Source organism: Cetorhinus maximus, chromosome 6 (genome assembly GCF_964194155.1).
Source record: "Cetorhinus maximus chromosome 6, sCetMax3.hap1.1, whole genome shotgun sequence".
Taxonomy (NCBI): domain Eukaryota; kingdom Metazoa; phylum Chordata; class Chondrichthyes; order Lamniformes; family Cetorhinidae; genus Cetorhinus; species Cetorhinus maximus.
Window position 1 is genome coordinate 123,226,196 of NC_135884.1, and position 144,179 is coordinate 123,370,374.

General features: G+C 42.6%; 1 protein-coding gene across 1 annotated transcript; it reads right to left on the minus strand.

Annotated features, from left to right (window-relative positions):
- Window positions 1–894: 894 nt before the first annotated feature.
- Window positions 895–100,578, minus strand: klhdc4 (kelch domain containing 4). Its single transcript, XM_078544422.1, has 11 exons — window positions 100,359–100,578; window positions 87,407–87,498; window positions 82,018–82,096; window positions 76,693–76,791; window positions 74,671–74,807; window positions 59,330–59,422; window positions 56,214–56,373; window positions 20,300–20,378; window positions 13,110–13,721; window positions 4,641–4,754; window positions 895–2,424 (listed from the first exon to the last, which is right to left on the minus strand). The coding sequence occupies exons 1-11, from the start codon at window positions 100,455–100,457 to the stop codon at window positions 2,252–2,254; spliced, it is 1,737 nt and encodes a 578-aa protein (XP_078400548.1). The 5' UTR covers window positions 100,458–100,578; the 3' UTR covers window positions 895–2,251.
- Between the last annotated feature and the right edge of the window lie 43,601 nt (window positions 100,579–144,179).

The window sequence follows — 144,179 nt, forward strand, 5'->3', positions numbered from 1 at the left end:
AATGTGGTAGATGGAATATAATGAACAGTTCTGAAGAACGGTCACAAGACCTGAAACATTAACACTGTTTCTCTCTCCACAGGTGCTGGCAGACCTGCTGAGCATTTCCAGCATTTTGTTTTTATTTCAGGTTTCTAGCATCCACAGTATTTTACTTTGGCCTGGGATGAAGGGATTGTCTTAGAAGGAAAGATTGAATAGACTAGGTCTACATTCCCTAGGGTTTAGAAGGATGGAGGTGATCTCAGTTAAACATATAAAATTCTTAAGGAGTTGATAGGGTACATGCTGGGAGGATATTTCCCCTGCCTGGGGAGTCTAGAACTAGGGATCACAGTTTCAGAATAAGGCGTCAGCCATTTAGGACCAAGATTATGTGAAATTTTTCACTCAAAGGGTTGTGAACATTTGGAATTTTCTACCCTATACAGCTGTGGCTGCTCAGTCGTTGAGTATATTTAAGACAAAGAGCAATAGATTTTGGATACTAAAGGAATCAAGGGATTATGTAAAAAGGTGTATCTGAGATGGATGATCAGGTATGATTTTATTGAAAGGTTTTGCAGGTTTGAAAGGCTGAATGCTCCTATTTATGTTCTGACATAGAAACATAGAAAATACTTTCACACTGCAGCGCTTCGATTTGTTTGCTACCACTGCTTTGAAAACCAGAATGGTCAATAATAATTAGTTGAAAATCATCTTTTCTACTAATGCTGTTTAAGAAATCTTAATTGAGTCTCAACATATACCATGGGTGTTTAATGATCATCACTGGTATCCGTCCAGCAGTTTCAAAACAACCATATGGTGAGCTGGCATATTGTTTTTTTTTTGTTCTTTAGTGTTACAGTTTGTTTATGACAATTGTACTTCCTAATAAATGACTCATAGTTTATAGTTTGCAAGACAGAGTCTGTCAGTTTTATTCGCTAATAAAAGACACCCAGAGAGTACAAGATGGCTTGTGCTATATTTGGTGAGCTTACCAGCAACATAAAAGGTTTATTAACACACTTGTGAAGCACTTTGGAATATCTTACTACAGTAGAGGTGCTTTGCGAATGCAGTAACAAGTTGCTACCGCCCTAGCCGATACCTGATAAACTACTTCAAGTGTAGATGGAAACAAAAAACTACAAAGAGGTATTGATAGCTTAAGTGAATGAGCAAAGCTGTGGCAAATGGATTTCAATGTAGGAAAATGTGAAGTCATGTATTTTGAACCTTAAAAGATTAGAACAGGGCACTTTCTAAATAACGTAAAGCCTGGAACAGTAGAGGTCCAAGATACGCGGGGGTCCATGTAAATAGATCATTAAAATGTCATGAACAGGTACAGAAAATAATCAAAAAGACTAATGGAATGCTGGTCTTGAAAGAAGCTATACAAATCAATGGTAGAATTGTAGCTCGACTCCAAAGGTTAAATTATGAGGAGAGATTACACAAACTAGGGCTAGGTTCCAGGGAATTTAGACAGTTAAGAGGTGATTTGATCAAATTTTCAAGATATTAAGGGGAATAGATATGGTAGGGTGGTAAAGGTTTGAGAGACTAAATGGCTTATTCCTGTTCCTAATAATGCCATATTTGGGTTCAGAGGGAGTGAGGAAGTGGTCCTTTGCACCGGGCAAAGAAAACAAAATTTGGAGAAGAACCCAAATCATAACATCTATGTTTTATTGGTTAAACCCAAGGTTGAAATACAATTTAAGATTATTTCCTTGTTGATTTCTTCCGTCTTTAACTGCTGTGTGGAAATCACATGGGCAGTATTTCCCATTGGTTATTATAACTTTAAACTTTAGTCTTGTGTCAGAAATACATATGCAAATAATTAAATTTGATTGCCAAGTGAGAGATTATTTGTATTTTTCTTCTATGTCACAGTAAGGTGAAGGGCACAATCACAAATAGCCTTTACTTTTCTGTTAAGAATTTAGAAAAATGCAAGGCGCATTTGAATGAAACATTCATTGAGAAAACAATACAGAGTAAAGCAAGGAATTGCTGAGAAACTAAAGCTAGTGCCTCTGCTGTAATTTAAGATTCTGAAAAAAATTTGCAGCAAAGGTAACAATGTTGAATCTGTCTGAAATTGGCTTCAAGGACTACAACATAGAAAAGATAAAATAGTTGCAATTAATTAAATGAACAATAAACTTTGCAGATAAGTTCAAAGACAATTGTTGCAGCATATTAACAAATGACTACTGGCAGGGGTTCAGTTCTGCATAACCTCTGACCATCAAACACTGTCATCATAAAAAGTCTTTGCCATTGCCTGTGCCACCTTCAAAGTCTTCTTCTCTTTGGCATTCTGGCCCATATTATCCCTGGCCAGTTGAATCCAGTATGACTCAGTACGTGACATATACTCTGAATAAGGTTCTGCTGGTTGGACTGGAGGATGGTCATCTCCTGACAAAGCAAAAGAAATGGTTAACAATTTCAGATCCTCTCACAATCTCAAAAGCAACACCAACTTCTGCTCAACTGGATCCCCACATATATCCCCATTTCATGTTCCAATTTGAACAGTATTTTAATGTAATCAAAATAAAAGCTTTCCATCAGGAAAAAAATTGAGACACTTATCTTCTTTATATTCAATAATGATGTTGTGGACTCCTAGGTCAATTATGGCACTTATTTGAAGTATAACTGTACTTGTTCCCATTGCCCAGAATTTAAGGCCAACCATAAAAGAGCATTGATAAAATACCTGAAGTTGAATGACAGCACAAGTGTTGTTACTTCTTCACATTTCAGAAGCTCCTATTAAATATACCGTGACCAAAATTATAAATTAAATAGAAATAGATTTGACAGTGACCCTTCAGAGTCTACAAAAGCTAGGTGATGGAAAAACTGTATAGTGCTAATTTCATCCTTTGGATCATACAAATAAATTATTCAATTTTAAACTTTTTTTGTTGCTTAACTTAATCGAACGTGGCCCAGAAAAATTTACCATAAAAATCCATGTTACCCATCATACAATGGAAAAATGTAAACCATTTCTTATTGAAATTTCAATTAAAAATACTTTAATGTTTGCAAATGGTGGTATAGGACTTGTAAATCCATCTCAGCTAAATACAAAGAAATGAATAAAATCTCTGATAAAGTTACTCATGCACTGGTTTGGATTTGTACATGGTGAGCTGCAAAAATTCTATATTGTACTTATTTGATTTTCAATATGTTCTGACAAGAGCAAACCAAAATAGCTTGATTCACAAGCAAACAAGTACTACTCATTACCTAATGGTGTCTTCAGACATGCTTATTCGTAACAGTTACCTGAAAGTTCAGTTTTAGAAACTTAAATCATTGCCATCAGTTGAAACACAGCTCATTTTTATGAGAAAAAGAATGATAAAATAAGAAAATTACTATTAAAGAGTCAGGATAAACTTGTGGAGTCTAAAAACTCAAGTCTTCTAGAAGGATTTATTAATAAGGATTGAAAAGATCCTTCCCTATTGCATCTCAGGATTGTCCCTGAACTGAAGTTCACTATATGCAAGGCTATCTGCCTGATTAGCAATGCTAAGCCCAAAATAACATGGATGCAACGTCTGAGAAACATCCAACAGGGATTTCCAGCCAAGGAACTTCAGAAATTCTGACAGTCTGGGCCAGCTGAATATATTCCTCAAACTTTATGGCCTAGACTTCTCTCTTATTCTGGTCATTTAAATACATGCACAATGCATACCTAACCAATACTGGGAAAGTGTGAAACTAACATCAGCGATGACTGTCTCTGTTAGTGACTGTCTGTTCAGTGTCCATACATTTGAGAACCCAATTATTTGCAAAGAGGTCTTCAAATAATCGAGAATGCTCTGCATCCCTCCCCCACACACCCAAAAATGAAAAGGTTCCAATACTTGCAGGGTCACTGTAATAAGGGGAATTAGCACACACCATGGGCAGAATTTTACGGCCCCGTTTCGGAGGGGACGGGGCCGTAAAATGCGGTGGGCCGTTATAAATCCCATTGACAACAGCGGGAACCTAAAATCCCGCTGTCATAAAATTCTGCCCCGTGTGATCAGTCTTTTGCATGTCACTCCAATGACAGTCAACTAAAATCATCCCATGTGGAGGATTCAGTCTGAAGGGTAAAGTTCTTGCAGTAAAAAAATTATATTGCAAGCTTAATTTTTCCACAATACAGTAATACATGATTTGGAACACCTATCTACAGATTATGTTAGTGAGTATACAATAGAAATTGATCAATTTTCAATAGTCTGGAATAGTCCTTTGATAGAAAAAGATAAAGTTGTTAACTAACAAGCAAGCTGACATTTATACAGGAAAGAAAGAACTTGCCTTTCATATTCTCAGGCTGTTCTAAAGTACTTCACAATCGATGAAGAGTGGTCACTCTTGCTTACTGGCAACCTGGCAGTCAACTTACACAAAGCACAGCATCACAAACAATAAATGACCAGCTAATCTGTTTTGGTAATATTGGTTGAGTGATGAATGTTGATCAGACCACTAGAGCCCTTTGCTTTTCCCCGAGAAAGTGCAATCTGCTTGAACAGTCAGACAGAAATTCCAACAATGTTGCATTCCCTCAGATATGAGAGCAATGTAGATTTATTCAAAGTATTTACCCTCTTCTTCACTGCTGTCATCGTCCTCTTCTTCCTCCTCATCATTTCCTCCTGTAGCTCCTTCACACTCTTCCTCATCCTCTGACTCTTCTTCATCTAGCCACTCCTGGGTCTCTGCAGAAAGCAAAGGCAAGCAGAAGAAAAAGACAATATTTAAAAAAAAATCATAAGTGAATCAAAGACATTTTTCAGACCAAAGAAGCCTTTGTTATGCCATTATACAGAGCTGATCTGATTTTTTTCCCTAGATTGAAGTGTATATCAGCTGAAACAGCTGATCACAATTGCATTTTTGAATTCAAGTAATTTAAATAGGTCGGAGGTGTTACTCTGACACATTAACTGAGAGGAGTACAGCAGAAGCGCAGCAATTTTTCAAGTTACTTCTTCAGGAAAGAATTTATTTTCCAATTTCTTTTCCCTGCCCACTTTCTCCTTAACCGTGTTATGATGTGGCAGATGATGTGTGCCAGTTGGATCAAATCCACGAGTGAAATTTGATCACGTGGCCATAACTGTTTTGCAATTTGTACTTTATTTCAAGATGCGTGCCCTGAATTCAGAAATAATAAGACTACCATGACTTCAGAGGTTTTTAGAAAACAAAATTTTCAGAGGTTTTTAGAAAACAAAATTAAACATTTATTAACAAAAGAAAAGATTTCAAGCATATACATAGGTCTATAAATTACTATTATAGTAACTCCTAAAACCCCTAATTAACTTGGCTCCCGGTTACACCTCCGTTAAGGCAACAGTAAAAACAAATAGATTTAAATACGCCCAGGCAAAGCAACACACCCTAGTCAGTTGCATTCAAAGCGAGTTTACTCAGCTTTGGTTCCTGTAGATAGAAACCTGATGCACAGAGGCTAGAGGCTTTTCACACTTGTTAAATCTTAGAATGCCTTCTCCCCTGACACATAGCCTCATCTCCTTTATACATGTTTCACCCTTTTTAATGCAAATTCCATTGTTCCCATATGTTTTTGCAACTTTACTTTTATCAGAGTACAAATCTTTTCATAGCACTAATTTTATCAGTAACCTTTGGGAAAAATAAACACAGTTCGGCTTAGCTTATTCTGGCGAGGTGTAACATGTTACCATCTCTTTGAAATTCAAACTAGCCTAATTTATCTAAAAATGCAAATGTTCCCCCCTTACACCTCATATTGGAAAACTTCTGCCATGTTTACATATTTAGCATTTCAAACATAACTTCTTGTTGATAACTCAAAGCCTCCAGACCAGCTGTCTCCAATTCAATTAAATTCCACAGAAACACAGAGAAACTAATACAAATCCCACTATTAACTCACTTTTACAATAAATCACAATAATATTATGAAAATCATTATATTTTCATGGCAACTGGGAAGACACATAGCCTATCCGCAAACATTTCAATAAATCCCAAGACGTACTGAAGAGTGATGAAAGACACAGTCCATGTCATAAAATTCTGCAGAAAGTAGGTAGTGGGGGCACGGTAGATGATGCCAATGAGAGTGTTAAAACTATTTATATTCCATAAACTTCTAATACTTCACATTTTATTAAATTACTCATATTAAGAAGCTCTTCAACTTATTCCAGGAAGAAGTTTTCCCAGTCATGGATGAAAATACTTTAGCAGAATTGGAATTCAGGGGCTGAATTTTAGTTCCAGGGTCCCTTCCCAGGCAGCTGTGAGGAAAAGTTTTTTTCACTCAGAGGGTGGTTGGAGTTTGGAACAAACTTCCTGAAAGGGTGGTGGAAGCAGCTTCGATCGAGGTTTTCAAAAGGGAATTGGATTGCTATCTGAAAAGAGAGAATTGCAAGGTTATGGGAATAAGGTAGGGGAGTGGGATTAGGTGGAATGCTCTTTCAGAGAGCCAATGCAGACTTGATAGGCCGAAGGCCTTCTTCTGCAGCGTAAAGATTCTGTGATACTGTGACACCAGGCTGAATTCTGGGTTGGGAACTCGGAACTGGTTGTGTTGCTTTCCTGGAGGAGATTTTTTGAGGAGATGCCCAATTAAGAAGTTGCCTCTGGGGGCCTCAACCAATTAAGAACAACAGGCAGTCTTTGCAGCTGGGAAGGAGAAGGGAAGACTCTGAGAGGCCGGCAGCCCCAATAAAAAAGTGTTTTTTTGACTTATTATCCCCCAAAGTAGTCTTTTTCTGTAAAAACAATGGGAGCCTTATGAATTCCATCTGTTCCTAATCCTGGACTAGTAATCCTGAAATATTACTGAATCTCATGGCATTACACAACTGACATAACAAATATTACCACAACAATTTCCACAGGAAATGGCTATTCCAAACATCCATCATGTGAAATAAACTATCCTGGCCTTATCAACATTCTCTTAAATCATTAAATCCCACTTTGCAGTATTCAACACAAATAATGCACTTAACTTTCTTCTTTTAAATTTGTTCACAGTATGCAAGCATCGCTGGCAAGGACAGCATTTGTTTCTGATCCCTAATTACCCTTGAGAAGGCTTGCTTGGCCATTTCAGAGGCAGTAAAGAGTCAACCACCACAAGAACAAAATTCATGCCATGGTGTATTAATGTCAAAGTTCAATGGGGGAAACGTTGGTGTGGTGGTAATGTCACTGGACTAGTAATCCAGAGGACCAGGCTAATACTCTGGGGTTCAAATCCCACCAACTGGTGGAATTTAAATTCAATTAACGAATCTGGAATTGAAAGCTTGAGTAATGGTGACTATGTCAACTATCATCAATTTTTGTAAAAGCTCATCTGGTTCATTAATGCCCTTTAGGGAAGGAAATCTGCCCTCCTTACCCGGTGTTGTGGCACAGCGGATGGTAAATGCTGAGCTGCGCAAATCCCAGAGGGAAACTTGAAATAGCTGCCACAACTGTTTTGCAATTTGTATTTTTATTTCGAGATGCGTGCCTTGAATTCAGTAGTAATAAGTCCACCGAGTCTTTGAGGTTTTTTTTTACAAAACTAAATTAAACATTTATCAATAAAAGAAATTATTTTAATCATTGTGCTTGCACACGAGCAGGGGAGAGACCTCATCCTGTGTGAGACACAGCCAGAGTGAGTGTGGGTATTGGCTATTTGGTGCACAGTGGGAATTCGGTGCAGAGGGGAAGAGGTGCTATTTGCATTTTTTCTTTGCTATCCATTTCTTAAATCTTCAGAGAGTGGTCTTGCCCTGCTGCAGCAGTAGAGGCTACAAGGGAAAGGACTGACTGGTAAGTAGTGGGTAAGGTCAGGTAAGTATTTACTACTTTTATTGCTAATAGTTTAAGGTCTTTTTGTGGTTTACAGTTTGTATATTCTGTAGTAACGAGGATCAGGAAAGAAGGGCCCTAGAGTAATTGATTTTAAAAGGTTTAATTTAAAGGGATGTCATAGCAGGAGAGCTCAAAGCCGTGGTGCGTTCCTCGTGCTCCATGTGGGAAGTCAGGAACATTTCCAGTGCCCGGGACCAGCATGTGTGCAGGAAGTGTGTCCAGCTGCAGCTCCTGGAAGTTCAGGTTTCAGAGCTGGAACGGCGGCTGGGGACACTGTGGAGCATCCGCGAGTCTGAGAGCATCGTGGATAGCGCGTTTAGAGAGGTGGTCACACCATAGATGAAGGGGCTTGAGGAAGGAAGGGAATGGGTGACCACCAGGCAGTCCAAGAGAAACAGGCAGGTAGTTCAGGAGTCCCCTGGCATCCCGCTCGCAAATCGGTATTCCGTTTTGGAGGCTGATGAGGGAGCTGGTACCTCCAGGGAGTGCAGGCAGAGTCAAGCTTCTGGCACTACAAGCAGCCTGTCTGTACAGGAGGGGAGGAAGAGAGGAAGAGCAATAGTAATAGGGGATTCTATAGTCAAGGGAACAGATAGGCGCTACTGTGGCCGTCAACGTGACTCCAGGATGGTGTGTTGCCTCCCTGGTGCCAGGGTCCGGGATGTCACTGAACGGCTGCAGATCATCCTGAAGAGGAGAGTGATAAGGCAGAGGTCATGGTACATGTTGGTACCAATGACATAGGTAGAAAGAGGGATGAGATCTTGCATCAAGAATTCAGAGACTTTGGCAGTAGACTAAAAAGCAGGACCTCTCAGGTTGTAATCTCTGGATTACTACCAGTGCCACGTGCTAGCGAGCACAGAAATAGGAGAACAGCGCAGATGAATACATGGCTTAAGAGTTGGTGCAGGAGGGAGGGTTTTAGATTCCTGGATCACAGGGACTGTTTCTGGGGAAGGTGGGACCTGTACAAGTGGGACAGTCTACATCTGAACCAGAGCGGAACTAACATCCTTGCAGGCGGGTTTGCTCGTGCTGTTGGGTGGAGTTTAAACTAATTCGGCAGGGGGAGGGGACACAGAACGTTAGCAGAATAGGGACACATCATAATACAGTAAAACAATCAAGTCAGAGGGAGTACAGCTGCATTGAGTTTCAAGGGAGTAAGGCAAGGCTGGATGGCCTCTACTTTAATGCCAGGAGTATTACAGGTAAAACGGATGAGTTAAGGGTGAGGATTGACACGTGGAATTGTGATATAGTAGCCATCACAGAGACATGGTTGAGGGAGGGGCAGGATTGGCAGCTCAACATTCCGGGATATAGAATCTTCAGGCGAGACAGGGGAGGGGGTAAAAGAGGAGGCATTGCATTATTAGTTAAGGAGCCAGTTACTGCAGTAAGGAGAGATGATATATTGGAGGGGTCATCGAATGAAGCTTTGTGGGTAGAAGCTTAGGAATAAAAAAGGGACAGCCACATTGTTAGGTGTTTATTAATAGACACCCAAATAGTCAGCGGGAAATTGAGGAGCAAATATGTGCACAATTTGCAGAGGTGTGCAAAAACAATAACGGTAATTATATTAGACGATTTCAACTTTCCCAACATTAATTGGGAAAGACATAGTGTTAAGGGCTTGGATGGAGTGGATTTCTTGAAATGTGTGCAGGAGAACTTTTTAGGTCAATATGTAGAGGGTCCAACAAGGGACGGCGCTATGCTGGACCTAATTCTGGGGAATGAAGCCGGACAGGTGGCTGAGGTGGTGGTGGGGGAGCATTTTAGTGATAGCGACCGCAACATGGTACAATTTAAAACAAAAACAAAAATACCTGGAAAAACTCAGCAGGTCTGACAGCATCTGCGGAAAGGAACACAGTTAACGTTTCGAATCCGTATGACTCTTCAACAGAACTGTTCTGTTGAAGAGTCATACGGACTCGAAACGTTAACTGTGTTCCTCTCCGCAGATGCTGTCAGACCTGCTGAGTTTTTCCAGGTATTTTTGTTTTTGTTTTGGATTTCCAGCATCCGCAGTTTTTTGCTTTTATATTATGGTACAATTTAAGCTTGTTATGGATAAAGAAATAGGCAAGTTGCAAAAAAATGTTTAGGATTGGGGGAGAGAGGATTTTAGTAAAATAAGGCAAAATCTGGCCAAGGTAGACTGGGAAACTTGTGGGGAAATCTACAGAAGAGCAGTGGGGGGTGTTCAAAAAGGAAATGGGGAGGGTACAGACTCAACATGTTCCCTCTAGGGTGATAGGAAGGAATAACAAGCCCAGAGAGCCATGGATGACCAGAGATATTCAGGATACGATGAGAAGGAAAAGAGAGGCTTTTAGCAGGTACAAAGGGAGCAAATCAGCGGAGGCATTAGTGGAGTACAGAAAGTGCAGGATGAAGCTTAAGAAAGCAACTTGGAGAGCAAAGAGGGGATATGAGAAAGCTCTGGCTGGTAAAAGTAGGGAAAATCCCAAGATATTCTATATTTATATCAATGGGAAGAGGATAACCAGGGAAAGAGTAGGGCCCAATAGGGACCAAGGGGGCAATCTATGGGTGGAGCCAGAGGACGTCGTGAGAGTTTGAACGAATACTTCACATCTGTCTTCACCCAAGAGAATTAGAATGAAGGTATGGAACTCGGGGAGAGACTGTGAGGTTCTTGTGCAAATTGATATAGGAAGTGACAAGGTATTGGAGGTGTTGGCAGGCTTAAAAGTAGACAAATCTCCAGGTCTGGATGATTTGTGTCCCAGACTGCTGAGGGAGGCAAGGGAGGAGATCGCAGGGGCTCTAACCCAAATTTTTAATTCCTCAGGTGCCAGAGGACTGGAGAACAGCTAATGTGATTCTGCTATTTAAGAAGGGTTGTAGAGATAAGCCAGGGAACTATAGACCAGTGCGTCTCACGTTAGTGGTAAGGAAACTATTGGAGAAAATTCTGAAGAAGAGAATCTATCTCCGCTTGGAGAGGCCAGGTTTGATCAGGGATAGTCAGCATGGCTTTGTCAGAGGGAGGTCATGTCTAACAAATTTGACTGAATTTTTTGAGGAGGTGACCAGGTGTGTAGATGAGGGTAGTGCAGTTGATGTAGTTTATATGGATTTCAGCAAAGCCTTTGACAAGGTCCCACATGGGAGGCTTATAAAGGCAGCAAATGCACGTGGGGTACAGGGTAATTTGATAAGGTGGATTCAAAATTGGCTTAGTTGTAGGAGACAGAGGGTAATGACAGAAAGATGCTTTAGTGACTGGAAGCCAGTGTCCAGTGGCATGCCACAAGGATCTGTGTTGGGTCCCCTATTATTCGTCATTTATATAAATGACACAGATGACTATGTGGGGGGTAGGATTAGTAAGTTTGTGGATGGCGCAAAGGCTGGCCGGGTGGTTAACAGTGAGGTTGAGTGTCTTGGGCTACAGGAAGATATAGATGGGATGGTCAAATAGGTAGATGGAATGTAATCCTGAAAAATATGAGGTGATACACTTTGGAAGGAGTAATTTGACAAGGAAGTATTCAAAGAATGGCAAGACACTATGAAGTTCTGAGGAACAAAGGGACCTTGGCGTGTGTGTCCATAGATCTCTGAAGGCAGAGGGGCATGCATGTTAGTGGGGTGGTGAAAAAGGCTTATGGGACACTTGCCTTTAACAATCGAGGCATAGATTACAAAAGTAGGGAGGTCATGTTGGGAGTTGTATAGAACCTTGGTGAGGCCACAGCTGGAGTACTGTGTGCAGTTCTGGTCGCCACATTATAGGAAGGATGTGATTGCACTGGAGGGGGTGCAGAGGAGATTCACCAGGATGTTGCCTGGGATGAAACATTTAAGTTATGAAGAGAGGTTGAATAGACTTGGGTTGTTTTCGTTGGTGCAGAGAAGACTGAGGGGCGACCTGATCGAGGTGCACAAGATTATGAGGGGCATGGACAGGGTGGATAGGGAGCAGCTGTTCCCCTTAGCGGAAGGGTCAGTCACGAGGGGACACAAGTTCAAGGTGAAGGGCAGGAGTTTTACGGGGGATGTGAGGAAAACCTTTTTTACCCAGAGGTTGGTGACGGTCTGGAATTCGCTGCCTTGGGGGGTGGTGGGGGCGAGTTGCCTCACATCCTTTAAAAAGTACCTGGATGAGCACTTGGCACGTCATAACATTCAAGGCTATGGGCCAAGTGCTGGCAAATGGGATTAGGTAGGTAGGTCAGGTGTTTCTCACGTGTCGGTGCAGACTCTATGGGCCGAAGGGCCTCTTCTGCACTCTGTGATGCTGTAATCACATACATAGCTCTACAAATTACTTCTATGATAATTCCTAAATCCCCTAATTAATCTAGCTCCCAGTTTCACCTCTGTTAATGCAATAGTAAAACAACATAGATTTCAACAGACCCAGGCAAAACACCCTGGACAGTGATGTATAAAATGAATTCTCTTAGCTTCGGTTTCTGGAGACAGCAGCTTGGTACATAGAGGCTGGAGACTTTTCACACTTGTTAGATCTTGGAATGGCTTCTTTCTTACACATAACCTCATCTCCTTTCGACATGTTTCTCCCTTTTTAATGTAAATCCCATTCTTCCATTACGTCTTTGCAACATTACTTTTTCCATAATATAAATCTTTCATAGTACTCATATTATTAGTAATCTCTGGGAAAAATAAACACTGATTGGCTTAGTCTCTGTTGGCTAAGTGAAACACCTTATTATCTCTTTGAAACTCATGACTCTGGTTTATCTAAAAATGCAAATGTTCTTCACACCTCACATCTAAAACTTCAGCAATGTTTACGTATTTTGCATTTCAAACCTAGTTTCCCATCTGATACATCAAAGCACCCATAGCAGCTGTCTGTAATTCAATTAAAACTCACACACACACCTGCACACAGAGAAACTAATCCAAACCCCACTATTAACCTACCTTTACAATAAATTACAATAACATTCTGAAAATTATCATATTTTCACGACACCAGTCTGGCCTACATGTGATGCTGGATCCACAGCAATGTGATTGACTCTTAACTGCCCTCTGAAATGGCCTACAAGCCACTCAGTTCAAGGGTATTTAGGGATGAGCAACAAATGCTGGCCATGCCACATCCCACAAAAGAATTTTTAAAATAGTTGCATTTAAATGAAGAGAGGAATTTTGCTTGGTTCCAGTAAAATTAGCAAACTTACTTGGATCAGTTTCCACCAGAACCTTCCACTCATCCATCTTGTGAAGATCAATGCAGTAAAGATCATTTAAAGTAAACTGTCTGTCTCCCACTTCAAACATTCCACCATAGATGTAAAACAGACCATTTTTAATAGCTGCCATGGCACTGGACCGGGGACATGGCTCAATGATGGGGCCAGTTTCAGAAGCACCTTCCTCCTCCTCCTCCTCCTCACTTTGTGTGTCTTGTTTGGCCTCAGGGCTGTTTATCACCTGTTTTACAGTCATGAGCGTACCATCTTCAGTAACAACTTCTTTCACTATTTCTATGGAACTCTGTGACTCTTGCTTTTCAGATTTCACTTCTGCTCCTTCTTCCTCTCTTCTTCCTCGTCTTCGTTTTTTTTTCTCCCCCTTGTGTCTCTGTAACTTTCCAGCATACCATCGATTCTTTACCATATCATAAATATAAATGTCATTAAAAAACTCTCCTTGGATATCTTCTTCTTCCTCTTCATCATACACACCACCAAAAAGAATAGCACGGTTGTTGGGGGCAACAGCCAGAGAGAATCCTGATCTTGGTGACGGCTTCACTCCTGTAGGGTTCATGCGAACCCAGGCCCATTTGTCTGAAGAAAAACAAGTTTTAAATACATTGTGGCTTTGAGATCAACAAAGGAATTCATATCAAATAGTCTTACATACCTGAATTATAAAGGATAACTGTTCCATTTACCTAATCCAAACAAAACATTTTGTCAAGGTGACCAATGTTTTGACTGTCTAAAAAACCCAAAGAAAAAATGTTGAGTTTCAGTTGGTCTGATTTTTAAAAATTATCTTTAATATCGTGTCATTGTCCACAGTCAAATTTAATCTAACTACTATCAAAATCCAGGACATTTTAAAATATTTTCTTCCACAGGATATGGACATCGCTGGCTAGGCCATCGTTTATTCCCCTTCCCTAATTGCCCTTGAGAAGTGGTGGTGAGCTGCTTTCTTGAACTGCTGCAATCGTTTGGTGCAGGTACACCCACAGCGTTGTTTGGAAGGGGGTAGCAGGATTTTGACCCAGCAACAGCGAAGGAACAGCGATATAGTTCGAAATCAGGATGGTGTGTAGCTTGGAGAGGAACTTGGTGGTGTTCCCATGCATCTGCTGCCCTTGTCCTTCTAGGTGATATTGCTGTTGAATGAGCCTCCAGTAATATTTTCTTTAAATTTTTGTAATGCGCAACTTTTTAGGATGGTTGTGTTTAAAATGTTTCCTTTCACTTAAAATGGTGGCCATACTAAACATCTGTCTGGAGGCTCATGTGATCTGGTTGTCATGAGGGAAAGAAACAAACTAAAACCTACTGAAAATCAAGTGACAATTTTCACATCTTTTGGGGGAAATGGTGGTGTAGTGGTAATGTCATTGGACTATTAATCCAGAGGCCTAGGCTAATGCTCTGGGGTATGGGTTCAAATCCCACGATAGCAGTTGGTGGGAATTTAAATTTAATTAATAAATCTGGAATATAAAGCTGGTCTCAGTGATGGTGACCAGGACAATCGTCGATTGTTGTAAATACCCATCTGGTTCACTAATGTCCTTTATACCTGGTCTGGCCTACACGTGACTCCAGAGTCACAACAAAGTGGCTGATTATTAACTGCCCTCTGCAATAGCTCAGCAAGACACTCAGTTCAAGGACAATTAGGGACAGGCAACAAATGCTGGCCTTGCCAGTGACACCCACATCCCATGTAAGAATAAAAAAAATTGTCACAGAAAAGGAACAGCTGCTTGATACAGAGACACCGAGAGAGAGAGAGAGACACAGTGCAGCTACTGTGAGAGCAGGGAAAGACTGTGTTTGTGTTAGCAGCCAAGCAGGATGCTGGTGAAAGCTGGTTCTCTGTTTGAAAAGATGATGATGAAACAGACGGGGCTTTTGGAGATTTAAAGAACATGGAGTCGTCGAGGTGGGTCTTGCTGCTGGAAATCAGTTTACGCAAATGGAATGGGATGATTTTCAAAGAACATTGGAGGCGTGGCAAGGAAAAATGAGCCTGGTAGAAAGCTGGGAGTATCTTAGGACTGGGTTGTATAATGTTATATATCTCCCAAAAGTGCGATGAACAGCAAAAGGCTTGAAGGGCCAAGTGGCTTACTCCTACTCCTAATTTGCATGTTCGTATGTAAAAGGAGTTATAAGACGTGTCTCTATTCCATTAGTTAGATAACGTGAAAGTACCTTTTCTTTTGTTTAATGTATTAGTTGCCTGTTAAGTAATGGTTGATTTATGACAATCTTAGTTTCTTTGTTACAGTAAAAAGTCTTAAATCATGAAATCATGAAATCATGCCCTTCGGTTATTTCCGTTGGTCACTGGGAAATTCATTTTTCTTTTAAAAGTTTATCAGTCTCTACAGGAGTCATAACAAATTGGGGGCTCTTACAGTATCAAAATGCAGAGGCTGTAAAACAGGTACACTGGAATTTTCTAGAGTTTAAGGAAACACAACTTCACATTTACTTCTGCTGTATTCCATGAAAAGTCAACATGACTACTTCTATTGCTCAGGCGTTTGTGGAAAGACATTTAACAAAGGTTAATTTGAAGGCTGCGGCAGAGAAATTAGAGGTGGACTTGGAAGTAGAAGCTAAAAAGACAGAGGTTGTTGAAGTATTGGCTCAGCACTTTAAACCTGGGGAGGAAAAGGGTGATCCCGATAGCACAGAGATCGAGTTAGCTATAATTCAATAACAAATGAAACAACTGGAATTGGAGTCAGAAAGGCAAACACTTGAAAAAGAATGAGAAATGTGAAAACTTGAATTAGAATTCCAAAGAGCAAAGGAAGAGGAGAACCTTGAATTCCAAACAGAAAAAGAAATTAGAAAGAGAAGGGGAAAAAGAAAACCTTGAATTACAGAGGGAAAGGGAAATGAGGAAATTTGAACTAGACAGAGGAAAAGCTTCAATTACATGAACAGGGGGTGACAGTAAAATCTGAGGATGACTTAGGATTAACTCCTGGTTTTGAGTGGCAAGAAGTGTTCGTTTAATGTCGAAATTCAGTGAGGAAGGAGTTGAAATATATTTTTTGTCATTTAAGAAAATTGCCATAAAACTGCAATGGGAAAATAAAATTGGACTACTTTACTACAGAGTGTACTTGTGATATTTGATAGGTGGCAGAGGTCTGTGAAACTTGAATCAGACTTTGAAAATCTTAGAGAGATGATGCTAAAGGAAGAATTTAAAAATAGTATCCCTTTGGGAATAAGGTGCCACCTAGAAGATCATGAAGTTTCTAGGATAAGGGAGGCTGCAGTCATGGCAGGAGATTATGATTGTCTCACAAGCCTATTAATAACAAGCCTTTGTTTGTGAACTCAAAGAAACTAGAGAGATCAGAGGTCTAATGGTGGTAAGAAATCTGATCATAGTGAGGAAAATGGCCTGGGGGAGAAAACAGGCCCTCTGAAGGGTAGGAAGAGAAGAGAGATAGGAAGAGCTTGGAGGTTAAGGTTGATTCAAGGGTACCGACATGTCATCTTTGTCGTATAAAAGGACATGTGAAGGTTGAATGTTGGAAATTAAAAGGCAAAACTGTAGCATTTAAAAGACTGCACTGTGTCCCTCCAGAAAATGTTGTCCCAGTGAGTAAAGCTTATGACAAGCTGGTAGGTTCTCCTGTGCTTACGTAGATCAGGGTGCAGGAAATTATAGATGCTTTCTTTTTAAAGGTGAAGTGCCCTTATTTTTGTCTGGTGAAGGAGGGAAGCCAACTGTTATTCATAGAGATACAGGATCAGCACAGTCGCTGATGTTGGCAGGTGACAGGAATTTCCCTCCAGAAAATTTGCTAAATAAAAATGTATCGATAGAGGGTATTGATGGAAATGGTTTAGCCATTTCCTTTGTATAGAGTTAATTTAAAATATGGTTTAATTTCCAGTCCTGTGATTGTGGGGATGGTTGATAATTTGCCTATTGACGATGTGGACTTTTTATTAGGAAATTATTTGGCTGGTGATAAGGTATTGCCGTCTCCACTGGTTTTGGAAAAAAACATTGAGGTTGTGAAATTAAAGTTGTACAAGAAAAACGGCATGATTTTAAAAAAATCAAAGCCTTTATGTAAGTCTGCTGCAAAAATTGCTATTTCAACTAAAGGTGTGTTCAAAGGGTCAGAAATTCAGCCTACTAATCTTAAAAGAACACTGGAGCATCAAGCAGAAAAGAAAGAGTAAATGGCAGTTGGAGACGAGTTAAAACTCTCTGAATTAAAAATGCGGAAAAAAAAATAAGCAAGATGTGGCAAAGCAGATAGCAACAGTACTCAAAACTAATGATGAAACATGAAAGGGTGGAACAGCTGTATCCAATGCTTACATTGTAGAACTGCGAGCATGTTCTTGAACGTAAATTAAAGTTTCAAAATAACAAAGCAATTGCTCTTGTTAAAAAGGAATTAGGTAAAGCTCCAATGCAATGGGAGGATGAAAAGAAAACAAGTTTTAAAATAATTTGTGAACTGATTAAAGAGTACCAGACTGTCTTGGCTGAACATTGAAATTACCCTAAAGTTCTTAAAACAGCTAAAGAAGATTTTACTTGACAGAAACTTGAAATGCTTGCATAATGGTAAACCTACATTTCCTGGAAAACGACACCATACGATTGAATCATGGACAATAATTTAAAGTTAAAAGTGATCCTGAATTTAAACAGAATGAAGTGAATTCAATCATTATGCAGGACAATTCAGATGTTTGGCTAATTGGAACTTTCTTCACAGAGTTAGACATTAAAAAACTTGCAGAAATGAAAGAAAATGGAGATCAGGAGTTAAATCCTGAATAGAGTGATTCAGAGTCTGTTTTGACGAGTGAAAATCCTGATGACAATCTAGTGCCTGACTTTAAAGAAGAACAAAGAAAACTGCTGAATCCAGAGGGTAATGAATCTTGTGACATGGGATTTCTCTTTGAATTTCAATTCACTCCCACCAGTACCCAAAAGTCAGATAGCTTGCCTGCAACCAGCAATGTTATTCTTTACAAAGTTAACCAGACCATTTAAATTGTAAAACCTTTGGGCCCATCATAAATACTATCCCAGGGTCCAGAATCCAATAGATTTTAAAAAGCACCCTGAGGAAACAAAATCACGGTATATTCTTTGAACGGAGGACAAGGAGACACCATACGGACGAGGCAAAATGGGAAAGGAGACCTTCTGCAGAGGTTGAAAGAGAGTAACTGACCAGTAGTAAAAGAAACTCTCATTTGCAAGTGTGTTGGGATTCTAAGAATTCATGCTTGCAGGACTTTAAATCCTAATTGTTGTATTCAGTTTGTTGTTACAGATTAAGTCAATAGTATTACAAGTAGGATATGTATAATTGTAAAATGTAACAAGAGAGAAAAATGTTACCTGTGTTGTGTGTAACAGGTGAGATGTTAATATGTTTACAATGTTGTAATTCGTTGCATTTTGATAGTGTTATAGAAAAAAATCATTACTTTGGTCATGCTTTTTTAATTATTGGGCGGAGGTGTTACGAATGTGGGTCTTCAAAATGTCTCCTTTAACTTAAGATGGTGGCCATACTAAACATCTGCAAATAGACAAGCCCACGAGATCTGGTTGCCTTGGAGAAAAAAATCTTAACCAAAACCTATTGAAAATTAAGTGACTCTTTTCACAACTTGACAAAGAAAAGGGGCAGTGGCTTTTTGGATACAGAAAACAGAGAGATTAAGAGAATGCAGCTACTGTGAAGAGCAGGGAAAAACTATGCTTGTGTAAGCAGCAAAGCATGATGTTGGTGAGAGCTAGTTCTCTGTTTGAAAAGAATAAGACGGGTCAGACGAGGCTTCTGGAGATTTAAGGAACAAGCAGTCGCCGAAGTGGGCCTCGTTGGTGAAAGTCAGTTTACTCAGGTGGAATGGGATGATTTTCAAAGGACAATGGTAGATTCAACCTGGCGGAACAGGGAGAAGTGAGCCTGCTGGAAAGGTGGGAGTATTTTGGGACCGGATCATGTAATGCTATATATCTGCCAGAAGTGCGGTGAACAGTGAAAAGAGTTACAAGACATATCTTGATTGCATTAGTTAATTCATTATTTATATTGGGGCGTGTGATGGTAGGCATTTTGGTGGGTAAAATATGATGGTAACACATGCTTTGGAAAATATGTGTCTAAATTGGGTAGAGGAACAAAGGGATATCAGGGTGCAGATAACAGATCACTAAAAGTAGCGAAATTAGTTAAAAAGGCTATAAAAAAGCAAACAAAACATTGGGTTCATTTCTAAGGGGAGAGAACTGAAAAGTGGAGAAGTTATGTTAAACTTGTATAAAACCTTATTGGACTATACTTGGAGAACAATTCTTGTCTCCATATTATTAGGATACTGAGGCACTGGAGAAGTTGCAAAAAAGATTTTCTAGAATGATACCAGAATTAAGAGGCTATACCCATCACGGAAGATTGAACAGGCTGTGGTTCCTTTCTCTTGAAAAGACAAGATTGAGGGGTTCTGAAAAGTTTTAGGAACATAAGGGCAGGAGTAGGCCACTGAGCCCATCGAGCCTGCTCCGCCATTTACTATGATCATGGCTGATCATCTGCTTTAATGCCTTTTTCCCACACTATCACCATATCCCTTTATGTCATTGGTATTTAGAAATCTATAAATCTCTGCTTTAAACATACTCAATGACTGAGCTTCCACAGCCCTCTGGGGTGGAGAATTCCAATGTTCACAACCCTCCAAGCAAATAAAATTCTCCTAATCCCGGTCCTAAGTGGCTTCCCCCAAAGGGGTTTGTTCGGGTATGGAAAATGTTTCCACTTGTGGGCAAGACCAAACCTAGAGAACACAAATATAAGAAAGTCACCAATAAACCTAGAAGGAAATTCAGAAGAAACTTCTTTACACAAAGAATGGTTAGAATGTGTTAGAATGTGAAACTCTCTACCGCAATGAGTTGAGGTGAATAGCTTATATGCATTTCAGGCGAAGTTCGATAAGCACATGAGAAAGAAAGGAGTAGAAGGTTATGTTGATGGGGTTAGATGAAGGAGCGTGAGAGGAGGTTCATGTGCAGCATAAGCACTGGAATGGACCTGTTGCTACATCAATTAACAGTTGCTATGATATGGTAACAAACATACCACTCCATATGCACATACCTGAACCTTCTTTTCCTTCATTATTCAGGAGAAACATATCAGTGTATACAATGCCCTTTTCCACATCTCTCTTTACTCGCTGCGTGAAGAAAAAAAAACAAATCATATACAAATGAATATTTTCTAAAACTGTCAAACTTGATTTAACTTTTTAAACATACAAGTATTTGCAGCTTTAAGGGAAACACATCCTTGCTCAAAATGGGAAAAAAATAGATAAATATACTCATCAGCTTGTTAGTAGTTCAACAAAGATACCTTAACATCTTCACATGTGTAACTGTGCACTTATACTTTAAGATAATAAAATGCCTTCTTGTGAAAGTGCTTCATAATTCAAAATAAAATTAGTATTTAATTGGGTGAATACTCTATTTTTCCCAATCAGTTCATTAGCTCACGTCCACCTTACCTATTTCAATTCTACCACTTTAGTTGGTAAATTAATAGCAGTTATTAGAAATGGAACAAAGAAGCAAGTAACACCAGCCCCATCTGTTCTGCCCCCACTGAAGCAGACTTCCACATGGGCTGACTCAAGTAGTTAGTAAAGACTGTCCTGCCTGCTTCAAACTGAAGGGTACAATGTAACAAATACTGTGCAAGAGGAGAAAGCAGGTAAACTGTGCAGACTTTATTTTTACTACCAACTGGAAGCTGACTTCCAAAATGCCATGGCAACTATTAATAATGATCTGTAAATTGCTAATTTCAGGAAGGTTAAATTGTGAAGAAATTAAATCTGCCTTATTTTATTGTACTCCCTGCTGCCATCTGTAAGATGAAAGTGTGACTTTTGATAGTATTCCGGAACTGAAGGATACCGAGAATGTTCACAATCCTCAAAATACTTAAATCATGAATTTTACAATAAATCTAACTTGTATAATGTAATAGTTATAAAGCCATCAGAATTCTATGTAGTTGCTGTGACATTGACAACTACATTATGCTAACAGTTTTGAGTACTACCATTTCATAACGCAATGAACCACTGTATTTCAATTAGATGTTTCTTCATTTGAAGATTTTATCCTAAAACAAATCTTCATCCTTTGCTTAGGTTCTCACTTCAGCTGACAAAGTGTTGAATATAATCACAGATTCCTGAACAACACCAATGCTTTTATAACTTCAGTGAACTAGAGGCAATGCAGATTCTATTTGATAAGGTGTCCTGAATTAATTCTGCCCATTGATTCTGATGTATGTTCCTTTCTGTTAATTTAATTAATTTCCCAGCAACCAAATTCAAAATGCTCGTCAGCTAGTCACTAGACAGTCAGCATCTCGTAAGTCACATGTTGCTCTTTTGTGATTGAAATGTATTCTTTACAACTACTCACTAAATGCTCATGTGAGAAATACAGATTAACTATAATAAATTAGATACCCTTTCTTCAATTCCAACCTAGCTAAATTCTGCAAATATGTTTTTCACAATATTTCAAAAGGCAGCATCATATTTGTTTGCTGATGGGACTCGCATTGCACATTTAGCATTTAAAAACTAAGTGCATAGGAATCATGGAACAGCATAATTACTTCGAGTGGAAAGGAAGCAGATGTTATCTGCTCTGTGGAGATAAAACAAGACACTGCCTACACAATGTGACATAGTGGGGGGGCAGGGGGATAAGAGGCAAGGGACCTAGAAATCCGTCAGCATCTGCCTTTGGGCACCTCATTCACAAAAGTACTAATGTTCCACGCTCAAATGGGGAGGCCTGAGGAACGTGAGACTTTGGTCCTTAGGCCTCATTATCATGTAGAAGATGCAAGAGTAGGAGCCCACAATGGTTTGTGTGCCAATGCTTAGATAAATGATTGGGCAAGATTAAGGGATCTGGATCAGGAACAACTGAGCATTGGGATGCGGTTGATGGGGCAAGATAGGAGGTAAGGGAAGAGCATCGCGGGGATCTCCAGTGTTACAGGTTGAGCCTTGGAGTGCGATTGAGGTGGGGGGGGTGTGCTTAGGGGAGCTAAGAGGTCTGGGAAGAAATGTGGGTGTCTGCAGCATGGTTGGCTGGGTCTTGGAGAGTGATCGGGATGGGGCAGCACTAGGAGGAGATTGGGGTGGGGATTCTGGAGGTTGGAGTCAGGAAGTCGGAGATCTCAGGACTTGTGGTGGGGGTGATTAAGGTGAGTGCTAACCTTTCCTTCATTCTATGCTGCTTAGCAGTAGTTTTCTCAAAGGTAATCAGGTGCAAGCTAAGGTTGCAAGAAGGAGCAAATGCAAGCGTTAGACCCTTTATTTGCATATGATACTGGTCTGCTTCTGACATGGGTCGAGGATGCCTCCTGTTTGGCCTTCCCCAAAATTGCAAGCTGCACAATCTGTACCAGAATAGTGCAGGTGTGGCACAAATATCACCTAGTTCACAACATGGCACACCAGTGCCAAAATTCCAGGGGCTAGGGATCCAAATTTCTAGACCAGGGACTCAAGAGAACGGAGAATCAGAGCAGGGAAAGGGGATAATTAGAACGAGAGAAGTATAATGAACGAGAATGGGAGATGGGTATGTAAGACACAGTTAAGAACATAAGGGCATGAGCAACAGCAGGGAAAAGGGGATAGTGAAACACAGAAGGAGAAGGGAAAATGACAGCAGTGAAAGGAGGACTGAGGAGAGACAAGAAGATGGGGAGGCAGGAACAGAAGAGGCAGGTGCGTAATTTCCTGACACAGTTCTAACAGTTAGCGATTTTGCCGAGGAGGGGGAGTAATGGGACCTAGCAATCTGCCCAATTCTTTCGAGTTATTAACAGTCACAGATTGCAACTCTTTCGAGTACAATCACAGTTCTTGGTTTCCGGGAGTGGGACATGAACCCACAACCCTCTGATTCAAAGGTGAGGGTGCTATGAACTGAGCCACAATTGGGTGCAATATCCAGTTAATCCTGTTAACAAGTTTGTTGTCAACTCATTAAAGGTTAGTCTGATATTGGGAAGGCACAGGTTCCACACAGAATCTGGAACAAGCCAATTAAAAATACAGCACAGCAGTGGGGAGTCATGTTTGTATTGTTCAATTAGATGAGCTCATGAAAAGTTGCACGTCTGATAGTGGTGTTCATCCACTGACACATAAATGCCGTCAGGTGAGTAGAGTTAGAGGAGAAAATGGTCTGTGCGCGCTTGGTCAGTGGAAGGGGTCATGACCCTCCAGGGACCATGAAGCCTTAAGAGGGGCTATTTTGAGTGCAGCTGACCGCAAGCAACAGCTGGGCATGGGATTAAGGTACTCAGAGCTAGGGATGAGTAGTGAAGAGGATTAACATCCTTAGGACCAGCTGCAGAGCCCTGGGCATGAGAAGGACAGAGGCGTGGAACAAGGGGCATGAAGGCAATGAAGGCCACATTCTCAGCATCGACTGTACCTCTGAAGAAGCAGCTGCCTCGACATGTCAGAGAACCAGTGCCACGGAAGATTGCGTCTATATAGGCAGATAGTATCCAAGATTTGTGCCTTTGTTGAGGAAGGCCTGAGATCATGTAGTACTGTTCGCCAAGCTCTGACATAGCCGTCAAAGTCACTCTGGCCTTAAATTTCTTCACTTTTGGCTCTTCCCAAGGATAAGCAGAGAACCTTGGTGTCATCTCGCAAATGGCAGCACACTAATGCATTTTGTGGGTCACTGATGTTCCATTTCAGTGAGCTGGCTAACATGTACAATTTCAAAGGTATGGGGCCTTGCAGACATAGAGGGCAGTGGAATTTGTCTCCACCACTGTATTTCCACACGGCAAGGTGTCATCGATTGCGCCCATGTGGCCATCAAGGTGTTGAGTGAGGAGTCAGTGAGATTCATGAACAGGATGGGCTAACTCTCCTTGAATGTTCAGCTGGTATGTGACCACAACAAGTGCTCGATGATTGTCTGTGCTTGCTATCCTGGCAGCTGCCATGACAGCTTCATCCTCCAGCAGTTCAGGGTGCAACTGCTCTTCATGTCATCACTGAAGATAGGTGGCTAGCTTCCAAGGGTAGGGGATATGCCAAGAAGAGCTGGCCACTCGTGTCTTTACATGACCCCGAGATGGAGGCACAGATATGCTACAACTGAAGCTATCTGCTCACAAAGACAACCATTGAATAGGCCATTGGGCTTCTAAAGATGCAGTTCTGGTGTTTGGGTCAGACAGGTGGCACCCTGCAGTTCACTCCTTGCAAGGGGCTCATGTATGGTGGTGGTCTGCTGTGCTCTCCATAACAAGGCCCTCCAGAGAGTTGTGGATCTTGAAGAGGGTGAAGTGCTGGGTTGACACAATTCATTGGCGGAGGAGGAGGAAGGTGCAGAGCAGAGCACCGCTCATGCTGTACAGGGAGGTAGCCAGGGCCATCTCAGGGTTCAAAGCTCTCATCAGGATGGCATAAACACCAAGGCATATCTGACCCAAGCACTTTCACCTGAGCTCAACTCATCCAGCAGGACTGCATGCTCTGGCACACGCTTTGATCTGCCAAAACATTAACTCTGTTTCTGTCTCCATGGATGCTGCCTGACCTGCTGAATATTTCCAGCATTTTCTTTTTTTATTTCAGATTTCCAGCATCCACAATATTCTGCTTTTCAAAGTACATTAGGGGGAAGGGAATAGAGGGTTACAATGGTAGATTTAGAGAAGGTTCAAGTGGAGCATAAACAACAACAGGGACTGGGTGGCTGAATGGCCCTTTTCTGTACTGTACATCCCATATAAACACGTCCATTAAACACACAATCTTGAATAGTTTCATTCTTACCAACAATGCATAAAATACATTTCTCCAGCGGTCTCAGTGACCCTGTTCAAAGACCTTGCTTCTCTTCAACACTTTCGCCATTAAAAAATGGAAGCTCACATGTCTGGGATCATGGCTCAACATCTCCAATGTAATTAATCAAGTGGTATGATCTAGGTAGAACACAATTAGTTTTAAAAAGAGATATGAATTTCCCAGGGACCTAAGCAAAGAATCAGACGACAAGATTTCATGTTTAAAATCTTTTACTGTAACAAGCAAACTTAAGATCAACACTGACCAAACATTACTTAGTTAGCAACTAATACACTAAACTATGTAAAAGGTATTCTGACTGGTACAGGTGTTGTTATGGAGAATGCACCAGTTGATGGTGACTAACAGTTAACTGCCAAGCATTGTTTGAAATTTAAACCAGGCAGCTTGACCCTGATTGGTCAAGGCATTACCCTGAGGAAAGAACCAATGAATGGCTATCACTTATTTTGTTTAGCTGAAACAGGAGTAATGTGTGTACACGTTATTTCTGTCTGCAAAGAACAGGGCCCTGTGTATTAATATATGTAGCTTCCAGTGCATGCAAATGCGCCACACTGTGAGCCCGACTGACAATCTTAAATTAATTGTCAGTGTAATTCTTAGCACACTGAGGATTATTTAGCAAATATTGCCCAATCACAGAATCACATCTAATGTTGGACACTGTATTTTGAGTTTTGCAAGCATGGGCTGATTTGGTACGGTCTGTACCTTGCCCACTGCGAACAGTAGAAGGGACACGCTGTTTGATACAATCTGCCAGTCTTTGGGAATGTACGGCCGACATGCCCTAGCATCACACTGGCACTGAAATTCATATACCACATTATTCATTTGTCTGATAGGCAGAATATCTTTTAGGCTTGAATGTAACATCCTGTTAGTGGCAGAAACCACTCGTGTTGCTACTGCTAGCTTCATCTGTTGCTCGAATTTTTGAGATACCTTGCCCTTCCAGGGTAATCTGAGATCAACTGAGCACTCTTCAGGGTCAAAAGTGAAGGCCTGAGGTTCATTCATGAGTTTGCACAATCTACAGCGCGAAATGGTCTGATCAGGGTAGTCATTATTCCACTGGATGCCTTTGATGCATTCTACTTCTGCATCAAGCTTGCATGGCGAGCAAATGTCTCAGGCCCTATTTACAAGGTTGCCAATAAGGCCAATCTTACAACACGAGGAACTTAAGAATCCCAACACACATGTTGACCAGTGAAGGTAGGCTTGCGGTAGATTGTGGTAAAGAACCCCCTGGATGATTTCTCAACTAGTATGTCAAGGAAAAGGAGTTCATTTCACTGCCCTATTTCAAACGTGAATTTTAGCACAGGATGGAGCCCATTAAGACATGTAAGAAAATTATTACATGCAGCTGCAGATTTAAATATAGCAAACATATCATCCATATATTGGAAATATGCAAGGGGTAGGAGGTTGGGCGTCATTCCATCGAAGACACATTTCTTATGGAACACAACAAAGATGTTTGTGAGAGTTGGGCCTAGAGAGGGTCCACCATCTACCAACCACCAATCTACCAATACACCATCTATTTGAGCATACATGGTGACGTTAAAAATGAACTCAACTGCGCGAATTGCTGAGTTCATAAATTTGATGAATACTGATTCACGCAATGGTGGCAGGTCTAGATCACCATGATATTTTGCAGCGCAAATACGTATGGCTTCCTAAAGCGGAACATTGGTGAATGGGCTAGCAATGTCAAATGAGCACATGGATACAGCATTGCTATCGATATGCAAGTCCTGTAGGATCTTTGCAAATGTGAAGGAATCCTTCACCGTGTACGTGCAAAACTTGCTCAAAGCTAGTTGTAACAAATCACCCAACCATTTGGCCAATTCATGTTGTGCAGCACCAGTCCTAGATAAGATTGGGCATAAAGGGACATCGCTTATGCAGATGCAGTGAGCCGTGTGGATGAACCCTCAGGATAAAGTACAGACCGTATGCAACCAGCCGTGCTTGCAAAACTCAAAATACATTGTCCAACATTAGGTGTGATTCTGTGCTTGGACAACATTTGCTAAATAATCCTCAACGTGCTAAGAATTACACTGACAGCCAATTTAAGATTGTCAGTTGGGCTCGCAGTGTGGCACATTTGCATGTGCTGGGAGCATCATAAATTAATACAAAGGGCCATGTTCTTTGCAGACAGAGAGAACATGTACACACATTGCATCTTTTTCAGCTAAAAAAAATAAAAGTGACAGCCATTCGCTGGTTCATTCCTCAGGGCAATGCCTTGGCCAGAGTCAAGCTGCCTGGTTTACTGTCAGTCACCATCAACTGGTGCATTCTCCATGACAATGACTCTACCAGAGTGCACTTGCCAACCAATCAGCACTCTCTTCTCATACATTATAAATTGTTGTTCCCTTTACATTTGATATTCTTGCAAATTGTCCTGATAAGTGCAAGACAAAAATCTTTGACAAAAAAGTCTCGTTTTTCAGCAATACTCAAGTTCTGCACTACCAAACAACTAACTGTAATCTTGAAAGTCTCAAGCTCCTTCTGGCTTTAGCAGGATCTCTTCTCCCTGCCCCAACAAGGGTGAATCTTCCAGTGTCTTTTTAAACAAAGTCCCCTTCACTCAACCTGCTGGGCATAATCAAATGGACTTCAAATACCAAGGGACCCTCCAGTGATTCCATGGTCTTTAACTCTTCACAAGCAATGTTTCTTCAAACCGGAAATCAGTCCTCACCAGCCCTCTGCTTGGTGGTTAACCCAAACTCGGTCCTTTCTTCCTGCTTGGCATAGTGGCACCTAATTGTACCGCACCTGTGGATCTCCTTCCCTACAAATCTCTCAGTCTGACTGACCCGGAGAGTCTGCTTGTCTGTATAAAGCAAGGTCAGCTGCTTCCTCCTTTATTTCTAGCTGTTAAAATTTGCACCTGACTTTGAATAAGCTTCGAGTTTCTGTCTCCTTAATACGTAGGTCACATGGGTTTGTCTCCAAGTAGATTTAGTGAAGTCACATGGGCTTGTCTCTGGGCAGATCCCACAGGAGGTCCAATCCCCCTCTCCAAACTACTCCATTTTACCTTGAATTAAAGGAAATGGTTTAGAACATAACTGTCTTATAAAGTCCAGCAGTCATAGCAATAGCAATTCACATACTCACAAATGAAAGTCGCCTAAGCGATACACTCAGTGCAATGGCCAACATGGTGGCCTTCGCTCTTGGCTATTCTACTCCGTGCTCCCTTTGTAGTCTCAAATAAAGTGGAGGCAGTCTGCTCATGTATGTTGACTTGTGGCTGAGATGCCCGTGGCAGTCGCCTTCATTGTGGAGTGTAAGTGGGGACCTCCAGAGGCTGCTGCATCAGCATCAATGCAGGACCAGCAGCCACCATCACAGGGTCCTTCAGCATAGGTGGCCCCTCTCACATTGGCCATAGCAGGCCAATGAAAATTATGGTGCTCCACTCAACTGCATCAGCCTTTCGATGGCACTCTGGATCACTTAAGGGGACCATCAGCTGGTGCACCAACGTCCGCTGCATGCATCTTTGCACCATCAGCACCAATGGCTGGTCAATGCTACAATTAGTGTATATATTTTGTGCATGTCATTGCACTGTTCCTGCATTCATCCAGAGCTCTGCTGTACATGGCTCTCCTTGAAGTTGGCTATTCTCTCAATGGGGGAGTTCATGAGTTCAAAGCCTTGAGCCATGCAGGTGCATCAGCTGAATGGACTCCTCCATTATTCAGTATTGCCTCAGGAAGCCCTGACATATGTGCAGACATCTCTCGCTGTGGATCAAAGCAGAGCCGCCTTGCTTATGACTCTCGAGGCCCAGCATAGATGTGTCTGTCCTCCATCCTCTGAGGGGAATTGACCACAGTTGCCTCTGCCTCTTTCACTTCCTCCTGCTCACTTATACCATGCTCTGCACCCAGTGCCACTCTTTCTAACTGCACATGAGGACCCACTGATGTAAGCTTATCTGTCCTGGTGCTGAAGGTGCTTAAATAACATGTCAGTGCTAGGTCTGTGGCTTCCACGTTGTCTCGGGCCCACAGTGATGTTGTAGCAGCACTGGTATGCTCCCCCTCCACAACTTGCACTTTTGGGAGACGTGGGAATGCGATGGTGAGAACTCACCTCTGAAAGCAGGTACTTCTGCAGAGCTAAGGCTTCTCAATGCAGTTGTAGTTTTGGCATGCTGTCAGACAAGGAGGCATGTGCATCATCCTTTCTTGGCCCTGAGTTTCCAGACAGCCGTGGTCTTTGGCTAGGGAATGGGCCTTCGACAGCCACTAACTTAGTCTTTGTGGATGGTCTTGGAAGGTTACCACAGATATGGATGCACAGCGCTTCCCAGGATCTTGCTCTTGATTTCTAAACACCCAACAGGCTAATGGCTGGGTGGTTTTGAAACTTGGGGAATTAAAATGGTGACTTTTTTCATCTCTTGGATGATGGTAAATGTCGTGGGGCGTATCTGCGAACAGCTTGAGGTTTCGGTAGGGGTCTGCTTGCTGTTAACCAGTACTTGAGTGAAAGTCAATGCCCTCTTATACTAGTGCATCTCACAGACCAACTTCCATCTCACCAATGTGCCTGTGATCAGAGTGTTCTATTTTATTTCTCGTTTTAACTCCAGGAGTACACGGCCAGGTGGGTAACCTTAGAAATCTCCCACTTTAGTGAGAGGAAATTCAGGTTGATGTTCAAATCCACTAAAATCCGCATCTCCTCCTTTTGAGGCCTCAATCCTCCCTTTTAAGACAGCCGGTTTGGCCACATTTTGTCTGAGCAAATTGACTGGGCATGCTAGTCAGTTGGAAACCAATTTCATATTAGGGCCTGAGGTAGGAAATAGGTCTCCGATACACAATGGATCCACAAACTTTTCAGGCTGGTGCCCTGCGAGACTACAGGCTTGTGGCATATACCCATTTGGAGAATTTTACTCTAAGGAAAAGGGCTGATGGGGTGCATGTTGAGAAGTGTTTGGAAACTAACATTGTTCCTCTAGGGGCGCCAGCAGTGGGGTGCACAGCTGAGGACAGCTAGTTTGGGGCAAAGGGAGGATACAAGCCTATTCAGGAGGGACTCATACCTGAAACAAAGAGAAGGGCAGACAAAATCTTACCTAGCAGAAAGGAACATGACTGTGGTTGCTGGAGGCTAATTATCTCAGCTCAAAGACATTGCTGCAGGAGTTCCTCAGGGTAGTGCCCTAGGGTCAACCATTTTCAACTGCTTCATCAATGACCTTCCCTCCATCATAAGGTCAGAAGTGGAGATGTTTGCTGATGATTGCTGAGTGTTCACTACTATTCATGGCTCATCAAGATACTGAAGCAGTCCATGCCCACATTAAGCAAGAGCTGGGCAACATTCAGATTTTGGCGATAAGTAGCAAATAATGATCGTGCCACACAAGTGCCAGGCAAAGACCATCTCCAACAAGAGAGAATCCAACCATCTCCCATTGACATTCAATGGCATTACAATCACTGAACCCCCCTCTCTACCAGCGTGGTGTGTGGCTTGGAGGGGAGCTTGTGGTGTTACCATGTCCTTCTAGGTGGTAGAGATCACAGGTTTGGAAGATGTTTGTTGAAGGATGCTTGGCAAGTTGCTACAGTACATCTCGTAGTTGGTACATATTGCTGTCACTGTGCGCCGGTGGTGAAGTGAGTGACTAAAGTGTTGGATGGGGTGCAGATCCAGGGTGCTGCTATGCTCTGGGTGGTGTTGAGGTTTCTTGAGTGATATTGGAGCTGTACACATCCAGGCAAGTGGAGACTGTTCTATCACAGTCCTGACTTGTGCCTTGTAGATAGTGGACAGGTTTTGCAAAGTCAAGAGGTGAGTTACACACTTAATTCCTAGCCCTTCACCTACTCCTGTAGCCACAGTATTTATATGGCTGGTTCAGTTAAGTTTCTGGTCAATGGTAACCCCAAGGATGTTGATTGTGGGGGGTTCAGTGATTGTAATGCCATTGAATGTCAATTGGAGATGGTTGGATTCTCTCTTGTTGGAGATGGTCTTTGCCTGGCACTTGTGTGGCGCGATCATTATTTGCTACTTATCGCCAAAATCTGAATGTTGCCCAGCTCTTGCTTAATGTGGGCATGGACTGCTTCAGTATCTTGATAAGCCACGAATAGTAGTGAACACTCAGCAATCATCAGCAAACATCTCCACTTCTGACCTTATGATGGAGGGAAGGTCATTGATGAAGCAGTTGAAAATGGTTGACCCTAGGGCACTACCCTGAGGAACTCCTGCAGCGATGTCTTTGACACATGGTAACACCACAACCTCCAAGCTCCCCTCCAAGCCACACACCACGCTGACTTGGAACTATATCGCCATTCTTTCGCTGCTGCTGGGTCAAAATCCTGGAACACCCTTCCTAACAGCATTGTGGGTGTACCTATGCCATGTGGACTGAAGCAGTTCAAGAAGGCAGCTCAACATCATCTATTTAAGGGAAATTAGGGATGGAAAACGGTGCAGGCTACGCCAGCAATGCTCACACCCATGAAAGAACTAAAAACAAATTAACAGTTTTCCAGCCACAAAGGTGTGACATCAAAATATAAAAAGGAAGCTTAGCTTGCGTGCGCATTTTCAAAGGGAACTAATGGGTTGAATCCTCATATCTTAAAAATTAATCGCTGGTCAGGAACATTTCTGAGTCCCAAACAAGCACTTGTTGGCAGCCAGCCTGTTGGTGCGACCTTCTGGGAGATGGCCTCCTAATTGGTTACATCTGTGCCTATTGCCTAATTAAGGTTGGGAGGCGGGTTTCTCAGGCTGTTTGGAAGGATTGCAACCCCACTGGCAAAGGAAAAGATATAGGAAAGGACCCTGAGTGTCTCCACCTTGAGACACTCCCTGAAGATGTCTCAATTTTGTTAACATAAACTGTGGCCACAGCTGCCCGACTACCACTGTAATGAGGAAAAGCCCACATAAGATGGCCTGCAGCCACAGCTGTGGATGGATGTGGCTCCACTGGGGGATACGTGTAATAGGAGACCATGTGGGCTCCTGGTCAGCCTCCCGCAAGCCACCTCCAGGAACCTGCCAGGCTTTGGTCTCAACAGGGAGGCAGTTCGGGTAGCCCTTATCCCTTCACCCTACCTCTGACAAAATTGGCCAGAGGTGGGGACCTGTCGGCCCACCGACCCAACACCCTCCCATCCGACCTGCCTCCTGTCCCGTATTCAAGCCTGCACCCACAGGACCAGGGAGATTCTGTCCACAGTGTATGATAACAGCTATCTGCTTATAGGGATCAGCCCAATTAAAGCCACAGAAATATGTCAGAGAAAATATTTTACACAGTATTACAACAGGAGTGATACATTCTGCATTACTCCCAAGACCTCAGTATATCCAAGATTGATATAGTAATTAATTAATATATTAAGCTGATAATTCAACGTTTGCAACTATCCAAATGACATTGAGCAAACTGATCTTGAAAATAAACATACAGTGCGTTAGTTATTGATGCATCAATTTAGTACTTACGGACTGAATGATTATAAATGCTCAATAAGGTGCACATCAAACCTATTTTAAGAACAGAGCAAATCAATGTTCAGAAGTTTTAAAATTAATTAGGTAATCAGCTAACTTTACACAAGGGAACAATATCAGATCATAAACCCCAGCTGTGTTTTGCAGCCACAGCAGAAAGGAAAAGCAGTAATAAAGGGGATTTAATTTTTTTAAAAGTACACGTCAATGGCACAGAAAATACATAACCTATCTGCTTTACTCTGCTAAGGCGTCAGATTTAAATGATAGATAGAGATCAACAATTAATTCACAAAAAGTGAAAGTAATGATTAAGAGGCTTCTTGCGAGAAAGTAGGAAACAACTGGTAAGGCACTGCCTTGTTGTTAACTTTTCTTCCCAATCCAAATGGAGTAAGAACTGGTTAGAAAGAGTTCTCCATCACCTATAATCTGTCAAACACAGCAGACTTGGTGTTCGTGCTACTCACTCCTCCAGGTTAATTCTTATAAGGTAAACCATTTATGTGTAATGAAAACTAATTCCAGTAATTCTTTTTTAAAGCTTACCAAATTAAAATGCAGCAATTCTTACCATCGCCACATTCCTCCAATAAGTAAACCATGTGACTTCTCAGAAGTATTTTGCTGGACTATTAATAGGGATGATGTGCTGCAAGTATCCTATGGGTTAGCTATGGATATAGGTGAAACTGAAGAACAAATAGGGGGCAATTACACTGCTGGAACTATGCTATTGACCCGCAAAACAGTCAGCGGGAGATAAAAGAGCAAATATGTAGGCAAAGGTATGAGAAGCACAAAAACGATAATTGGGGGTTTAAACTACCTTAATATTAATTGGGATAGAATCAGCATAAAAGGTACACAGGATGCGGAATTCTAAAAATGCATTCAGGAGAATTTATTTTTAACCAGAACCTAGGAAGCCCAACTGGAGAAGGGGCAGTTCTGGGCTTAATTTTAGGGAATGAAGCTGGATAGGTGGAAGGGGGTGGTTGTCATAATTTTGGGGGTGGTTGTCATAATTTAGTTAGATTTAGCATCATAATTCAGTTAGATTTAGCGTAATTATGGAAAAGGGGAAAAATTAGATGAAGAGTAAAAGTTCTCAACTGGGGAATGGCCAATTTTATTAAACTGAGATGTAATTTAGTTAAAGTGGGCTGGAAACAGCTACCTGAAGGTAAATTAGTATCACAGCAGTGAGGTGCATTGGAGGAGGAGATAGTGAGCGTTCAGAACAAACGTCAGCACAAAGAAAAAGGGTGTGATTCCTAAATCTCGAGCTCCTAGATGTCAAGCAGCATACATGGTGCAATAAGGCAACAAAGGCACGCTTGTGTCAGATACCAAGAGCTCAAAACTACAGTAAACCTAAAGAAGTATGGGAAATGCAGAGGTGAAATTAAAAAGGAAATTAGGAATGCAAACCCAGGATATGAAAATAATGTTGGCAAGTAAAATCAAGGAAAACCCGAAGTTGTTTATAAATACATGAAGACCATGATGATACCTAAGGAAAGAGCAGAGTCTATTAGAGATCAAAGAGGGAACCCTGTGTGTGGAGGCAGAAGACATGGGCATGGTACTTAATAAATATTTTGAATCTGTCTTCACAGAAGAGAAGGATGATGCTGACACTGTAGTTAAGAAGGAGCAGTGTATAATATTGGATGATATAAATATATTGCTGAAAAAAAGAGAAATGCTATATAAACTTTTCACTTTGCACTCATCAAGATAGCTTGCAAGAAATTACCAAACTGTAACGAGGGAACAACAATTTATACTGCATGAGAAGAGGGTGCTGATTGGTTGCTAAGTGAACTCTGATTGGTGGAGGCATTGCCATGGGGAAAGCCACATGGAGCAGTTAGCTGCCCAGCTTTGTTCAAATTCAAACCGGGCAGGTCGACTCTAATTGGTCAAGGCATTGCCCTGGGAAATGAAACCAGGGAATGACTGTTCCCTAAGCTTTTGTTTAGATGAAAAAGGTGCAAAAGTGCGCACATGTTCCTTCCGTCTGCAAAGGACAGGGCGCTGTGTATGAATATATGTGGCTTCCAGTATGCGTAAGTGAGCCATACTACGAGCCTGACTTACAATCTTAAATTGGTTTTCAGTGTAATTCTTAGCACAATCAAGATTGTTTAGCAGATGTTGTCCAATTACAGAATTACATCTAACGTTGGACACTATGTTTTGAGTTTTGCAAGCACAGACCCATTGGGTATGGTCAGTACTTTGCCTGTGGCAAACAGCTGAAGGGACATGCTGTTTGATACGATCCGCCAATCGTTTGGATGTATGGCCTATGTATGGCCTGGTATCACACCGGCACTGACATTCATATACCACATTATTGCTTGTGTGATTTGGCTTGACGGCAGCATCCTGTTAGTGGAGAATACTACTGGTGTTGCTACTACATAGTAACAGCGTGCAATGGCTAGCTTCACCTGTTGCTCAAATTTTTGAGATACCTTACCCTTCCAGAGTAATCTGAGGTGGACTGGGCACTTTTCAGGACTGAAAATCGCGGCCTTAGGCCCATTCTTGAGTTTGCACGATACACAGTGAGCAATAATCTGATCAGGGTAGCCATTATCCCACAGGATGGCCATGATGCACCCAATTTCAGCATCAAGCTTGTACTGTGAGCAAATGCCTCGGGTCCTACTTACGAGGTGGCTGATAATCTCACATCACCTGGAACTGTAGGAATCCCAATATGGATACTGACCAGTGAAGGAAGGCTTGCAGTAGGCAGTTCTAGAGAACCCATAGGCAGTTCAGTTTGATGCTCAGCTTGGGTTCCGCCAGGGCGACTCAGGTCTTGACCTCATTACAGCCTTGGTCCAAACATGGACAAAAGTGTTGAACTCAAGAGGTGAGGCGAGCATGATCGCCCTTGACATCAAAGCAGCATTATATCAAGTGTGGCACCAAGGAGCCCTAGCAAAACTGAAGTCAATGGGAATCCGGGAGGAAATCTCGCCACTGGTAGGAGTCATACCGAGCAAAAAACTGATGGCGGTGATGGTTGGAAGTCAATCACCTCAGTCATGGGACATTACTGCAGGAGTTCCTCAGGGTAGTTCCTTAGGCCCAATATCTTCAGCTGCTTCATCAATGACCTTCCTTCCATCTTAAGGTCAGAGCTGGGAATATTTGCTGATGATTGCACAATGTTCAGCACCATTTGCAACACCTCAGATACCATAGCATTCCGTGTCCGTATGCGACAAGATCTGGACAACATTCAGGCTTGGATTGAGAAGTGGCAAGTAACATTCGCGCAACATAAGTGCCAGGCAATGACCATCAGCAACAGGAGAGAATCTAACCATTGCCCCTTGACATTCAAAGGCATTCCCATCACTGAATCCCCGACTATCAACATCCTTGGAGCCATCATTGACCAGAAACTGAACTGGACCAGCTATATAAATACTGCGGCTACAGGAGCTGGTTAGAGGCTGGGAATTCTACAGAACATAGCTCACCTCCAGACTCACAAAGCCTGTCTACAAGGCACAAGTCAGGAGTGTGATGGAATACTCTCCACTTGCCTGGATGAGTGCAGATGCAACAACACTCAAGAAGCTCTATACCATCCAGGACAAAGTAGCCCACTTGATTAGCACCCCATCCACCACCTTAAACATTCACTCCCTCCACCACTATGTACCATCTACAAGTTGCACTGCAACAACTCACCAAGGCTTCTTCGACAGCACCTTCCAAACCTGCGACCTCTACCACCTAGAAGGACAAGGACAGCAGAGGCATGGGAACATCACCACCTGCAAGTTCCCCTCCAAGCCACTCACCATCCTGACTTGGAACTTTATTGCTCTTACTCCACTGTCACTGGGTCAAAATCTTGGAACTCCCTTCCTACAGCACTCTGGGTGTTCCCAAACACATGGACTGCTGCAGTTCAAAAAGGTGGCTCACCACCACCTTCTCAAAGGCAATTAGGGATGGGCAAAAAATGCTGGCCTAGCCAGCGACGCTCACATCCCATGAATAAATAAAACAGCTGTAGGGGACATAATTAAAAAGTTTGCAGATAATACAAAAAATGGCTGTGTGGTTGTTAGTGTAAAAGAAAACTGTAAACTACAGGAAGATATAAATAGCCTGGTCAGGTGTGCGAAAAGTGGCAAATGTTATTTATACTGTGAGGCACTGCATTTGGAAGGGCAAACAAGGCAGGTGAACACACAATAAATGGTAGGATACTGAGAACTGCAGGTGAGCAGAGGGACCTAGGAGTGCTTGTCCATAGACCCTTGATGGAAACAGGACAGGTAGATAAGGTGGTTAAGTAGGCAGATGGATATTTTACTGGCCAAGGCATGGGATACAAGAGCTGGGGGATTACTCTCAAACTGTACAAACCATTACTTAGGCCAAAGTTGAGGTTTTTTCTTATTCATTCACAGGATGTGGGCTTCGCTGGCTGAGCCAGCATTTATTGCCCATCCCTAGTTGCCCTTGAGAAGGTGGTGGTGAGCTGCCTTCTTGAACAGCTGCAGTCCATATGGTGTAGGTACACCCACAGTGAGTTAGGGAGGGAGTTCCAGGATTTTGACCCAGCAACAGTGAAGGAACGGCGATATATTTCCAAGTCAGGATGGTGAGTGACTTGGAGGGGAACTTCCAGGTGGAGGTGTTCTCATCTATCTGCTGCCCTTGTATTTCTAGATGGTAGTGGTCCTGGGTTTGGAGGGTGCTGTCTAAGGAGTCTTGGTGAATTCCTGCAATGCATCTTGTAGATGGTACACACTGCTGCTACTGTGTGTTGACGGCGGAGGAAGTAAATGTTTGTGGATGTGGTGCCAATCAAGCAGGCTGCTTTGTCCTGGATGGTGTCAAGTTTCTTGAGTGTCATGGGAGCTGCACTCATCCAGGCAAGTGGAAAGTATTCCATCACACTCCTGACTTGTGCCTTGTAAGATGGTGGACAGGCTTTGGGGAGTCAGGAGGTGAGTTATTCATTGCAGAATTCCTTGTCTCTTACCTGCTCTTGAAGACACAATATTTATATGGCTAGTCCAGTTCAGTTTCTGGTCAATGGTAACCCCCCAGGATGTTGATAGTGAGGGATTCAGAATGGTAATGCCATTGAGCATCAGAGGGTGATGTTTGGACTCTCTCTTGTTGGAGATGGTCATTGCCTGGCACTTGTGTGGTGCAAATATTACTTGCCACTTGTCAGCCTCAGCCTGGATATTGTCCAGGTCTTGTTGCACCTGGACATGGACTGCTTCAGTATCTGAAGAGTTGCGAGTTTTGCTGAACATTGTGCAATTATCAGTGAACATCTCCATTTCTGAGTTATGATGGAAGGAAGATCATTGATGAAGCAGCTGAAGATCGTTGGGCTGAGGACGCTGGCCTGAGGAATTCCCGCAGTGATGTCCAGGAGCTGAGGTGACTGACCTCCACAGCCATCTTCCTTGTACTAGTTATGACTCTAGCCAGTGGAGAGTTTTCCCCCTGATTACCATTGACTCCAGTTTTGCTATGACTCCTTGATGCCACACTCTGTCAAATGCAGCCTTGATGTCAAGGGCAGTCACTTTCACCTCACCTTGGGAGTTCAGCTCTTTTGCCCATGTTTGAACCAAGGCTGTAATGAGGACAGGAGCTGAGTGGTCCTGGCTGAACCCAAAATGGGCGTGAGTGATCAGGTTATTGCTAAGCAAGTGCTGTTTGATAGCACTGTTGATTACCCCTTCCATTACTTTACTGATGTTCGTGAGTAAACTGATGGGCGGTAATTGGCCGGGTTGGATTTGTCCTGGTTTTTGTGTACAGGAAATGCCTGGGTAATTTTACACATAGCCTTGTAGATGCCAGTGCTGTAGCTGCACTGGAACAGATTGGCTAGTGGCGTGGCAAGCTCTGGAGCACAAGTCTTCAGAACTATTGCCGGAATATTGTCAGGGCCCAAAGACTTTGCACTATCCAGTGCCTTCAGCCATTTCTTGATACCACATGGAGTGAATCAAATTAGCTGAAGACTGGCATCAGTGATGCTGGGACCTCTGGTGGAGGCTGAGATGGATCATCCACTCGGCACTTCTGGCTGAAGATTGTAGCAAATGCCTTATCTTTTGCACTGATGTGCTGGTCTCCCCCATCATTGAGGATGGGGATATTTGTGGAACCTCCTCCTCCAGAGAGTTGTTTAATTAGCCACCACCATTCATGATTGGATGTGGCAGGACTGCAGGCCATGCATAGAGAGCCCTGCATACAGTTCTGGTCATCATATTACAGGAAGAATGCGATTATGCTGGACAGGGTACAAAGGAGATTTAAGCGTATGCTGCCAGCAATAGAGAATTTTAGCTATGAGGAAAGATTGGATTGGCTGCAGTTGCTTTCCCTGAAACAGAGGAGGCTGAGGTGTATAAAATTATGAGAGGCCTAGATAGGGAGTACCTATTTTCATTACCAGAGAGGTCAATACCAAGGGGCATACATTTAAAATGACTGGTAGAAGGATTAGAGGGGAGTTCAGGAGAAATGTTATCACCCAGAGGAGGGTGGGGTTCTGGAACTCTCTGCCTGAAAGAGTGATAGAGGCAGAAACCTTCACTGCATTTAATGAGTACATGGATATGCATTTGAAGTGTGCATAACCTATGGGGCTGCAGCCCAAGAGCTTAGAAGTTATATTAGACTGGATAGCTCTTTTTGGTCAGCAGACATGATGGGGCGAATGGCCTGCTTTAATGCCATAAATTTTCTCTGATTCTATATTACTACTTTCAGCTGCCATCCTTTTTCTCAGCAGTCATCTATCTTGGCCTCCAGTAGCCTAGCAACAGCACTCTCCAATCCACTAGGGTGTCTGTGCTTTAATTTCTATAGTTTCTTGCTGTTTCTGATGAATTACAACACCAAGGAGGATCTGCATGAACATTTAGTACATTAACCTGCAGAATTTGAAAATCAGTCTTCCTATGGCACACTAACACAGCATTCCCGTTCTTGCTAGATAACTTGGGTTAAATGTGAATATAACCAAAAAAATCTCCATCGCCTGGCAGGTTAGCAGTCGAAACAATGTCACACAGAAGTAGAATCTTAATGAAAAAGAGTGGGGTGAGTGGGGAAAGATTATATGTCATGTGTCTAATTCAACCCAAAGCCTATATGCTAGTTTAACACATTATTATGAGCAATAGCAACATTAGAAACGTTTGCGAACAATTTAGCAAATTCTCAAATGAAAGAATTGATACAAAAAGTACTGAGGTTATCAACATTCAATCTATCGTATGACAAAAATACCACAAAAGGCTGAGGAACTCTTTTAAAAAATAGAAATACAAAAAGTATACAAATATTTTAAATCTGTGCGGGATAAATACTTGCCTTCTGTGTGACTAATAGAATGTAAACTAAATGTAAAAAGTTATGGGCATACATCTTGCAAGTTTGCAACAACCAAATCAAAAATAGTGTAGGGGTAACATATGGTCTGCCATATTGCCATCCCCTGCAGAAATGGTAAATGCCATAAGATTTTACCTGAAGGGTGATAGTATTCTGCAGAACTATCAAATGATTTTTAAAATTGTAGCTGTCAGCATCTCTCAGTCAACTCTTTGCTTCTTGACATACAGCTGTTCAAAAAGAACTGGGAGCTCTCCTCATGTTACAACACAGGGACCCATATTTAAATCAAAATATGGCAGATGCTGGAAATCTGAAATAAAAACAGAAAATGCTGGAAATACTCGGCAGAACTGGCAGCATCTGTGGAGAGAGAAACAGAGTTAATGACCTAAGCACACAGTCTCCACAGATGCAGACAGACCTGCTGTGTATTTCCAGCATTTTCTGTTTCTAGCTTACATTCATATTATTTTACTGGAGTTTTTCAATGCTAAGTCACTGTGATTCTCTCTCCCTTACAATTTTTTCTTTCCTTCTATTATAATACACATACTTTTGTTAGAAAGTGAAAGCCACGCATGATAAATTTAGATGACATTGTTGGTTCAATCAGCATTATTTTAATGCTGGTAATAACATTTTTTTGCTAGCATTAAAATACGAAATGGAAAATACTAGTCCATGGAAAGCTCTTTCTTACTTCATTGTTAACAACTCTTTTATATATTTATATTCCTTGCATCGCAAGAATTTTGTGATAAAAAAATCCACTGTGAAGTCTCATCCTCCTATTACTTAGTGCAACAAGCTGCAATTTTTACTAAAAGAGCTTTACTGTATAGCAGTATCCAAAGGCTCAATATTCAATTATCCCGAAACAAATCAATTTCTATCAGTGACACAGCACAGGAGGCCATTTGGCCCATCATACTGGCTCTTTGAAAGAGCTACAATCCCATTCCTCTGCTTTTTCCTTCATGCAGTGCATTCCAGTTCATAACGGCTTGCTTCATAATTTGTTTTCTTCATGTAACCTTCTGGTTCACTTGTCAACTCCCTTAAACCTTTGTCCTCTGCTACCAACTCTTCTGCCACTATTTACTCGATCAAAACTCTTTATGATTTTGAACACCTCTATCAAATCTCCCCTTAGCCTTCTCTGCTCTACAAAGAACAATTTCAAGTTTCGCTAGTCCTTCAATATAACTGAAGTCTTTCCTCCCTGGTACCTTTTGAATAAATCTCTTCTGCACCCTTTATAAGGCCTTGGCATCATTCCTAATTGTGTGGTGTGCAGAATTGAACACTTCAGCTGAGGTCTAACCAAAAATTAGAATGACTGCCTTGCTTTGGTCCCACATGCCTTTCTTTATAAAACCAAGGATCCCATATGTCTTTTTAATAGCCTTATGAACTTGTCCTGGCAGCTTCAAAGACTTGTCTATGTATATCCCAGGTCATTCTGTTGCTGCAAACCAATTAAAATTGTACCCTTTAGCTTGTATACACAAATATGACACAATGTGATATACAACAAATAAGCGATTCAGAAACACTGTTAGACTGAATTTAATTTAAATTTAAAGAGGCAATAATTCAGCTTAAATATGAAAATGATTGATGTAATCTGATACAGTCAGATAATCTATTGTATACAAATATCATTCATTTTTATGACAAGTTGTTTCATTTTCTAATAATAAGCACTAGAAATGTGCTTTAAAGCATGTTTCAAACACTGGCTATCCAGTACTATGCACACATTTTAAACAAAAATCTTTGGGTTTTTTTTTGAAAGCCTATGAAGTGACTATCATTCAAGTTAACAGGTGATGTAGAAATCTGCCAAACAACAAAGATGTCATAAAGCACTAATATGTTTCAATTCTCAAGACTGATATTTTTGTGTTGATATTCACAAAATGTACCATTGTTTCAAACAGTAATTCAGATTAACTACCCTACAGGCACAAAACACATAACCAGGTGGACAGGCATGCATTTATGTTTATTCTTAAAACAGCATTTAAAGTTGCTGGTCATAATTAATACTTAGAAGTGCTGCAGAGAGTGGGAAATATTCCAAACAGAATGCAACAGAAGAGAGAAAGACCAATGGTGGTTTGCTTTATGAAACAGATGGAGTGTCATGCATGAGGTTCACTAATTAATTGACGAGCTCGCTCAGGTTATTACATCATCTGCAATGGTTCTGTTAAATTGAATAACCTGCCTGTTTCATTTACAAAAACTTCCCTCAATGTGTTTATTAATATGGTCATAACTCATTTGTAATTAAATTCTCATTCTATCATCCAGTATTTTCAGTCATTTTAAGTATTTTAACTTCTCGACCATTCAGTAAAATCAGAAGAGTTCCCAAAATTTTATATAGAATTGGGAAAAGCTATTACATTTGTTTCAGTTATTTTAATTAGATTAGCACTAAATATCATAACTTACAGGAACTCTGGTTGAACACCACAGTTTGCTTTGTGGTTAAAATATCAAAATCAGCTGTAAATGAGAATAGATTGTTCTACTGAATACTTTAAAATGTATTGAAATGTCTTTAATAACAACTTGCATTTACCTTTCACTTCTAATGCATTAAAACGTCCCACGGTGCTTCACAGGAGCATTATTAAACAAAGTTTGACAAAAGAACAGGTTTAAAGAGTGTCTTAAAGGATAGAGAGGTGGTGATGCAGAAGGTTTTGGGAGGAAATTCCAGAGCTTAGGATCTGGACAACTAAAGGCATGGCCACCAATGATAGAGGGAATAAAATCGAGGAAGCACATGATGCCAGAATTGGAAGAGTGCACAAATCTCAGAGGTGGAAGAGGGGTTAAGCCCATGGAAGGGTTTGAAAATGAAATGAGAATTTTAAAATCAAGCCTATACAGAGCGGAGCCAATGTAGGTCAGTGGATACAGGGGTGATGGGTGAACAGGACTTGGTGCAAGTTAAGATATGGGCAACAGAATTTTGGATAAAATTGAGTTTATTTAGGGTGGAAGATGGAAGGCTAGCCAGGGCAATTTTGAAATAGTTTAGTTCAGAGTTAACAAAGACACACTTGAGGGTTTTGGCAGCAGATGAACCGAGGTACGAGCAGAGTTGAAAAATGTTAGAGGTGGAAATAGGCACAGAAACATGGTCGAAAGCTCGCTACAGGGTCAAATACAAGATTGCAAATGGTCTGGTTCAGCTTCAGGCTGTTGCCAGGAAGAGGGATGGAGTTAAAAGCAAAAAACCACGGATGCTGGAAATCCAAAACAAAAACACCTGGAAAAACTCAGCAGGTCTGGCAGCATCTGTGGAGAGGAGCACAGTTAACGTTTCGAGTCCGAATGACCCTTCAACAGAACTATGGCTAGGCAAAACATGATTGGAGGGATTTAAAAATGGAGTTGCAGGAAAGATGGGCACTGATTTGGGAGGCAACAATATGTTCAAGGGCTTTGGAATGGCAAGAAGGGTTTTCACCTTTCCCACAGTCCTGAAACAGCTGTTACTAAAATGATTAATAAAATCCTGTGCGACTGCCACCATGGTAAACTGTTGCTCTTCATCTTTCTTACCCTGTCTGCAGCCTGTGACACAGCTGACCACACAGTCCTTCTCCAACTGACTAAATCAATTTTCTGCTGTAAGTGTTCAAGTCCATCTCTTTAGATTCAAGGGATCAGAAAAGGCGGCCATACCAGCAAAACAACCAGGGTGTGGGAGAATAATGGTTTTAATGTGGACAAAGGCTTCCAAAGCGGAGGTGAGGATCTGATTGAGCAGGTTGGTACCCGCAGAAATTGTGGTGAATGAAGAGCTAAAGGCTAGACAGTTGGGAATTTGAAGTGCAGTGTTAAGTGACTTGGGGACACTTTTTCCTGGGGCAGACAAAGAAGGAAGTGGGATATAAGTGGAGCGTGATAGAAGGAAGTGATCAGAGATGGCCCTATCTGTGACTGACATAATAGCTGTAGAGCAGCCACATGAAATGGCAAGGCTAAGGGGATGGCCATGAATATGGGTAGTGGAGTTTATATGTTGGAAGGGATTAAAGGGGTTGCGTGGGGTGGGGGGGTGGGGGAGGAAACGCAGTGAACCTGGAGGAGACAGAGCATGATGAATTGAAATGGAGTGAAATCACTGAGGATGAGAAGTTACTTGGTGCAGATGGTAAGGTAGGAAAGAAGTGGAGATATCTTGCTGACAAACCTGACATGGCACTTGGGTGGGTAATGGAAAACAAGGATTTTCAATGAAAGGTAAAAAAAAGCTTCATGGAGGGGAAGGGGGGGTGGGGGAGTGTCATCATCCACTAATCAGGTCTCCGTTAAGGTCATGATTTCGATGTAATCATCCACAATAAGCTCATGACCGGCAAGGGCTTTGTTCACAAGTGAATAAGTATTCTGGGAGAAACGTGCAGAGGAGTGGTGATAGGTGATCCGCTGGCAAATTCCAAATGGTCAGCAAGATTAGCACTCAGCGAATACACTGCAAGAGAAGGTTGGCTAGAGAGTAAGGTGGGGCAGCGGGAGTTGCTGCTCATAAAGAGGCAGGAATAAGAGCCTTGGCAGGCCCTTCGGAGGCTGCCAAAAGAGGAATAGAGGGAAGCAGTGGGCAAAACAAACACGGAGTCAAGTCTGGGATAGCAGAAGCAGAGTAGGAAGGTTGTGCAGTGATGTAGGATTGGGGTAGGGATGTAGGATTACGGTAGGGATGTCAGAGGGCAGAAAACCCAAGAAGGGAGAAAAGGAAGGTGGCACAATGACAGAAGACGCTAGCCTAAGAGGAATAAAGGAAAAAGAGGAAACAGAAGGAGCCGGTTTGGGGTGAGCCTAAACGTGCACGAGCTTTTGGCATAGGAAAGCTCGTTACAAAGGAGTAGTAACATAGCAAGATTAGTAGAGATATATCCTGGTAATAAATGGGGAAGAGAGAGGAGACAATAGGTGGAAGTTCAGAGTTAAACTCAGAGTCCCATGGTGGAATAGAGTTGGTATGGTAAAGGTAGAGTCAGCTTAGAGAATCAATTAACTAAAGTCGAGGTTTGGAGACAGGCAGAAGGGTAAGTGAATCCTGAAGTTACTGATCATATTAGATGAGTGCCAAGATCAATAATTAAAATTATGACTCCAAAAACTTCTTTAATGCTACATAAAAGTCTAGCCTCCAACACCAATTAAAATTTTGCTCTGGATCCAAATTTCGGGCCACAATATTGGCATAATATGCCGGTTTGTAAAGGCTGCTGTTTTTCATAGAAACTTAGAAACTAGGAGCAGGAGTAGGCTATTTGGTCCTTCGAGCCTGCTCCGCCATTCAATATGATCATGGCTGATCCTCTATCTCAACACCACATTCCCACTTTCTCTCCCTAGCCCTCGATTCCCTTAATATCCAAAAAATTATCAATTTCTTTCTTGAATATACTCAGTGACCTGGCCTCCACAGCTTTCTGTGGTAGAGAATTCCATGGATTGACCACCCTCCGAGTAAAGAAACTTTTCCTCATCTCAGTTTTAAATTGTCTGCCCCGTATCCTGAGACTGTGGCCCCTGGTTCTAGACTCCCCAACCAGGGGAAACATCCTCCCTACATCTAGTCTGTCTAGCCCTGTTAGAATTTTATATGTTTCAATCAGATTCCCTCTCATTCTTCTAAGCTCGAGTGAATACAGGCCCAGTCGAACCAGTCTCTCCTCATATGACAGTCCTGCCATCCCCGGTATCAGCCTAGTGAACCTTCGCTGCATTCCCTCTATGGCAAGTATATCCTTTCTTAGGTAGGGAGAACAAAACTGCACACAATACTCCAGGTGTGATCTCACCAAGGCCTTGTATAACTGCAGTAAGACATCCCTACTTCTGAACTCAAATCCTCTTGCTATGAAGGCCAACATACCATTTGCCTTCCTAATTGCTTGCTACACCTTGCCTGTTTACATTCATTGGCTGGTGTACAAGGACACCCAGATCCCTTTGTACAACCACATTTCCCAATATAGCACCATTTAAATAATACTCTGCCTTTCTGTTTTTCACACCGAAGTGTATTACTTCACATTTATCCACGTTATACTGCATCTGCCATGTGTTTGCCCACACACACTTGTCTAAATCACCTTGAATCCTCCTCACAACCCCACCCAGTTTTGTATCGTCAGCAAACTTGGAAATATTGCATTTGGTTTCTTCATCCAAGTCATTTATATATTACGTGAATAGCTGGGGCCCAAGCACTGATCCCTGCGGTATACCACTAGTCACTGCCTGCATCCGGGAAAAGACCCATTTATTCCCACTCTCTGTTTCCAATCTGTCAACCAATTCTCAATCCATGCCAGTATATTACCCCTGATCCAATGTGCTTTAATTTTGTCCACTAGCCTCTTATGTGGGACCTTATCAAAAGCCTTCTTGAGATCCACATACACCACATCCACTCATTCTCCCTTATCTATTCTACTAGTTACATCCTCAAAAAACTCCAGTAGATTAGTTAAGCATGATTTCCCTTTCATAAACCTATGCTGACTTTGTCCAATCCGATTAATGCTTTCCAAGAGTTCTGTTACCACGTCTTTTATAATAGACTCTAGCATTTTTCCCACTACTGATGTTAGGCTAACTGGTCTGTAATTCTGTTTCTTCTCTCCCTCCTTTTTTAAATTGTGGGGTTACATTTGCCACCCTCCAATCTGTAGGAGCTGCTCCAGAGCCATTAATTTCTCTAGCACATTTTTAAATTAATACTGATTTTCTTCAATGCCTCCCTCTCACTAGACCCTTGGTTCCCTGACATTTTTGGAAATTGTGTCCTCGTTTGTGAAGACAGAACCAAACGACTGTTCAATTCTTCTGCCATTTCTTTGTTCCCCATTATAATTTCCTCCATTTCTGACTGCAAGGGACCTACATTTGTCTTTGCTAATCTTTTTCTCTTCACATATTTATAGAAGCTTTTACAGTCAGTTTTTATGTTCCCTGCAAGTTTACTTTCATACTCCATTTTCCCCTTCTTGATCAATCTTTGTGTCCACTTTTGCTGAATTCTAAACTGCTCCCAATCTTCAGACTTGCTGCTTTGTCTGGCAGTTTTATATGTCTCCTCTTTGGATCTAAAACTATCCCTAATTTCTTTTGTAATCCATGGCTGAGCCACCTTTCCTGTTTTATTTTTGTGCCAGACAGAAATGAATAATTATTGTAATTCATGCACACATTCCTTAAATATTAGCCATTGCCTCTCTGCCGTCAACCGTTTTAGTAAAGTTCCCCAATCCATCATTGCCAACTCGCGCCTCATACCCTCGTAGTTCCCTTTATTTAGATTCAGGACCCTAGTTTCAGATTCAACTTCTTCACTCTCCATCTTAATGAACAATTCTACAATTTTATAGTCGCTCTTCCCCAACGGACCCTGCACAACAAGACTGTTAATTAATCCTTTCTCACTGCAAAATACCCAGTCTAGGATAGCCTGCTCTCTAGTTGGTTCCTCAACGTATTGGTCTAAAAAACCATAACATACACACTCCAGGAAATCCTCCTCCACAGTATTATTGCTAGTTTGGTTTGTCCAATCTATATGTAGATTAAAGTCACCCATGATTACAGTTGTACCCTTATTGCACACGTCTCTAATTTCCTGTTTAATACCTTCCCATACATCTCCATTACTGTTTGGGGGCCTGTAGACAACCTCCACTAAGGTTTTCTGCCTCTTGGTGTTTCTTATCTCCACCCAAACAGATTCCACATCATGATTTTCCGAGCCAATATTCTTCCTCACTATCGCATTGCTCCTTTACTAACAGTGCTACACCACCTCCTTTCCCTATTTGTCTGTCCTTCCTAAATATTGAATACTCCTGGATGTTCACTTCCTATCCTTGGTCACCCTGCAGCCATGTCTCCGTAATTGCAACTATATCATAACCACTTATATCTATTTGCGCTGTTAATTTATCTGCACTGGAGTGCTGCTTTGGGCTGCAGCAGAGTGCTTAAGTTGGAGTTTGGTGACTGAGGGAGTTTGGTGACGAGGGAACGAGGTGATCCTTTGAGTACCGTGAGTACGGTCGGGTAGATACTTACTACTTTTATCGCTTATAGTTTTTAAGGTCTTATTTTGTGGTTCATTGTTTGTAAGGGATATATTCTGTAATAACGAGGAGCAGGGAAGAAGGGCCCTAGAGTAATTGATATTATTTGATAATAAGTATCTTCCAAAAGGTTTAATTTAATTTAAAGGGGTAAGTCATAGCAGGAGAGCTCAAAGCCGTGGTGTGCTCCTCCTGCTCTATGTGGGAAGCTGGGAACATTTCCAGTGCCCGGGGCCAGCATGTGTGCAGGAAGTGTCTCCAGCTGAAGCTCCTGGAAGCCCAGGTTTCGGAGCTGGAGCGGCGGCTGGGACACTGTGAGGCATCCGCAAGGCAGAGAGTATCGTGGATAACACATACAAAGAGGTGGTCACACCACAGGCTTAGAGGCCACAGGCAGGAAGGGAATGGGTGACCACCAGGCAGAGCAAGACGACTAGGCAGGCAGTGCAGGAATCTCCTGTGGCTATTTCCCTGCTTTGGATACTATTGAGGGGAATGGCCTCTCAGGGGAAAGCAGCAACAGCCAAACTCGTTGCACCACAGTTGGCTCTGCTGCACAGGGTAGGAGTAAAAAGTGTGGGAATGCAGTAGTTATAGGGGATTCAGTTGTAAGGGGAATAGATAGGTGTTTCTGTGGCCGCAAATGAGACTCCAGGATGGTATGTTGCCTCCCTGGCACTAGGGTCAAGGAGGTCTCAGACATTCTGAAGGGGGAGGGTGCACAGCCAGTGGTCGTGGTATACATTGGTACAAACGACATAGGTAAAAAAAGGGATGAGGTCCTAAAAGCAGAATATAGGGAGTTAGGAAGTAAGTTGAAAAGTGGGACCTCAAAAGTAGTCATCTCAGGATTACTACCAGTGCCACATGCTAGTCAGAGTAGAAATAGCAGGATATATCGGATGAATATGTGGCTGAAGACATGGCGTGAGGGGGAAGGTTTCAGATTCCTGGGACATTGGGACCAGTTCTTGGGGAGGTGGGACCAGTTCTTGGGGAGGTGGGACCAGTTCTTGGGGAGGTGGGACCAGTACAAACTGGAAGGGTTACACCTGAGCAGGACTGGGACTGATGTCCTAGGGGGAACATTTGCTCGAGTGGTTGGGGAGGGTTTAAACTGAAATGGCAGGGGATGGGAACCTATACAAGGAGTCAGAGGAGGGGAAATCAAGGACAAGAACAAAAGACAGAAAGGGGAATAAGAAAAGTGATAGGCAGAGAAATCAAGGGCAAGAATCAAACAGGGCCTCAGTGGAAAATGGTGGGAACAGGACAAGTAATGTTAAAAAAGCAAGCCTTAAGGCTTTGTGCCTTAACGCGAGGAGCATTTGCAATAAAGTGGATGAATTAACCGCGCAAATAGATGTAAACAGGTCTGATATAGTCGGGATTACGGAGACATGGCTGCAGGGTGACCAGGGATGGGATCTGAACATCCAGGGGTATTCAGTATTTAGGAAGTACAGACAAAAAGGAGGAGGCGGTGGAGTGGCATTGCTGGTTAAAGAGGAAATTAACGCAATAGTGAGGAATGATATTAGCTCCAACGATGTGGAATCTATACGGGTAGAGCTGAGAAACACTAAGGGGCAAAAACCGTTAGTGGGGGTTGTATATAGACCCCCAAACTGTAGTGGTGATGTTCGGAATGGCATTAAACAGGAAATTAGAGACATATGCAATAAAGGAACATCGGTAATTATGGGTGACTTTAATCTGCATATAGATTGGTCAAATCAAATTAGTAACAATATCGTAGCGGATATTGGAGTGGGATGGTTTTCTGGACCAACGCATTGAGGAACCAACTAGAGAACAGGCCATCCTAGAATGGGTATTGTGTAATGAGATAGGAATAATTGGCAACCTAGTTGTGTGAGGCCCCTTGGGGATGAGCGACCATAATATGATAGAATTCTTCATCAAGATAGAGAGTGACGTAGTTGATTCTGAGACTAGGGTCTTGAATCTTAATAAAGGAAACTATGATGGTATGAGGCACGAGTTGGCTATGAAGGATTGTGAAATATTACTTAAAGGGATGACAGTGGATAGGCAATGGCAAACATTTAAAGAGCACATGGGTGAACTGCAACAATTGTTTATTCCTGTCAGGCGCAAAAGTAAAACAGGAAAAGGTGGCCAACCCATGGCTTACAAGGGAAATTAGAGATAGTATTTGATCCAAGGAAGAGGCATACAAATTGGCTGGAAAAAACAACAGACCTGAGGATTGGGAGCAGTTTAGAATTCAGCAAAGGAGGACCAAGGGGTTGACTAAGAAGGGGAAAATAGAGTACGAGAGTAAGCTGACTGTAAAAGTTTCTATAGGTATGTGAAGATTGGTGAAGGCAAATGTAGGTCCCTTACAGTCGGAAACAGGGGAATTTATAATGGGGACTAAAGTTTATCTCTGCTTCACTGATGATTTTCAAGACATTTAGTAAGAGGCTGTTTTTTCTACTATCCCAGTGTTGCATCCAGGTTCTGCTTTAACCTATTATCAAGCTAATTTTGTTCACAAATGAAGAGTAGCTAACTGGAAAAGAAAGATATTCAGACTAAAATATATTAATGTATACAAAGCTAAAAATGCTAATGAGAAAGTACTTGAGCCCAATTAGAAATGCAGGAGGTTCTGCAACCGTGTCATCATTAAGATATACAATGAATAGCATCTGCTATTATCTTCTGTCAGTTGTGTCACATGTAAAGTTTACAACTGTGGCTGAGCTTTCACCTGTGATTTCCAAGGTCCTGCATATGAAATTGTGATCTAGAGAGGGATCATCAGTATGGTGATAAAAAAAAATAAACTAACATGGATTGCTCTGGCAGAATGTTTTTTCTCATCTATCCAGAATCATCCTTTTCCTATCACGGGAAGAATGAAAGCAGGAAGCTACAGGTCAGTTAGCTTAACATCTGTCACAAGGAAAATGCTGGAATCTATTATTAAGGAGGTTATAGCGGGGCACTACGAAAATCTCAATGCAATCAGGCAGAGTCAACATGGTTTTGCGAAAGGAAATCACGTTTGACTAATTTCTTGGAGTTCTTTGAGGAAGTAACAAGCAACATGGATAAAGGGGAACCCATGGTTGTGCTGTACTTAAGATTTTCAGAAGGCAGTTGACAAGGTGCCACATCAAAGGTTACTATGCAAAATAAGAGCTCACAGTGTAGGGGGTAACAAATTAGCAGGGACAGAGGGTTGGTTAACTAATAGGAAACAGAGAGTAGGCATATGTGGATCACTTTCAAGTTGGCGAGATGTGACGAGTGTCACAGGGATCAGTACTGGGGCCTTAACTATTTACAATTTATATCAATGACTTGGATGAAGGGACTGAATGTATGGTGGCTAAATTTGCTGATGATTCAAACATAGGTAGGAAAATATGAAAACTACGTAAGGAATTTGCAAAGGGATATAGGTAGGTTAAGTGAGTGGGCAAAAATTTAGCAGATGGAGTATAATGTGGGAAAATGTGAAATTGTCCACTTTGCAGGAAGAATAGAAAAGCAGCATATTATTTAAATGGAGAGAGATTGCAGAACTCTTGAGGTACAGAGAGATCTTGGTGTCCTGGCACATGAATCACAAAAAGTTGGTATCAGCAAGTGATTAGGAAGGCAAATGGAATGTTGTCATTTACTGCAAGGGGATGTAATATAAAAGTAGGGATGCTTTGCTGCAGTTGTACAGGGCATTGGTGAGGCCATATCTGGAGTAGTGTATACAGTTTTGGTCTCCTTAAGAAAGGATATAAATGCATTAGCAGTTCAGAAAAGGTTCACTTGATTGATCCCTGAGATGGGGAGCAGGGTTATCTTGTGAGGAAAGGTTGGGCCTGTATCTATTGGAGTTTAGAAGAATGAGAGGTGATCTTATTGAAACATACAAGGGTACTTCCCAGGGTGGATGCTGAAAGGATGTTTCCCCTTGTGGGGGAGAACTAGAATTCAGGGACACAGTTTAAAAATAAGGGGTCTCACATTTCAGACAGAGATGAGGAGAAACTTTTTCTCTCAGAGGGTCGTGAGTTTTTGGAACTCTCTTCCCCAGAGAGCGGTGGAGGCAAGGTCTTTGAATATTTTTAAGACAGAGGTAGACAGATTCTTCACTAACAAGGGAGTCAAAGTTTATTGGGGGTAGGTGGGAATATGTGGTCAAGGCCACAAACAGATCTTTCTGAATGGCAAAGCAGGCTCGAGGGGCTGAATGGCCTATGTCTGCTCCTAATTTGTATGCAAGTTCATATTAAGATCAAGACAAACAGACATAGGTTAATTTGTTTGGCATCTGCCTGTTCACTAAGGTTGCATAGTATTACTTTATATTATGACACAAGAGGGAAACTTGAAACAACTGTCATAATCCATTTTTGCAATTTGTAATTTCGAGATGCAAACTTTGAATTCAGTAGGAATAAGATCGAGTCTCGTGGTTTTTATATAAAACTAAATTAAACATTTATTAATTTAACAACAGATTAAACACATACACATGGCTACAAATTACTACTATAATAATTTTTTAACAAATCCCCAAATTAATCACCCCCAGGCAAATCTCCACTAAGGCAACAGCAACCCATAGACTTTAAGTAGACACCAGGCAAAACACATTTGACCGTACGAATTCCGAATGAGGTTCCTTTGCATGTTGGTTGGAGGCATACAGGCTCCTTAGGCATACCTCACACATACAAACTCCTTTCTTTTATATACCTAGCTTTCCCTTTGAATGTAAATTTTCCATTGTATCACTAGGTCTATTGAACTTCAGCTCGTCTAACAATAAAACCCCTTTCATAGCACAATTTTATTAGTAAGCTGAAAAAATAAACTCATTGTTTGGCTTCTTCTAGCTAGGTGCAAGATTTTACCCACAGTCTTGAATGGTTTATTCAACAAATGCAAATGAACACTTTACCTTACTGTTCACCCAATTAACATGTCAAAACTACTATACATCAAAGCACCCAGACTGGCTGGCTTTAATCCAATAAGACACAGACAGGAACACACCTAGACACAGACGCTCACTAGAATTCCAATTTAAAAAATAATTTCCAATAACATTGTACACATTAGTATCTCTTCATGACACTTAATAATCAATAAACTTATGTTCTTACATTTTGGCAAAAGACATTAAACAAACCCTAAAACATAGATTAACATGTGACAATGTATTTTGCTCTATCATCTTGTATAAAACAAAACAATATTTTATTCAGGTAATTTTCAAAGATATACTGTGCAACAAACAGTAAACTCCAATAGTACAGCTCTTTTAAAATCAATTCTTGACACATGTATGAATGTACAGCAATATAAAATGCATTGAAACGCATTAAGTCACTAGCAGATTTAATTATGATAAAGATGAAAATTCTCTCTTTGCCCGGTTTCATTCTCCAAAGCATATTTTTCACAAGGACAATTTTCCATTTGAGTATGTTTGGATATCAACATATCCTCCTGTATATATTCAACATATATTGCATAATTTAGCTTAGATTGCTTCGCTTCTTTCTTCCTTCCAAAATAAATTTCTTCACCCTCCTCTGCATTAAATTGCATCTGCCATGTGTTTGCCCATTTCACCTTGGGCTTCAGCTTTGCTGATAAGCCTTTAATGTAGCACTTTATCAAACACCTTCTGGAAATCCATATACACATCAATTCTAATACCCTCATCAATCCTCTCTGTTACCTCAATGAAAAACTTAATTAAATTAGTTAAACATGATTTGCCCTTATCAAATCCATGCCGGCTTTCCTTAGTTAATCCACATTTGTCCAAGTGACTGTTAATTTTGATTATCGTTTCTAAAAGCTTCCCACCAGTGAGATTAAACTGACTGGCCTGTGGCTGCTGGCTTTATCTTTACCCCTAAGTTTGCTACTATCTTCTTCATTGGTAACTACTTGTCTGAATGTTGTTTCATCTGCAAACTTTGAAATAATGCCCAGGTCATTAATATATATATATAAAAAAGAGCACTGGTCCTAATAGTAATCCCTGAGGGACATCACCGCATATCCTCCTCTCCTCTGTAAAACAACCATTCACCTCTTCTTGCAGCTTTCTGTACTTTGTACCCATATTGCTGCTGCCCTTTTAATCTCTTGGCTTTAGTTTTAAAATCCATACACACAACATCAATCATACTACTCTCATCAACCCTTCCATTACTTAAAAGAATCATAGAAAGGTTACAAACAAAGAAAGAGGCCATTTGGCCCATCATGGCCGTGTCAGCTCTCTGCAAGAGCAACTCAGCTAGCCCCACTTTCCTGCCTTTTCCCTGTAGCCCTGCAGGTTTTTCCTCTTCAGATAATTATCCAATTCCCTTTCGAAAGCCAGGATTGAATCTGCCTCCACCATACCCTCCAGAGCCTATCCACTAGCTGCATAAATAAAGTTTTTCTTCATGTCATCTCTGGTGCTTTTGCCAATAACTTTAAATTGGTGCCCTCTGGCTCTCAATCCTTTCTCACTGAAGAACTCAAACATGTTCGTCAAACATGATTTACCGAATGGTTTTCCAAGTGACAATTAGTTTTGTCCTAGATTATTGTCTCAAAAGGTTTTTCACCCCTCATTTTAGGCTGACTGGCCTGGAGTTACTTTGCTTTTCTCCTCTCTCTCTATGACCACAGATGAACATCTGCAACCCTCCAGTCTTCTGTCCACTTCCATATCTATGAAGAACTGGAAAACTTTGGCCACTCTTACTTCTCTCGACAATCTAGGTTGTGTTCCATCCAGACTGATGTGCTTCCCCATTTTAATGCTGCCAAGCTTTTAAGTACTTCCTCTTCCTCTGTTTTTATGCTTCCTAATTTCTCAAATACATCCTCCTTTGTTAATATACACATCAACTGCACTACCTTTATTAACCATCTCCATTTCTTAAGATTATTGGTGAGTAGATGTCCCTTAAAGGATAACTCCTTCCACCATCTATTCTATTCAATTTACTAATCATTGGGAGGACATCAATGAGATTATAGTTATCCTGTTTTACACTTTGATAAGTAGATTCTAGTGTCATAGCTTTACAGGAACAGCTTGGCTAAGGGAGCTGAGAGTTCTGGTGTGACAATATTAGAAAGGCAGGTCCCTTTAAGAGTAAACCAAGACAAGTTTCAGAGTGAATTGAGAACAGGTGATGCTCATTGAAGCTTGTACTTAAGAGCTAGGTTTTTCCACAGTAGGGAGGTTTTTGCTTCTGGGCAGGGAATTGATCCAGAAGGGAAGACTGGAAATTGTGCTGAACTTTGGTTGAACAATAAAACAGTTGTGATTCACAGAATGTCTTCTTGCTGCCTGATTCAGTAAATGGATATCCACCTATTAGACATGGTGCACATGTTTTGAGTACTATAGTCGGGATTTTTTCAGAGTTTCAGAGTTTTTCCTTGCCTAACTCAGCGACACCAATTGGAGGGCTCTTACCACCTTCCTGCCTGAAATTTGCTGGACTTTCCATCATGTCTATATTTGAATCTTCAATTAAATTAACCGTGGGGTGAGAAAATAATACTGCTACATAAAGATGGCAGTATCAATTACCAAACATTCAAATTACAGACTACCAGTAACTAAAATAGGAACAAATTCTAATCAGGAAAGCCTATTATTTTCATCAATCAATCGCTATCCCAAGGCTACTGCTGCTTTCCCCAAGTTTACTATATTTTCCTTCTCTAATGGCCTTATCAGTTTTCCCAATGCTATTAACTACCAACCAATGCATTTGAGCCATTGATGAAAGTATTAATCATCAGTGACTATTGCAAAATTTAATTTGTTTTTCAATATCCAGAATCTCAACTGTGATACAAGTAATATTTATTTCCTAATCAAACATTTTTAACCAAATCAGTCAAAAGATAATTACTTAGATGTCTATAAATTTTTCAAGGCAATTGGTACTACTATATAACTATCTCTTGTGTTGTTTTATGCTAAATCGAACAAATAGGAGAGCCCTAACAATGAATGAATTACCTGTTTTGAATAACCTCCATAAATGACCACGTTGCCATCTGCAGTGGAAGCCATTTGACAACCTGAACGAGGGCATGGACCAGTCCCAGAAGGAAATAACTTTGACCACGTGAGTGTATCCAGGTTAAAGGAGTAAACGTCATTATAATAAACAAAATCCCTGAAACAAAAAATGTTTATTAAACTTTTTCTGTCTGAATAATGAGCAGCTAACTTTTTAGTGTAATATTTAAAACTGCATTTGTATTTATAATTGCAGTTAAACTGAAACATCAATTCTTCCTTGAAAAGAGAATGTTTTGTAAATTTCAAGATAGAACAAGCCAATTCTGAGATTAAAAATAGGCAAACAGCACTTTAAATAGAAAAACACTTAGAAATAACCTGGAGAAGATTCACTGGGTATCAAACTGTCACCATATATTTGCAACAATAGTATTATATTCCTATTACTACAAAGATTGGAAAACATTCAATTTTATCCTACTGGAAGCATAACTTCTCCATACTTATGTGAAACTGAAACAGTTCTATAACTTCATGATTTCACTCTTGCTAAGGACTATGAATCAACTATATCTGCATTACTGTCAATGTAGATTATAGAACAATATTTTCCATGCTACACATTGATGTTAACCAGATATAGTTGGAATGCCCTAACTTTAAGGGTCATTTTCATTGTATTTCCCCAAATTTGGAACAGCATTTCTAAATTTTAAAATGCTCTTGGGAGAACTACAATTCTTTTTGAGGTCACAGGGGTTGGGTGAAAGGGAAGTATAGATAACACTTATTTTTAATACTCTTTCCAATGAAAGGAATTAACATATATTATGACAGTATTTTAAGTCTTATTTTATGTATTATGAAAATATAATAAAGTCTTGAATTCTGACTGAGAAATCTGATAAATCCCACTGACAACCTTGAGCTTTTATTGAGAATCAGTTAGACATGTAGCCGTTAAAACATGCGTTAAAAATGATGTAGCACAACTTCCAATAAAATAATGGGCACTTCAATGAAAGCCACATGTTGATAACAGTCATGATTGCACAATCCCTCTGTGCAATGAAACAGCAACTTACATTGTTACATGAGCAAGACACAGCAAAGGTAGTGCTGGATATGTTTATTCTGAATGAGACTTGCACAATTAATGCCAGTTGATATAAACTGTCTATCTCTTTCACAAATGTAATTAATTCCTCCCAAGGAAGTGATATCATAGTATAATCCCCTGAAATAAATCATTAGTGGAACATTTGTCCTTGAAAAACTTTCCTTCAGGTAGTACACAGTCAACAGAAGGCACTTGATCAGCTCAAAGTTTTTATAGTACACTGTGGGCATATAGACTTTATTTCCTCCACTTGAAGTCCAGAGCATTTCCATCAGGAATTATCAGATGACAACATGAAGACACCTTCAGAAAATGAAGAATAAGCTCAAGCTAGGTCACCTAACAGACTTTTTGTTACACTCACATGCAATGAGTACAGCAGGGATGTCCGGCTTTTTTGGGGACAATGGACCAAATCATATGTAATAATGAGGGAATGGTCACGTGACCAAATTCTGTTCGATTCATGATCAAATGTCCTGTCCAACTCCCAATCTATTTCACATTAAGGAGTCACTGGACAACACAAGTTCCGTTTTCTTAATTTCTATATCTCTCATCCCATCACTCAGTCTCCTCTCTTGTTGCCTTCAACTTCTGTTGTCATCTCTCATTTTTGCCTTCACTTGTCTTGCTCCCTCTCTCTTACCCTGGTCACTTGACTCTCTCTCTCTCTCAGCCTTTATGTGGTGAATGGCTTACTTCCTGACTCTCCCAAGCCTCTATATCTGCTATAAGGCCTGAGTTAGAAGTATGATGGAATACTCTCCATTGGCCTAGATGGCTACAGCTCAAGAAACTCAACACTATCTAGAACAAAGCACTCGATCTGATCAGCATCCCATCTGCTGGTCTCAACATCCACTTCCTCCACCATCAGATTACCGTGACTGCAGCATGTACTAGCTATAGGGGGCGCTGCAGCATGTACTAGCTATAGGGGGCGCTGCAGCAACTTAGCAAAGTTTCTTCGGTAACACCTCCAGCTTCCACCATATAGAGGGAAAATGGCAGCAGCTGTTCGGGAACTCCAACACCTCCAAATTTCCACACCAAGTCAACACCATCCTTGCTAGCAAATATTGCCGTTGTTTCATTGTTGCTGGCTGAAAAATCCTAGAAGTTTGTACCGAACAGTATAGTGGGAGCTCCTTCGCTACAAGGGCTGCGGTGGTTCAAAAAGGCGATCCACCATCACCTTCTCAAGGGCAATTAGGGATGGCCAATAAATGCTGGCGTTGTCAACAACATCCTTAAAGGACAAGTGCCTCCAATGATGGAAGACAAACACATACTATATCTGGGTGTAATGGTCCCTGCTGAAAAAAAGGTTCTGGTTGCTTAATAGAAGTATTTTGTGTGTTATATTTTAAAATCATTGGATTACAAAAAAAAAGGTACAACAGAATAGTGTCTCTTTCTAGATCCATGCAGATATGTTTTATATTATGGTGATGGAAGCCTTATCTGTTGAAGAGTTCCTTACACAGTCATTACGTGAATGGTATTTCAGTCTACAGGGGCTGAGGTGGTTCTACATTCCTTTTGTATATTTGTAATGTATTTCCTGGTTAGTTCTATGCTCAGATTTGAGTGTACCTTGCAAGTGGTTGTTGTACCTGAATAAATTATGGGCACTTTAATATCCCCATTGGATAAGTCAATCACACCAGTTGGACAATTGTCTCACATTGCAAATAATTAAAACACCATTCTCAAACCTGTTTAACATTCATGTCAACTCCATACTAGACTGTCACTTCTCACTTGACTTGTAGCTTTTGATATGTCATTGTTGCAGAACAAAGACTAAAAATCTAAGACTGTGGTGGAATGGACCAAAACAATTGCAAGCTCCGACAGTGCTGAAACTATTAAGTATACTTTATGATTTTTTTTAAATCAATTCATTAATATACATAACTGGTTTGGCTACTGGTGTGTTAAACAGATGTTTTACCTAGAATTGTAATCACAGCATGTAACGTACCTTGTACTTTCATGGAATCCACCAAACACCAAGATCTGTCTCTTACAAGCAACCATCCGATGTCCACTTCTACCCGATGGTCCACCTGTTGCCCTATTAATGACAAAATAGTTACAGGACAGTTAAAGTGTCATAAAACATAGTAAAGCCAAAATACCCTTAACAGCTTCCAGCCCACAAGCTGTGCCTAAGATTCAACAACAGATGTAAAGAATACAAATGTAAAGGAAGCCTTTAAAGAAAATCATTGAGGAATCATATTAGAGAGGATTTCTTCACCATTTTACATTGTAACCATGTCATTTGGCTCTTAATATGAAAAATTTAACCCTTCGTTTCTATGTTGTTTATTCACCTGTGGGAATTCTGGTTGGATACAACAGCTTTATTGTGTGCGGTACCCATACCAAGTATTTACACAGGTAGGAGGGGTGCTTATAACTTAGAACTTAAGACTTAGAAGACTTCCCATGTCTAGGGACGAAGTGCATGCCTACATCTGTTTTCTGTAGCTTGTCTTTCCTGGAACAGTCACAAGCTTGAAGGCAGAGGCTATAGCTTGAGGGGTGCCACTCTGCATCAAGAATGGCTGACCAGGAGTCTCTCCCGCTCTTACCGTCCGCCATAAGCGTGTTAGAAGGATTTGCAGGTTGACTTCAATGTGTATGCTTTGCTGTCTTTAATGACAAAAATCATTCATGCATATTGAGTAACTGTTTAGCTGTAATACTATCCATAACAGTGCAACTCAGGTGGCTTGTCGGAAAAAAAAAATCTACCCCCCAAGTGAAAAGACTTCCTGTTGGAAAGTATGATGCCGCCAAGGGGGATAATTTCCACTACTCGATATTTATAGCAAGAATGTAAATGTATTCTTTACATCGATATTTACAGCTTTGCTTTAAATAATGAATAGCACAAATCTTTTTCACCCAGCCAAAACGACTATGGACCTTTGCATGTAAAATCTTAAGAATGGCAGAAATCTCATAGGCACAGTTATTATTACAAGGGTTGTACATCTCCAGAATATCGGCTTCTCCCAGTTCTACCATCTCTGTTCTGCATCCAGTGGGCTTTCTTTTTTCCATTGAGATCACTGGTTAGACTTGGACATATTTAGAGAAAAGCAGTTAACTAAATTATATAAATCTCATCTGTTTTAACAGCAAATTTTAGCAATCATATTGTGCTAAACAAAAAATCTAAGCCCGGATTTTTGCTCCTGAGGTGGGTAACTGGAGTCAGGAAATTTCCCAGCTTGTCACACCCGCCTTGGTAGAAAGTGCCCTGAATGGCACAATCTTCACTCTGGGGGGAGCGGGTGGGGGATGGAGTTGGTCCCATCACCCCAGAAGCCAATTGGAGACGGCCACAGGGGCAGTCGGTGCCAAGACCCTGAAAGGCCCGCCTCAGTTCTCTTGGACTTCGGCCCAGTTGTTTGGTTACATTTTAGTCCCTCTAGTCCTCATCCTTCACACCCCATCACCCCCCACCCATTCCCCATGCCACCTCCATGCCCTCATGCCAATTCACACTCACCACCCAATGGCCCCTGATACCATCCAGGCCAACTCATGGCCCTTCCATGCCCATTCACACAGTATACACTATGTATAGAATCAATGAACCCTGTAATAAGAATGACATGTGTGAAAATGCTTCGAGAAGAAAAACATCTGTTCATAATTCTTTGAGAAAAAAACTGGTGTTCCTACAACCTTATAAAAGTGTCAAACAAACAGACCATTAAAGTAACCCTTAATGACCAAATTACCCTTAATTTCTGAGTCACAATATCTCAATAATGCTTGGAGGTCAACATTTAAACTATATAAACATTTTACAATGGGACAGTGTCAACATTTGGTTGCACTATAATTATCCCTCTCGCTGCTAGTTGTTGTTGTAGAACCTTCTGATTCCTTCATCCCAGCTATACTGGCTCTACTGGCCGGAAATCTCTTTGCCTGTCACCCCACCACAAGCATCGACCATGAGTTTAAAAATATCCCCTTCAACCCGAGCCACACTCAATAACTAATGTCTTTTGGCCCACTTTTTCAGCCCTGGCCCCAAGTTAATTGCCCTAGTCCCTGTAAAACAGCTATAGGGTGGCTCTATCTGACCTTACCTCAAAAAATGTAAAACTTCAGAGTCTGTCACGCCCACATCCCGAGCAAAGCTCTTGGGCCCCGCCAAGGTTGGGAACAAAGACAGTCAGGTCCCAAAAATACCATCGATGACCAGCATGCCATTTTTCAGAACTCCCTCTCCCTGCAATGATGTGCTCCCTGCAACACACCCCCACCCGGTGCTGGCCATTTTTGCCAAGGTGGGTTTGAGGCTGGCAGAGCTACCAGCCCCAATGAGCAGGCAGCCAATTAAGGCTTTTAATGAACCTGTTAACCAGAGTTAAAAGGAAGCCGACTGCGAAAAAGTATACCTTGATGTATTAAGAGTGATAGCCTGATTCAGTTTTACTAATACAGCTAAAAACAGGTTTATCACAAAAAAAATTAATGAGTTTTCAGCCCTACCTGTAAGCGGATTTAAAATTAACGAAAATGAGTTATAGAAAACTATATTGAATCATCCACTATTCTCATTGGTGCACGTCAGTTGGTTCCTTAGCAAATTGACAAATTTTGCCAACTAGTACCTGTGCACCTAAGAAAATGAGCACAATCCGAAGAGACTTTTTGAGCCAACGCAAACAACAGAAACTCACAACATTGATGTGGCCAGTGTTGTTGACAGGACCTGGTCCAAGTGATTTGAATCTTGAATCCACATAAAAGATTGCAGAAACTCAAGCCCAAGTCTTTTTGGGCATAGCTCATTTACATCTGAAGTTCCCTGAACTTTCACACTGGTTTGGTCAATTCAGACTGGATTATGCTATCAGATGCATCATAAACTACAGGTGTGAAGGAGTAGAAACTCTACCCCATTGTGAACATCTTCCAGTCTTCTTAACCTGTATGATTTTTTTTTCAGTTCATGGAATAGCATTTTAAAAATTATTTTGCTTGATTTTTTTTAATGTTTATTTTTCCTTGGTAGTAATCCAGTATTGTATGCGTTCAGTTGCTTGTATTTTTCAGGAACAATGCAATTAGTGCAGCATTGTCAAGCAGCTGATGGCAATGCAAACAATTTTCAACAGCCAACCGGAAACAGCTCCGAATCATATCAAATTACAAGCTATTTTTATATTATTTCCAACCAAACAAGTCTTCATGGCTGTTAACCGCCCACACATCTCCTGGAGGCCTGAACTTGTTCCAATGCGAGGTTTCTCCAAGCAACTTAAGGGACTGACAAAGAACAGTAATTCAAATATTTAAACAGGCTTCAGCAATACTGATGTTCTGATGTTGGTACTGCATTTATTCAAATCTAAATGGAAGTAAACTGCACTACATTGAACAGGGACAAGGAATTTCCAATAGGCAGTTTTGTAACATCCACAGTCTGTCTAGGAGACAAGATTACAGCTATCTAAAAATGTATGGCAAAGTGACAATTTGGAACTTTTAGAGGACTTTATTTAAATACAGTAAAACTGTATTGCAGATTACATAGAATCCACAGCTCAGAAACAGGTCATTCAGCTTAGCTGGTCTACTTCAGCTTTTATAGTCTACATGAGCCTCTTCCCACTTTTGACCTTACCTCCATATCCCTCTATCCCCTCCCTCATGTGTGCATCCAGTGTTCCTTGAATGCATCAATGTTATCTGCTCCAAATGCTCCATGTGGCAGTAAGTTTTACATTCTCATCGCCATTATGGAAGACTTTACTGCACAAATATTTGGCACTTAAATGTCATCCAATAACCCACTAATAGAAGCTGCACTTCTTTTGCTTGGGGATGGAGCAATCAAATTTATATCGCTCCACATAATTTTCAAACCTATCTAGAGAATAACAAAAAAAAAATCACAAATGAGATTAGCAAGGTTCCAATATTATAAAACAATGTTAAGCTCACCAGTATTTTTTGCTGTAGAGAGCACCCACAAGAGAACAACAATCACTGCCACTGCTCCCAAACGAACTCCCTCAATAACCTGAACAGACGACTTTCCTAAGTTTAGGAATCCTAGCTTGACGTGCAAACAATGAATGATACATCTCGGCGTCCTCCGGAGGTCCCCAGCATCACAGATGCCAGTCTCCAGCCAATTCGATTCACTCCATGTGATATCATGAAATGGCTGAAAGCACTGGATACTGCAAAGGCTATGGGCCCTGACAATATTCCGGCAATAGTACTGAAGGCTTGTGCTCCAAAACTTGCCATGCCCTACCCAAGCTGTTCCAGTACTGCTGCAACACTGGCATCTATCAAGCAATGTGGAAAATTGCCTAGGTATGTCCTGTACACAAAAAACAGGACAAATCCAACCCGGCCAATTACCGCCATATCAGTCTACTCTCGATCATCAGTAAAGTGATGGAAGGGGTCATCAACAGTGCTATCAAGCAGTATTTGCTTACCAATAAACTGCTCACTGATGATCAGTTTGTGTTCCGAAAGGGTTACTCAGCTCCTGATCTCATGAAAGCCTTGGTTCAAACATGGACAAAAGAGCTGAACTCCAGAGGTGAGGTGAGAGTGACTGCCTTTGACTTCACGGCAGCATTTGACTGAGTGTGGCATCAAGGAGCCCTAGAAAAGCTGGAGTCAATGGGAATTCGGGGGAAAACTCTCCGATGGTTGAAGTGATACCTAGCATAAAGGAAGATGGTTGTCGTTGTTGGAGGTCAATCATCTCAGTTCCAGGACATTGCTGCAGGAGCTCCTCAGGATACTGTCCTAGGCCCAACCAACTTGAGCTGCTTCATCAATGACCTTCCATAAGGTCAGAAGTGGGGATGTTCGACAATGACTGCACAATGTTCAGCAACATTCGTGACTCCTCAGATACTGAAGCAGTCCACGTACAAATGCAGCAAGGCCTGGACAATATCCAGGCTTGGGCTGTCAAGTGGCAAGTAACATTCGCTCCACACAAGTGCCAGGCAATGACCATCTCCAAAAAGAGACAATCTAACCATCGCCCCTTGATATTCAATGGCATTACCATTGCTGAATCCTCTATTATCAACATCCTGGGTGTTACCATTGACCAGAAACTGAACTAGGCTAGCCATATAAATACTGTGGCTACAAGAGCAGGTCCGAGGCTAGGAATCCTTCAATGGGTAGCTCACCCCCTGACTCACCAAAGTCTGTCCACCATCTACAAGGCATAGGTCAGGAGTGTGATGGAATACTCTCCACTTGCTTGGATGAGTGCAGCACCAGCAACATTCAAGAAGCCTGACACCATCCAGGACAAAACAACCTGCTGGATTGGCACTCCACCCATAAATATTCACTCATTCTACCACCAATGCATAGTGGTAGCAGTATAAGCTATCTAGAAGATGCAATGCAGGAACTCACCAAGGCTCCTTGGACAACACCTTCCAAACCCATGACCGCTACCATCTAGAAGGCCAAGTGCAGCAGACACACGGGAACACCACTACCTGGAAGTACCCTCCAAGCCACTCACCATCCTGACTTAGAAATATATTGCCATTCCTTCACTGTTGCTGGGTCAAAATCCTGGAACTCCCGAACAGCGCTGTGGGTGTACCTACACCACATGGACTGCAGCATTTCAAGAAGGCAGCTCACCACTGCCTTCTCAGGGCAATAAATGCTGGCCCAGCCAGCAACGCCCACATCCCAAGAATGAATTTTCAAAAAGGGAAACATGGGTAGATTCCTTCTATTGCCCAAGCATTTACAGTGGTGCTTGACATTTCTTGTGACCCAGTAGACAAGCGATTGTGAGATTCAACCCTTGTGTTACCTGAATGGCAGAATCAAGACTAAGAGGGAGGTATTACCATTACAGGCGGGCCTTTTGCTTGGATATTGTTGGCTGTTCCTTGGGCCTAGATTCTATCCCTGGTGGGGATAATTAGCCTACAGCCATAAGAGGATTGGAAATCAGGCTTGTAAAGACCTTTGATTTTTGGACTGTATATCTTAATCACATACAATTATTCCCTAACTAGCATCCAAAAACAGTTCAACTTTACACAAGATTACTTCTATTCTCTCCACCAAAAATCTCATCAAATGGCAGAGGTATTCAAATGTGTCGATGCTGTGATTGTCATTTCAAATTTAGAATGTCTGGTTTTTAATTCAGATCAAGTGTTGTTATATGTTAGGTGATACCATCTATTCTAAACAAATGTTTATTAGTGCTTTTGTGTGGTTTTCTATTTTTCTTGTGTGCCTTTTGTAAATGAATGTCAAATTTTAAAAATCCACTAAACTGGGGAAGATGTGACATCATATCCATGATTTCCCAGGTGGTAGGTTATCTTATTTGTCAATATTATCAGCAAAAATAATTAAACAGATCTAACCTAATTATGACGTAGTCGCTTTTTAAACACTCTCATAGGGAAGCGCATGCTACTTATGAACCAAACTATCAATTTGTCCACAAGGTAATTGGGGAGGCAACTTGCCCAGGATGAACAATAAACTCCTTATCCTGTTGATAAGTTCACTCACAGCACAAGATGCTGCATACTTCAGTAATCACTAATACACAGACAGACAAATAACCCTAACTAAATAACTTAATACTATATCTCTCAGGCTATAAATTATGAATCAGGCAAACTCAAATTAAATTGAACAGAACCAAGCAAAATAGACATCTAGATTCACTAGGTTTTGGGCACTTTATCCCAGAGAAAAAGTTAAACAATTAAATTGTCTCAAAATTTTTGTGGTTATTTGTGATTCAAAACTGGGACCAGGAGAAACATAGCCTTTGAAAAGCAAACTAGCGAGTAATGACACACCCTGGATGAATAATGGAATAAGTGCAAAATTTAACTTAATGAAAATGACATACGCTGAGTGTGTAGACAAATAAGAGAATGACAAAAAGGAATATAAAACTGTTAGGAAAGCAGTCAGAAAAATTAAGTCAAAGAGAAAATACAAAATTAAATTATTAGGGAATATAAAAATTAATAGTAATCTACAGGCACATAAGTAACAAAAGAAAAATCAGGATAGGGATAGGGCTGTTTAGAGATACACAATAAACTCACAGGTAACGACAGCAAAATGGCAGAAATATTAAATAATCACTGTGTCTCGGTATTTACCAGAGAGACTAATATGGTGGGCATGATATGAAGAAGAAATCAAAAAAGCTATAAAGGTATTTGAGGTAGAAATGGAGGAGGGAGATAATTGATAAACTCATCAAACTCAGAAAGGATAAAGTTCTTGGTCTGGATGGATTGCATCTGCACATATTAAAAGGAGTTTGGAAAGAGATAGCACTGGATCTATTCAATAAAAGTCATTAGAGAAAAGAATAATGCCAGGTGACTGACGGACAGCTAACGTTATTTCTATATTTAAAAAAGATGGAATAATTCCAGGGAACTATAGACCAATTAGCTTATCATAGCAGTAGAAAAGATAAAGCAATCTTTACTCAAAAATATAATAGAAAAACATGATCAATAACCAGGGGGCAGTAGGTTTAGAGGGGATGTGAGGAAGAATTTTTTCACCCAGAGGGTGGTGGAAATCTGGAACTCACTGCCTGAAAGGATAGTAGGGGCAGAAACCCTCATAACATTTAAGAAGTATTTGGATATGCACTTGCGATGCCATGGCATACAAGGCTATGGGCTTCATGCTGGAAAATGGGATCAGAATAGTTAGGTCCTTGTTTGACCGGTGCAGACTCGATGGGCCGAAGGGCCTTTTTCTGTGCTGAAGACCTCTGTGACTCTAAGGCTACCATCTAGAAGGATAAGGGCAGCAGACACTTAGGAACACCACCACCTGGAAGTTCCCCTCCAAGCCACTCACCATTCTGACTTAGGAATGTATCATCGTTCCTTCACTGTCACTGGATCAAAATACTGGGACTCCCTCCCTAACAGCACTGAGGGTGTACCTACATCACATGGACTGTAGCAGTTCAAGAAGGCAACTCACCGCCACCTTCTCAAGGGCAATTAGCGATGGTCAATAAATGCTGGTCTAGCCAGCAATGCCCACATTCCATGAGCGAGTCAAAAAACACCTGCGCATTGGAAATGTGGTTGATAAGACACAAAATTTGTTAAAGTGAGATAGCTAAAATGATTTCATATTTGTTGATATTAATCGCCTTTGAGTAGACAATGTAGTTATGAGAGCTCTTTCTAAGCGTGATGGGAAATGTAGCCAATACTTTAGGCATGATGGGTATGTTGCCAGTTACTGTGGGAAACTGGCTAAGAGTACAAGTTGTAAAATTTAATGACCGTCACAGACTGAGTAAACAACTGTTAGGGCAATAAGAGAACAGGCGGGAGCTATTAGACACCAGACACTCACAGACATCCCGAGGCCAAAAGATAACAGCAAACATCTGTGAGCTTGAATTGTCCAGCTCATTAATTAGGTTTTGTGATGTATCTGCTAAAATACTGAAGGTTGTACCAAGCTGTGTAGTGAAATGTGATATCTAAAAGTTACAAACTGGTTGCACAGATTTTGTATCAGAGAGCGAGACCATGAAGCCCAGCCAGGATTCATCTCTCCCAGCACATGCTTGAATTAAAATCTTTACTTGAAGCTCACAGGCTCAGAGTGTTGGTTTATTGTTTTTACCACAACATTGTCTACCCATTTGATTTCCATGAATATAGCATGGCCACAAGCTGCTACCAATGCAGCACATTCTAGGGGACTGAGCAGCTTTGTTCAGAAACCAATTGCTCCAAGCCTTCCTTTTTAAAGGCACAGTCCCTATAAAAGGGAAGCTGCATCAATGCACTGCAGGCTGCGGAATAATTGTTATTGGCTATTCAGGGAGAAACAATGGCACACCAAGGGAAGGAGATGACTCCCAGATTTCAGAAGCAAGTGGTGAAGGTTGTGAATGTCAATAGCACGGTACCACAAACCTGGCAGCAGTGCCACAAAAAGTTTAATAGTCTCACTCAAGTGGATATGGTGAGTGAATGTATTTGTGCATCACAATTCACACCCATCACATCACAAATATATCCCACTGCTCAATGCACCACCACCTTCTCAAGAGCAACTAGGGATGGGCAATAAATGCTGGCCCAGCCAGCAAAGCCCACATCCCGTGAATGATTTTTTTTTATTACTCAACCAGCAGCACATCCTGACACTCAGAATTCACCCCTAAGATCCTTACACTACACCTCACCTTCATATATCTACCAATACTGCTTGCCTCACACCAACCTCTCACTGCCTTCAGCTATTCAGGCACACCAACAAACACACTGATACATATTCACTGACTTTCTGTCCTTTCTTCTGCAGCAGGAGGTTGCAGAGGACCCTAAATAATCCCTCCTTTCAATGCCCTCGAGCAGATGATCCTAAGGATCATGGACAAAAGTGCCAGAGCCAGTGCTACCGAGGCCACTCCGAATGACAGTAAGTTGCAGTCTTATGCACCTTCACTCACTTCTCATGCTCATCCCAGCCCTTGCCGGTACCTCTCAGTCAGCCAGCCCAGATTTCTGCCACCCATGACAAAGTGGTGCAAGTCCAAAATTGGGCCGTCAAGGTTCAGAGCTGCTAGAGAGCATTACATAGAAACAGAAAATAGGAGCATGAGTAGACCATTTGGCCCTTCGAGCCTGCTCCGCCATTCATTATGATCATGGCTGATCATCCAACTCAATAGCCTGCTCCCACTTTCTCCCCATATCCTTTGATCCCTTTCGCCTCAAGAGCTATATCTTACTCCTTCTTGAAAACATACAATGTTTTGGCCTCAACTTTCTGTGGTAGCGAATTCCACAGGCTCACCACTCTCTGGGTGAAGAAATTTCTCTTCATTTCTGTCTTAAATGGTCCACCCCGTAACCAGAGACTATGACCCTTGGTTCTGGACTCACCCGCCATAAGGAACGTCCTTCCTGCATCCACCCTGTCTAGTCCTGTTAGAATTTTATAAGTTTCTATGAGATCCCCCCTCATTCTTCTGAACTCCAGCGAATATAATCCTTACCAACTCAATCTCTCCTCATAAGTCAGTCCCGCCATCCCAGGAATCAGTCTGGTAAACCTTCGCTGTACTCCCTCTATAGCAAGTACATCCTTCCTCAGATAAGGAGACTAAAACTGCATACAATATTCCAGGTGTGGTCTCACCAAGGCCCTGTATAACTGCAGCAAGACATCCCTGCTCCTGTACTCGAGTCCTCTCGCTATGAAGGCCAACATTCCATTTGCCTTCTTTACCGCCTGCTGCACCTGCATGCTTACCTTCAGCGACTGGTGTATGAGGACACCCAGGTCTCATTGCACATTCCACTCTCTCAATTTATAGCCATTCAGACAATAATCTGCCTTCCTGTTTTTGCTACCAAAGTGGATAACCTCACATTTATCCACATTATATAGCATCTGCCATGCTTTTGCCCACTCACTCAACTTGTCCAAATCACACTGAAGCATCTCTGCATCCTCCTCACAGATCACCCTCCCACCCAACTTTGTGTCATCTGCAAATTTGGAGATATTACATTTAGTTCCCTCATCTAAATCATTAATATATATTGTGAATAGCTGGGGTCTCAGCACCGATCCCTGTGGTCACCCACTAGTCACTGCCTGCCATTCAGAAAAAGACCTGTTTATTCCTACTCTTTGTTTCCTGTCTGCCAACCAGTTTTCTATCCATCTCAATACACTACCCCCAATCCCATGCACTTTAATTTTACACACTAATCTCTAATGTGGGACTTTGTCGACTCCTACAAGAGTTGAGCCATTGTAAGCCCTAGTTTTATCAACCCTTCTATACAGCACCTTATCAAATGTCTTTCCAAAATCAATGTTTCAATGACACTAATTTGGAGTATCAGAACTCTCTACCTAAATATCCTACCACTTTACCTATCCCTCTTTCAGCCATGCCATGCTGTGACGTCTGTGGTGCTCTGACTGGTTGCATGGCTCAGATAAGTTTACTCTGCACAGATCAGGAATGGAATCGAACAGAGACCTTACACAGTATTACTCAATTACTTATTCAAATAACACACTGAGAAGGGACGGACAGCAGATGCTGATGGAGAAAAGAATTTCCAACCCCTCTCTCACCTTCCTGTAGGACACATTGCCTCAGGGGAGCAACATGGTTCAATGGTAGCACTCTCCCTGAGTCAGAAGGTAACTGATTTAAGCCCATTTTTCCAGAGATATGCGTAGAGGCTGATGTGCCTCAAAGCACAGAAACTCTTCAATTCCTCCAGATTCTACCAAAATCACAGAGACAGTAATCAGAGAATTTCTGTATGCAGATGACTGTGCTTAAGCTGGCCACAAGGAAGGCATCCCGACTACGGCAAATTCTCGAGTGCTGCCAAAAACTCTCATCTCCAAATGAGATCTCCAAGACCAAGGGTATGCTTCAGCTAGCACCAGACACATACTATGAGGCACCAGACAAACCGTTGATGGCACCAGTAGAAAAATTCTCATACCTTGATGGACTGCTTTCTAGGGATGCCACTATTGACGAAGATATCAGTTCACACATCCAGAAAATCCTTCAATCCCTCCAGATTCCAGACTATACCAAAATCACAGAGACAGTAATCAGAGAATTTCTGTATGCAGATGACTGTGCTTAAGCTGGCCACAAGGAAGGCATCCAGACTACGGCAAATTCTTCCTCTGGCTGACTCCATGATCCTATCTGGAAGCAGCATGGCATTAAGCTGAAGACAAAAATCAAACCCTACCAGGGCATTGTCCTAACCACCCTGCTGTATGGTGCTGAATCCTGGGTCTGCAATTGACGCTACATCAAAACTCTTGAACGCTTCCAGCACCTGACAACTGAGGTCCATGACGAAAATTCAGTGGCAGGACAAAATCACAAATGAAGTCCTCCATCGTGCTGGACTCAGCAACATGGAGACCAGCATCCAGAAAATCCAACATAGATGAGCAGACCATTTCTCCCACATGGATTATTACAGAATCACCAAACAGGTCTTCTAGGAAGAACTGTCTCAGCAAGCACTGAAATTTGGTTCAGCATGTTCTGAAGACCATCTACACCAAACTCACAACATTCGGCATGCCCAATGGAAGGCCAGACGTGGCGCAGCTGCAGAAGCTCCCCCAAGCACCAATGAAAATGTTGAACTGCCAGTTCTGTAAATGTCCATGCCAGTCCTGCATCAGGCTCTTCAGTGATGAGAGCACCCACAGAGAGCAACAAAATCATTTATAGCTTGGACAGACTCGAACAATGAGAAGGCTATCACGATGCAGTACTGAGGAGTTGCTGCACTGTTGGAGGTGTCATCTTTTGCACTGTTGGAGGTATCATCTTTTGAAGGAGACATTAAACAGAGGTCCCATCTGCTCTCTCAAGTGGAGGGAAAATATCTCAAAGAAGAGCAGGGAAGTTCTCCCTGGTGTGCTGGGCAAATATTTATCCCTCAACTAACATCAATAAAGCTAATTCCCTGGATATTATCTTATTGCTATTTAGCGGGCCTTGCTATGCACAAACCAGTCTCCCATATCCACTTTCTCCTCATTAAGTGCCTTGAGATCTTCTCCCACATGAACAGTGCTAAATTACGTAAATTGCTATCAAAGTTTCAAATATAAGAACAGAGCTGATAAGCACAAGAATATGTATAGGCAATTTCCCTTCAACTTCTAGGATGATGGACCACTTCAGATGGCTATATTTATCCCATAATACAGCTGTTAGCCAATCTGAATCCTTGTATACTAACATATGGAAACTGCTGCCACATTTGCACTTTGCTCTTCCTGGGTTTACGCATTCTGCAAGGCCATATGCAGTCTCCACAAGTGAAAGCCATGAAACGGAAACTGCAGTTGTAGTGGCCGTTGACCACCTGCTTTCCGGCTCATCCCACTTTCCTCACCCTTACTCTCCTCTTATGCTAGAAATTGCCAGCTGCCTAGCTGTTGCAGCCTCACATGGAAGGGCGAGATGAGGAAGAGAGCGCTAAGAAAGAAGCACCGTCACTCAACTTAATGGTCAAGACCACCACAAGTTACATATTGGCACTGCCCAATAGTTAAGAGACTAGTTTAGAGCTATTATCTGCACATGGTGATTCACTGGGCTGCAACAAGGCCAGGGGCATGTGCGCACGAACTGGCTGATAAGCGAGGTCACACACCAGCTCTGCTGCACGAGAGTGAGATGAGAACCTCACTGAGGTGGACTGTAGGAAAACGCTGATAAACATGCACACCAAAATGCTTGGTGCATTGGTAATATGGCCAGCTAGCCTCCAGTCATAGAACCATGGAAAGGTTATGGTGCAGAAAGAGGCCATTCAGCCCATTGTGTCTGCGCCAGCCAAAAAGAGAAAACATAAATTAGCTGCTCATTTTTAATCCCACTTTCCAGCACCTGGTCCATAGCCTTGCAGGTTACAGCACTTCAGATGCAGATCCAGGTACATTTTAAATGAGTTGAGCATTTTAGCCTCAACCACCAATTTAGGCAGTGAAATCCAGGTGACCACCACCCTCTGGGTGAAAAGGTTTTTCCTCATGTCCCCTCTAAACCTTCTACCAATCATCTTAAATCTATCCCCCTTAGTAGTCGACCCTTCAGCTCAGGGAAACAAGTCTTTCCTGTTTACCCTATCTAGGCCCCCCATAATTTTGTACATCTCAATTAGGTCACCCATTAGCCTCTTCTATTCTAAAGTAAACAACCCTAGCCTATCCAATCTCTCCTTATAGCAGTAATTTTCAAGCCCTGGCAACATTCTTGTAAATCTCCCCTGCACTCACTCTAGAGCAATTATGTCCTTCCAGTAATGTGGTGGCCAGAACTGTCTGCCCTTCTCAAATGTATTACCTCACTTTTCCGGATTGAATTCAATTTGCCACTTCTCCGCCCACTCAACAAATCCATTGATATCTGGCTAAAAGCAGCTCTGGACCGCGAGAGCTCCAAGTTTCCGGTGCTGCTCTCACAAAGTATCTTAGTAATTCTCGTAATCTGCTGGAGCACTGAGTTCTGTAAGAGCCTGAATGCATTGTCAAGCACTGAGATCCAGCAGTGACTGTGCCTGGATAGCAGCGGTCTGTGCTTGCATGTTGGCAGCCAAGGATCTCATGGCCTCTGTCTGAGCCTCCACTTCAGCACTGATACATCAGGAGGATTCCGCTTGTGCTGCATTGGAGCTAAGATAGCAGTGTGCAGATGCCTGATCATGGGTCGGTCTAGCAGTGCTCGCTACTTTCCTTTGTTATTTCCTCTCGCTCATCACTTCCTTCTCCCGAACCGTCATTCCAGGAGAGTGGCAACGAGAGGGAGCGGGCGAGTGAGCAAGTGGTGCTGCAAATGGGAGGACGGGTGGGGGAGGATCAGGGAGAAGCAGCAAGCAGGACGTGTGGGGAGTGGGAAGTTTGGAGAAGGAACTGGCAAGTGGGAGGGTTAGGGAGGAAGCGGCGAGCTGGAAGGTCAGTGAGCGGGGGGGGGCCAGGGAGGAAATAGACAAGTGGGAGGATCGATGAGTGGCAAAGTCAGCGAGCGGCAAAGTCAGCAAGCAGGACAGTTGGTAAGGGAGGCGCTAAGTCAGTAAGCAGAGAGGTGGCAAGCATGAGGGTCAGGGAGAGAAGTGATGAAACAGCAATAAACTGCTTAAAAAAAAAACAGACCATGTTCAGTAACTGCACTAAAATGAAAATGGCAGCAGGAACGTACCCCAATAGTGCTAATTTTCCATCTGCGCTAAAACAAAAACATGCTATTTGAACGCACTTTAAAACAGGGACACCAGTAAAAAAGATTACCTTAAAGCATATGCAAGATAGGTTAAAGGCTACTGAAATATCCATACTTCTTATTTTAAAAAAGTCTATCTTTTTCTAGCCTCAGCTTTGCACCTTCTGATACCCATCAGCTGTTTGTGAAGCAGGGTCTACATAAGAAAAGTTAAGCTGGAATTTTCCGGCCCCAAGACAGTGGGCATTGTCGCTGACAGAACAGGAAAATTTAGAAAGCCATTGGCTTTTAACAGCTCTCCAAGTTTTGCAATCCCACATGTGATGATGCCCGCCGTTGTCAGGGCTAGAAAATCCCATCCTTAGATTCTGATTAGTTGAAATACAATGGCAAAGACCAGTTTTCAGTCAAAGCATTGAATGGTTAAACAATACAGCACTAATGTAGTCAACAAAAAAATTAGAAACTTTTTTCTATAATAGTGCAACCAGGTACAAATTAGTTCTTACTTGATTTGTTCCCATGTCTTACTCGCAAGATGCAACACCCAAAGGTCCTTATAATGGTAAAACTGTTCACCATTAGGGGATGCAAATTCTCCTCCAAACACCCAAAGTTGTCCACCATTTTGAGAAACCACCACAGCCTGCCACGGTAACAAAATAAATGTTACACTAACATTTGTACAACATCCTGTGTAATACTGAACTCTTTACGCATTATTGGAGAAAGCATGGCAGTGCAGCATGTAGTAGTGACAATGCATGGTGAAAGGATATCAATTTTTTCTTATACATTATAAAATAAATCTTTCATTGTGCCTTGAATTTAAACTCAATCTTCAAAGTTCCTGATCTAAAGCTAAGAGAAGAGGTACCAAACTGAGACAAGGAACATCTCCATTAGCAAGAGTGCAGCTTAACTTCATGCTGTAAGCTCTCCCTTAATGGAACATATCAACACTGAAACATAAGGCTGTAACTTCCAAGCTCCAGAGTGTCATATTTGAGGGGTACCCCCACAGATGCGCTGGGAAACCTACCCCCGAAAGTTTGTAGGTAAGATTTTCGTGGCAATTGCCTGGGAAGTGCAAATCTCCCATGGGCAATTGCCCTGCACCGGGAACCATCTGAAAATGTGATTTAAATTGCAAACTTTGGATGGTTCCAATAGTCTTACATCAATCGTTACCCAGAAGTAGTTAGCAAACTGAAACCAATTCTAGCTTCTGCATAACTCTTGTACGGTCCCACACCTACCCCCAACAAGACTCCCCCCACACCCTGGCTATCAACCCCCACGGGATTACCCCTCAATGGGGCCTGCCCATCTCCATCCCCCCTGACACAGGACTCCCCCAACCCCCCAGAGGACTCCAACCTCCAATGGACTCTCCCCCAGTCCCAACGGACTACAACCCCTGACGGAAACTCCCCAACCCACAGGATTTCCCCCCACCGCCACAGGAATTCACACCACCCCCATGCACCCACCAGGCCCGACTCCCCCCCCCAACAAACAACAGATCCAACTCTCACTCCCACCCCCCTCCAACCCTCCCTAAGTCCCAACCCGACACTCCTCCCCCAACAAGGCCCCGCCTGACAATCTCCAGCACCCACCCCCGGCTACCCAAGGTCCAACCTGACACTGCACCACATGCCCCTCCCCCCCAAGGCCCGACCTGACACCCCACCTCCAAAGCCCGACCCGACATTGCACCCCTCTCCCCAACCCCTGACCTGACACTGCACCTCCTGCCCCTCCTAAGGCCTGACCTGACACCCCACCTCCAAGGCATGGCCCAATGTTGCACCCCTCTCCCCCACACCCCCTCCCCCACAAAGGCCCAACCTGACACTTCAACCCCTGCTTCGCATTCCTACCCACTTACCTTCTCCCTGGTTTGTCAAGAACCTTTAAACCTGGCAGGACCGTCTTACCTGGCTTACGGCAGCTAGTGCCGTAAAAAAGAGGCACGGCTTCCTATCCTGCAACTCTACTGCCCTCAATGCTAGGCCCAAGGATGTGCTGCACTGCCCAGATCTCGCACAGCCTGAATCAGAAGGTTAGGGTCCATTGGAAATTACTTCCAACGTATCTGATTAAGACCATCATTTGGCACCAATATATTCAGAATGTGAGGCAAAAGGTCTTTTTGTGGTTGAGAAGTGGCTGATAAGACCCAAGTACATTTGACAAATGCAACTGTTCTCACTTTCCTTTTCTGAAAAAGTTACAATTCCCCCCAAATATTTTTCAAAATATTAGTGAGGATTAAGTTAAAATAGTACTGCCAAACCCACAATTAATGAATATCAAGTTGAAAAGAAAGCATACAAAACAAAACTGCATGAAGTCCCCACTTTGATAAAGTAAAAGCTATTAAAGCTTTTTGACTGGTAAAATATTACACATGATCAGCATCTTGCTTGCATACCATCATAATTGCTTAAAGATCCAAATCTCTAAGAGGGGCAAAAACAACACCCTAGCTCCCTTCCTGCCCACATTTATTTTCCCAAGTTTACCTGATGGGCAGAGCGAGGAGCTGGTGGGTTTGGGATTTCAAGTTTTGTCCATGAGTTCTTCTTGATGTTGTACAGATATAGTTCATCGTAGAGAAAAGTCTGCAAATAGTAGGAAAAGATCAACAAACCTATTATCACTTATATATCATTTTTTCCACCCCATTCCAGCATGCACCAATTCCCAAGTGAACAAGGCCATGACTGCTCTTCAGCTTCTGACAGGGAAGAACACCTTAACAAATATATTCCTTTAATCTTCTCTCAATCTAGACAAACACTTTGAGCTAATTTTAACCTAACCCACTCGGTAGGAAACTGACAAGTTTAGATCGGTCATCAGTTTTACACTCCTCCACTGCCCCTCACCTTGCCCCCAACTTCAATGGATAGTGAAGTTAGCAGGCAACCCGATCCCATCAGTTTTCTGCCAGGAGAATCTTGTAATTCAAAGATTGAGTGACCGGAAATAGGAAGTGATATTAAGCCAAATCCTATCCAACTGTTCTTAGGATTTTTAAAATTACAAGTTTCTATTAAATTACCCTTCACACTTCAATGTAATGTACTCATTTAAAAAAAGGCTTCCAAAAATTTATCAATCGGCGTACTCTTTCAGAGAGATTTTTTTTGCGCAATACAAAAGGTAACCTCACAAATATTCACATCATCTCACAAAAGGACCTGATCAGATGATACCTCTGATGGATGCATCACCAGTTTCTTGTCATTGAAGTAAACATAGACAGGCATCCAGCAATAGTAACAGAATTCAAAAACTAAATACTATTTATTAATTGAAATTTAGCACATTAGTCCAGATGAGCATAAATTTTACTGTCAAATGTATGAAGTGCATGTATGGAATGGCGTATGCAAGGAATGAGTAATTTCTGACATTTCTATTGAATTCACTTGTTCAACAAGAGAGGACACTTATAAATGCTACAGATATAAGACAACAAACGAGAAATGCAGAAACAGGGTGAAAGTCAAGGGAAAATTATAGCAAAGCCACTTGGCTGCTCCCTGTGGCACAAGTGACAAATGCCACCATTAACTGTCTCTATGTTTTTAGAATTGGTTAACATGTCAGGCATTTGCCTCACAATTGGAAATTTCACAACTAATAATCTTGACAATTTTAGAAATACAACATACAAGTTACACAAGCACCCGTGGCGGCAATTACGGAGGTGCTGTCTTTCAGATGAAACTTTAAACCGAGGTGCCCTCCATGGTGGCCGTTAAGGATCACATGGCACTATTCAAAGAAGAACAGGAGAGTTCTTTCAGTGTCCAGATTAATAGTTATTGCTCAAATCATCATTGAAACGACAATTATCATCATTATCAAACTTTTGTGGGGCCTTGAAACAGTGACTACGTTTCACAATTAGTTCTGCTGTAAAGCATTTTGGGACAGCCTTGTGAAAGGCGCTGTATAAGTGCTAAATCTTCCTTTTTTAAAATCAATAACCTTGGAAGCTCTTAGAAGTGAGATGCAATGGACTGAAACCATTACAAACTTATAACATCAAAATATAGTATCCCCGAAAATGCTTCTCTCTTCTAACATCAATTTATCATAAAGTTTCTAAACTGGGAAAGCTAATTGCAATATTTGAGTATGCACACCATTATCCTTTGCAGAGTTGGCATCTATGGTAGGAAGCAGAGAAGGATCATTCATTCTAGGCCTGGCTGAGCATGGTTGTAAACACTTTAGTCTTGTCTTTTGGGCTCGCATACTGAGCTCCACCATCGTGGAGGACAGGAGGCCTCCTCCCATTAATTGCTTAATTGCACACCGTCATACATGACTGGATATGGTAGGACTGCAGAATTTTTGACCTCATCTGTTGTTTATAGGATCACTTCGCTCTGTCTATAGCATGTTGTTTTTGTTGACTAGCTTGGATATGGTTTTCTGTTGTAGCTTCAAAGGTTGGTCACCTCATTTTTACATGTTGTCCTGCTCTTCCTTTTGTTCTTTTACATCCCCTTTTGAACCAGGGTTGGATATCTGGCTTGATGGTGAAGAAGAAATGAACATTGTGCTTGGTTTTGTGGTTAGATCGTAGTGGTATATAATTCTGCTGGCCTCGATGGTCCACAGTGCCTCTTGGCTGTTGAGCTTTTAGTTGTCAGAGCTGTTCTTATTTTATCTAAGCACCGTGGTAGTACCACATGATACCATGGATGGTGCATTCAATGTAAAAAGGAGACCTGGTCTCTGCAAGTGCTGTGCAGCAATCCGCCAATACCACTATGGGCAGGGGCGGGGGGGGGGGGGTATGATTGTTGATATCCTCTTTCGCGGTTTAAGAAATTTCTCAAGAGCTAAGAACCTTTCAATTTTAATGCTGGAATTTCTCAAAAACTGAATTCATTTAGTACCTTCGATGTAGTATAGTGTCCCAAAACACTTCACATGAATGCAAGCTAACAAAAATTGACACCAATCCAAAAATGGATAATTAAGGCAGGTGATTAAAAGCTTGGTCAAAGAGGTAGGTTAAAGGAGAATCTTAAAGGAGAGGTTTAGGGGGGAAATTCCAGAGTCTTGATGCTGAAAAGTTGGTTGTAAGGAAGTAGTGGATGAATATGAGGAGGAGTAATCTTAAATCAAAGCTTTTGTGGACTACAAGCCACTTTAGTTCTGTGGGCACTGGGGTGATGGATGACTGGGACTTAGTGTGAGTTAGGGGAAGGGCAGATGAGTTTAAAATTATAGATGGCAGGAGATGGGAAGCCAGGAGGGCATCAGAATATTATAGTCTGGAGAAAAATACATGAATGAAGGTTCAGCAGCATATGAGCTGTGGCAGAGGTGGAATTGGGTGATGTCATGGAGATGATCTTTATGATGGAGAGGAAAAACAGTTGCAAGCTCAGTGTCACAAATGATCTAACGGTTGGTATTAGGGGAACGATCTTCAAATTTACAGATGATATTTAGATGTGTACCAATCAGGGCTGCAGATCATGCTCGACCACTACAAGAAGAACTAGATGTGCTGAGGATTGCGCCTGTTACTCACAAGTGATGTTTAATTTAGAACTGTGCAATGTCATCCATTTGTGCAAAGTGAATGCTGAACATACATACACCCTTCATGGAAAGCTGATGTTGAAAGAATGACATTTTAGCTTACTAGTGCACAGATATTGAAAGATTCATTACCAATGTCATGAAGCAATATGTTGGGCAAATAGAATGATAGGGTTAACTTACAGGGCAATTCATTATAAAACAAAGCGTATTATTTTGTGACTGTACAAGACCTTGATTAGGCCTCAGTTATAATACTGTATCCAATTTTGATCCCCCCACATGATGGGTGATATTGATGTGGAAAGGGTGCAGAGCAGGGCCACAAGGTTAATTCCCAATTTAAAGCATCTTAGTTATTAGGATAGGTCCAAAAAGCTGAGTCTAAACACTTGAGAAGATTAGACTATGGGGGTGATTTGATCACAGTTTATAGCATGACAGATCAGGTCACGTTTGTCTAGGCAATTTGTTTCAACTAAATAGGTTAGGGAGGATCAATATTTATAATCTCAAGCGATGTCAAGGTACAATTGGGTTCAATGTTAAGATGGGGTTCTTTTCTAAGAGAATAGTGGACCTATGGAACGTGCAGGGAATGCTGATTTCTTTGAACTCCTTCAAGTGACATTTAGGCCAGGTTCTGATTGAAGCGGAGATCACCTAATAGAAGAATTAGGTCCATTAATCAGGGTCAGAGCGATCTCCAAGATTAGTTGTGATTGCCTAAAGGGTTAGGAAAGGAATTTTCCAGATTTTTTCCCCCTGGCCTGGCTTTTTATATAATTTTTCACTTTTTTCAAGCAATTACACAGCTTCCAAGTGGAGTAGGGGTGTGTACCTTATTGTGATGCACAAGACATCACAATTATGTGGAACAGTAGTTTCTTCCCTGTCCATCATTTTTCACATGAAAAGGCATTCAACGGGCCCAATGGTCTTCCCATCTTTCCTCAAAATTCAATTGTAGGAGAATTTAGATAACTGCACTAAGCTTGTTTATAACTAACCTCTAATATCAATCTCGCATTCTGCTCTCTCCTATCCCAGAAACAATATACTCTAAATCATCCCTGAAACATATTATGTTTCCCTACATTACAACAGTGACTATGCTTCAAAAGTGCATCATTGATATAAAGCGCTTTGGGATGTCCTAAGATCATGAAAGGTGCTATAAATACTTTTTAGGGTTTGTTCTTTCTTAATGTCTAGTTATTTGGATCACACTTAACTTCATCCATTTATATATTACTAACTGTACACTTCTCATTACAGAATTTAAAATAATTACTCATCTGATCTATCCAGCTATGGTTCAGTGTGAGGGCCTCAACCTCTATCAACAGAACTATAAGCTGAAATCACTGACGATAAGTATTGGCTCATGTTTTGCAGACCCCTTCAAAAGTAAATCTTTTTTGAGACTCCATCACTTGTAACACCTTCATCAGCTGGAGATGCACACATATTTTTGTGGAATTACCCAAATATTATATAGTAATAATACATGCATTGATATCCTGCTTTATCACATCTCAAAGTGTTCCACACAATTAATTATTTTTGAAATGAAATGACTTGTCACCTATGTACTAAGACAATGTTGTGGTTTATCAAAAATACAGTCATTCTTCACTCCTTAAGAGGATTATACGGATGAACTGGAAGTTAAGGTAAACCTATACTTTGAATATTTCTGACAAGATTTATTCAATATTTTGTATCGATAAAAAAAGCTAGCCTTTTTGCACTCATCAGCTCTAGAAAGATTTAATCTAACATTATAATCCCTTGCCATGGCTCAGAGGTATGCTTGCCTCTGAGGTAGAAGGTTGCAAGTTCAAGCTTCAATCTAGAGACTTGGATTGACGTTTCAATGGAGCACTGAGGCACAGTTGTATTTTCAGAGGTGCTGCCCTTCATATGAAACATTCAAGGCTGTGCACAAAAGATCCCATTGAAATATTCAAAGAATGGATTCACCTGGTTTCCTATTCAAAATTCATCCCTTCAACATTACCAGTAAAACATTATTTGGTCAGACATCTCATTACTGATTGTGGGCTTCATTGTATGCAAACTGGCCACCATGCTTGCCTAAATTATAATGCAACTGCCCTTCAAGTGTACTTCTTTGGCTATGAAGTACTTTGGGTTTGGGATATCCTGAAGCCCTGAAAAGTGTTAGATAAATACAAGATTTTTCTTTCTTATTAATCCACCAAGGCAAGCCCCAAAACTGTGCTATCATAAAAGAATGAATACTTTACCTTTTGGCCATTAAAATATTCACCCCCAAAGAGGATTAATTCATCTTTCTCAGGGTAAGGTGACAATGATGCATTCAACCTGTCAGAAAACAGAAAAAGAAAAAAGAAAATGTTTAATTTACAATAATAAGAAAACAAATATGCGTGTTTGTTAAAATGACAGATGCTAATTCTGGGAAATGGTGTGCTTTCCATTCTGGGTAACCATTAAGGGTGAGCATCCCATCACAATATAAAACACAGCTCAATTATCCAAACTGCTCCAAATACAAGAAACTTATTTATATAAGAGCATGCATTAGCCAAACTAAGTTAGTTGTAACAGTGATAAGAACAGCAAGAATACTGAAGACTTGTGCTCCAGAACTAGCCACGCCCCAGACAAGCTGTTTCCAGTACAGCTACAACACTGACATCTACCTGGCAATGTGGAAAATTGCCCAGGTATGTACTGTCCACAAAAAGCAGGACAAACCAAACCCGGCCAATTACCGCCCCATCAGTCTACTCTTGGTCATCAGCAAAATGATGGAAAGTGTCATCAACAGTACTATCAAGTGGCACTTACTCAGCAATAACCTGCTCACTGATGCTTAGTTTGGGTTCCACCAGGGGCACTCAGCTCCAGACCTCATTACATTGGGTCCAAACATGGACAAAAGAGTTGAACTGAAGAGGTGAGATGAGAGTGACTGTCCTTGATATCAAGGCCGCATTTGACTGAGTGTGGCATCAAGGAGCCCTAGCAAAACTGATGTCAATGGGAATCGGGGGAAAAGTGCAGACACAATGGGTCAAACGACCTCCTTCTGCACCGTAACAATTCTGTGATTCTATGATTGGTTGGATTCATACCTAGCACAAAGGAAGATGGTTGTAGTTGTTGGTCAATCATCTCAGTTTCGGGACATCACTGCAGGATTTCCTCAGGGTAGTGTCCTAAGTCCAACCATCTTCAGCTGTTTCTTCAATGACCTTCCCTCCATCATAAGGTCAGAAGTGGGGATGTTCACTGATGATTACACAATGTTCAGCACCATTCACAACTCCTCAGATACTGAAACAGTCCGTGTCCATATGCAACAAGACCTGGACAATATTCAGGCTTGGTCTGATAAGTGGGAAGTAACATTTGGGCCACACAAGTGCCAGGCAATGATCATCTCGAACAAGAGAGAATCTAACCATCTCCCCTAGACATTTAATGACATTACCATCGCTGAATCCTCCACTATCAACATCCTGGGGGGTTACCACTGACCAGAAACTGAACTAGACCAGAAATATAAATACTTTGGCTACAAGAGCAGGTCAGAGGCTGGGAATTCTGCAGAGTGTAACTGACCTCCTGACTCCCACCATCTACAAGGTACAAGTCAGGAGTGTGATGGAATATTCTCCACTTGTCCAGATGAGTGCAGCTCCAATAAGACTCAAGAAACTTGACACCATCCAGAACAAAGCAGTCTGCTTGATTGGCAACCCATCCACCAACTTAAACATTATTATGACGTGGCAGATGATGTGTGCCAGGCGGCCCAAACCAACAAGGGAAACCTGGTTGCGCTATCAGAACAGTTTTGCAATTTGTATTTATTACGAGAAGATGTGGGTACTGAATTCAGAAGTAATAAGTCCACCAAGACCTTTAGAGATTTTAAAAATTAAATTGAAATGTTTATTAACAAAATAAAAGATTTCAAGCACATAGATAAGACTACAATTACTTACTACTATAATGTCTCCTAAAATTCCTAATTAACCTGGCCCCCAATTACACTCCCTTTAAGGCAAAGGTCCAAAATAGATTTTAGATTTAAAACAGAACCAGCAAGTTAAGACAATACCCACTTGGCAGTGGAATTCCAAATGGCGTTTCCCCAACTTCAGTTTCGTTACATGGCAGACTCAAGTACACATGGCTGGAGGCTTCATTAAGGCTATTTCACACACTCCTGTTAGATCTTACATGGCCTTCTTCCACATAGCCTTTCATTAGCCTTTATATATGTTTCTCTCTTTTTAATATGTAAATTATATTGTTCTAAATGTCTTTGAAACTGTATCTTCCTCATAATATAAAAACCTTCATGTTGCCAATATCGTCAGTAATCTTTGGGAAAAATACACTCCTTAGCCTTGCTGTCATTCATCACCTCCAAATCAAGTGGGACACCAGCAGGAAGGATGTGGGGTCCTATTTTAAATATGCAGATGATGATATCAGGACATGACCTACCATTATAATTGAATGCCTGAGTAAGGGAGCAGCAGCAGCTCCCATGTCATACCAGAGAGCTCTTCCAAAACTCAAGGAATCCTTTCTTGCCCAGTTTCACTATTTCAATTGTTAGCAGAAACTGTCCACACCATCCCTTGGATCTGAAATAGAGCTTCCCTCCACCCATGATCGTGGCAGAGCCTCCCTTCTTCCTGATCACAACGAGAAGACCCCATCTCCTGCACCACTAATGTTATCTCTAGGATGCGCAACTGCACAGCAAGTTGAAACTTATCGTGCACAAGTTGTGTCTGAGTGGAACCACACAAAAAAATTGTAAAGTACCGAACAGTGAAATGAATAGGCTGCGCACAACAATAATATTTAGGCAGTACGGTGCCCTCCTCCCCCACCAACCTCTCTCCCTTTAATCTCAACCAAAGCCTCCCTCTTCCTACAATTGAGACAAGAACCTCCCATCCCCCTGACGATGACCAGAGCCTCCATCCACTGCAGCCACAGTCTCTTGATCGTTGCCAGAGCACCTCCCATTCCTCCGATTGTTACCAGAGCATCCATATTCCCCCACGCCAGTAATGATAAAATCCCCCACCCTTGCTGTATGGCTCTGAAATATGGCCTACAGTAATCAAGAAAAGAAACTCAACAATTTCCATCTTCGCTGTCTGTGGTGCATTATGTGTATATCCTGGCAGGACAAATCATGAATATGGCAGTTCTCTCAAAAGCAAAACTCCCAAATTTGTTAGCACTCATCAAACAGAGGTGGCTTCATTAGCTCGTGCACACCACAGGTTAGAAGATGGTCACATACCCAAGGACTTTTGGTATCACACACCCAAGGACTTCCGGTATGGTGAGGTAACCGGGGCCAGATGACCAGTAGGACGCCCAAAGCTCTGCTTCAAGGATGCATGCAAGCATAACGTGAAGCCTCTAGACATCGATTACTGCATCTGGGAATCACTAGTTGGTAGCAGTGACTCTTCTGCCTGACAGAAGAAAATGGTGACACCTCCTGTGGGCTGGTATACACCACCACAATGACCAGTGACTACAGTAGCTTAGCTACAGACATAAATGTACAAAATAACCCACAATGACACTTGGTAGCTACATGTGCGACTCTTGTGGCAGAATCTACCTCTCAAGGATTGGCCTCTTCATCCATCAGTAAAGGTACGTCATATGAAGACATCCCATCTGAAATGGATTTGTTCGCTGCAGGTCCAATTTCTTTCGTCGATAGATGTCGGAACTTCCTCCCTTCCTACCCCAACAGTGTGCCAGGGACAATTCCCACAGGTCCCTGGCTCCAGTCCTGCCCCTAGATTGCCACTCCTGCCTGCTGGTCAGGTAGCCATTCTAGACAAAAACGGCCTCATTTAAATAAACCTGCCATTAAGATTGGCATCACTTCCACATACCTGACCTGTCCAGGTATACCACCTGCTACCAGACTCTCACAAACTCTTTCAACCCGGTTTAGAAATCAAGGCCATGCAATCAGATAAAGTGTAAGGCATTTCCGAACATTAAATTTTTCTCTGCCTTAAAAAGGTGAGCTCCACTATTGTTTTAAACATCAAATGCAGATTTGGCTTCCCTTCTCCGCCACCACCCCAGCTCCACACCCCCTTTAAAACATCATTGTTCGAAAAATAGAAATGAAAAATGACACATTGGTAAGCAATAGCTTGCAATAGCTACCAGGCTTGAAAATAAAATGGAGCAGAGTTAACACAGTGGGGATGCTATGTCTGAAACGTCTTGGGTTAATGCGTAGCAAGGAATTTCCCGTCAGAGGGCGGTGTGTCTTTACCACCAGTGAAAAACAGCAATAGCTGCATCAGTTTCCCTTTTCTAACAGTAAAATCACTCATTAAACATTAATTTTTCACCAGCACTATTCATATCATTTTTAACAGATGAAACATCATCACCCAATTGGGAAGATTGAACCAAATACTCCACCACAGAAAAACAGAAATACGACAAGAATGTTACCAGAATTGAGGGGCTGTAACTATCAGGAAAGAATTAACAGGTCAGGGCTCTGTCCTCTGGAAAGGAGAAGACTAAGAGGAAAGTCAACAGAGATCTTTAAAATTATGGAAGGGCTCAATAGTGGAGAAACTGTTTTCACTTGTGGGTTGAGTCCAATACAAGGAAGTAAATATAAGATTGCAAATAACAACATCAGATAAAGAATTTAAGAAAAACGTATTTACAAGATTGCTGAGGATGTGGAACATGAGGCCGTATGCAATGATTGAAGCATATACCTTTTATGTACTTGAGGGGAAGCTTGATGCATACATAAGTTAGAGAAAAGGAATATGTTGAGTATGAACAGCAGTTGAGCCGAATGGCTTGATTCTGGCTGTGGATTCTATGTAACTCTTTTTATTCAAAATCATTGAAAGATGTCAGTTGAATTAGGTAAGGAGATACTATTTCCACTTGATAATTAGAGGGGATAAGTTTTAATGATCACCACAAAAAGGAAGATGGTTAAGAAGATTATTTTCCATAGAGGCCCTTTAGGGCATGCAATGACCTAGCAGAAACACTGGTCTGACAAAAATCATTGTACCTTTAGAAAGAAAAATAGGTAAATATTTGACAAAGAGAAAAAAATCAAGGGTATGGAAAACGGCCAGAGAAATGGGGTCTTCAACAGGCAGCACAGGCATGGAGGGCAAATAGATTCATAAATTTACAGCTCAGGGGAAGGCTATGTCCTTCCAGGTCGTTATTCTAAGTATTTTTTGCTATCCCTGAGTATGTACTGAAAGTACTTCTTTGTGCTAGCCTTCTCCTTTAGTAGTCAGATCAGGTTCTTAAACAAGGCCAGAAAGATGCAGTGAGCTGAATAAAAAAATACTGGAAAAACTCAGCAGGTCTGGCAGCATCTGTGGAGAGAGAAACAGAGTTAACGTTTCGAGTCCGTAAGGCTCTTCCTCAGAGCTGAATAGCCTTTTCTTCTTCCTTAATTGCTTTATTTGTAACTATTTTAAAGAAAGGCAGTGATATAATACTTTAACCTATGTAATTTGTTCAGGAAGGAAAAAAAGTGACACAAAGGCTAAGTACAAAACTGTCAGCAGAATCAAAGAACATGACTTGACTCTTTCTTTTACTTACCGTGGCAAAGGAAGAGAACAGGCCACCTCTGTTACTTGGGTCTTCTTTGCATCAAGTTGCCTGAATTCAGCTATTAGTGTTTCTAGATCTTCCTGAGTGAAGCAAACAGAATTTTTTTAGCAAACTCTCTTTTCAGGACCTCAACCATAACCTGCAAAATGTTTAAACACCAACAATATTAAATTGTAAAAATGAAAACGCAATTAAGGGACAAATAGTGCAGCAGAATTCCGATTTGTTCAGGATTAACTCAACGTGGGTTTCCTTTTATTACAGTTTCTCCACCACCTTACTCCCAGATAAATGACTATAGCATGAGGTGTCAGCCTTGGCTCGGAAACAGCACTTTTGCCTGAGACAGAAGGGTCGTGGCTTCAAATCCTACTTCAGGGGCTTCAGTACATAATCCGAGTTGTCATTTGAGTGCAGTACTGATGAACCACTGCATGGTCAGAGGTGCTATCACCACCTGCTCTTAGGTGGGCATATAAGGTTCCACGGCGCCACTTTGAAGAGCAATAATGTCCACCTTTGTATCCTGGTCAATATCTGCCCCTCCACCAACATCAGTAAAACAAACTATCTGATCATTATCTCATTGTTGTTTGTGGGAAGACCTGGCTGTGCCCAAATTGAATGCCACATTGCCGCATTTATTTCAAATCCAACAGCCACTACACATCAAAAAAAGCACATAATTGTCTGTAAAACATTTTGGGGCATCCTAACGTCCATATTATATGAATGTATGTAAAAACAAAAATTGTGGGAAATACTCAGCAGGTCTGAGAGTACCTGTGGAGAGAGAAACAGAGTTAATGTTCCAGCTTGATGACCTTTTGTCAGAACTGTCAAAGGTAACAGGTTTTAAGTAAGTACAGGGACAGGGGAAGGAGGAAGGGGAGGAAAGAACAAAAGGGAAAGTTTGTGATAAGGCGGAGAGCAGGAGCGATTAAATGACAAACCGGATGATGGTACAAGGCAAAGGGTGGGGAGTTGATGGAGGGTGGGGTGGAGGGTGGGGGTGGGTGGTCGTGGTAATGGGGCCAGCAAAGAAACTAAAGATGGGTCTGGAGGAGGTGTAAATGTGAATTGCTGAATGATTATGAATAGCTGCAGTCTGAAAAATGAAGGCAGTGGTTACGATTGGAGATCGTTGGACTCAGTAGTGTGTCTGGAAGTCTGTAAAATGTCTAACCGAGAGATGAGGTGCTATTCCTTGAAATTATGCTGAATTTCACTGTAACAGTATGGGCAGCAGAGGACAGGGAAGTCAAAGTAAGATTTGGGTGGTTAATTAAAATGAAAAGCGACCTTAAATTCAATGTCAGGCTTGTGGATGTTCTGTAGTCACCCAATCTGCATTTAGTCTCCAGTGTACAGCAGACCCCAACATCAGCAGTGAAAACAGTATACTAAATTGAAAGAAGCGCAAGTGCTTTTTCATTTGAGAGGAATGTTTGGAGCCTTGGACAGTGAGAAGGGAATGGGTAAAAGAACAAGTGGTACATTCCCTGAGCTTGCACAGGAAGGTGCCATGGCGTGAGGTCAGAGTGACTGGCTTTGACATCAGGGCAGCATTAGGCCTAGTGTGGTATTAAGGAGACAAAAACAGAATTACCTGGAAAAACTCAGCAGGTCTGGCAGCATCGGTGGAGAAGAAAGCAGTTGACATTTCGAGTCCTCATGAACCTTCGGCAGAACTGAAGTATAGTTAGGAGAGAGGTGAAATATAAGCTGGTCTAAGGTGGGGGGGCGGGGGGAGAGAGAAGTTGAGGGTGGGGTGGTTGTAGGGATAAGCAAGCAGTAATAGGAGCAGATAATCAAAAGATGTCACAGACAAAAGGATCAAAGAGGTGTTGAAGGTGGTGATATTATCTAAGAAAAGTGCTAATTAAGAATGGATGGCAGGACACTCAAGGTACAGCTCTAGTGGGGGTGGGGTGGAAAGACTAACAAAGTATTAGTTGTAGATTTAAAAATAATGGAAATAGGTGGGAACAGAAGAATCTATATAAATTATTGAAAAAAAAGGGAGGGGGAAGAAATGGGGTGGGGATGGGGGGAGGGGGAGTTTAAGATCTAAAGTTGTTGAATTCAATATTTAGCCCGGAAGGCTGTAAAGTGCCTAGTCAGAAGATGAGGTGCTGTTCCTCCAGTTTGCGTTGGGCTTCACTGGAACAATGCAGCAAGCCAAGGACAGACATGTGGGCAAGAGAACAGGGTGGAGTGTTAAAATGGCAAGCGACAGGGAGGTTTGGGTCTTTCTTGCGGACAGACCGCAGGTGTTCTGCAAAGCGGTCGCCCAGTTTACGTTTGGTCTCTCCAATGTAGAGGAGACCGCATTGGGAGCAACGAATGCAGTAGACTAAGTTAGGGGAAATGCAAGTGAAATGCTGCTTCACTTGAAAGGAGTGTTTGGGCCCTTGGACGGTGAGGAGAGAGGAAGTGAAGGGGCAGGTGTTGCATCTTCTGCGTGGGCATGGGGAGGTGCCATAGGTGGGGGTTGAGGAGTAGGGGGTGATGGAGGAGTGGACCAGGGTGTCCCGGAGGGAACGATCCCTACAGAATGCCGCCAGGGGGGGTGAAGGGAAGATGTGTTTGGTGATGGCATCATGCTGGAGTTGGCGGAAATGGCGGAGGATGATCCTTTGAATGCGGAGGCTGGTGGGGTGATAAGTGAGGACAAGGGGGACCCTATCATGTTTCTGGGAGGGAGAAGGCGAGAGGGCGGATGCGCGGGATATGGGCCGGACACGGTTGAGGGCCCTGTCAACGACCGTGGGTGGAAAACTTCGGTTAAGGAAGAAGGAGGACATGTCAGAGGAGCTGTTTTTGAAGGTAGCGTCATCAGAACAGATGCGACGGAGGCGAAGGAACTGAGAGAATGGGATGGAGTCCTTACAGGAAGCGGGGTGTGAGGAGCTGTAGTCGAGGTAGCTGTGGGAGTCGGTAGGCTTGTAATGGATATTGGTGGACAGTCTATCATCAGAAATTGAGACAGAGAGGTCAAGGAAGGGAAGAGAAACTGGAGGAACAGCACCTCATCTTCCGACTAGGCACTTTACAGCCTTCCGGGCTGAATATTGAATTCAACAACTTTAGATCTTAAACTCCCCCTCCCCCCATCTCCACCCTGTTTCTTCCCCCTCCCTTTTTTTTCAATAATTTATATAGATTCTTCTTTTCCCACCTATTTCCATTATTTTTAAATCTACAACTAATACTTTGTTAGTCTTTCCACCCCACCCCCACTAGAGCTGTACCTTGAGTATCCTGCCATCCATTCTTAATTAGCACTTTTCTTAGATAATATCACCACCTTCAACACCTCTTTGATCCTTTTGTCTGTGACATCTTTTAATTATCTGCTCCTATCACTGCTTGCTTATCCCTACAACCACCCCACCCTCAACTTCTCTCTCCCCCCGCCCCCCACCTTAGACCAGCTTATATTTCACCTCTCTCCTAACTATACTTCAGTTCTGCCGAAGGGTCATGAGGACTCGAAATGTCAACTGTTTTCTTCTCCACCGATGCTGCCAGACCTGCTGAGTTTTTCCAGGTAATTCTGTTTTTGTTTTGGATTTCCAGCATCCACAGTAGCTTTTAGCTTTTTGTTTTTATCTCTGTGGTATTAAGGAGCCCTGACAAAATTTAAGTCAATGGGAATCAGGGAAAACTCTCCACTAGTTGAAGTCATACCTAGCTCAAAGGAAGATGGCTGTGTTTGTTCGAGGCCAATCATCTCAGTCCCAGGACATTACTGCTCATATTCTTCAGGTTAGTGTCCTAGGCACAACCATCTTCAGGTGCTTCATTAATGACCTTCCATCCATCATAAAGTCAGAAGTGGGGATGTTTGCTGAATATAGCACAATGTTCAGTACCATTCACAACCCCGCAGATACTAAAGCAGTTCATATCCATATGCAGCAAGACCTGGACAAATTTCAGACTTAGCCTAATAAGTGGCAAGGTATATTTGTGCCACACAATGACCATTTCCAACAGAGAGAATCTAAACATCTCCCCTTGACATTCAATGGCACTAACATCACTGAATCCCCTAATATCAACATCCTGGGGGTTATCATTGACCAGAAACTGAATTGGACCAGCCATATAAATATTATGACTACAAGAGCAGGTCAGAGGCTGGGAATTCTGAGGCAAGTAACTCACCTCCCTGCTCCCCAAAGCCTGTCCACCCTCTACAAGAAACATGTCAGGACTGTAGTGGAATAGCCCTCACTTGCTTGGATGAGTGCAGCTCCAACAATACTCAAGAAGCTCAACACCATCCAGGACAAAGCAGCCTGCTTGATCGACACTACCAACTTAAACATTCGCTCCTCACACCACCAATGCACACTGGTAGCAGTGTGTAATACATACAAGATACACTGCAACAACTTGCCAAGTCTCCTTTGACAGCACCTTCCAAACCCACGACTTGTACCACCTAGAAGGTCAAGGGTAGCAGACACATGGGAAGAACACCACCTGCAAGTTCCCCTCCTAGCCACACACCATTCTGACTTAGAACTATATCGTCATTCCTTCACGGTTGCTGTATCGAAATTCTGCAACTCCCTTCCTAACAGCACTGTGAGTGTTCCTAAACCACATGGACTGCAGGAGTTCAAGAAGGCAGCTCACCACCACCTTCTCAAAGGAAATTAGGAAAAATGAGAAGTGGATATTGGGGACTGAAGAGAGGACCAGTTTCCCTTCAGAATTCTGAAAGAGGAGGGTTCCTCTATATTGAGGGGACTGAATACAGATTGGGTGATTTCAGTCTGCAAGGGTGACCTCAAGCTTCTGGTCACCTATCATTGTAATTTTTCACTCCCACTCCCCGCTATGATGTCTCTGTCCTCAGCCTTCTTCAATGTTCCAAAAGCTTTCACAGTAAACTCATGGAATAGCATCTCATCTTTTGGTTATAGACTTTCACGTTCTGCACACAACATTGAGTTCAACAATTTTAGATCATAACCATTTTTTCAGACAGCAGCTGTTAGTAATGGTTTTGCTATTCCCAACTTTTGTTTCTTTACTTGTCCCAATATCCCTCACCCCCATCCATCCCTTCTGCTTTGCATCATCATCCCTTTTCAAAAGCCAAATACTGCGGATGCTGGAAATCTGAAATAAAAACAAAAATTGCTGGAAATACTCAGGTCTAGCAGCACCTGTAGAGTGAAACAGAGTTAACATTTCAAGTTGATGTCTGTTCATCACAGCTGTACAGTGATCCTCAATCCTTAGTCTCTCCTGCCTTGCACCCTATCACAGACCTTCCTTTTTGTTGTTTCCTCTCCTACCCCTTTTCCCTGCCTCTGTATTTGTATAAAACGTGTTACATCTCTAAACTTTCTCTAGTTCTGATCAAAGGTCAATCTGAAACACGAGTTTTGTTTCTCTCTCCCTAGATTCTGCAGGTGAGAATTTCCAGCATTTCTGTTTTAATTTTAGACCCTCAGTATAAGACCATAAGACATAGGAGCAGAAATTAGGCCATTCGGCCCATCAAGTCTGCTCCGCCATTCAATCATGGCTGAAAAGTTTTTCAACCCCATTCTCCCGCCTTCTCCCCATAACCTTTGATCCCCTTGCCAATCAAGAACCTATCTATCTCGGTCTTAAATACGCTCAATGACCTGGCCTCCACAGCCTTCTGTGGCAATGAATTCAATGTATATGACTGACTGTGGCATCAAGGAGCCCTGGCAATATTTAAGTCAATGGGAAACTGGGAAAACTCTGCAGTAGTTGGAGTCATACCTAGCTCAAAGGAAGATGGATGTGTTTGTTGGAGGCCAATCATCTCAGTTGGAAAACAGCACAAAAGGAGAGACAGTCGAGAAACTGAAAACAGCGTGAAAGGAGAGGCAGTCAGGAGATTGAAAACAGCACAAGAAGAGAGGCAATCGAGAGATTGAAAGCAGCATGAGATGAGAGGCAATTGGGAGTGTGAAAACAGCGCGAGTCCTAAAACACATGCCTATGTAATTAAGAAACAGATAACTTTTAGTTGTATTTGTGGGTGGCACTAGTTTTTAATAACCACAGTAAATTGTAGCATACATAGGAATTATTCTTAATTAATTAAGAAATTATTTAAAATAAAATAGTAAATAAATACTGTAGCAAACGCTTTACATAAAGTTTAAGGTATGTCAGTGCAGCTCGGCCATGTGGAATGTGCATCCTGCGGGATGTGGGGAGTTGTGCGGACAAAAAAGTGCCCTCGATGACTACACCTGCAGGAAGTGTCATCAGCTACAGAAACTTGAGCTCCGAGTTGCAGAGCAGTAATCTCAGGATTACTCCCAGTGCATGGGCTAGTGAGCATAAGAACAGGAAGATTGAACAGTTCAACACATGGCTAGAGAAATGGAGTAGGAGGGGTGGGGGGCTTTAGAATTCTGAGGCATTGGGACCAGTTCTGGGGCAGGTGGGACCTGCACAAGGACGGGTCACACCTTAACAGGACTGGAACTAATGTCCTCGCAGGGAGGTTTGCTAATGCTGTTCGGGCAATGGGGTGCTTAGAGAAATAGAGAAGTATCAACTGATAACGAGGATATATCAGAAAGTAGTATCAAGGTAGATTAAATATCTGGAGAGTTCGAGAGAATTAGAGTAGGCAATAGTAAGTATTAGATGGGATCAGAATAAAGAGAGAAAGTAAAAAGCCAAAATCAGTATGTGAATGCACAGAGTGTGGTTAATAAGATTGGTGAATTGCAGGCACAGGTTAACAAATTGAATTATGATATTATTGCTATAACAGAGGCCTGGCTCATAGAAGGGTAGAACTGGGTGTTAAATATTCCTGGGTACAAGATGTTTACGAGAGACAGGAAAGGAAGAAAAAGGGGAGGGGGGTGTGGAGTGGTAATATTGACTACAGGTGGCATTACAGTACTGGAGAGAGAGGATGTTCTAGAGCAGTCAAGGATGGAATCTCTCTGGTTAGAGGTAAGGAATGAAAAAGGTGCAATAACATTGACTGGTGTAATATATAGACCACCAACTAGTAGAAAGGATGCGGAGAAACAAATTTGCAATGAAATTACAGAGAGGTGCAAGAATCATAGAGTAACCATAATGGGGGGCTTCAATTATCCAAATATAGACTGGGATAGAAATAGTACAAAGGGACAAGAGGGGCAAGAGTTCCTGGAATGGGTTCAAGATGATTTTCTGCAGCAGTATGTTTCTGGTCCAATGAGAGGACATGCACTTTTGGACCTGGTTCCAGGGAATAAGTTGGCCCAAGTGGATCAAATATCAGTGAGAGAGCCTTTAGGACACAGTGATCACTGTATCTTAAGGTTTAGGTTAGTTATGGAAAAAGACAGGGCACAATTAAGAGCAGGGATAACTGAGGGAAAGCCAACTTTGATGGGATGAGAATGCATCTGGGTCAAGTGAGTTGGAATCAAATGGACGGTGGCTGAACAATGGGCCACCTTCAAAGAAAAGGTATTGCAGGCAATGTCAAGGTATATTCCCATGAAGGGGAAAGGTAGGACAAATAAATCCAAAGTGCCATGCATGACGAGAGAGAGAGGTGAAGATGAAAAGCTAGAAGTGTGCATACGACAGATGTCAGGTAGAAAATACAATGCAGGATCAGGCTGAATATAGAAGGACCGGGGGGGGAAGTGAAGAAACTAATAAGAAAAGCAAGGCGGGGGCATAAAAAGAGGCTGGCAGCGAACATAAAAGGGAATCCCAAGGTCTTCTATAAGCATGTAAGTAATAAAAGGGTGGTAAAAGAAAGATTAGGAGCAAAAAGGGGGACTTGCACGTGAAGGCTGGAGAAATAGCGTAAGTATTAAACAAGTACTTTGCATCTGTCTTTACAAAGGAAGATGATGCTTGCAAGGATATAGCTGGCAACTACAGACCAGTCAGTTTGACCTCAGTGGCAGGGAAACTTCTGGAAACTATAGTTTGGGATAAAATCAATAGTCACTTAGACAGGTACAGGATAATTGAGGAAAGCCAGCATGAATTCATAAAGGAAAAATCATGTTTAACTAACTTGGAGTTTTTTGAGGCGGTAACAGAGAAGGTTGATAAGGGAAACGCTGTTGATGTGGTGTATATGGATTTTCAAAAGACACTTGGTACAGTGCCACACAAGACTTATGAGCAAAATTCTAGGTCATGGAATAAAAGGGAAAGTAGGCACTTGGATAAGGAATTAGCTGAGTGACAGGAAACAGAGGGTAGTGATGAATGGTTGTTTTTCAGATTGGAGGAAAGTTTGTAGTGGAGTTCCCCAGGGGTCAGTGTTGGGACCCTGGCTCTTCCTGATACATATTAATGACCTAGACTGTGCAGGGCATGATTTCAAAATTTGCAAATGATACAAAGATTAGAAATGTTATCAACTATGATCAGGATAGTCTTGAACTTCAAAAGGACACAGACCTGTTGGTGGATTGGGCAGACAAGTGGCAGATGAAGTTCAATGCAGAGAAGTGTGAAGTCATCCATTTTGACAGGAAGATTATGGTGAGACAGTATAAAATAAAGGAAGAGACTCTAAAGGAGATGCAGGAACAGAGGGACATCATCAGTGTATATGTACATAGGTCATTGAAGATGGCAGGGCATGTTGACTGAGCAGTTAATAAAGCATAAAGTATTTTAGGCTTTATTAATAGGGGCATGGGTACAAGAGTAAGGAGGTCATGTTGAACTTGTATAAGACACTAGTTAGGCCTCATCTGGAGTACTGGGTCTATTTCTGGGCACCATACTTGAAGAAGGATGTGAAGACATTGGAGTGAATACAGAGCAGATTCACAAGAATGATTTCAGGGATAAAGAACTGTAGCTATTACAATAGATTGGAGAGGTTGGGAATCTTTTCCTTGGAGAAAAGAAGGCTGAAAGGAGACTTGATAGAGGTATTCAAGATCCTGAGATGCATGAACAAGATAAATAGTGAGAAACTGTTCCCACTCAAGAAAGCATCAAGAATTAGAGGGCACGGATTCAAAATAATTGGTAAAAGGAGTAAATATGATGTGAGGACAAAATTTTTCACCCAGAGGCTGGTTGGAATCTGGAATGAACTTCCTGAAAGGGTGTTGGAGGCAGGTTTGATCGAGGTACTCAAAAGGGAATTGGATTTCTACCTGAAAACAAATAATGTTCAATGTTATGGGGATAAGACAGGGGAGTGGGACTAGGTGGAATGCTCTTCCAGAGAGCAGACTCAATGGGCCAAATGGCCTCCTTCTACACTGTAAAGATTCTATGATTCAGTCCCAGGATATTACTGCCCGAGAGCCTCAGGATAGTGTCCTAGGCGCAACCATCTTCAGCTGCTTCATTAATGACCTTCCCTCCATCATAAGGTCAGAAGTGGAGATGTTCACTGAATACAACACAATGTTCAGTACCATTCACAGCCCCTGAGACAGTGAAGCAGTGTGTTTCCATATGCAGCAAGACCTGGACAATATTCATGTTTGGGCTGATAAGTGGGAAGTAACATTTGCTTTTGTATAGGAATGCAAGCTTGCTCTTTCTTTACTGCAATCATCAGTCTGTAGGTACACAACTGTGGCACCTTTTGTTTCTCTATGCCATGCGGAAATTTAGCCTCCTCTTCAAATCCTAACTGAGATTGGGAACTGACAGAATTCACAAACACATTCACTCTATATTGAGGCATGGTTACATCCAAGAGAGTTAGACGTTGCAGAATTGCAAAAATATTCAGTTGACACTGAAGTGAGAGCGGGGATGTTCGGCAAGTATCGTGTCATATCATTCCCAAACGTTAACATGCAGGGCAACATGTTCAATTGGATACCTTAATATTCATTTAACATCAATTAGCTATTTAATGCTTGTTTTCTTAGTAAAATTAACATGAGAATCCCAGTCATTCTTCAGTTGCCTACATGGAAAACTAACAAAAGATAACAAACTGCTTCAAAAAAGCTGACAACTCTCAAACAGGCTTGAATATAAACTTATGACTTACGAAAATACACAAGCATGCTGAAAGTGTAGTCTGGCCATTGCTTGACACTTAGGATCATTAGCTGATTTTTTTTTTTAAAATCACCAAATCAAAATTCTTGTTTTTTAACCTGTTCAACTTCAGCATCAAATTTCTGGTAAAAAAAATCAAAGAAAAAAAAACAGACCTCAAGAAAGGCAAGTAAAATTAAGAATGTGTAAAAAAGATTTGATAGAAACTGGTACTTGGGCAAAAAATAATTAGGAGCAACAGAAATTGTGTGTGTTTTTTGGGGCAAAGAAAATATTATTCAGGTTTTTTTCATTACATTCACGAATCTATCTGCTTTACCAATTCAACAACTTGAAAAAAATCTGGAAATGTATGAGGGGGAAAAAAAAAATTAATGATTCTTCTGACCCAAGTTTCAGGTTTACCAAGTATTCTTTCATTTGTACTAGAGTGAAAAAATCATAAGTTTGTGAAGTCCAGTCACTCCCAGCTTCTCTTTTATTAGTTTCCCCCTCAGTTCTGGTCTCCTTATTTAAGAAACCAGACAATTGCATTAAAAGCAATTCAGAGAAGGTTCACTCGACTGATTTCGGAATGAGGGGTTCACCTTACGAGGACAAGGTTGGGCCTATATCCATTAGAAGAATAAACATAAAAGATTCTGAGGGGGGTTGACACAGTGGATGCTGAAAGGATATTTCCCCTAGAGATAAGAACTAGGGGACACAGTTTAAAAATAAAGGGTCTCCCATTTAAGACCGAGATGAGGAGAATTTTTTTTCTCTGAGGCTCATAACTCTGTGGAGCTCTTCCCCAGAAAGCAGTCGAGGCAGGGTCATTGAATTTTTTTTAAGGCAGGAGTAGATAGGCTCTTGACTAATAAGGGAGTCAAAGGGTGTGGAGGGGGCTAAGCAGCAAAGTGATGCTGAGGCCACAATCTGATCAGCCATGATCTTACTGAATCGCGCAGCTGGTCCAAGGGGTTGAATGGCCAACTCCTGCTCCTAATTCATACGTGCATACGTATCAATACACAACTTCAGGTGAATCAAATGTTATAGGGGCCAGGCAGGAAAATGAAGTTGATGCCAAGATCTGATCAGCCCTGATCTTACTAAATGGCGAAGCAGACTTCAGGAGCCGTATGGCCAAGTCTTGTTCCTGTTTCTTATGTTTTTATATTCTCCCACGTTCCCATTTGCTGGAAGTCTTACCATGATTGCCTTGGCTACACAATGTTTGCAGGAATTCCTAATCTCATACAGCAGGGACACCAGTGGACAAACTTTAGATGACCTGGTCAGTGCTGATTTTCATTTGCAAGTGGACATGCAAAGTGTCTCTAAAATACAGGTGACTGGCATGAAGCTGGGTATTCTAAATTTCAGTACAATTTCAAATAACTTTGGCTACGAAAGATAATTTTATGATAAACTTCACCTTGCTTAGCCAGAGATCCAAAATCAGATAGGGGAAAGGACAAGTAAGGCTAGACAATTGGACTTTACTGTTGATCAAATTAATTAATAAACTTCATTGCATGCTGCCACGATGTAAGTGGGAAAACTATTTAAAAACTGGAACTTTTATATCTTATTTATATTTTAGTGATTTCCACTAAAACTCCTTTTTCAATAGTAATATTTGGATTTTTTTTTTATTCATTGGATGTGGGTGTCACTGGATAGGCCAGCATTCATTGCCCATCCCTAATTTCCCTTGTTCAAAGGGCATTTAAGAGTCAACCACATTGCTGTGGGTCTGGAGTCACATGTAGGCCGGACCAAGTAAGGACGGCAGATTTCCTTCCCTAAAGGTCATTAGTGAACCAGATGGGTTTTTACAACAATCCACAATGGTTTCATGGTCATCATTAGACTTTTAATTCCAGATTAGTATTGAATTCGAATGCCACCATCTGTCACAGCTGGATTCTAACCCATGTCCTCAGAGCACTACCCTAGGTCTCTGGATTACTAGTCCAGCGACAATACCACTATGCCATCACCTTCCCTTGATCTATCAATCATCTATCATAGTAATAATATCAAAAATAATGCGTTTATTCAAATCACAATTAAATATAAGAATAATCTACTAGAGTAACAACCACTGATGGACCAAAAGACCTTTTATCAGTCACAACCTTGTTCTGTTCTTAAGACTTGGCGGGTGCAACCCGGTGTAATTACAATGCCAATCATGCTTTACCGCAAAATAGTTTCTACTACAAAACCCTAACACAAACAGTAACTTCAAAATCAGACCATGTCATTGGAGGAGTTTACGCCAAATCTAGTTTTGAAGTGCTTGAGAGTCCTTTTGGGACCCAGAGTACTTCTAAAATTACACAAAAGTGTTATTTTAAATGCCTCAGAGCTCTCTCCTGGTTTTGAGATCAATCTGGAACTGGACAGTATAAAAAAAGCTACAGTCTAGCTGGGTTACAGCCTATATACTCAGCAGCACAAGCCAGCGATTTCAAACTTCACCATGTGGAGCTTCCATACAAAGATTGGCACATTTCTGTGCCCACCTTGACCTCAAGACAGGGTCAGCTCCTTAAAAAAATAGTAATTGCCATTGAGGATTTTAAAAATTAGTATAGAGAGCAACAGAAAAAAAGGCAACAAATGGATGTGTTTGTATTAAGCAGCCTGTGCTCACAGCATTGGCATTAGACTGATGGAAATGTGATCGCCTCGTGGACCCCTAAACACACCTTAATTCCACCTACGCCTTCCCCACCTCCACCACACCCTGCATAAGTGGTAAATGATTAATAACTCGAGAAAAAATTTGACAATTTTTTTTTTTAGAAGCATAACTGCCAACGACAGTGAGGCATCTCTGCAAAGTCTGAGGCCTGTAACCAGGGGCATAATGACAGTTTCCACATAACTCCCGGTCCCTTTCTCTCCCACTCTCCTTCCTCACCTCCTCCTTCTTCGACCGTTTGGAGACCTTTTTCTCCATTTTGGTCGCGGTTTTATCAGCTCCCTTTCCCTTCTTGTCCTTTTTACTCTTTTTGCCCATGGTGCCACCCTCCCAGTGCTTTCACTCCCTCACTGCCGGCCGGTTAACACGCTCGTAGCTCATTCGCAACGTGCGGTCAGACCCTCACCACACACAGATAAATACATCCGGGTCAAACACCCATCCTCCTCCCAGGCAGCTCCAAGCTAACACGCGCGGCGTAAACGTTCATGTTTCCAAATACAACCGCCAGCGCGGCTCTTGACTTGCCAATTAATTCCAGAAACAATAGAAATATCATCAAGTATGCGCAGATAAAGTCCTCCTGCGGCTTCGGCCTCCACGCTCTCCACAGCGCCGCTAACAGGCGAGTGGCCACATAGCAGCTCCCATTACTGAATTTTCTACATGAGGGCAGTGAATGAGATTCACTGCATACTTTTGATGTTTTTTTTCGAATTGTAATTCGTATTAATCAAGATGTCAGCCTTGGTTCAATAGTAGCACGTTGGTTTGTGAGTCAAAAAGTTCAAAGCCCATTCCAGAAACCTGAGCACATAATCTAGACCAGTGGTTCTTAAACTTTTTGAAGGACTCCTTTTCAAATTAACTAGCATTCTTCACCCCCCCCCATATAAACTTTAATATTATACTGATGAAAATATTTCATAGACACAATAGCTGATAGATTTAATAACCTACCTAGACTATGCTCACTGGCACTTTTAACCAGTTTAGCATATTCTGCTCCGGTGTTCAACATCAATTCAGCAACAATAAGGGGCCAATCAGATGGTTATTTACATTGTAAATCTTTGTGCTGCTCCCAGTACCCCTCCAAGGGCCTCACAACAAGCCCACCTCCGACTTCTGCTTATTTATTTGCTCTGGACCACTTCTCATGGCCATTCATTGGAGTTCCATAGATGAAAGCAGGTAAACTGATTTCCTTGATACACTCCAGTTATTTCAGTGCTCTCAACTTCTCCAAATTTTACTCTTCAGATTATTTTGCAGACCATTGCAAAGTCTCTACAGACCCCATCAACACTTCAGTGCAATACTGAGGGAGTGCCTTTCAGGTAAGAGACCCCATCTGCCTTGAGGTGGGCATAAAAGATCCCATGATACTGTTTGAAGAAGAGCAAGGGAATCCTCCAATGTCATTAAAAATACAAATGATCTGGCCATTACCTCATTGTTGTTTGTGGGATCTTGCTGTGCACAAATTGACTTCCACTTTTTTTTACAACTACCTTCAAAAACAGTACTTCATTGTTTAAACAACACTGATAACATGAAAGGCGCTATATAAGTGCAAGTTCTTTATTGCAATCATCAGACTATAGGTAACTGAGTGTGACACTTTTTGTTTCTGAATGCCCTGCGAAAGTTTCACTTTCCCATCAAATGCCAACTGAAATTGGAAACTGACAGAATTCACAGACAGAAACTCATATCTATCATTCATTCTAAAGTGAGACGTTGTAACATCTGGGAAAGCTGGACATTGCTGCAATAAAACAGACACCAGTTAATACTGAAGTGGGGAAGATAGGGAGCTGGAGAAGTATAATGTCATACAATGCTTCAGAGCAATAATATGCAGTGCAACATGCTCAGTTGGATCCTTTAATGTTTATTCAGTATAAATTAGCCATTCAATGCCTTGTACACTTTGTAGAATTAATCACAGAACCTTAACGGCACAGAAGGAGACCATTCGGCCCATCATGTTTACACCAGCTCTCCAAATGAGCATTATGACCTAACGCCATTGCCCTGCCTTTTCCCCGTACCATTGCACATTGTTTCTATTCAAATAATCATCGAATGTCCTCTTAAATGCCTCGAATGAGCCTGCCTCCACTACACTCCCAGCCAGTGAATTCCAGACCCGAACCACTCATTGTGTGAACAAGTTTTTACTCATGTTACACTTGCTTCTTTTGCAAATCATTTTAAATCTGTGCCCTCTCGTTCTTGATCCTTTTACAAGCGGGAACAGGTTCTCCCTATCTACTTTATCTAGCCCCCTCATGATTTTGAACATCTCTATTAAATCCCCTCTCAGCCTTCTTCTGTCCAAGGAGAACAGTCCCAACCTTTCCAATCTATCCTCATAGCTGAAGTTTCTCATTCCTGGAACCATTCCTGTAAACCTCGTCTGCACTCTCTCCAATGTGTTCATAATGTTCCATAATGTGACGCCCAGAACTATACACAATACCCCAACTGAGGTCTAACGAGTGTCTTGTATAAATTCAGCATAACCTCCTTGCTCTTGTACTCTATGTCCCTATTAATAAAGCCCAGGATACTACATGCTTTATAAATTGCTCCCTCCACGTGTTTTGCCATCTTCAATGATCTATGCACGTATACACCCAAGGCTTTCTGCTCCTGCACCCCCTTCAACATTTCACACCTTATTTTATATTTTCTGTCCATGTTCTTCCTACCAAAATGCACCTCACACTTCTCCACATTGAACTTCACCTGCCACCTATCTGCCCACTCCACCAACATGTTTATGCCCTCTTGAAGTTCCACACCATCCCCCTCGCACTCTCAAGCTTTGTAACATCCACAAACTTTGAAATTGTCCCCTGCACACCAAGATGTAGATCATTAATATACATCAGGAACAGCAAGGGTCCCAATACCGACCCCTGGGGAACTCCACTACAAACCTTCCTGCAGCCCGAAAAATATCCATTGACCATTACTCTCTGCTTCCTATTTTTCAGCCAATTTTGTATCCACATTGCTACTGTCCCTTTTATTCCACGAGCAATAACTTTTCTCTCAAGTCGGTTATATGGTACTTTGTCAAATGCCTTTTCAAAGTCCATGTACATCACATCAACACCCTCATCAACCTCTTCTGTTACCTCTTCAAAAAACTCCAGTAAGTTAGTTAAACACGACTTCCCCTTTAGAAATCCATGCTGGCTCTTCCTTATTAACCCATATTTTTCCATGTGACTGCTAATTCTATCCCGAATAATTGTTTCTAGAATCTCGCCCAACTGATTGCCCTGTAATTGCTGGGCTTGTCCTTACAATCTTTTTTGAACAAGGGCATAACGTTTGCAATTCTCCAGTCCTCTGGCACCTCCCCTGAGTCTAGGGATTCTAATGCATACATGGAAAACGAACAAAATATGCTATATAAATGATAGTTCTTTTTATGCATAGAATAATGATGGCTGGGAATGAAAACCAAGGTTGTAATTGATTGACTTGAATTTTGTTGTTCAAAATTATATAATCGATCTATAATTTTATTTCTATTAATTATGTACGTCTCCACACACTTAGAATTGCACAAACTTACAGCAGTCATCCAGCTCGTCCTGCTGTGCTGGTCCTTTGAAAGATGTGCTTAGCCCCACATCCCCATTTTTTTGTCTGCAACACTGTTAGTTCCTGTTCCTCAAGTTGCTGTCGCAATTCTTTTTTCAAATTATTTTTGGAACCAGTTTCCACCATCTTTTCAGATCCCAATAACACTGAGTCAAAACATTTTTATCTTCCCCCTAGATCTTTCAACAATGATTTTGACTGCCGACCAACCTTTTTTATACTTAATTTCTATGCCCATATTTATACAGCAGACTGTGTCAAGTTAACACATCATAATTACACGTTCCCACCAATGGTGGCGCTATAGCACCTCAATTTTGCTCAGCAAATTCTGTAGAGAAATTCCAACTAAATTCTCTGGGCAAGATTTTCATCCCAATGTGAGAATGAGGGAGGGTGGTGCAGGTGTGTAATTTTGCACCGCCGGCTGTCGTGTCAGTTTCCCGACACCGTCCTGATGGCAGCAATTCTGCTCTGAAGGCGGGGAAAGGGGGACTCAGAAAACTGCTCGGATTGGATCAGTCTCCAATCATACCTGCTAATGAGCTTGTTTTCAGCTCATGAAGGACCACTTTGCATATTTTTGTGGGAAGACACGGAATCCGCAATGGACCTGGAACAGGTCACCTAGAAGGAGACGGCAATGTAGCTGGGAGCCAGTCATGGCTACGCCATTAAATGAGATGGGCTCATAAAAGTGTGCAGGGCTGAGAGGGGCTTTCATCCATTGGCACACAAGTGCCATCGGGTGAGCAGAGTTAGCGGAGCATGTTGTCCATGTGTGCTCAGTCAGTTGAGGGGGGCCATGACCCTCAGGGGGTTAGTAAGCATTGTGAGTGCAGATGACAGCAAGCAACACAACAGCTGACCTGGAAGTTTGGGACTCAGAGATATGGATGAGTAATGATGAGGATCAAAATCCCAAGGAGCAGATGCAACAACCTGTGCATGAGGAGAATAGAGGAGAATAACGAGTGGCAGGAAGGCCACAAAGGCCATTCCCTCAGTATCGAGTGTACCACTGAAGAAGCTAGCCGGATATGTCAGAGAATCAGTGCTACAGGAGACTGTGACTATCTGTGCAGATGGTAATTGAGCTGGTATGCAACCACAATGAGCGCTTTATGCATGTATCTGCTCGCCATCCTGACAGTTGCCATGATGCTTTCATCCTCCAGCAGTCCAGGTCGCTGCTGCTTTTCATGTCACCATGAAAATTCTGTGGATGGATTGTAGGGTACAAGGGACATCCCTTGAAGAGATAGTTACTCATGTCTTTATATGATCCTGAGACAGAGGCACAGATGCACTAGAAAAAAAGCCATTGCTCATTGAGTAAGCTATTAGGGTGTTGAAGAGGCGGTTCCAGTGCCTCAACTAGTCAAATGGCACCCTACAGTATGCTCCTGCAAGGATTTTTACACATTGTGGTGGTCTGCTGCGCTTTCCATAACATAGCCCTCCAGTTAGGAGTGGACCTTAAAGAGGGTGAAGTGCTAGTTCATCAGAGAAGGAGGAAGATGCAGAGCTGAACAATGCCCATGCTGTGCAAGGAGGTGGGAGAAGTCAGCTCAGGAATCAATGTTCTCATCAGAACTGACATGAACGCCAGGGCACATCTGATCCAGGCATGTTTCACTTGAGCACAACTCATCCAGCAGGTTCTGATATTCACTTTGATCTGCCTGTGAGAACACATTCACAATGCCCTAAACCTTGAATAGTTCCATTCTTACAAACAATGCCTGGTATGCACCTCTCCAGTGGTCTTAGTGTTCCCATTCTAAGACCATTGCTTTCCTTCATCACCACTTCCCTCTTTTCAGTTTTGCTATTAAAGAATGGAAGCTCAGACATCTGGGATCATGGTTCAATATCTCTAATGTAATTTACAATTGGAATTTGCACAATCCCAATGAAAGTCACCAAAGTGAAACACACAATGCAATGACAAGGTGCCTTCACTCTCAGCCACTTCTATGCGGTGCTCCCCTTATGCCTCAGGTATGTGTAGACAACCTTCTCACTTGTATCCGCTTGTGGCTGAGGTGCACGTGGCAGTTTTCCTTATTATGAAGGTGCCAGTGGGTACACCGCTAGACCTTGCTGCACTGGCATTAATGCAGGGGCAGCTGCCTCTGTCGCAGGGTCCTGCTGCATAGATGGCTGCGAGTCAGAGTGGCAGAGAAGGCCACAAGGGGTGACCCACAAGGGGTGGCACCCTCATCCTCTTCCATGACTGCCTCAGACCTTTGTTGGCATTCTTGATCGTGGAGGGGAGCACCAGCTGGGACACAACTGGCATCCACTCCATGTAACTTTGTGCACTCAGCACCACTGGCCAGTCCATGCTACAGAACATTGCATATGCATGTCAGTGCATCATTCCTGCACCCATTCAGAATGATGTGCATATGACTGTCCATGAGGTTGGTCATTCTGTTACGAGTGGAGCTCATGTGTTCAAAATCCTGTGGCATAGCGGTGCACAGCCCGTGTCACCATGAAAATTCTGTGGATGGATTGTAGGGTACAAGGGACATCCCTTGAAAAGATGCACGTGGCACTACCTCAGGGAACTCAGTGTGGGCACACACCTCACACTGCTGGTCAAAGTAGGGCTGCCTTGCTTGAGACTCCAGAGGCCCTGCCTCTGTGCCCAGCTGAGCATGCTGTGTCTGTCCTCCATCCTCCAAGGGGACTTCCCACAATTTCCACTGCTCCGTCATCTCCCCCTGCTCTCTCCCCATAACGTGTGATTTACCCGGTGCCAGCTTTTTTTAATCACGCGCGAGGATCCACCAATGTTCTGAATTGTCCAAGGCCCCTGGTGATGCTGCAGTGATACTGGCAGCCTCCCCCTCTGCTAATGACCCTGTGGGAGACATAAGAATGTGATCACAAGAACCCATCTCTGATAGCAGATGCCCCTGCAGAGCTGAGGCTTCCCATTGCAGCTGAACCTTTGGCATACTGGCGCACAAGGAGGAATGCACTCAATCTCCTTCATTTACAGAATTCAATATTGTTTCACCCTCCTCCAGGTATTTCCATCTCTCAATCGCCCACTTCTTCATGCAGCACCCCCTCGCAATGTCCATTGCTACCTCCTCCTTGGCAGTGAGGATGGCAAGCTGAGGCACTCCTCCTCCTGTGCACACCTTTTCCCTGGCATTGTGAGCCCTTTTCTCCTGCAAGGACAAAGAGAGATAAGACAATGCCGGCCTCGCTACCTACCAATGCTCATTTAAATAAGAGGCAACATGTATTGGCGCTGTCAACTCTTCAATAGTGTTATGAAAGCAAGATTTCATAAGATGATTATTTTTTGGAACTGCCTCTTTAATTCAAGGCTAAATGGAGCAGTGAAGTGAGTCATATGATCTGTTCCAAATTCTGCCTGACAACAGGCGAGGTGGCTTGGTTACCATGGGGACAGTGGCGCCCAAATCAAGAGTTACTGACAGCAGGGTGCAAAATGTTCACCCCTGAAACAAAGGCAAGAGCAGCTGGGCTGACTGTGGGCAGATTTTCGGTGTCTGTGATTTCGGACAGAAAAAGAGGGGAGGGGGGGCGGGGAAGGTCTCACAGAGAGATAAAGGACTGCATCTAATGTGATCAGCTGAGAGTGTCTTCCCAATGCTGCAGGAGGAGAAGTTGGTCTTTGGTCAAAGAGATGCCTCCCTTGGCAACCTAAGCAATCCAGGAGATTCGTCCAGGTGCGCCTGGGTGGAGGGGAGGTGAGGGGAAGGAATCCCCAGAGCAGGCCTTACTGCTGGCATTCAGTTTGGGGCTTCTCTGGAAGCTGAGAGAAGTGCCTTTTGATGGTCACTTGATATTATGACTCAGCAAAAATAGGAAGAAGTGAACCCATGGGAAACTGGGAATGATGTTGGACTTCTGTAAGAATTGTAGTTCTGTGAAGAGTGAGCAGTGAAGTATAACTGTGGTGTGAGGTTTTTGAGAATATTAAAAGTTAAAAGTTATCTTTTCTATAGTGTATTAGTTGCCTACTAGGTATTATTTAGTCAATGTTGCTTTTCATTTGTCTGTTACATAGGTTCTTGATTGGTAAGGGGATCAAAGGTTACGGGGAGAAGGCGGGAAAATGGGGTTGAGAAACTTATCAGCCATGATTGAATGGCGGAGCAGACTCAATGGGTCAAGTGGCCTAATTTCTGCTCCTATGTCTTATGGTGTTATGGTTACAGTAAAAGTCTTAAAACTTGAAATCTTGTCATGCAATTCCTTTAAGTCATTGGGAAATATATTTTTAAAAGTTATCAATCTCTTTGGAGATCCTAACAATAGTTCTAGGTTTTTGAGCCTTGCAAACAGGTCAGCGATCACCATGGACACATACTTCTCCCCTGTTCAGGAGCACCATGTGCCCTCAGACTGCTCAGTTAATGTTGTGTCTGCTGGTGGCTGCAGATCTGGCGACCTGTCATCTGGTTGTCATGCTGCACTTACCTTGCTAGAACAAAGAAGCTTATTAAATCCCTTGCATCACTGCACCCAGGTCCTCCGGACAACACAGGGGCTGCTTACATGATCTGCCACCTCCAGCTGAGCCTCTTTAGGTTGGCTGAGTGGCCTTCTCCTGTCAGCATCCTGGAACCTCTTTCATACTCTCTCCCGCGTCATCTGAAGTGCTGCAGCGCTAAACCTTGGGGCAGCCCTGCTTCTCCTCCTCTGCCTTCCATTGATTTGAAAGATGCCACAATAATGCTGTTACCATGCCTTTAAATCAGGCCCACACTTTTGAATCCCGCCTCCATCCCCCATCCACCCCTGCTAATTGACTACCAAACCCACCCTCCAGCCAATTAGTTGCCAACCTCAGGGAAAATCATGGCCTGTGACTACTTGCCCGTAGGAGCGGGTTTGGACCCAGAAATGTTTCTGGGAGTCCTGCTCCCAAACAGGAAATCCTGTGCTCTGTTTTGCAAATTGCCGTATGCTTTGTTACTTCACTATGAATAATAATATAAAATGAAGTATATAAAAATAGTTATTTTAAAATGATGGCTGAATTACATCTGCATGCCCTAGTTTAATTATCCCTTGACCTCCTACCCTATTACAGCTGAAGACTACACTTGGCCTGTACTCACTGAGATTTTAAATTAATCAAAACCCATTCAATTACACAGAGTCAGAATCTTGTTCTATATTGTGTACAATGACATGTTAACTACAGATATGTTGGTGCTATTATTTACCAATCTCAATGATTAAAAAGAATATCAATTACACTGGGCTTTTGATTAAATAGCAAATCTGTAAATTGGTGTGAGCGGGAGAGGTTGGACTAAAGATAGTTTGCTTCTGCAAATGTAATAACATTTTCTTTTAGAAAATTCTGGAAACACTCAGCAGGTTATGCAGCATTCATGGTGAGAACAGATCAGTTAACATTTCAGGAGTGACCCTTTCCTCAAAGCATTTCTGAAGGAGAGGCTGTACCCAGAACATTAACTGATCTCTATGGTCTTCACAAGTACTACTTGGCATGCTCAGTGCTTCCAGTATTTTCTGTTTTTCTTTCAGATTTACAGCAACCAAGGTTTATAGAGTTTAAGAAATTTTTTTTCAGGATTTGACAGCTGTTAACAAGTGACATATGTATGGCACCTCTCTGTACGATACAAATGAATTCACATTTCACTTCAGATCTCTGTCATATGCTTTCTTAAGCAGGTTTTGGAAATTTCTAATCAAGTCGCATTCTTAACATCAGCTCCTTCTCCAGAAACCAAAATGTTACCTGTTCAGAAAAGGCATTTTGACCTAAACAGCATTCAAGAGTTTTATGCATTTGTCTTTGATTCTCCTGCAGAGCTGCTGTGTTAACAAATGGCTTGAGCAGTCACTGATAATTTTCAAATGTTATACAAAAGGCTGTTAATGTATTTCATTCTTTGTTGAACTTAAGCTGCCAGAATTCACCTTTCACTCCAATTCAACTCTGTCATAAGTTAGCCAAATAAATTCACTTCACTAAATATCAGGTGTCAGCAAGATTCTTCCACTTGTAACAGCGTGGAAAATCAATTTCCATTTAGGAGTAGCATTTGTTTAGGTGGAGACAGTTTTTAAACTGTTATTTTCATGTATTTAGATCTTCCATTCAACTTTTCCAACAGTTATTTTCTCCTACTATTCCACAGTCTTCAGCATTTCTCGCATCATATATAATGGTGGGCAATGTGAGCATTAAACTGACACAAGTAACAGTCACCAATGAGTTACGTTTCACTTAGCAAATCAAAATATTGTTTTTTTTTAATATACTGTGCTGTTTATAAAATTTGTTTTGTATTGTTCATTATAAACATAATTTGAATCCACGTGTTTTAAAGTATTTTAGGTTCATTTTTAAGAGAGATGAAAATAAAAAAAATTAAAACACATGACACAAAATAAGTTACTTATAAGGTTCAAGATATTGACATAAATAATAATTTGATGTAATAAGGATTTGCAGGAAATATTTGAAACGAATGTAGCATTACACATCCTCCTCAGGGAGGTGCTGTATGCTAGGTTGCAGCATTCAAAACAGATTCGATAAATGTGTCTCTCATGTTATATCCACAGACATGAGTTTAATTTATTTTTAAGGATCTTTTCTTGGGGTTACAATTTTTACTTTTCTTTGATGGGGAATTTGAAGGAGAGCTGTGCTTTTTTTCAAAAAAAAAAGTTTTTTGCTCCTATCATTTCGCACAAGATGAGGAGATTGATCTAGATCACGGGTTCTCAGCTTTGTACATTGAGGGCCACCCTTCATGTTGTAAAAATTTCATGAGCTTTTGTAACACAACAAAAATATATTTTCTCTATAAAAATAGTTACACAATTAAACATACATTTATTATTAGTACTTTTGTTTTACTTTGTGAAATGTTTTGCTGTTATTGAGCAACAATTCAGTCAAGGTGTGGCGGTGTCTTCAAAAATCCCATGCGCATGTCCGGATCAAAGTTCATTCTGGTTTAGTACCTTGTTTTCATTGATGTCATTGCTAAAAATACAACTTTGCAGAAGGACTAAATGGGACCAACACTTACAGCGCTCCAGAAGAAGCAGTGCTGTATTCATTTGCACCATAGCCAACATGATTCTGCTTATATGATGTCTGCAGACATGTGCTTTCCAGCAGGCATCACTGGATGGGAAACAGGAGTGGGAATCCTATATTACTTTATTTTAACATTCTAACAGATTTTGGAGGCTCTCTTATTGCCTTTTGACTCAGGACAGCCAATTGAGCACACCGGACATTCCTGTGCTGGTAGCATATTGGGTTAGTGAATTTACCCAGTGATTCAACAGTGCAGGTCCACACATTCACTTTATGTCAACATATATTGCACAACAAATGCTTGCTGTGGCAACATGCACTTTTACATGCATATTGTAGTCTGGAGCTGTGGATAGTGATGGTAGAAGCTCCAATTTTCTTTCCATCACATAGCTGACCAGAAATCTCTCCCGCTCTCACCGCCTGCCATTGGCGTGTGTTGGAAGGATTTGCTGGTTGCTAATCAACCTGTTTGGCTGCATTATGAAAGTACCTTCCTTGGCCATCAGGAAAAAACCAGTAAAAACTTGGAAATGACTGGTACAGGTCCAAATTGGAGTTCCATTTTCAGGTACACAAGGCCTGTTCAGACCAGTACCAATCACTTCCCACATTTTACTGGTTTTTCCTTCTGGTGGAGTGGGAATTGAACCCAGAGCTCCAAGTTTAGGAGCTAGGGATGCTACCCACTGCACCACTTGACCTCAATATCAGTGTAGACATCCCATTTAGCAGGATGTATTGCCAAGTTTTACTTTGGTTAGGCCGCCATAGCTTCAATTGTTGTTTGCCAAATTATGCAAAAGTATATCAAACCTACACACACACAGCCATTGAGGAAAGCAAACTACTTCAAAGCTATCAAACCAGGAACTCCTATGCCACATCCGGCATTGTTTGTACTGTGATTATGTCCTGTCTTTTTCTGCGTACGTATATCTTTTATGTAGTCGACTGTGTTTAATGCACAGGCCTCAATGGAAATACAAACTCAGCAAAAGCTGCTCTGTTAATTACTCCAACTGCAGTGATAAAGAAAACCCAATGACTAAAAGCAAATGAAAGGGAAGTTTGACTAATCTAAAAAAAGAGCAAGCAGTTGGATACGTGTATAAAACAGGAACTGGACTTGGGAAAATAAAAACTAAAACCGATTGACTGATAAAAGAAGACCTTGGTCCAAATTCTGAGTCAACAATCAGATTCTTAAAACAAAACAGAGTCAACAGTGTAAAACAATGCAGCTTGTGATTAAACATCATTGAATACAAAGGTTAAAACTGTGAAAAAGTGAGGTGAATGAATGAATGAAGGTGGGGAAAATGTTCATTTCCCTCTCAAAGAAAATGATTGACAAAAACAAACAAATGTTAAAATTGTGTTTTAGAGGGATAGAACTAATCCGACCCTTAAATAAAAGCAAAATACTGCAGATGCTTGAAATCTGAAATAAAAACAGAAAATGATGGAAAAACCCAGGAGGTCTGGCAGCATCTGTGGAGAGAGAAACAGAGTTAACGTTTTGAGTCCGTATGACATTTCTTTATACGGACTCAAAACGTTAACTCTGTTTCTCTCTCCACAGATGCTGCCAGACCTCTTGAGTTTTTTCAGCATTTTCTGTTTTTAATCCAACCCTTAGCCGTTTTTAAGGCCAGAATTTTGACGTCAGCGTGCAGGGGCGGGCCCGACATGCCGACGCATAAAATGACACGTGGTGACATCGGGCAAGCGTCCTGACATCACCACGCGCCATCGCGATATTTCGGTGGGGGGGGCGCACAATGAGTTCTGATGTGCGCTCACCGTTAATTAACGGGCCACTTAAGGCCCTTGAGGCATAAATAAGCTGAGATTTTTCGGAGCCCGTGCGATCTTCAAAACATCGCACAGGCGCAACAGGCAGGCTGGTAGGCCACATTTTTTAAAACCTCATCCATGGGGGGATAAGAGGGGTAAGCGGGCTCGTGAGTGCTATTTGTTAGGCATTTACTTTCTAAACTCACTGCTACTTGCTTGTATAAACAGGGGAACTTCAAATCTCTTCAGAGCTGCTTGTACAGGAATAACAGGCTTCAGTTCAGGACTCTGGACAAATCATCATTCTTGGGGCCTTGCAGGTATCAGACAGCCTTCCCTTACCCTGGGAATGGGAGTTATGCTCTCCACTGGAGGCACCTCCTCCTCTGAGGAAGAGAGGGCCAGAAGGGGGAGGACGCCAGGAGTCCATATTCAGCCTCCAGGGGAACCGCCTTTGGGAGGACAGGCGCCGGCACAAGGGGCGCAGGGCCAACAGGAAGTGCAAGGTGGAAGGGGCCGCAGAAGATGCCAATATCCTGCTGCCAGGGTTTACAGGCGACGATGCAGCTACCTCAATATGTCTGAGGTGCAGTGCCGAAGGAGGGTCCGACTCTCAAGGGAAACAGTGACCTCCATTTGTCAGATGATAGGTCCTGAGATCCACTCCAACTGTGTAGGTGGACACCCCATGCCAGTGGCACTGAATGTCACAGCTGCCCTCAACTTCTATGCCTTGGGCTCTTTCCAGGGGTCGGTGGGTGATATTTGCGGAGTCTCCCAATCAGCTGTCCACAGTTTTGTCAAGCTGGTGTCAGACGCTTTGTTCAGGCATGCATTGACTTTTATTCACTACCGCTGGGATGAGGCCAGCTAGAGAGAGCGAGCCAGAGGCTTCACGGCGATTGCTGGCTTCCCCCGCATCCAGGGTCCAATAGACTGTACACATGTGGCCATCAAGGCGCCAGCAGGTAAGCTGGCAGCCTTCATCAACAGGAAGGGCTTCCACTCCATGAACGTGCAGATAGTGTGTGACCATAGGATGCTGATTCTATAAGTTTGTGCAAGATACCCAGGCAGCTCCCATGATGCTTACATCCTCAGACACTCCCAGGTGCCGGGCTCTTCAGCACTCCAGCCTGGCTGGATGGATGGCTGCTGGGTGACAAGGGCTATCCCCTCAAAAGGTGGCTCATGAAGCTCCTTTGCCATCCAAGAACAGAAGCTGAGCAACGGTACAATAGGAGCCAGGGCACCACAAGAACTGTGGTAGATCGAACCATCGGTCTTCTCAAGATGCACTTCCGATGCCTGCACCGTTCAGAGGGCATACTGCAATACCCCCCAGATCGTGTGTCTCTGATAGTGGTTGCATGCTGCGCTCTCCACAATCTGGTGCTGGAAAGGGGCGACACAGTAGACGAGGAAGATGTAGACGCAGATGCTCTGGCTGCACATGATGAGTCCAGTAGTGAGTCCGAGGATGAGCATGCACAGGAGAATGCTGAGGGGGTAGACGCTGACCCGGGACTGCTTCAGGGAGGCAGGGACACCCTGGAGGCTTTAATCCAATGAACCTTCAGCTAGCTCACCACAGATGGACCTGCAGGACAAGCCTGGGCTGCAGGCTCCATAGTCGATACCTAAGTGCAAAATCTGCCTGGGTAGGAACATTAACTAAGTGCCTTGTCAATAAAGCTCAATATAAACAAGTCACTCATAAAATCATGGGTTCCCGTACACCTGCAGAAGTAAGGAATCACCCTGAGTCTTGTTCAGAACTAAAACATTTAATGTTTTCATAAAACAAAACAGAAAAGAAAGTTCATTCACAGGTGTTGAGCTGCACACTGACTAAAAATCAACTAATAGCGGGGCAACAAAATACCACCAGTGAGAAGCCCATGGTGTGCCTAAGGTGCCTTACATTTATGTTTTCGGGTGCTACGTCTAGGTGCTTCACCCCTCGCTGGCACTGGCATTGGAGACAGCCTGCTGATTCTGCTGTCCTGTTGGCCTTGATGACCTTGGTGGGCGTCCTCTGGCCCGTGAAGCCTGTGCTGGCCCCACCTGGGAGGGAGTGGCCAGTTCCACTGCTGACTTCTCCCGAGTCGCCGCAGCCTCATCACACGCCACGGTCACTGGCAAAGGGGTGGAGGAGTTGCTGCCCTCTTCCAGAACGCCCTGAGAGGAGCCCACAGAGATGACAGGCAACTCATGCGCCAACATGAGGTCGCTCCAGACCTCCCTGCTCACCATTCATTGATGGGCACCTAGCTGAAATACTGGGTGCCCAATCCATCTCCCACACTGACACTGACCAGCTGAAGTCAATGCCGCTGTGAGAGCTTGCAGGTTCGAGCGCATCCCCAGGAAGCCCTGATTGTTCTCCTGGAGGAGCCTCTCCATGAGAGTCGCCAATCTCTCTATGGAGGAGGCATTGCGCTCGGTCATGAGGGTCAATGCATTGCTGATGCTTCGCATGGGCTCCTCCATCACGGAGACCATGGCACGCATTCCCTCATGTATCTCTGCAAGATCCTCCCGCAGACCCTCCTGGACTTACAGCATCTGCTGCCTCAGGGACAACTCCAGAGGCTCATCATCAGCCTCCGATTGAGCATGTTCCTGGTCCCCTGCAGTCCTCCGACTGCCGGCGCCCTGGACACTCTCTGTCTATGCCTGCACTTCAAGTGAGTGTGAAGTGCCCTCACCACTGTGCCCCAGGACATTAGCCGATGATTTTATCCCCACCAAGGTGCTGGTATCTGTGCTGGTATCTGCGCTGGTGCCTGTCTGGCTAAGATGGTGTGACACTGGTGCTTGTAACTCCTCAGGGCCCTCGAGTGTAAGTGGCAGGCCCTCTGCCTCCTTGGTCCAGGCGTTCTCTGGTGAAACTGAAAGGAAGAACAAGGACATTTGATAAGTTGAAGTCATGACCCTGTTAATGTGCATGCCTGGCCCCCAGATCAGGATGCGCTGCTCCTTCCATAATCAATGGGAAACCCATGTTGGATGCTGAATTCACTAAACAGTCAACAGTGGGATGTTTGCAATGACAGACATTGCGACCTCAGGCCACGGTACACTTACCTCCCACTGACACCCCAACCTCACTCTTGCCGGTAGACCGGGGTGCATGGCTCCTCTGCAGCTCGAGAGCCTCTGGTGAGAATGAGCAATTGTGCCTGCCCTCCGCCATTCTGTATCCGTTCAGCGTTATTGTGTGCTGTCTTCTCCTGAAAAGGAGAGAAGGGCATTGATTCGTCCACCCTGTACCTGGATTGCCATTGCAGCCCTGCCACCTCAACCTGAGTGAGACATTGTAGGGCTCAACAGATTCATGACGCTGGAGCCGCCATACACTCACTCCAAGCGGCCAGGGCTGACCCCCTTGCCCAGATGCTGCTTCCATTACATTTGCTACTCACACTGTATCACCTTCCAAAGCAAGGAAGCACTACCACCTAGAACGCCAAGGGCAGCAGATGGATGGCTGCCCCGCCACCTGGAAGTTCCCCCTCCTAGTCAGTCAGCATCCTGACTTTGAAATGTATCGGCGTTCCAGCAGTCGGCCCAGATCCTGGAACTCGCCCCCAAAACAGTACTGTGGGTGTAAGTGTACCACATGCAGTGGATACAGAAGCCAGCTCAGCACCGCCCTCTCAGTGGCAACTAGGCATGGCCCACCCAGCGAAGGCCACATGCCTTGAATGATTCAATGCAGTAACTACATTCAGAGTTGGGGGCTGACCTACCTGCTGTGCTAAGTGACCCATGCCAACACGATATTCACCCTTCCCGATCGCAAGAGGTTGTTGAAGCGCTTGCAGTACTGAGCCCAGGTGCGTCGCACCACATCGTGTGCACTGACCCTTTCTGCCACCTCCTCCCAGGCACGTTTCGTCATTTCGGGGGTGGGGGGGGGGGGGGGGCCTCCTCCTCCCGTCCCTCGGCGCGATGATTTCACGCCGTGCTGCCACCTCCTCGAGGAGGCCAGCGAGGCGCTCATCCAAGAGCCTAGGGGCACAGTGCCCCGCCGACCTGCCCTTCTGCCTGGCCTGATCTCCGAGAGCGCTCCCGGGAACCCTTCTGGTCGCCATAGTTGCCAGCCTTTGGAAGGCTGCCTGCGCTCTTTAAACAGGCTGCCGGGCCGCCATTAGACCTGGTGGTCATTGGAGTGCCGCCGCTGCCCACCCCCTGCCGCTGTTCTCGGGAGTCGCGATTCATGCTGGGCGGGCCTTATTTGGCCAGCCCAGGTAAAATGGCGGTGCGGAGCCGATCGTGGGCGGCGATTGGCTCTGCGCCCGCCCACGCCAGCTCCCAACCAGCCTGCCCGACATGCTGAAAATTCTCCCCTAAAAGTAGAAGTGGATGTCTTTTGATAAACTTTGATGTACAGTAAATGTAGCAGGGAAAGGTTTATGATTGATTATTGAAAACAATCACAACAGCTTTACTGAGGATATTTCTGGTGATTGGGGTACATTATCAAGGTAATATTATTCATTCTAAGAACTTATCAGCTGGTGAAGTAACTGCTCACACAATGACTGGCCCCTGCATGTTTTGAGCATTCTAAGAACACTCTGACTGTCAAAATATTTCATTCAAATTTCAGTAACTCTAATGCTATTTGTCAGGAACAAGTCGTGAGTCATTCTGCACAGATGGTGAATGAGAATTGTGTATTTTGAAGGATACATGAACATTCCATACTCACAATGTTATAACAACATGCCAAATCAGTTTATCAGCCCTTCATGACAGTCAACTTTATACCAGAAATGTTCTCATGGATCACACACAATAGGCTGAGAAATTATTTTCTGTTAAATTACTCGAGCAAAAAGCCAGCTAAATGGCCTCCTATGGTCCTCTAGACTGCTTTGATTCTAAGTATTCTTGAGGGTAAGCAATTTATTCAGATTTTATGATTTGACAACTTTTTAATCAAAGCCCTAAAATCTAGAATTACAAATCATGTAATGTCTTTGGTTGAAAATATTTCCATACTTGAAAATATTTAGTACAATAGCTTGAAAAAGAGTGTTTTGTGTTCTGACCATCCCCCTTACAGCAAGTGCCAGTCAGCAGACCTTAATCCCTCCCTAAGGGTGAGACAGCAGCCTGTTTTGCAGGCCTAATCCAAGGTTGTTAACAGTTACTCAGGGGAAAGCTTCTAAAATCCAGATTTGATGGATCACTAGTTCATTTTAGCCTTATTGGTCTAGTCTGTTAACTCAGATAAAAGATAATTCTGTGTCTGAAATTTAACCAAAACTAATTTTGTTTGTTGAGGTAGAAACAGACAAATTGATGGACCCTATTGGGCTGTAAATTAACAGAGTCAATGGCCTAGGATATATTGGAATGGCACATTTGACCCCTAATGTCATTAATTAGAACAATAGACTCCAGTGACATAGGAATATAGGAACAGGAGTAGGCCACTCAGTCCATCGAGCATGCTCCACCATTCAATATGATCATGGCTGATCGAACACTTCAATGCCTTTTACCCACACTATCCCCATAACCCTTTACGTTATTGTTAATCAGAAATCTATCAATCTCTGCCTTAAACATACTCAATGTCTGAGCTTCCACGGCCCTCTGGGGCTCTTATTTTCCCCCTTATTTTGAAATTGTGTCCCCTGGTTCTAAATTCCCTAACCAAGGAAAACATCTTACCTGCATCTGCCCCGTATATTCCTTTTAAGTATTTTGTAGGTTTCAATGAGATCACCTCTCATTCTTTGAAACTCTAGAGAATACAAGGCAAGTTTCCCCAATCTCCCTTCATAAGACAGTCCCGCTATCCCTGGATCAAGCCTGGTGAACCTTCGTTGCACTCCCTCTATGACAATAATAACCTTTCTGAGGTAAGGGCACCAAAATTGCACATAGTACTCCAGGAACAGTCTAATCAAGTTTCTATACAATTGAAGCAAGACTTCACCACTCATATACTCAAATCCTCTTGTGATAATGGCTAACATTCCATTAGCCTTCCTAATTGCCTGCTGTACCTGCATGTTTCAATGACTTATGGACAAGGACACCCAGGTCCCTTTGTACATCTACACTTTCTAATCTCTTACCATTTAGGAAATTTTTTGCATATCTGTTCCTTCTGCCAAAGTGGATAACCTCACATTTTTCCACATTATATTCCATCTGCCATGTTTTTGCCCACTGACTCAGTCTGTCCAAATCCCCCTTTAGCTGCTTTACATTTTCTTCACAACACACATGCCCGCCTAGCTTTGTATCATCCGCAAACTTGGAAATATTACATTTGGTCCCCACATCCAAATCATTGATATATATTGTGACCAGCTGGGGCCCAAGTACTGATCCTTGCGGTACCCCACTAGTCACAGCCTGCCAACACGAGAATGACTCATTTATTCCAACCCTCTGTTTTCTGCCTGTTAGCCAATCCTTAATCCATGCCAGTACATTGCCTCCTATCCATGTGCAATTTGCTAGAAAGCTCAAAAGAATACCATATAGCAAGCATAGTGGCACAGCTCATAGTCAATGCCAAATGTTTGCAATCTATTCTGATTTGAATTACTTGAACAGTATTGCAATGTTCCTCCACTCTGTATTTTGATTCAGTAAAGAACATGTTTGACCATTGAATCCCTTTTTTGCAAAGTCACCACAAATCTGTTAGCTTATTTACTTTGGTTTATAGTTTGGACATATAGGGCACAAGGGGGGAAGTTGATGGGCGGGCGCGCTTCCAATCAGCATCGGAGGCGCGGTGCCATTTTACGTAGGCGGGCCAATTAAGGCCTGCCCAGTGTGACGTCTGCACAGAAGTGCTATGCACTCCCTGTGCGGGCGGGGGGGGGATCCCTAAAATCGAGAATGTGCTCTTTCGCGCATGCGCATAAAAGAGCGCACTCATCTCCCTGAGGCTAAGTGCTGACTCAGAGATGGCCTCTACTTTCTAAAATAGTAAAAATAGGAAAAAAATTGAAACTAAATTCCCTTACATGTCCCCTCATGTGACAATGAGTTGGGACATGTTCATAGTTTCCAAAAAAACCTTTAAAATTTTTTTAAAACCCTACATGAAGCCTCATCCCGCCGGGTCTCCTGGCCTGCCCGACAACCTTAAGGTTGGACGGGCAGGTCCACTAATTACTTTAGTTGATCTGTCAATGATAGGTCGGCCTTCCTGAAAATTTAAATGGGGCGCGGTGACGTTGGGATTTCCACCCGACGTCATCACGCATCAGGCCCCGCAGGCCCCGCCCCCGCTCGCCAACAGTAAAATCCTGCCCATAATATGCTTGGGTAGCATATGTGGCTGCAAGTACATGAGCTAATTGAAAGCTTCTAAATTGTAATTGTTCTCAGACAGTGGTGGTCAAATGCATGTCAAAGAAGAAATACATTTAAAACTGTATGCAAGACACATGGGAAGTCACTATGTAATATTTAATATTTTCTTTCTCAGATAGCCCTGCCTTTGTATTCAAAGCAGTTTTTTTAATTCTTTCACAGGAAGTGGGTGTCACTGGCTAGGCCATCATTTTTATTTCCCACCCTAATTTCCCTTGAGAAGGTGGTGGTGAGCTGCCTTCTTGAACTGCTGCAGTCCATGTGGTGCAGGTACATCCACAGTGCTGTTAGGAAGGTAGTTCCAGGATTTCAACCCAGCGACAGTGAAGGAACGGTCTAATAGGAGCCTCAGTGAGTACAACATCTTGATCCTCTGCTAGTTGATTCAGAATGGCCACAACTGGTGGATCATCGTCCACTTGAGTCAGAGTCATCGGTGATGTGATGACTGGAGTATTGCTAGGGTCTCTCCATACATGATGGGAATCTCCCTGGTACATGGAAACGTTGATTACCTCCTCCTCCACTATTTGCTCAGCCATTGCTGCACAATGAACCAGAATGTAGCACTCCAAATGTTTCACATACCAACTCTGAAACTGTTGAACTGAGGTCGATATTTCCAACCATGCCAACACATGTCACTTCTTGCCCTCTACCCACCCCCATGACTCCTCATACCCTCCATGCCAAACTATGCCCTTCTACCCATGCCCTAGGGCCCCTCATACCCTCCAAGCCAACCTATGCCCCTCTACCCACCTCTCAGGGCCCCTCATACTCTCAAAATCAACCTATGCCCCTCTACCCATCCTCAGAAGGCCCCTCATACTCTCCATGTCACCCTATGTGCCTCTAACCGACCTTGATGGCCCTTTAAACCTCTATGCCAACTCAAGCCAACCCATGCCAACACATGCCCCCACACTTATCACCTTTTTTCCTTATACCTACCATACCAACTCACCCAGTATCCACCATGGTAGATGTCAAGATCCATGCTGGGATTAAAGAGAATAAAGTTGCAGGTGTCTACTGCAGACATTATTTCTTTTAAAATTCTCATTCAAAAAAACCCATTCACTACATTTACATTCCTTTAACCATATCCTTATAAAAACAAACTTTTCATTCAAGTGCTTAACCCATAATAATAAACAAATATTGGAATTTATAACTCCACTTCAAAGAGTCTATAGCCACTTGGAGCTGTCAATTAAACTGTAAAATGGAAGGCACCTTACTGTGATAATGGAAGTTGTGAACAGCCCTTAGGCTTCTGTCATCAGACAGAGTGAAATAGCAAGCAATGTTTTTTTAAAAAACAATTCAGGCATTTTTTTTCAAGATTTAAAGAGCAGGAGTTTTAATGCCTTGACAGCTTGACAGTTCATTTTGGTACTTTTGACAATGCCAATGAGCTTGATAGTTAATTAATGAATGCACTTTTTACGCACTAATTCATGCCCAATTTTAACAATCCCAAGGGGCAGCTTACTTCTCCCAAGGGGTACCTGACCACCTCCAGTGGTGTCCTGGGGCCATACCTCTCCAAAGGATACCCTACATCTCCAAAGGACACCACAAAGTTCAGACCTGTTCCTACTAGGTCTAACCTGTGCACGTCGTGTTTCACACGCCTGGGTCACCAAAATTTAACATGAGTGGAAGCCGCTGCTGATTTATATGGGCAGTTGCCTCTGTGAAACATGAATACACTAATACTGACCCAGGCCCATTCCCACTCCCACGGAAATGGTAGGTGCCATGTTCAGGGCTGGGACTTCTGACTTTCAGCTTTTCCCACTATTTTCACAATGATGGAGAGGCCAAAGTCTGCAATAGACATTTAGAACTTTATTTTATTTCATGTCAACCATGAGGTCTGCCCATGGTGCATATTTGGTAAGTTGGCATGGTAGGTGTTACGGCAAAGGGTGGTGGGGAATGGGTTGACATGAGTTAGTACTAGGTTGGCAAAGGGTTTACAAAGGGCCAAGGTGTGTGGGTGGAGGGAATGAGGTGGCATGGAGGGTATGAGGGGCCATGGGGTGGTGGGTGGGGGACATGTAGTGGAATAGTGGCTATAAAGGGCCATGAGGGTTGGTGGGAGGCATAGGTTGGCATGGATGGGACATGGCATGTGTGTGGAGGATGAGGGGGTATGAAGGGCTGAGGGCTGGAGAACTGTTTTATGTTTTACTGTTTTTTTCAAAACTTCAACGGAGTGCTGGAGCGCAGAGACAGGCCACCTGCCCAGCCTCCGCAACTGGCAGCCTCTGCGCTTGTCCCAGGGTCACCCGCCCCAACTTCCAGAGAATCCCATTACATCGGAACAAAAATTCCAACTTCCGGGACACTTTTTCCCAGGTTGGGTTGGCGGAGCCTGGAAATGTCCTGACTCTGCGCTCCTGACATGAGAGCAAAAATCCAGGTCTATGTTTTCCAAAGGTTTTCCAAAAGATGCTTAGTAAACGGAATACTTCGAATAGATCCTTGTCACATCTAATGCAAACAATCAATTGTAATGTCGAATATTTTTCATTTGCTTGAGTGAATTATCTTATTTATAAATATGTCTGGATGATATTTTAGCCTGTACAAAGTGGTCTCTGCACGTAGTGGATATCCACTGTGTTCTTCATAAACAATGTACTGCAGTTGCAATTAGGGTTAGATCCAGAAAAGTATCTCACAGTGGATGGAATTGAAAAGTACATAGCTCCTGATTTTGTGAAAATATGTAGACCCTGATTTTATATATATAAACATTGGTGTAGTGGTAGTGTCACTGGGCTAGTAACCCAGAGGCCCAGGCTAATGGCTCTGGGACATGGGTATGAGTTCAAATCCTACCACGGCGGCTGGTGAAATTTAAATTCAAGTGATAAATGGAATTTAAAAGCTAGTCTCAGTTATTGATTGTCGTAAAAGCCCATCTGGTTCACTAATGCCCATTAAGGAAAGAAATCTCCCATTTTTGCCTGGTCTGGTCTACAGGTCACTCCAGACCAGCAGACCCCTGAAATGGCCTAGCAAAGTCATTGAGTTGTATCAAACCACTATGAAGTCTAAAAAAGAGAATGAAACTGGACAGGCTATCTGGCATTCTCCATTCTTAACAGCACTGTCGGTGTACCTACACCACATGGACTGCAGCAGTTCAAGAAGGCAGCTCACAACCACCTTCTCAAAGGAGGTTAGGGACGGGCAGTAAATGCTGGCCTAGCCAGAGATACCCACATCTCGTGAAAGAATTTTAAAAATGATTCATGCCCCTGATTTTATAATACTTATACTAAGGTGTATTGACCCCAATTTTAACAATGTTTCATTTTATACTACTCTTCATTTTTCCCATGTTTTGCTGCTCCCAATTTGTACTACTGTCTTTGTTCTGCTCAAATGAAGCAGTGGATTAGGGATTAGTATAAAGGGAGGCTGTCATTTATTGTTAGCTCACAAACAGAACACATAACATACATTTGAGGGGTGGGTTGCAGTTATCAATACTTTCTTGTAAGGGGGCAGGCCCAATTCTAGTCCCTTTGGAGGAGCGAGGAGGGATGAGGGTGCCTGCGGCCAGATTTCCACTTTAGGTGAGAGAGATGCTATGGACTGGTCATATTTTGCTCATTTTTCTTTTGCTAAGATTTATCAGATTTTATTCTGATCATGGCGGTAAGCTTTTGCTGGCTCCATTGTTATTCATAGTTCACTGCTGGAGTCTTATGAGAGCTTTTCGCTATAATTCAATTTGGTGCTGAAGTATATTACAATATTATACAGTGAATGTTACATTTACTTGGTCATGTGCTTCCTGTTGAAATTGGGTAAAGGCAAGTTGGCTGTGGTAATATCTGCTGCTCTCCAACATCTGAAGAAACAGGTAGGCATTTTAATGTTTCTTTGTCATTATTCTTTGAATTTGAAGGTGAGACTTGCTGCTCAGCTCAGTGATGTTTCACTTTTAAACTTAACATTTTGCACAATGAGTATTTTGTGTAGCTGACAGGGAAAGGAAAGTTTCATACACTGAAGAAGTCACATAACGTTAAGTGGCACCCACGAGTCTCTGCCCGTCATGTACATGTTAATGGCACTACCTATAGGTGCAATACCTTTAAAATCTTGAAATCCCTCACCATCTTTAGTATATAATGGATAAAGGTATAGAATGCCTGATTCATGGGTTCATCATAGACAAGCAGAAGTGCTGGTTCTATAGTCCCATGCAAAGGCTATTTAATAATGTGATCTTGACTGTTATTTAAACTCAATTGTACGAAATATCACAAGGGTCCAGCAGCTCTCAGTCAGGTTGCTGAATGAAATCTTTGTTGGTAACAATGCCTGAGGAAGAAATGATGGCAGGATTGCTGCCAACTCCGGCTAACTAATTAAAGAGCAGCATTGGGTGCAGAGCAGTCAATCTTGCCATTGCGTTGATGGAAAATATAAATGCTTGCCTTGCTGAGTATTTTCACCCTTATAATGAACTAAAAGGGGTAGATTTTCAACTTTCCACCCAAACATAAGACTGGTGTTCCAGAACTTACCTACCTAGCCTTAGTTCCTCTGGTCCCATGTGAGATGATGGGCAGCATCTGCCACAGGCCCCAGTTCATCGCAATTTCTTTTGCTTCAGCCCAGGTGGTGCCCCGCTCTTAGAGGTCCTCCTTAAATGTACTTTGCCAGGTCTTCTTTGGCTGGCCCTATTGTTAGACTTCACCTTGTTGACACACTTGTGCAATTAATAACGCTTAAGTTATCAGATTGTACCGTACATAAGCTTAGCGATGAAAAGCCTTAATTTGTATGTATTATTGGAATGTTGTCAAAAAATCTTTAAGTTGGTATCTCTTTAAGTGCAAAATACTATTATGTAGTTTTAAGAAGGAACATGTGCAGCTATATTTGCATGCTTGGGTTCCAGTGAATCTACTGCTTTGGCAGTAAACAGAAGCCAAACTGGGATACTGATTGGCTCGAAAGATGGCCTGAGGGCTAGAATTTATAAGTAAAGGGTACAAGTTAAGGTTAGTTTGTTATGGGGAAGCAAGAAGACTCTTCCCATTGGTCAAAAATTGTAAATATAGGGTACAAGCTAAGGTTAGGTTATTGTAGGGAAACTAGAAGCACTATTCCCATTTGTCAAGAATTGCAAATCATTAGTGAGTAGTTATTAGCGTGCATTGACACAGGTGTGCAACTTGGGTGAATGTCGCAAAAGCTGCCTGCAAAAAATATATAAAAAAGGATACTTGCAAGGAGTCTTTGCACTTGCCAGGGGATAGCATTATCTCAGGACACTGGCTGAGGAGGCTCTTGCCAGGAAAGGAAGTTAGAAGTTAGCAGCAGGGCACTTGGTAGGAAGTTAGCATTTGTGTAGGACATTGTCAGTCGATGGGTAATTGTAATATAGGTTGGGATTACCATAAGAATCTAGCGTTGTTGGATACCATTTGGCAGGTCTTAATGAAGCCATTAAAGCTGTAAGTAGGCTAACTTATTAACTACAAGAACTATGTGCATATATATAGTAAAGGTTCAAGCTTGGAACTGTCTCCGTGCTTGCTTGTGCACATTGCTCTGTCCAAAATTAGACTGACCCCTTGGTGTGGGTCATGTGTTCTGTTACATCACAGTGTGGGTGGTACTGTATTCAGTCCCAGGTTAACCCTATATGTACCAGACCCTGATACGCTATCCAGAAGTGATTGAATTGTCATAGGTTGGGTATTGTCGTAAGAATCCAGAAGTGACTAATGCAATTGTCACTGGGTTGGGGATTGCCATAAGAATCCAAGTCAGTATTAGAATCCAGTATTAGGGCTAAAGTAATTGCTTTCGGCTTGAGAGAGAGAGAGAGAGAGGGGAAAGCACTGAACAAGTGAAACATGCCACTACAGCAGTTCAGGTAGGCTGGGAAATTAGAGCTGAAGCCTTAAAGCTGCAAAAGGGGTTTTGCATATATGTTAAAGTTAAGTTGACTAAGTTAAAACCCCGAAGAACGTTGTGAGTCAAGAGACCAGATTCAAGGAACCAAGAAGGAGAGAAGACTCCAGAAGTCCCAGGATCCACAGGAAAGACAACGTAATGTGCCATGCCAGTGGAATGTTAAGTATTAATCTTTGTTGTCCAATAAACCTTGTTAGGTTGTATTCTAAATTAGTGATTGTCCTTTTTGCCAATAAGGTTATTCTCTGACAAGAATCTTCCTACTCTGGGTTTTAGTATAGAATCCAAATTCCAACACTGTTTTCTTCTTCCATCTGGTGGTGTCCATTCTGCTGCCACTCTGGCAGGGTGTACATTTGAGAGGCGAAATATGTGTCCTGCCAGCCTCAGTAATCTCTCCATCATGATGTCCCACAGGCACTTCTGACCAGTCCTCTGTACTACTTCTTCATTGGTGATGCTGCTCTCCATGTGATGCACAGGATCTTACTTAGGCAGAGCTGGTGAAAGATGTTCAACTTATGTGACATCTTTGCTGTTGTCTTCCATGTCTCATTGGCATAGATTTGGTTGGCACCACTATGAACATGTGGGATCGCAGGTATATGGCTGTATTGATGGTGTTGGATGCTCCGACCAGCCACCTATTAAAGAAACCACCTGATTTTCAGTTCCATTCTTTATGAGCAGCATGTTGAAAATCTACTCAAATGTTAAGACAAAAATAAATTCTTCAAGTGAAATGCATCGGGACTGATAAAAATTATTAAAGCTGTGTATACTGAATGCCAAAGTAACAAGGAGTATGATTCATCGTTTGAAAGGTTATTACTATAATTCTGATATCTGATTTAATAAAGAACATGACCATCTCTGTTGTTCTTCTGTTTTTAATTACAAATCTTGCACAGTTTGCAAAGTTCACCTTAAAACTAAAAGTTTAAAAGTATTTCAAAATTGTATGATTGCACAAATACAAAAATAATTTGCCAGTTTGCTCTCTTCACAAACTCACACTAGCCTTACGCTTGAGTAACTGTATATGATGTGACAAGTCATCTTCCACCGGAACATTAAAAACTAGCTTTCATGAAATCAAAAGCATTAATTTCACTGTGGAGATTATGAAATAAATGTTTGTCATTTAAGTGGACTGAAAAAATGATATGAGAACTTTTTATTTTAAAAGGCTGATTGTTCCCAGCCTGTTGAGAACGTGGTAAATAGGTGGTTCAAATACCAGTCATGTGCTTTTCACTGCATTCCTAGCATGTTTCTGCCCACTGCCATTTTAACAGCTTAATTTTGGTATCAGGAAAGCGGTGACAGAGACAGACAGGGGCCTCACTAAAAGTAAAAGTCTTAGACAGATGGATTCATTTGGTCCCTGCCTCCATTTTATTCTGTAGTCAACATGTTGTGCACAGTGCCAGGTGTGCTGGTGAAACCTAGGAGAGAGCAGTAATGTGGCCAGAAGTTGCCTTTTAAGGAGTGCTCCTCTGGATCTCATGCAGCAACATCAGGCCCAGGGTCTCCCCTCCCCTGCTTTATCATCCCTTATAATCTCCTGACCATGATCACTTCCAGACCCACCTGCCCTCCTCCCATCTGACCACTTGCCATAGTGCTGTGACAGTTCCCTCAGGTCCGCAGGAGCGGCCTCCTTTTTTGTATTCATTCATGGGGTGTGGGCATTGCTGACCATCCAGTATTTATTGCCCATGCCTAATTGCCCCTGAGAAGGTGGTGGTGAGCTGTCTTACTGAACCGCTGCAGTTCATGTGGTATTATCCTGCTCTGGGACAGCCACTGTCTGATTCTCATGGAGTTCAGGAGGGAATCTACCCTCCACTGTGGGTAGACTCCACTATTAAAATGGCCCAGGCAGCCATTGGATACCATCATCAGTGTTTCCTGCTCCCCTGGCCCTAAAGTCTCATGGCCTGGATTCTTCCTATGGCGGGCGGGCTGGACAGGGCTGCTCATGGAGCCGATCGCCGCCCGCGATTGGCTCCATGCCACCATTTTACGTGGACGAACCAATTAAGGCCCGCCCAGTGTAATACGCGGCTGGCAGCGCTCAGCGCTACCTGTGCGGGCGGAGGGAGGAGGGAGAGTCAGGGCCAGCGCTCTTTCACGCATGCATGCTAAAGAGCGCTTCAATCTCCCTGAGGCACAGAGCTGCCTCAGGAAGATTGAATGGATATTAAAATAATTAAAGAATTGATTTAAAAATTTATTTAAACATGCCCCCTCTCATGTGACTGTGTCACATGAGTTGGGACATGTTTTTATATTTATGGAAATTAATTTATTTATTTAATATAAGCTTCAGGAATCCTCATCCCGTTCGTGGATGAGGTTTCCTAAAAAACGCAAAGGCCGCTTGGGTTCTCCGCCTGCCCACCAACCTTAAAGTTGGACGGGCAGCGTTCTCAAGTGGCACAATTGATTTCTTAATGGCCTTAATGGGTTGTTAACATTTTGGTGGGCGCGCAGCCGACTCCGGCGCATGCCCGTCGAATGAAACATCGGAATGGCACGTGATGATGTCGGAATGCACACGCATGCTGACTGAAAAATTCTGCCCCATGAGTTGCACTCGCGCCCTAGAGTTAAAATTGGGGATTGTGTTATTTACCTTATTTATGTTCTATTTTATTGATGGAACTGCAGGAGAAAGATAACACAAAATAAGAGATTTTCAGGGAGACAAGTTTAGAAAGGAGGCATATGATAAAAGTAAAGCTTAATTCTTTTGAAAAAAAAGAGGCATACCAAAAGGAAGAAGTGAAAAGCAAAGGGGAATTAAAAGGCCTGAGATATTGCAAAATTTAACACCTACTTTCGTTCACATGCCAGTTTGATAGTTTTCATTTGAAAGTGAGTCCCCAATAACATGAACATCCTCCATGCAATTTCCTGATGTTGCAATCAGGATATTGCTGTTACATTAACAAGCCTCAATAAGATGTATATTCATGGAGCAGGATCTGAGTTGCTGTTGGAGTTGCTTTTAAGCAACATGTCTGAAGGCTGCAAGAAGAATTTATTGTATTAATTGTAATTTTTTTGCTTTTTCCTTATCACATTTATGTTCAGTAACCTCAGGGCAATTATTGGGCGAGTGCCACTTTTGTTCCCATTTTATTAACAATAATATAATGAGTTCTCCTATGTGAATCCCCTTGTATTTGTATTTTTTGAAAGAGATGGACCAAGTGAATAATGCAAAAGAAAGAAAAACTTGCATTCATCTTATGCTTTTCACGACCACCGGGGTCTCAAAGCAGTTCACAGCCAATGAGGTACTTTTAAAGTGCAGTCATTGTTCCACTGTAGGAAGCGCCAATTATGCACAGCAAACTCCCACAAACAACAATGTGATAAAAGACCAGACAATCTGTTTTTGAACTTTTGATTGAGGGGTAAATATTGGCCAGGACACAAGGGTTAACTCCCTGGCTTGTGGTTGTTGGAGGTCAATCCAGGACATCACTGCAGGAGTTCCTCAGCATAGTGTCCACAGCCCAACCATTTTCAGCTGCTTCATCAATGACCTTCCTTCCACCATAAGGTCAGAAGTGGGGATGTTCACTGGTGATTGCACAATGTTCAGCACCATTCGCAGCTCCTCAGATATTGAAGCAGTCTACATCCAAATGCAGCAAGGCCTCGCTAATATCCAAGCATGGGCTGACCAGTGGCAAGTAACATTCGTGCCACACAAGTGCCAGGCAATGACCATCTCCAAAAAGAGAGATTCTAGCCAACGCCCCATGACATTTAATAGCATTACCACCACTGAATTCCCCACTATCAACCTGGGGGTTACCATTGACCAGAAACTGAACTGGACTAATCATATAAACACTGTGGTTCCAAAACAGGTCAGAGGCTAGGAATTCTTCGGTGAGTAACTCACTTCCCAACTCCCCAAACCCTGTCCACCATTTACAAGGTGCAAGTCAGGAATGTGATGGAATACTCTCCACTTGCCTGGATGAGTGCAGCTCCAAGAACACTCAAGAAGCTTGACACAACCCAGGACAAAGCAGCCCGCTTGATTGGCACCATACCCATAAATATTCATTCCCTCCTTCAATGACGCACAGTAGCAGCAGTGTGTACCATCTACAAGAAGCGTGGCAGGAACTTACCAAGGCTCCTTCGACAGCACCTTCCAAACCCACAACCACTACCATCTAGAAGGACAAGGGCAGCAGATACGTGGGAACACCGCCACCTGGAAGTTCCCCTCCAAACCACTCACCATCTTGACTTGGAAATATATCGCTGTTCCTTCACTGTCGCTGGGTCAAAATCCTAGAACTCCCTCCCTAACAGCACTGTGGGTGTACCACAGTGGTTCAAGAAGGCAGCTCACCACAACCTTCTCAAGGATAATTATGTATGGGCAATAAATGCTGGTCTAGCCAGCGATGCCCACATCCCACGAATGAATAAAAAATTTCCTCTGCTCTTCTTCAAAATCGTGCCATGGGATCTCTTATGTCTACTTGAGGGGAAAATGGGGCCTCGGTTTAATGTCTCATCAGAAATATGGCACCTCCTGGTGAAGCTACAACACAGGACTACTTGCGTGCCAAATAACATAAACAGCAAGCAATAGACAGAGCTAAGTGATTCCATAAACAACAGATCAGATCTAAGCTCTGCAGTCCTGCCACATCCTGTCAAGAATGGTGGTGAACAATTTAACAACTAACTGGAGGAGGAGGTTCTACAAATATCCCCATCCTCAATGATGGGGGAGTCCAGCACATCAGTGCGAAAGACAAGGCTGAAGCAGTTGCAACAATCTTCAGCCAGAATGCCAAGTGGATGATCCATCTTGGCTTCCTCCGGAGGTCCCCAGCATCACAGATGTCAGTCTTCAGTCAATTCGATGCACTCCACATGATATCAAGAAATGGCTGAAGGCACTGGATGCTGCAAAGCCTTTTTTCCCTGACAATATCCTGGCAATAGTACTGAAGATTTGTGCTCCAGAACTTGCCACGCCCCTTGCCAAGCTGTTCCAGTACAGCAACAACATTGGCATCTACCTGGCAATGTGGAAAATTGCCCATGTATGTCTTGTACACAAAATGCAGGACAAATCCAACCCAGCCAATTACCACTTATCAGTCTACTTTCGATCATCAGCAAAATGATGGAAGGGGTCATGAACAGTCCAATAAAGCAGCACTTGCTTCGCAATAACCTGCTCACTGATGCGCAGTTTGGGTTCCACCAGGATCACTCAGCTCTTGACCTCACCACAGCCTTGGATCAAACATGGACAAAAGTGCTGAACTCCAGAGGTGAGGTGAGAGTGACAGCCCTTAACATCAAGGCAGCATTTGACCGAGTGTGGTATCAAGGGGCCCTAGCAAAACTGGAGTCAATGGGAATCAGGGGAAAACTTTCCATTGGTTGGAGTCATACCTAGCACAAAGGAAGATGGTTGTGGTTGTTGGAGGTCAATAATCTCAGTTCTAGAACACTGCAGGAGTTCCTCAGGGCAGTGTCCTAGGCCCAACCATCTTCAGCTGCTTCATCAATTACCTTCCTTCCATCATAAGGTCAAGAGTGGGGATGTTTGATGTTGATTCACAATGTTCAGGGAGTAGAGGGACACATAACCAGCCTCCAGTGCATGGACGATGTTACTCACCAGAGAGACTCTATAGTCAGAGGTTCGGCTTCCTGCAATGTTGGGGCAACAGTGTGATTTATCCAAGAAAGCCAGCACTGAGCAGTGCGCCATGATGGAGGAAGAGCTGAGTCCTATAGAAAGTGGTGGCCACCCTGTGGCACTGAACGTCACTGCGGCACTGAATTTCTGCATATCAAGATCATTCCAAGGATCAACTAGAGACATCTATGGGATCTCCAAGTGTGCGGCTCATTGCTGCATCATGATGGTCGCCAATACCCTCTTCTAGAGGGCCAGCCAATACATGAGCCTTCATGCCAATCTGGACAGTCAAGCTGAGAGAGCCAAAAGCATCGCTGGATTCCTCCACAAACAAGATATCATTGACTGGATGCATGTGGCCATCGGGCCATCAAGCTCCCACAGCCCAGAGAGCGGCCTGCATTAACAGGAAGGGCTACCATTTACCCAATTTACAGCTAGTGCCTGATCACCACAAACAGATCCTCAGGTCTGTGAATGGCTCCCAGGAAGCAGCCACACCACCCACATACTAAGGCAGTCTCAGGTGGCAGACCCTTTTATGTCCCCCACTCACTTTCAAGAATGGTTGCTGGGTGTTATGGGTTACCCACTGAAGACATGGCTACTAACGTCTGTAAAGCACCCAAGCATAGATGCAGAGGAGAGACACAACACCTGGCATGGTACAACTGAAGTGACAATTGAGCAGGCCAGAGGGCTTCTGATGATGCGGTTCAGCTGTCTAGATAGATCCAGTGGAGCCCTTCAGTATGCCCCAGCATAGTTCTAATCACTGTTTGGGAACTTTATTTCCGACTAGTCACTGACCGCTCCAGGTATGAGGCATTTGGCATAAGCAGTTGTAAGTTTATTAAGTAGAAGCACAAATAGTATAACGAAATGGTACTTAGCAAGGCAGTATTCATAATCTGTTCATACAAACACCGATTCTCAACTCTCTGGTTGACTGGGGCATTTTTTCCTCCTCTGTTCTTGTTGCTGCTGTGTTCTTGTTGACCCTAGCCTACCTTCTCTTCTCTTGGTTGTGTGTTGAGGGTCACAACACTGTTCTTCTTATACCCTTTTTGGGCCTAGCCTTGTGCCAGACTAGGTGACCGTGTAGTTTACCCTTGAGTAGGGTGAAATGTCATCTTAGCCAACCTGATTAGTTTACTATATTTTATTATTGCCCTGACTAATTTACCATTATTTCATTATTGTCCATTACTTTATTCTTAACTTACATGTTCCTCATGCATGATGTTTTTGTTTATTCAGCAGGAGACCCTTTAGCTAACATAGTTAACATAACACAGTTCTTTATCTTTGCTATTGTCTTATAATAGAGTTTAGCAGACAAAAAAGCTTATCCAAGTTTCCAACCAGTCAAAGGTCGGAATACTCCCTGACCATAGCTTTTACAACAGCTTGACATTTCTTCCCATGACCCCCCATATATCAGGATCTTACATTGACTAAATTATTAAAAATTATGCTTTGCTTCTCGGCATTTTCTGAATTCATACTTCCATACTAACCTACAGGTCTTATGTATTGTTGTGGTGTGCTGTACTCCATACAACCTGGTGCTGCAGAGGGGAGAGACTTTGAATAATGAGGAGATCCTAGAGCGTGATGCCACTTCCAACGATGAGGATATGGAAGAAAATAATGACCAGGTGCTACATGATGAAGAACCCCAAGGCCCGGAGGCAAGGCACAATGAGATACATGCAAGGGGGGGCTTGTGATGTACTACTACAGGCCTGTTTTGGATGGTTCTTACTAACAGATCTATGCAATCTAATAACGTTACAGCTTCCTGCAGCCCTTTTCCCATTTCTTTCATTGCCTTTACCAACTATCTGCACCCAGTAAGACATTAGACTGGGGAATGTATGACCTCACATGTTGTGGTCCTTCCCCATACAAGATGGCACTCAAGCTGTATGCCCCCACTGTGCTGGCAAGTCCCTGCTTCTGACTACCACTGTCAATGCCCATGGTGTTCCACCCTTCCTGCCAAGCCACGATACCGTTCACAATAGCTGCTGTCTGGAGCCAGCTGTGATCACCTTTTGTGATCCACTGCCTCCTTATACCTGATGAGGATCTAAAGACCCCTTATTCCTGTGCATTGCAAAATTAGAATTCTCTGGTAAAACAGGAGTTAATTGCCTGTCAACCTTAATTAGCTTCCTCAGCAGGTCTGACAGCATCTATAGAGAGAAAGACAGAGTTAACGTTTCAAGTCTATGACACTTCTTCAGAACTAAAGGGAAGTAGAAATTTCTATTTCATTTCTGCTAGAAATTACATTTCTACTTCCCTTTAGCTCTGAAGAAGAGTCATATAGGCTCAAAACATTAACTTTGTCTTTCTTTCCACGGATGCTGTCAGACCTGCTGAGCTTTTCCAGCATTTTTTGTTTTTGTTTCAGATTTACAGCATCCGCAGTATTTTGCCTTTAATTTGGTTAGCTTCCAACACGAGGTCCTCCCACCAGCCTGGCTGCCCTTCAAAACACCTGGTTGTGGCATAAAAATATCAGGCTTCCCTCCCAATGCCTTTCATTGCAATATTACTACTCCTCCCACCCACCCTCTACCCCAGCCAGTCACCAGGGGGCTGGTAAAATCCAGCCCACAATGGCCATGTGCCCATAGTATCGATTCAGTCTTAAACCCCTGATGAGTGAGGGTTTTTGAGCACAGAGGGAAGCAGCATTGTTTGAGTGCTCATATCAGTTTTATTTCAGACTATGCATTTTTGATTTAACTTTAGGCAAATGTCCTTGTTAAGGAAGAACATACTGTCTTAATAAATGAGGAGGTAATTGAGATACTAGATGGGCTTAAAAAATTGCTAAGAGGAGGTATGGGAAAGGCTGGCTGTACTTAATGTTGAAAAGTCACCAAGACTGGTTGGGATAACTCTAAGGATGCTGAGGGAAGTAAGGATGAAAATTGTGGAGGTAATGGCCATAATATTCCAATCCTCTTTAGATATGGGGATGGTGCCAGAGGATTGATGAATTGCAAATGTTCCATCCTGTTCAATAAAGGACGTAAGGATAAACCCAGCAACTACAGGCCAGCCAACTTAACCTTGGTGGTGGGAAGGCTACAAGTGATAATCCAGGACAAAGTTAACATTCACTTGGGACAAGTGTGGATTGATTAAGGAAAGCCAGCACAGGTATGTGAAAGACAAATTGTGCTTAACCAACAATTGAGTTTTCTGATATGGTAACAGGGTCGATGAAGGTAATGCTGTTGATATGGTGGACATCAGTTTCCAAAAGATGTTTAATAAAGAGCTACACAATAGGCTTGCCAACAAAATTGAAGCCCATAGAATAAAAGGGACAGTGGCAGCACAGATACAAAGTTGACGGAGTGACAGGAAACTAAGAGTAGTTATGAATGGTTGTTTTTCCAACTGGAGGAAGATATATAGTGAGGTTCCCCAGGGCTCAGAACTAGGACCACTGTTATTCATGATAAATGAATAATACCTAGATATGGGTGTATTGAGCACAATTTCAAAATTTGCACATGAAACAACTGTGAGGAGTATAATGATAGACATTAAGAGGAGAGAGACAGGCTGGTGAGATGCGTGGCCATGTGGCAGATTAAATTTAATAGAGAATTGTGAAGCAATACATTTTGGCAGAAAGAATGAGAAGAGGCAATATAAAATAAAGAGTAAATTTCTAAAAGAGACTGACTGACCTCTACCTCACAGAGGTTGAGCGCCAACTCTCAGACATTTCTTCCTACCTCCCCCTGGACCATGACCCCACCACCGAACATCAAGCCATTGTTTCCAGGATTCTCACTGACCTCATCTCCTCTGGAGATTTTCCCTCCATAGCTTCTAACCTTATAGCCTCCCAACTCCAGACAGCCCGCTTCTACCTCCTACCCAAAATCCACAAATAGGACTCTCCTGGTAGACCGATCATGTCAACCTATTCCTGCCCCACAGAACTCATTTCTTCCTATCTTGACTCCATTCTCTCTCCCCTTGCCCAGTCTCTTCCCACCTACATCCACGATTCCTCTGATGCCCTGTCATATCAACAATTTCCCCTTCCCTGGCCTTAACCACCTCCTCTTCATCATGGATGTCCCTCTACACCTCTATCCCCCTCCAGGATGGTCTGAGGGCTCTCTGCTTCTTCCTTGAACAGAGGCCCGAACAATCACCATCCACCACCACTCTCTACCGCCTGGCTGAACTTGTTCTCTCACTGAACAATTTCTCCTTAAATTTGTCTCACTTCCCGCAAATAATGGGTACCCACATGGGTCCCAGTTATGCTTGCCTCTTTGTGGGGTATGTGGAACATTGCTTGTTCCAGTCCTACTCATGCCCCCTCCCACAACTCTTTTTTCAGTACATTGATGACTGTTTCGGTGCTGCTTCATGCTGTCGTGTGGGCCTAGAAAAAATTATCAATTTTGCTTCCAATTTCCACCCCTCTATCACTTTCACATGGTCCATCTCTGACACTTCCCTTCCCTTCCTTGATCTCTCTGTCTCCATTTCTGGTGTTAGACTGTCCAACAATATTCATTGCAAGCCCACAGACTCCCACAGCTGCCTCGACTACAGCTCCTCACACCCTGCTTCCTGTAAGGACTCCATCCCATTCTCTCAGTTCCTTCGCCTTCGACACATCTGTTCCAATGATGCCACTTTCCAAAACAGGGCTTCTGACATGTCTTCCTTCTTCCTTAACCGAGGTTTCCCCACCACTTTGGCTGACAGGGCCCTCAGCCGTGTCTCTGCCCTCACACCTTCCCCTCCCTCCCAACCATGGTAGGGTCCCCTTTGTCCTCGCTTTTCACCCCACAAGGCTCTGCATTCAAAGGATCATCCTCCGCCATTTCTGCCAACTCTAGCATGATGCCGCCACCAAACACATCTTCCCCTCACTCCCCCTGTTAGCATTCCATAGGGGCCGTTCCCTCTGGGACACCCTGGTCCACTCCTCCCTCACCCCCAACACCTCATCCCTTTCCCATGGCACCTTCCCATGCAATCGCAGAAGGTGCAACACCTGCCCCTTTACCTCCTCCTTCCTCACCGTCCAAGGTCCCAAACACTCCTTTCAGATGAAGTAGCGCTTCACTTGCACCTCCTTCAATTTGGTCTACTGCATCTGTTGCTCCCAATGTGGTCTCCTCTACATCAAGGAGACCAAACGCAGACTGGGTGACCACTTTGTGGAACACCTTCGGTCTGTCCGCAAGCTTGACCCAGACCTTCCTGTTGCTTGCCATTTCAAAACACCATCCTGCCCTCATACCCACATGTCCATCCTTGGCCTGCAGCATTGTTCCAGTGAAGTCCAATGCAAACTGGAGGAACAGCACCTCATCTTCTGATTCGGCACTTTACAGCCTTCTGGACTTAACATTGAGTTCAACAACTTCAGATCATTAACTCTCTCCCCCATCCTCATCCCCTTTTCTTAATCCCCTTTTTTCTACATTCATTTTTATTTTTCATCCACTCATTTTTATTTTTATTTTTATTCATTTATCCATGGTTTTATCCCCCTTTTTTTATCCCCCCTTCTATCCCCTCTTCCATCCCATTTTCTATTTTTTTTCCCCCCACTACTGCCCCCTCCCCCAACCCCATCCCCTACAGGGCCACCTGTTACTTGTTTTATGTTGTCCTTTCACACAATGCTACCCTTGTTCTGCTATTATCACAGTCTGCTTTCTTACCTTTATGCCACTAGCAGCACCTTTTATAGCATTAACACTCCCTTTGTCCTTTAGTTTATGGCATTTTTGCCAATCCCTCCTTTGTCCCTATCTATCGCTGGGCTCTTATCCAGCTCCACCTGCCCCGCCCCCCCTTTAAACAGTATAAATTTAATCACATTTCTACTTCTCTTCAGCTCTGAGGAAGGGTCATACAGACTCGAAACGTTAACTCTGTTTCTCTCTCCACAGATGCTGCTAGACCTGCTGAGTTTTTCTAGCATTTTCTGTTTTTGTTTCAGATTTCCAGCATCTGCATTATTTTGTTTTTATCTATAAGAGAAACCTGGGGTTACATTTGCACAAATCGTTGAAGGTAGAGGTTTTCAAAATCATGAGGGCCTAGACAGGATTGTTAAAGAGAGGCTATTTCCATTGGCAGAAGAGTCAAGAACCAAGGGAGGCCAATTTAAGGTGATTGACAAAGAACCAAAAGTGAAATGAGGAAGATTTGTTCTATGCAGTGAATGGTTTGGATCTGGAATGCACTGCCTGAGTGTGGTGGAGGCAGATTCAACAGTGGCTTTCAAAAGGGAATTGGATAAGCATCAGAAAAGAGAAAATTTGCAGGGTTATAAGGACAAGTGCAAGATGGTGGGACTAGCTGACTTGCAGAGAGCTGGCATGGACATGGTGGGCAAAATGGCCTCCTTCTGTGCTGTAAATATTCTATGATTCCATACGACAAAGTTTCAGCATTTATTTAGTGATACCATTTTGCAAGTTTCCCAAGGAATCAATATTCAACTTCCTTGTATCTTTAATGAGTCCTCAGTAATTTTAGGAAACTGCCTTCATTCTCTCCTTTTTCTCCCAATTTTCTTTCCTCTCCACCTGTACACTTGAAAGCATCAGTTCCTTGTTGTAGTGTGGTTTCATGGACATTGGAAGCTCTCCAGTAACTTCCAAAAGTGGACAATTTCATGTTTAAACTTTTCAATTTCAATTCAATTTCATTTCATAGATTTGTTTATTTAAAAATCAACTTCTGTCATAACCAACGGCCGAATTGAGGCAAGATTTGCAATCAATCATTCCAAGCAAAATACAAAAATGGTAGAAAGAGCAGAGTGGAATAACATATCAATCATCACATTAGGGTTTTTAGTGGGGGAGGTGATGGCGTAGTGGTATTTTTGCCGAACTAGTGACCCAGGGTAATGCTCTGGGGACCCAGGTTTGAATCCCACCATTGTAGATGGAGGAATTTAAATTCAATTTTTAAAAATCTGGAATTAAAATGAAATCATTGCTGTAAAAACTCATCTGGTTCACTAATGTCTTTTAGGGAAGGGAATCTGCTGTCCTTACCTGATCTGGCCTACATGTGGCTCTACACTCACAGCAATGTGGTTGACTCTCAAATGCCCTCTGAACTAGGGCAACAAGGGATGGGTAATAAATGCTGGCCTGGCCAGTGATGCCCACATCCCATGAACAAATAAAAAAATACTGTCAGTCATTAGATTTTGTTCATTGTGCGGATCTTAAATTTTGTTGTTTTACATGTTAATTCAGTTAGTTGTTTTGAATTCTGTAGCAAGTAGCCACCATGAGACCTGTCTGAAGGTAACTGTGAATGAGGTTTGGAGATCGCCAGCGATCTCACAAAAGAATGACAGAGTTGATCACCTCTGTTCTCAGGTGTCTCTTAGACCACAGCCATGTAGGGCATCTGAGTAACCATGGCGATAAGGGCCAAGAATCACTTTACAAGCCCTATTCTGAACACTCTCAATGGCTTTACATTGCTGCTTTGCGCTTCTGCTCGACCACAAGGTGCCCTGTGTTCCAGTATGGGGTGAACAGAATATGTGCAAATGGTTACAAGAATACCATTCCTTGAGAAGAAATGGTATTTCACCTTCCAAAGCATGTACAGACACCTGGTAACTCGTTTAACCATAGAACTGATGTGGTCATCCCATTTTAGATCTGCCTGGATAAATAATCCATATAAATGGATTGTGACGTAATTGAGTGACAAATTGGGAGGGGCTGGTTTGTTTTGAGTGAAGTGAATGTCAACAATCCCACAAACTTTAGGAGTGCATTCCATTCTCTACAGACTAGTTGTGAAGTAATAACCCCAAGAAGCCAGAGAAATGGAGTAACACGGGAGCATAGTACTGTGACAGTGTGAAGATTAGGACCAATAATAAATGGATTACTTTGAAAGGTGGAAGCCAACTTAGATGAACACACAATGCACATTGGACTTTGCCAGTACCACAGTGAATAACAACTGCACTAATCAAGTTCTGTACTAAGAAAAATAAAAATACCTGGAAAAACTCAGCAGGTCTGACAGCATCTGCGGAGAGGAACACAGTAAACATTTCGAGTCCGTATGACTCTTCAACAGAACTTTATCTGTACTCAGAAACATGCCTTGTCAATAAATATTTGACTTGGAAAAAAAAACAACTGACATGCTGGATTCAGTGTGGATGCTACCCTTTTTGATGGCTTTGGCAAGTACACTGGGGGGCGGGTGGTGAGAGACAATTGCAGCTGAGACAGTCACACCCCACTTCTATGCACTTGCTGCTGAAGAATGATCAGGAGTTTGATCCCTGTCTGATTTTCCTCTACTTAATTGTAGCACCTCACTGCCTCCCATGGCTCCAGCATGTCTACCTTAATATGCATTATTTCCAACACCATGCTAACAATCAAATTAATACAATGCTTTCTCCATAGTCGGCAACGGTGAATTGACTGTTTGTGATGCATGACACTCATTACTTAGTAAAAATCTCCTTTAGCAACTTCCTTACCAAATGGGTAGAATTAACAATTACTGCTCTTAAAGGTTTACTCATTGTTGCAGAGCACATAGTTGTCTTCAACACTAATTACACCATCATTCTGGTGCATATGTCACGGCTCTTTGTCCTTCTCATCACAGCTGATGTTAGTCCTTTATATTAGCAACAACAGTGAATATTTATATAGCACCTTTAAAGTAAATTTTTCCAAGGTGCTTCATAGGAGGGTTATCCAACAAAACATGACACTGAAGAACATAAGGAGACATTAGGACGGATGACCAAAAGCTTGGCGAAAGAGGGAAGTTCAAAGGAGTGTCTTAAAGGAGGAAAGAGAGGAAGTGAAGCAGAGAGGTCTAGGGAGGGAATTCTAGAGCTTAGGGCCTAGGCTGCTGAAGACACATCCACCAATGGTAAAGCAATTAAATTGAGGATGCTGCTGAGGCCAGAATTGAAGGAGCATAGATCTCTCGAAGCATTGTGAGGCTGGAAGATAATTCAGAGCTAGGGAGGAGCAATGCCATGGAGGAATTTGACAACAAGGGTGGGAACTTTAAAAGTGAGGTGTTGTCTAACCTGGAACCAGTGAGGCTCAGGGAGCACAGGGCTGATGGGTGAACAGGACAAAGTGCAAGTGAGGACACAAACAGCAGAGTTTATAAAGATTTATCACCACTAATGCCAGCAAAAAAATAGTTGTGTGTTCCCTAGTAGCTTTTGGCAAGTGGTAAATCAAAGTTGACATCCCCAATAGGAAATCTTGGCTGAAGTGTCCTCTGCATGCATGATCAATGGAAGAAACAGTTACTATGATACTGTTGCTGCATATAAGAAATGTAGAGTCAATACTTATAATTGTTTGTTTTGAATTATAATTGTAAAGAGAACTTAATTAAAATAAATATTTTTACATCAAGCTTTAGAATTAGAGCTGAAGCTACTGTTAAGTTCAAAAAGTCTGAAAGAATGAACTAATCAGCAACAACATAAATTTTTCCTCCTAAGTATGAATGCGATGAAGAGAATGAAAGCTGCTGGCTGATAATCCTGTTGGCAAGGAGGAGACAAACTGCTTTTATTTTACCCCATAGACAGCTTTTGTGATTCAAAATACCAACCAGTGTTGTTCTGGAAATATTTCAACATGATCATTGCTGGTGGTAAAGAAACAGCAGAAGGTTCACCTCAGTGCCAAGAGGAGGCAACAAGGGGAAATCTCTTGGTTACAAATGCCTTTTTCCCAATGTGAGATGAATGTAAAATTCAAGTAATACCAATCTGTGCCTGAGAGCTAATGACTTGTCTACAAAATAGTCAGACAGAACGTAGGCTAGGCCAATCAAAAAGGTACTTTAAGAATATGGGAAAAGTAGCCCAGACTAAAGCTTGCCTCTAATTGGACTAAACCAAAGAAAAGTTACTTGAACAAGAGACAGTTTCATCCATCTACCTCATTAGTCCATCTAGCGCTGGTGGGAGAAAAGCGAGAAGTAAATGGTGGGAATAAGCAGAACTCAGAGATCTGGCAGTTGCACTTGGCCAGAACTAATGCCTGGATTATGTGTAATTCCCTTACAAGGCCACTCAAAACTACACAGGCTTTTCAAATAAGAAAGGGCAGTGTTTAAAATTCTAAGTTCATATGGTCTGATATACTCACCACAACTGCTAATACTTCGGCACTTCAGAGATCTTTGCATTTTTCTCACTGATAGTATAATGAGAAGCATGGCTAGTTCAAATCAAACAAGGCAGCAGTTAACAATGACTCGTTTATTATTCCATGAGCGTTTCTATCAATACTTGTGTCTTTCGGGAGTCAAGGTGTGCCATTTAATGGTGCTTACCATAGTTCACATAGGATGTCACTTTCTCAAAAAAAGTCAAGGAGGTTGATCAGGCTGGATTGTTCCCTTTTGAGTTACAGTTGGCTGAGAAAGAGAAGGGCTTGCCTTTCAGAATCTCAGAGGGTCCCAAAGCACTTTGCAGTCGATTCTTTTAAAGTGATCAATCTTCAGTTTATTTTAATGATTGGTTCCATTGGTCCGTACGGACTCAAAACGTTTAACTTTGTTTCTCTCTCCACAAATGCTGCCGGACCTGCTGAGTTTTTCCAGCATTTTCAGTTTTTATTTCAGATTTCCAGCATCTGCAGTATTTTGCTTTCATTTTAAGCTATGGGTTTGTTTTGTTGCACTTTTTGAATCTAGGTATCAAATCTAATGTGGATTTGAAACATGTCACTATAGTCTCCTGAACCTTCACCGATTACTGACAGGGGTTGCAGAGGAATTTTCCAAGGTTTTCCCTTAAATTGGCCTAGTTTTTTCTCTCTTTTTCTGTCTGGTCCTGGAGATTATGTGATGTAGTTAGGATCTACCATATTGGATAGAACTGGTTTGTTGAAACAGCAAATCATTTCCTATGGTTTATATGTTTGTACTTCCTCCATAGCTTTTTTGACGTCTGCACCCAAAAAGGGTACAGCAGACTAATTGGATGCAAATGAATGCCAGAGGACTTTGCACACATATGTTATGATCCTGGCTGATGTTACGACTGGACAAGCCAAATCCCAGGGTGGAACCCTGCTTGATGGATCCTAACTTTTATTTTATGTTTAGAAATGTGGAGAATGGCTACCGAACAAAGTCACAGAAGTCAGCTACTGAACTTTTAACAAGGCTGCCCACCATCTACAAATCACAAGTCAGGAGTGTGGTGGAATGCTCTCTACTTGCTTGGATGAATGCAGCTCCAACAACCCACAAGAAGCTTGACACCATCCAGGACAAAATAGCCTGCTGGATTGACACACCATCCACAAACATTAACTCCTTCCACCACCGATGCATAGTGGCAGCAGTATCTACCATCTAAAAGGTGCACTACAGGAACTCAGCATTGCTCCTTAGAAGCACTTTCCAAATCCACGACCACTATCACCTAGAAGGACAAGGGCAGCAGACACAGGCAAACATCAACACCTGCAAGTTCCCCTCCAAGCCACTCAGCATCCTGACTTGGGAACATATTGCCATTCCTGCATTGTTGCTGGGTCAAAATCCTGGAACTCCCTCCCTAACAGCACTGTGGGTGTACCCACACCACACAGACTGCAGCAATTCAAGAAGGCAGCTCACCACCACCTCCTCAAGGACAATTAGGGGTGGTCAATAAATGCTGGCCTAGCCAGGGAAGCCCACATCCCATGAATGAATGAAAAAACACTTCCAATTTAAAAATTCATCCCAAATTTCCAGTTGTCGCAAATCAGGGGCTAACTGCCCCCAGTTAAAAAATGATTACTGAGCTCCCACTTCGATACTAAGGGCGGAATTTTCCGAGCCCGCTGGCGGTGGGCGTGGTAGGTGGCGTACGCGGAAAGTATGGAGCAACCTGCTTCGCAACGGCGTGAAGGCAGGTCACGATTGTCCGCTCAGCCCACCAACAGTGGGCCCATTTCCCGCCATCGGTTGGTGGGGAGTTAATTGTAATACATCAGCTTATAATTAAAAGGCCACTCGCCAGGCTGTCAGAACCCCGCTGTATTGTCCGGCCATGTCAGCGGCAAAGCAACAACAACGCTTGGCGGCCTTCACTTTGGGGGAACTGAGGTGAGTGAGCATCAGTATTCCCCACAGCTCGCCCGTTGTTTACAGGCCTCGGGGTGCCGGGGGCAACTGATGCCTCGCCCTGGAGGCCACTGCTGGGGGAAGGGCTGTCCAGGGGCAAGTGCTTGCCAGCCTCAGAGGTGACTGCTGTTGGGGGGCGCGGGGGTGGGGTGTCCAGGGGCAAGTGCTGGCCAGCCTCGGGGGCAACTGCTGTGGGGGTGTGGGAGTGTGCGGGGGCAAATGCTGTCCAGCCTCGGAGCCAACTATCGTTGGTGGTGGGGGGGGGGGGGGGTCGAGTGCTGCCCTGGCGCTGCATCCTGCGCACAGGCAGTCGAGGTGAGGGGAG

What these genes read in the sequence shown, in the direction of transcription:
- klhdc4 (XM_078544422.1), bottom strand. Translation starts at nt 100,457, where the DNA reads ATGGGCAAAAAGAGTAAAAAGGACAAGAAGGGAAAGGGAGCTGATAAA. An exon ending in CTCCTCGCTCTGCCCATCAG is followed by an intron (nt 74,808 to 76,692) that starts GTAAACTTGGGA and finishes TTACCGTGGCAG; the next exon opens with GCTGTGGTGGTTTCTCAAAA. An exon ending in TGAAGGAAAAGAAGGTTCAG is followed by an intron (nt 13,722 to 20,299) that starts GTATGTGCATAT and finishes GTTTTTCTTCAG; the next exon opens with ACAAATGGGCCTGGGTTCGC.